The sequence below is a fragment of the Motacilla alba genome, chromosome 9 (assembly GCF_015832195.1).
Source record: "Motacilla alba alba isolate MOTALB_02 chromosome 9, Motacilla_alba_V1.0_pri, whole genome shotgun sequence".
NCBI lineage: Eukaryota > Metazoa > Chordata > Aves > Passeriformes > Motacillidae > Motacilla > Motacilla alba.
Genome location: NC_052024.1, coordinates 15,754,519 through 15,876,414, shown reverse-complemented (window position 1 = coordinate 15,876,414; position 121,896 = coordinate 15,754,519). Strand labels below are relative to the sequence as shown.

Below are 121,896 nucleotides of genomic sequence, written 5' to 3'. Positions count from 1 at the left end.
CCGCTGCATGTCTCCCGTCTGCAGCATCCTGACCAAGTCCTGAAAGCAGGGTTCAGCTCCCCACTTTTGCTCCGCTGCGGTTTTTGCTGCCTTGTGTCTTGCTTCTGCTTTTTTTCCCCAGCAGAGCAGCTGCTCTTCTGCTCACTCTGTCTCTGCAAGCCCTGGGGCTGCCAGATGCTGGTGTGCCTTGGTCTTGCCTGTCCCCAAGCCCAATCAAAGCCCTCCTGCTGCTGCTCGGATCTGGGACTCCCTTCCCTGGACTTGCCTCAGCAGCACACCTCCATCCACCCTATTTTGTTTGAAGCACTTTAATGTCATGGGACAGCAGCTGAGAGGCTGCCCAGATCCCTTTCTAGAAGCACTGAGTACTTTTTGAGAAGAGGGAAGGAATTCTGGCTTAGTTACGGTTTCCACCCTCCGCCTTGGACTGTGTGTGAAGCAGCAGGACTCCCAAACCTGGCACAGGTCTCCAGGGCAAGACCGTGCCCAGCACTGACGCTGCTGCCCAGCACTGACCACTACAACTAACACTGGAACTGGCCATGACAGGGAGCTCTGGGAGAGAGAGCTGGGGGCTGCCCTGGCCCCTGGTCAGCTGGAGCCCTCACAGCGGGATTGTTATTTCACAGCACAGCAATTAAAATGCCGTCCTTAATAAATGACATTAATAAGGAGTGTGGTTGTGTTGTGACCTTGTTTCAGGTGGGATAATGGTGTGTATCCCACCTGGAGGTGATGGGGCAGGCAGGGAGTGCTGCTGAGGGCAAGGAGCAATGGAAGGGACAGCTCATGTAGCTGGTGATGCAGTCACTGGGAGGGGGTTATTGTCACTACCCCTTGACTAATTCATCTGGTTTGTGGCCTGCCCCTGCAAACTGCCCCCTGGACTCAGGGCATGAGGTACAAGCCACTGAATGAGGGGGTCTCTGTAATGTCTGTCCCCTTCCAGAGCCTGCCTTTGCTGCTGGCAGAGGGGCCCAGGGGCCCGGCCTTGGCTGCCCTGTCCATGCTTGCATCCCCATTCCATGCCACCCAGCTCTCCCTTCACAGCAGTGTTGTGCATCTCCCCATAAACACCATCAACACAGGTGATAGAAACTGTAAACTTTAAAAAAAAACCTGGAAAGATGACAGCCCAGCACTGGCTCCACAAAGAGCCTCTGCCTGGGGGCTTTTCCCTAGAAACACCCTGCTTAGCCCGGATCTCAGCTGTGGTTTCCAGCAGCAATGGTGACCTGGGCTACTCCTGAGGCCTTGGCTGTAGAAAGGTTTCTGGCAGGCACAGGCGTACTGAGGATGGGCTCTCACAGCTGCCAGCAAACTAGTGGCAGCAGAAGGGCTCCAGCAGCTCCAGTGTGGCAACTCGGGCAGTGGGTGATGGCAAAGACCTGCAAAACCCTGGAGCTCCTGCTGCTACAGGGAGTCCTTTGACATGCCAGGGCGATCCCTGCGAGCTGGCAGCTCGGCAAAGGCCCATCTGCCCAGCCCAGAGGGTCTCACAGCTGGGAGGGTGTGGGGGCATAGCGACGCTCGAACTGGCCCACATCGAACTTGCGCTTGCAGCCGGCGTAGTTCATGTAGCGAATCTTCCCAAAGATGGGCCGCTCCGCCCAGCCCTGGTCGTGAATGCCGCAGATGGACCACAGGCAGCCTGCGGGGCACGGGACACCAGCGTCAGCTCTGCCCCGCGCTCGGAGGCACCCAGAGAGCAAGGGGCATCGGAGTGCTGGAGTTGCCTGCAGAGAGCCCCCACTGCAGCCCTGGCCATCAGAGCTAAGGCCTCCCACCCTGTGCCCCCAGCCTGCAGCTTGCCTACGTATCCATTGGGGTCCCTCCCGTCCAGCTCGTAGCGGTCGTTGAGGTAGATGGCAAACTGCAGGGCCTCCTCAGGGGAGCGCGTCCACTCCAGGATCTTCTTGGCCCAGTACATCCGCAGGAAGCCATGCATCTTGCCCTCCTGGACCATCTGCAGCTGCAGGGATGGAGACAGCCAGAAGGGTCAGGTCACCTCTGCACCTCAGAAAAAAAGCTCAGCATTTTGTGGGGAAGATGAAGGGCAGTACCTGGGCAGCATTCCAGAGTGGGTCATGTGTGGTCCCCTGCTCCAGCTCCTGCAGACTGTACAGATAAGGCCTCTTGTCTTTGGCGTGGAGCCTCAGGGTGGTTTGTGCCCAGTCATAGGCACCTGTGAGCAAGAGATGAGGAGCAACACTGAGCAACCTGTTCTGCAGGGTCCTGAGAACCAGGCTACCGAGGGCACTGTGCCCTGGAGGCACCAGTCTTGAAGAGGGCACTCATCAGCTTCTGTCCTAGCTCCAGAAGAGACCAAATGATGGGACATTAGTGCCCCCACAGCCCTTCTCCTTGCCAAGCTGGAGTGACCAGCTGGGTACCCAGCATGGCCCACGTGACCCAGGATGTTACCCTGCACGCTGTCGTAGTTCTCATTGTAGTAGCAGAAGTTTTCAGCCAGCTCCCTGCGCACCACAGCCTCCTCCACAAATGCAGCCACTGAGTCCTTGTAATTGCGCCGGTGCTTCTGCACCTCCAGGATGGCTCTTTGGGTGGAAACCTGGCCTGGGGACATGGGGAAGCACCAAGTCAGGCTGCAGGTCCAAGCCACAATGCTCAGTCCTGCTGCAGAGTGGGAAGCCTGGGATACTCACCAAAGTGAAGCCACGGGGACAGGTTGCTGAGAGCTGCCTTGTTGGGATCATTCCTGTGGGTGCTGAAGGATTTCAGCCGCTCTGCAATGAAGGACTTCAGCACAGCCATCCCTGCAGCTGTGCCAGGGGTTGCCCACTCCACCTCCTTCACGCTGTGGTCCACCTGCAAGCTGGAATAACAGGCCTCCCAAGCAATGGGCTGGGCGGCGACCAAGCAATGAGTGCATCTGCAGAATCTCCTCAGTGAGAGATTCAGTACCCTGAATGTTATGTCCCCAACCAGCAAAGTCCCCAGTCCATGCCAGCCTCCTCCTTTTAACTAGCCCTCTGCATGGCACAGATGTGGGAACTGAATGAATGAGGTGGGAACCTCCCTTTCCCCAGGGCATCCTCATCTCCACGCCATCTGTGTGTGACCTCAGGCAGGTCACTGTCCTCATTTCCTGCCAACCCCTCCCAGGACCACAAAGGACTTATGAAACACTCTGAGACCTGCCCGTGAATGGGTTTGAGTGTCTCCTGCTGGTACCTCTGCTGGGCAGGAGGGCGAATGTGGGTGACGAACAACAGGGGGAAACTCGGTGAGGAACTCGGGGAGCTGAGCGTGGATCTTGCCCCGGATGGTCTTGGCGCTGTACTCCTGCTTGAGGGAGGCAACCCAGCAGGGCACGATGTTGTGGGCATCAACCTGGGAGCAAAGCCACGGAGAAGGGTGTGAGAATCAATCCTGACATCTGCTCAAGTCACTCCGGTGCACAAGACACAGGAGACAAGTTTGTCCCACATCTCACCAGCCAGTTTTCCATTCCCAGAGTGCTGGCACCCACCTGTGCAAATGGCACATCCTCTGGCAAGCGTTCCCTGACGTCCTCTACCCACTGCCGGGGGAGGCGGAGGGGACTGAAGTCTGTCACCAGCCCGCCCACGCCATGCTCCGTCACAAACGCGGGCAGCACGTCCTTGGCATAGCCCAGCAGCAAGTGGAAGGAGATGTTCAGCTCTGCACACTCCTGCAGTGACAGGGAAATGGCTGTGGGTCAGTTCATGGCTTTGCAACCCCACCCAACCACCATCTGCTGAAGGGACGGATCTGCCTCCCCCCTTCCCCAGGAGCCCTGTCCCAGCCAGCACAGATATCCCCTGGCTGTACCTCCGCTACCTCCTGTAGGCCCCTCAGCATGAACCTGTAGTGGCGGATGGTGGCCTCCAGAAATTTGGGCACCAAGCAGAAGCAGACGTGCAGAGGCAGCTCCTGTTTGAGGGCCAGGCGCTGGGCGTAGAGGAAAGCCCAGTTATCTGGGGGAGAGTACACGGGGCAGCGTCAGGAGGGTGCTTCACCGGCAGGATGGGGATGGGGTTTCACAGGAAGTTTCCCCCCAGACCCCCCTGTGGAGAGTAGGGCCAGCACCAAAGTTATCGAAGGAGGGGACCAGCGCTTTTACCACCCACGGGAACCCCTTCCACCAGCTGGTTCGCACCTTGCACTCGCTGATCCCGGCACATCCAGTAAAGGATGCACCGAGCATCATCCTTCAGGTCCGAGCCCTGCGAGACAAGGCGAACCCGCTTTTTGTTGTACTTGAACTCTCGAACGGACGGGGCCGCCCTCCGACGGGCCTCCTGTATGGCCTCCTCTCCCTCCGTCCTCCTCCGGGACACGCGCGGCAGCTCCGTGGCCTCGGCCTTTCGCTTCCCGTGTCCCCGCCGCATCCTCAGCAGCGCCCGGAGCAGCGTGGCCGCGCTGCGGGGCAGAACGGGCCGGACTGAGCTCCCGCGCTTCCCCGCCAGTCCCGGGCCCCGGCCCGCCCCCAGAGCCCGGGGGATGCTGGGCCCCTGCCCATCCTGCTGCTCCCAGGGGAACCGAGGAATAACCGTGTTACGGGCCCCGGCCCGCTCCGCTCCTGGCGTTCATACCTGGGTTCCGGTCCGGGTCCGGGTGCCGATCCCGCTGCCGATCCCTCCCGGGCAGCCACGCGGACCCGAGCGTTACACAAGCCGTGGGCGGTGCGCGGGCCGTGCTGACGGGCGCGGCCGTGTCCCGAGGGGCGCGGTTCCGCCACCGGCACCGCCTCCGCACACGGGCGCAGGTGCCGCTCCAATGTCCCCGGCGCGCCCAAGGCGCTGCACCTGCCCGGGAGGGGTGTCAGTGCCCGCTGGTGCCTCCCCTCCGTCCGCCCGGGAACAAGGAAGCAGCTCCAGCTACCTTCAGCCATCACTCGGCAGCGTAGTTCCCTGCTGGCGCCTTCCCCACGTCCTGTGTCCTCAGGTCCCTCAGCTTGCAAGGCCTTGGGGTGCTGGCTTTGGCCATGACTCGGGGCACGGGAGGGCTGCCCCTGCTGCTGCTGAGCCTTGCTGTGCTGGATCTCCCACGGGGTAAGGGCTGAGGGTATGCGGAGCTATCCATGGGGTGGGGGGGTGAGTGAGGAGCGTCATTCTCCAGGGTGGTGGGTGGCCCTGGGGTGACTTTGCCCACAGAGGTGAAACACTTCAGGTGCTGTTTGCTCTCCAACATCCCTGTCCTAGTGAGCAAACACGGCAGTGCTTTATAGAACACAAGTAACAAGCTCTATTTCTTTTGCCTCTGATGGGGGTCTCCCTATGGGGAGAGAAAACCTTAGGCTCAGCTGGACCCCCTTGCTGAGCCCTGGTCCTTGCTGGGCTCATTGCCTTTGCTACAACCTGCCCAGTAGTACCAAATGGCCCTGCCCAGATGGCAACCTCACTGGGAGGTACTAGGTCTGGAGGCCTTCAAATGCCATCCCAACGTTTGCACTTGACGCAAAGTAAGAGCAGCCTTGAGTGCTGGGAATAAACCTGCAGCTTGTACCTCCTGAGAGCCTTGAACTACAGCTGTAGATCCCCTCATGCTGTACCCCTCAACCCCCTCCCAGAGCTTCTGTGGGTTACAACAGATCTCTCATGGACATGCCCTGAGCTGCAGGCTGGGATTTGTTCCTTTGTGGGGCTTGTTCCACAAAGCATTCCCCTGCTGCCATTATTTACACCCAATGCTATCAGTTCCTGACTATCTGCAGCACAGAGGGTTTGTTTAAACTGCTGCTGCTGCACTTCCAGACTGGCTCACGGTCACCAGTTCCTGCTTGGCTCTTCCTGTCAGACGGGTTTGACGGTCTGACTTCCTCCAGGGATGGGTGAAGATGGTGGAATGGGCCTTAGGACTGGTGCCCAAAGGAGTTTCTGCCCTGAAACCAGCATTGGCCATGGCTTGTTCCTGCTTTGTCAGGCTGGGGATTTACGTGGTCAGCCTGGCTGATTGTCACGTTGCTATTCAGGGAATCCACGTGCTTGATCGATGCAGGACAGGGAATCCCCACTCCTGATGCTCCATGGCTGATGCAAGACTTGGGCAGCTCATGCTGGTAGTAACATTGCACCATTTCCAGCACAGCCGTGGCCCCAGCCTTTCACTGCCAGCCCTTGTGTGCTGTCTCCCACCTCTTTGCAGGGACCACTGTGAAAGATATGACAAACCCTGCACCCCTGACTCTCCCAACCTCCTTGACACCCACAGAGACCACGGCACCACTGGCTAACACCAGCTCAAGCACTGCAGCCACCTTCCCTTCCTCTCATCCTGCAACCTCCACCCCATGGATGCGAATGGATGCCTTCACATCCAGTGCTTCTACAGCTCAGCGGAGCAGCCCAGCAGCTTCCAACATCACCACACCACAGGCAAGGGGCAGCACAGCTCACAGCACTCCTGTGTCACCTGGGCTGGGACCCAGCACCAGCACCACCCCAGCAGGGCTGGGACCCAGCACCACCCCAGCAGGGCTGAGGCTCACGACCACCAGCGCATCAACTCCAACCTCCATGGCCATGACATCCAACTGTGACAAGGCTACCACTTTCACGTCTGTGAGGACCAGCACGGCCCTGGCTGCCAGCTCATTTGGAGTTGAAATGAGCAGGCTGCCTCCCCCCACCTCTACTCTTCCCTCCTCCACCGGAGTGGACACCATACTTGGCACCAGCACCCACCAAGAGCCAGCCATGACCACACTGCTTGGCAGCACATCCCCAGGGACCAGCACCACCACTTCTTCCACCACCCCCGAAGTGAAAGACACTTCAGATGGGCCCTTGACAACCCCATCAGACACCATGACCTCCCTTCTTGTTACTACCTCAGAGGTCCCTGGGACCAACCCTGCTACTTCCACCCCGACAGAACCAGAGCCCCCCAGTGACACTGCAGGTGAGTGCAGCTACAGGGCACCCGGAGGGCAGGATCAGGGTGGCAGATCTCCATGGGATCTCCCATCTTGCTCAGCCAAGCACTTGCCTTCTTCCCCCAGGGGCTACCTGGTCTCCAAGCTCTGCAGGCCCGTGTCTGGGTCCCAGGCTGGGGACCTGTGCTGTGGTGTGACAGTACTGCCATGTGGCTGTGCCCCCAGCACCGAGCCTGTATGTACACACCCCTTATGTGGACAATCTATGTACCCTGTACCACAAGGAGTGTGACTGCACCCCAGCAGTGCCCCCAGGCAGCTGTCCCCTGGCAGTGCTGCTTAGTGGACACCTGTGTCAATGCGGCTGTATCCCAGTGGTTGTTGGAGGAGCCTTTATCCTGGGACTGCAGATGTACCCTGGTGACAGCCCACCCCGTGCACCTCAACCAGGACAGGGACTCTGTACCCTGCCCCAGTACCCCTGGCCATGCACATATTCCTGTCCCTGTACCCCAGCAGAGCTACTGTATCCTCACAGAGTACCTGCACCCTGGCCCCGTGCCCATGCTGTGGGAGCACCTCATCAGAGTGCCAGCAGCCTGGTGATGGCCTCTGTGTGCCTGTGCTCTGGCAGTGCCCCCATGCAGCTGCTCAGCATTGGGGTGGCTATGCCCTGACAATCCTCCAGCATGCCTGCCTGTCTGTGGAATGCCAGTACCTGGCCCAGGGCCTGCAGGCGCCTCTGAGTGCTCTTGTCCCTGACCCTGAGAAGGAGGAAGCAGCCCCAGCTGTCAGCAGCGCACTTGGGCCGTGCTTCGCTGTGACACGGGGAAGTGATGCCTGCACAGACAGCCCAGGGGACAAACCCTCAGCCTGGGGCACGCCCTTCCTGAGCGCTGCCTGTGCTCTGGCCAGTTCCTCGCGCTCAGACAGAGCTGGCTGGTGTCTCCTGAGGCGTTGGTGCTGGGAGCCACCACCAAACATCACCCCTGTGGCGAAGTGCGGGGTTCCGGGCAGCCTGGTGCATTCCTGGGCTTTTTTCTGTTGTCACCCTCCCCACAGCAGGCAGAGGACGGCCACAGGAGCCAGGTCTGTAGTAGTGGTGGCCTTGGTGGCCTGTCCTGCCCACTTTTGGTGGCTGTTCTGGGTCCAGCTGTGCAGTTGATGTTTGCTGGGCATTGCACCAGTCCCTGGGAGTGTCCGTGTCAGGTGGAACCCACTGCCTCGCTGCCAGCACCTGGAGGGTAAAAGGACCCACCTGGATGCTCCTCCTCTGCTGGGTGAAGGAGACCTGGAAACCCCAGTGCTGGGGCTGTGGGGAGCACTCAGAGCAGTGCCTGCGGGGGTTTGTCAGCTCCTGCTCACCTGGACATGGCTGGGCAGAGAGGAGGGCTGGCCCTGCCCCTGCTCTGGTCCCTGCTGCTGCTGCTGCTGAGCCTCTCCTGCCTCGCCGTGCTGCACCTGGCTCTGGGTAAGGGCTGAGTGGGCTGCAATGCTCTCTGCAGGGTGGGTGGTGAGTGGGGACCATCATTCCCCAGGGCGGAGGGGTGGCACCTGTGGGGTGCAGGGGGGGTGGGATGCTGTGGGGGCTGTTTCCTGCTTTTTGAATGGGAAGCAGAGGTGGACTTGCTGCTTCTCCTTTTGTGAGGATGAGACCCTTCTGTGCAGATGCTCACCTGGCAAGGGCTAGGGTCAGACCTTTTTCTCTTCTCTGTATTTTTTTTAATCAGCTGCTGTGTGCAGAGAGGGCCTGGCTGCCAGGGGTTTTGGAAGTTTCTGGCTGGCTTGGCTGAATGCAGATAGCAGCTTGTGGTTCTGTTTCCCATCCTCATGCAAGCAGAGTCCCAGACTCACTGGGTTTGTGCTGGGATCACTGGGGAATCCAGTCTGGTATCCCAAAGCCACCACCTCACAGACACCCTTTGACCAAGGTCCAGGTAGCCAGACTGTCCTACCTTTGGAGAGGGTTACAGATCCCTGGGCCTTTCTGGGGACAGCACACTGCTCTGGTACAGTCCATAGTGGAATAGGGGACAGCCCTCCTGTGCCCCTCCCTCCCAGAGCTGTTGTGGGTCACAGCACGTCTGCTCATCCTGAGCTGCAGGCTGGGATTTGTTCCTTTGTGGGGCTGCTTCCCCCGCTGCCATTATTTACACCCAGTGCTATCAGTTCCTGACTATCTGCAGCACAGAGGGTTTGTTTAAACTGCTGCTGCTGCACTTCCAGACTGGCTCACGGTCACCAGTTCCTGCTTGGCTCTTCCTGACAGACGGGTTTGACGGTCTGACTTCCTCCAGGGATGGGTGAAGATGGTGGAATGGGCCTTAGGACTGGTGCCCAGAGGAGTTTCTGCCCTGAAACCAGCACTGGCCATGGCTTGTTCCTGCTTTGTCAGGCTGGGGATTTATGTGGTCAGCCTGGCTGATACCCATTGAAGAGATCTGTGTGTTTGATCCATGCAGGACAGTGAACTCCCCCTCCCAATGCTCCATGGCTCATGTGCAGCTCTGAGTTCCTTGGGGAGCTCCCTGTGGTGGTGATGCTGCACCATGCCCAGCATAGCCATGGACTCAGCCCTTCACCACCAACCCTTGTGCATCTCATTGTCCCAACTCTTTGCAGAGACCACTGCCATGGGTGTGACAGCAACTGTGTCCCCAGCTCTCCCTACCTCCTCAACACCCATGGAGAGCTCAACACCGCTGCCTACCACTGACTCCACCACCACAGCCACCCTCCTTTCCTCCAGCCCTGAAACAGAAGCCTCCACCCCAGAGGAGTCCAGCACATCCACAGAGACTGGCAACACCTCACCTCCCACTGCGCTTCCTCCCACCACAACTGCAGAAGATTCATCTGAATCTACAGAAGAGACTTTGGCAACCCTGGCAGACACCACGGCCGGCCCTGTTATCAGCACATCAGACCCCATGAGCACTCCTTCTTCAAGCTACCCAGACAGGAGCACTCCTGACATCTTCCCCTCAACTATGGAGTCGACTCCAGGTACCCTGACAGTATCTGGGACCCCCAGTGCAGCTGGGTGGGTTCAGCTGGGGGGTACCTGAAGGCAGGGACATGGTCAGGGTGACAAATCCCCATAGGAATTTCATGTACTTGGGTGGCTTCACACAAGCAGCTTCACCTGGGCCTGTCCCCAGCTCTGCAGGAGCATCCTGTACCCCTGCAGACAGCACTAACCTAACATTGCTTTGCCCAGGCACTGAGCCCTCCTCCCCTGCCACCAGCTCAGCCCAGACCTCAGAGGCTACTACCCTCAGCACGCCTACAGACCTGCCAACGCTGCCACCAGTCTGCCCCTCTGGCTCATCCAACACCAGTAAGTGCAGTGCCCGTGGCATCACCACCCGTGGGCATCATTGGTGCTTGGGGCCAGTGCCGGGGGCCCTGGAGCCCCCCTCCTCTTGCTGTGCTCTCGGTGTGGAGGTGCTGATGCTTTGGGGTACATGGGGTTTGCTGTGCAGTGAGAGGCTTGTTCTGACAGTGTAGTGTGTCCATGACACAATTAACCTGGGTGGACATTCCATGTCTGTGCCAGCAACCCTGGGGAGACACCCCAGATCCTCTGGCACAGCCCAGGGCTCAAGGGCAATAACCAGAGTCCTGTTTTTAATCCCCAGGTGCTTCTCACCTCTTTCTGTCGCTGCGGCTAAGCACCCCTCTGGACCTGGGGAACACCACGGTGCAGGAGCTGGTGTTGTCCAAGGTGAGGTGTGCAGGAGGAGATTCTGCATCTGCCATCTGTGGTTCGCTCAGTCAGGGAGGGAAATGGCTGCATCTTGCATTGAATGTCATCCAGAGCCCTTTCAGATGAGGGGAGACCCTCCTTTGGCCGCCATAGTCCAGGATCAGGCCCTTTCTATGTGGGGACGGAGGGTAGGAAGATCTCTGGCACAGTTTGATTGATGGCTGTTCTTTCCCCCCAGCTCCGTGAGGACCTGCAGACAGCATTCCCGTGTGCTGGCCTGTCACTGGCATGGCGAGGGAAGAGGAGGACTTGACTGCTGCTCCTCACCTGGCCTGCTCCCACCTGGACTGCCAAGCCACCTGCTGCCAGCTCCTCACTCCATGGTGGTGCCGGCGCCTGGGGAATGCCGTACAGCTCCTCTTGAACCTGGGGCTTCCTGTCCTTCACTCTGTACCCCCAGTCCCCTCCTGACCCTTCCCACAGCCTGTCTGAAGAGCCTGAGCCCTCCCACCACCCTGCTCCAGACCTGGTTCCCCCTCCAGCTCTGTTGGGGGGCTGGGAGAAGGGCACCCCACGGGACTGGGCTGGCACATCTGGGACTGAGCTGGCTCAGCCATCAAAGCCACCCTGGGGGCAGAGGAATGAGAGGAAGGAGACCTGAAGCCCCCAGTACTGCTGTGCCCAAGGCTCACCTGCGGTATTGCTGACAGAGGACAACACCCATGCCGGGCAGTACATAGAAATTTTGTGTTTTCTGTGTTGAAGTGATGACTTCTTTATTTTCCAAGTTGTCTTTCCCAATTTTCAGCTCTGCCATTTATTGGAGGTTCCGGTGAGGAAAACTGAGTCCCCAGAGTTTTGTGTGAGAGACGGGCTCAGTGCTGTCCCCTCCCACCAGGGGCTGCTGCAGACATTCCCAAGGATAGCTCGGCACCCTGGCAGACTGGTGGGCTCTGCTTTGGAGCTCTCTGCCCCATAAAACCCCACAGCTGCAGGGGCAGCACTGTGGGGCTGTGGAAATCCCGTGGGCTGTGCTCCTTCCCTGTTTTTTCCAGTCCCTAACTTAGGAGACGGCTGCAACATCTGTCCCCCTGCAGCAAAGTCATTTATTACCTGATTAATTAGCTAGATAAAATCCAACTGAAGCAATTATTAGCCTTAGCAAGCCACCTCTCCTGGAGATTGAAAACTGAAATAATTAGCAAAATAGCCTTGTTGCGTGTCAGGGGTTGTTTTTGGCTGATCCCTGCTTCTCACTGGCAGCCCTCACTGCCCCGGCACAGGGAGGGCTGGGAGGGGGCGTGTGGGGCTGTGGGATTCCTAACCTGGGGACTTCTCTCAGGCTGCCTGGATTATCAGCTGGCTGGGAAGGAGCCAGCAGCTGGACGGGATGGGAAGAGACACCGTGGGATCACCCAGCTGCCTGCCAGTTCACAGGGCCTGGGAGAGGCTGGGCTAGGGCTGGAGGGTGTGCCTGGGCAGCTTGTCAGGATGATCCCATTTGGGGTGCCCCTTGCATCCCAGGATGGCCCCTTTGCTCTTTAGGATGCTGCCTGGCTTTTGTGGGCTTGTTGGACCCGTGGAGACTGAGAGAGGTCTCTTGGCAGCCGGGCAGGGAGCTGGGGAGTGGGGCAAAGCCTGTTGGAAGGAGTCCCTGTGCTGGCTGCCTGGTGGGGTGCTGGGAAAGAAATCCTTGTGGTCTGCCTACGCCTTGGAGCTGGGCCAAGAGTCCTCCCACGTCGCGTCCCACTGGGCTGTTTTCTCCGGCTGTTGAATCCATAACTTCAGACCCCAGGACATGGCCGGGTGCCAAGGCCGGGGTAATGGAGCCAAACTGCGTCACAAAGGGAGGAAAAGGTCCTGAAGTGCTGGGATGAAAAGGTGACCAGGGTACTCACTGTTCCCTGCTGGCACAGCCGCTATCGTGGTTGGGGGGCCGTGGGGGGAGGAGATGCTCTGGTCCCCTCTGTCACCAGCCTGGGAGGGAGAAGAGGGGCACAGTGGGAGGATGTGGCTCCCTTGGAGTGGTGTCCCTGCCCAGGCAGTGCTGGCGCAGAGCTCTGACAATCCCCTGACACTGCCCATACTCTCTGTTCCTGCTGTCCTTGAGGTGCCACCTTCACCCCATGGCTGCTGGCCAGCCACAGACTGCTGACCAGAGGGACTTGGGAGGCTGGATCCAAGTCCTGCTGCTTTCCCAGTCCACAACAGAGTTCTCACCTCTTTGCTGTAATACACTCCAATCTCTCAGCATTGTCCAAAGGAACAAATCTCGTGCCCAACATGACTGTCACCTTTGGAGGACCTGGCAGCATCATGGGGCGTGTCTCAAGACCCTTGCGACTCAGGTGACCCTTCCAGTGTCCCCCTTCCCTTCACCCCTGCTGATGGCTGTAGCCCAGCTCCCACTCTTTGGCAGTAGGGTGTTGCAACACACCCAGCACGCCAAGTCATCCAGAACCTGTGGGGTTGATGGATAACCTGCTTTCCCCCATTGCCACCCCTGAGCCCTCTCCCAATGCCCTTGCCAGGAGGCTGGAGGGGAGCCAAGAGGAGATGCTGTGTTCTCCACAGGACTGGAACAACCAGCCCATTAATTCCAGGAAAGCTGATAAGGCACTGTGCTGGGCCATGCTCTGCCATGCTGGATGGTGCAGAGCCCCTGGCTACAGGTTCCTGAAGGGCTCCAGTGCCCACGTGATGCTTTGGTCTTTGGTAACAGCAGATTAATGACTTTTACAGGAACCAGTGCTTTTCCAGGACCTCAGTTTCAGACACAGCAAAAAGATCAATAAAAAGCCCCTTCCCAGAGTGGTAACAGGGTGCTGTCCTCAAGACGAGGCACCCCTTGGTGGCTCTGGGCTTTCTTGGGAGAGTGTGCCAATGCCTGAGTAGAGGGATGAGTTTTGTTTGTCAGCCATGTGACTCTGATGGGAGATGGGCATTTCTGGGGGACAGCATGGGCAGCAGTTGCAGGCACAAGGGTCTCCAGACAGTGCTGGCCTCCGTGGAGCACAGGCAGGAGCTTGCAGGCAGGCTGGGGCCAGCCCCTTGCTTCAGCTGAGTTGTTTTCCTCTATGATGAGCAGCATGTTTGCAACAATCCCTGTGGTTCCCACCACACTCCCCAGCGTCAGCATGTATTCCCTGTTGGGGTTGCTTTCCAAAGTGATACAGCATCGTCAGCACGGGCAGGAACCACTCTCCCATGGCAGGTTTACATTTCTCAAATCCTCCATCAGCCCTGGTGTGGTCATTGCTCAGTTGGTCACTGATGGATCAGTCGCCCCAAGATCTGCAGTGCTGCTTGCAAGACCCCCAGTGCACTGTGCCCCCCAGCCTCCCACCCACGGTGGCATGTTAGTGGGCGGGTGTTTAGTTCCAGGTGAGCGGCGCTCCCGGTTTATGGTCTGTGCCCGGTTCCCCCTGCCGGGGCTCTGCGTGGGTTTCACAGGACGGGGTTTGCTCAGCCGTGACTCGGCCTCCCCTGGCGTTTCCCCATCCGCAGTGCCCGCTGCTGGGTCCGGGTGTCACTTGACGTGCTGCCTGCCCGACTCCAGCGGGACACTGTGTACCGCCTAACACCCCTCATAACACTTTGCAGGAGTTGCCTGAGGGCATTTCTGGTTAAGAAGTGTTTAATTGACTACAAAACCATGTAGTGGTGGGAGTTTGCATAATGCTGTTCACAGGGGAGCTGGCAGCAATTTTCAAGGGGGTGTGCAGGAATTGCTGCTCCGGGAGGAGAAGGGGGGTGAGACATGGGGGTGAAGTGACTCAGGGGATCCCCACAGCAGGGAAAAGGGTCTTGGCCTGTTTCTTTTCCTGCTCCATCCTTTGGGGATGCTGGTCCAACCTCGCAGAGAAGCTTCCCTGGACCATTTACCCCCTCCCAGCACCCCAGCACTGCTGTGCCCAGACTGAGGTGCAGGTTTCAAGCGCCACTGGGGTGTCTGGGGCTCTGAAGAGGGATCCCCAGTGCTCCTAGTTCAGCCGTGTGCTGTGGAGCTCAACTGACACCCCAGGGCCTGACCCCAGCTATGCTTTTCCCTGCTTTATAACCTGCCTCTGCTGTGGGGGAGTCAAGTTGAGACCTGTGTCCTGCTTTGCTCTGGACTGAGACACGGCTCAGCTGGTGTTTTTAGTGTCCATGGTGTCCTCACAGGCATGGTGGCACCAGCTGGCATTGCCCTGGCACCACCACACGCTGCTCTGTGGCCTCATACTCTGCATGTGGAGCAGGTTGTGTGGGGTCTGTGGGGTGATTGCCATGGGGAACAGGTTGTGTGGGATCTGTGGGGTGACTGCCATGCCGCTGTTGGCAGTGCCACACGTGGCTCTGGGATCAGCTTCACCTTCTGGTGCTGGCAGCCCAGGGAGCTGCACCAGGCTGAGCCCAGGTCCCTAGGGAGACGTGGGTCCCTGCAGGGTGGGCTTTGGGTACACCCAGCCCATGCCCCAGCTGAACATGGCATCCAGCCCTTGGGAAGGGGAGGGCTCCACCGGAAGGGAAGGGTGACAGGGACATTGGAGGGAAGGGACCGGGGGCGGGAGAGGACGTCGGCAACCTGCCTCCTTCTGCCATCCCTATAAATAGGAGGGAGCAGGAGCACCTGTGGGAGTCCAGCTCTGCAGGAGAGGCAGGCAGGGAGGGACGGAGGGAGCTGCTCCTTGCTGCTCTCTCCTCCCTTTGAGCTTCCCAGTGCTCTGCCTGTGTGGAGGCCTGAGGCATGGGGACCGGGGCATGGACGCTCTCCACCTTGCTGGGATGCTGCGCATGGATTCTGCACGGTATGTCCTTTATTTTTCTGCTAGCCCATGTGCTGCCCGAGCCCTGTCAGGGTGCAGCAGGTACACTGTGAGATGCTTTTCACTCTTGGCTGCACTGGAAACTCCTCTTATGACCAATCCTTGCAAGGCATTGCAGCCAAAGAGCTGGAAAAGCATTTTACAGGGCAGGCATCACCCCGAGGGGCTGCTTGCAGGCGTGGAGCTGTGGGAGAGATGAGAACCCAGCCTGGAAGCCTGCAGACTGTGTGCCCCTCCAGCAAAGGAGCCAAGGGAAGCCAGCTGGCAGAGCAGGACCCAGGGATGCTCCCATCCCTCCCACATCCCAGGGAAGAGCAAATGCTGGTGTTCCATGCTGGGGCCCCTCTTGCACAAACTTCCCATTAAAGGGTGTGTGGGGTAGATGGTGTTTCCTGCTCCACGTTGAAGAATTACGATAAAACAATAATTTACCAGCGTGAGTGGGGCAAACTAAACTGGGGTGACTTGACTGATGTACTTTGTTTTCCTTGAGATGGGGACGGAAGCTGCTGAGCTCCTTTGGCTGAGGGGACTGGTCCAAAGAGCCTTTTCCAGCCAGGGAAGATGACACTGAAGCAGCCTGCCAGGAGAGGGAATGTGGGTCTAGCAGAGGATGGACCCCTCGAGGACTGGTCTGGCACAGGAGCTAATATTCATTAATGATCCTGCACAAGCTATCTGGGAGCTAACGAGCTGAGCTAATGAGCTGAGTGGTGAGGTTGGAGGCACCTCTGCTGCAGGGAGATCTGGTTGCCTGTCAGGGGGAACCTGATGAACTGGAGCACCAGGATTGGGAACAGGCTGGGGCTGTCAGGCTGTGGCAAAGCCCTGCTGGATCTTGCCATCGGGGTGCCCTTCGTCTCCCCTAATTGAAGCTCCTTAAAGCCAAGAGTCAGCAGATCCACCCGGCTCCTCACGGAGCCAACGGCGGCAGCTTGGTGGCCCCAGAGCCTGCGTCCCTGTCCTAAAAATAAGACCGTGTGAAACATCACCCATGGGTGCCAGTAGCTTCTGGTAGACGCGTCTGGGATGTGGGCAGGTGTCTCCTTTCAGCAGAGCTCCTGGATGTGGGCTAGGATTTTGGCAGCAGGAGGAGAGAACTGTAAGAAGGGCTTAGTCCTGGGAGCTTGCAAATACTTCCTGCATGGGTGGGGAACCCCCCGTGCCTTCACTCAGCTGGAGGCAAGAGGGATGGGGGCAGGAGCAGACAGGCGCCCAGCCCAGGAGAGTTTTATTGAACCTGCTTCAAGTGCAGCAGATCAGAATCCATCCGCAGTCACGGAAGGCTTCCCTGAGCCTTGGCTTTCCTGTCTAACAAAGGGCTTTGTGTAAAGTTATTTAAATGTCCCTCAGACACCCAAAAGGTGAAAAAACACAGAATCCTCCCAGGCTCTGCAGAAGTGACTGTGCTCTGAGCTGTCCCTGCAGCGATGGAAAGAGGGCTGAGGGTTGCCCTGAGGTGGCAGAGCTCCACAGACACCCCCAGGGCTGTCAACTAGACTTACTGGGCTCCAGCTCTACCCAGTGGCCAGTCATCCCAGTACCATCTCCAGCACGACTGGACTGGGTTTCAGCAGGTGCTTTTCCTCCATGCTTGCATCAGTGTCTCTCTCTGACCTGCCATGAGCTGTGTCTGGCCTCAGCCGCCAGCTGCTGATGCTGAGGATGCAGGAGGTGCTGTGCAGTGCTGTACCCAAGGCAGCCCAGACTGCACTCCTTGGCTGTTAAATCAGGGCCTTGTAAGGCTGTGGGATGAGACACAAGGGGTTTAAGAAATGGCAGGAGCTTCGTGATTCTCACGGAGAGGTGTCTGAGCCTGGCACGCTGCCAGCTCCAGCTCCCACCGTAACTCTCCATTTTGTGCTTCTCTGCAGGGCTTGGGGCTGTTACTGCTGTCCCCGTCACCACCGATGGGTCCTTCACTGTGGGGACAGCTTTCCCCATGACAACAGAGGACGAGTGGCCCCATGCTACAGAGAGGAGCGCCACAGCAGCTGATGCTGAGACCATCCCTCCCTGGACTGACATGGACCCAGTGATGGCGACGAGCGAATACGGCCCTTCAGTGCCAGCTTTGCTGAACGGGACCAAGGCTCCTAACGTGACTCAGAGTACCGAGGGAAATTCAGCTGCTCCCAATACGGCCACAACTGCTGCTGCCATCACCACACAGCACCCCGCTGTCACCCCAGAAACAGCGCGTGATGAACCAGAGGTCCCTCCTGATGTCCCTCTAGGGACCACACCTGTCCTTGAGGATGTGAAGGAGGATACCAGTACAGACCTCAGTACTGGCACTACATCCCTCCACACCACCCCTCCACTGGCAGTCACCTGGGTGCCACAGCCAACTGCTGGTGTCACTGTGCTGCTGAGCCAAGAGCCGACCACAGCCAAGGGAGCAGTCGAGGAAGGTGTAACCCTGCCTGAAGATATTCAAAGTGAAGCCAGTGCCAACTCCTCGGGCTCCAGTCCTGATGCTGGGGAGCTGCTTCCAACCCAGCAGGATGGAGCACTGGGCATTAACCCACAGCCAACAGGAGAAATGTCCCCAGCTGGTGAAGAAAGTCCCTTGGCTTCAGAATCTGGAGATCCAGGAGATGCAATAAATGGTGAAATCAGCACAGCCAACTCATCCCACCTACCTCCAGAGAGCCCAGTGATGTCAGGAACAGTGGAAAACCCTGGGGAGTCCTCCCTCCTCCCTGGCCAAGCGCTGAGCCCAGACACTTCCCTGACACCATCCAATGGTGGGGATGGGGATGGGGATTCGCAGGGAGTTCCCGGGATGTCATCAGACACTTCTGGTTCAGCCTTGCCGCCTGCAGCCAGCAGGACACCAGCGGCACCTGAGGAAACAGAGGACACTGCCACCTCACTGCCGGCACCAGGGGCTCCCACTGAGGCACAGAGTGACACGAATCTCCCAGTCTCAGCCACTGAGCTGCCTGCAGGGGATGTGGGAGCTGTGGATCTGGCCAGTCCATCCCTCCAGCCTGCCCCATGGCAGACCTCCACTGGAGAACAGCCACTGCTGCTTCCTGATGCTCTGACATCCCCCACAGACACCCCCAGTGCTCCTGGGGCTGCTTACCCAGCCCCAGAGGCTGGAGGCAGCACCCTGCCTGAAGCTGATGGTGCAGCACAGACACCAGCAAGTCCTGATCTCGCTGCTGGCCCAGAAGCAGCGGTGTCTCCATCTCTTGGGGACTCACAGCCAGCAGGGAGGCCAGCTGGAGCTCCCCAGGAAGCCGATGGACTTGGCACTGGCTCGAGTTCAGATTCAGGTGCCCCCAGCCCAGCGCCTTTCGTACCTGATGGGCTGGCATCACCCACTGCTGGGATCCAGGGACAGGGAGCTGAGGGGGTAGGGGACATGGCACAGGCAGAAGGTTCAGGGGATGCCAGTCCCTATGAAGATACCCTGAGTGACAGGAGTCCTCCAGCCCTTCAGGCCTCAGTATCTCCTGCCGGCAATGGAGAGCTGCTGACTGGAGGAACAGAAGACTTGGCAAATGCTGAACTTTCCCCTCCATCTGCACTTGGGGATGGAACAGGAACAGGAGGAGCCCCAGCACCGGGAGAAGTGTCCTCACCTGGTCCTGCGCCTCCCAGCAATGCTGGAATGGATTCTGATCTCTCGAGGCCTGAAGGACCAGGGGACCTGCCCAGTGAATCAGCCAGTGGTCCTGGAGCTGTTTCTCCACCCCTGGGGTCAGTTGCTGGCCCTGTGTCTGAGGCAGAGACACCAGCAAGGCCTGACCTCAGTGCTGCCCAGGGAGCACCTGGGTCTGCATCCTTTGGTGGGTCACAGCCATGGGGAACAGCAGCTGGTGCTCCTGTGGGAGCAGGGCTCCCTGGGGCCGAAGGGCCGGACACCGACTCGACTTTGGCATGGGATACCCCCAGCTCAGCAGTTCATGAACCAGTAGGACCCCCATCACCTGGCCTTGGGGACCAGCTTGGCGCAAATGAGGAGCTGCCAGCAGCAGAAGGGCAAGGAGCCAGCACAGCAGAGCCAGCACTGGAAGGAGCAGGCAGCGGGATTGAGTCTGAGCCATCCCTGAGCTCCACTGCAGGGAGTGGAACAGCAGCTGGGATGGATCAACTGCCCGGTGCTGGTTCCCCATCTGGTATCACCTCTCCCAGTGATGTGACAGCAGGACCTTCTGCGTCAAAGGGTGATGAAGCAGGACCCATCTCATCTGCAGTCCCTGGCCCTGACAGTCTGTCCCCGGCCTCTCCAGATGATGAAACTGGCCGAGGGCTTGGTCTGGTGCAGGGGGCTGAGAATGCAGGGGACGTGGCACAGGCAGAAATCCCAGAGAGTGGAAATCCCAACATGGAGACAAGTTCTTCAGCTGTCAGCCCTCAGCAGGACCTCACTAACACTGGAGAGCTGCCAGAGGAAGAAACAGGAGATATTGTGCATGCTGAACTTTCCCCTCCATCAGCACTTGGGGATGGAACAGGAACAGGAGGAGCCCCAGCAGTGGGACAAGTGTCTTCACCTGGTCCTGTGCCTCCCAGCAATGCTGGAATGGATTCTGATCTCTCGGGGCCTGAAGGACCAGGGGACCTGCCCAGTGAATCGGCCAGTGGTCCTGGAGCTGTTTCCCCACCCCTGGGATCAGTTGCTGGCCCTGTGTCTGAGGCAGAGACACCAGCAAGGCCTGACCTCAGTGCTGCCCAGGGAGCACCTGGGTCTGCATCCTTTGGTGGGTCACAGCCATGGGGAACAGCAGCTGGTGCTCCTGTGGGAGCAGGGCTCCCTGGGGCCGAAGGGCCGGACACCGACTCGACTTTGGCATGGGATACCCCCAGCTCAGCAGTTCATGAACCAGTAGGACCCCCATCACCTGGCCTTGGGGACCAGCTTGGCGCAAATGAGGGGCTGCCAGCAGCAGAAGGGCAAGGAGCCAGCACAGCAGAGCCAGCACTGGAAGGAGCAGGCAGCGGGATTGAGTCTGAGCCATCCCTGAGCTCCACTGCAGGGAGTGGAACAGCAGCTGGGATGGATCAACTGCCCGGTGCTGGTTCCCCATCTGGTATCACCTCTCCCAGTGATGTGGCAGCAGGACCTTCTGCATCAAAGAGTGATGGAGCAGGACCCATCTCATCTGCAGTCCCTGGCCCTGACAGTCTGTCCCCGGCCTCTCCAGATGATGAAACTGGCCGAGGGCTTGGTCTGGTGCAGGGGGCTGAGAATGCAGGGGATGTGGCACAGGCAGGAAACGCAGAGAGTGGAAATCCCAACATGGGGACAAGTCCTTCAGGTGTCAGCCCTCAGCAGGGTGAACTGCCTGGTGCAGGTTCCTTGTCTGGTTCAGCCTCTCCCAGTGGTGATGTCGCAGCATCCTCGGTTTCAGATCCATCCAGCCTGGGTGCACCTGGAGACACAGACGGTGCTGCTGAAGGTCTTCAGCCTGCCCTGGGTGCTGGCACTGGGGTCCTTCCTGCTGCAGGAGAAGGGTCAAGTGAAGGGGCTGGTGATGTAGGGTCCATAGGGCAGTCCCAGGCTCCTACTGGAATGGGATCAGCTGGTTCAGAAAGCCTTGATGGAGAAACGGGAGGTGTGTTGCAGTCTGCATCTTCTTCCTCATCTACAGAAGGTTCTTCATCACCTGGGAGGACAGGTGAGGCTGCTGATGGAAAAGGCCTTCCTGGAGCTACTGCAGCTGGTGGCGGCTTGAACACAGGCTTGGAGGCTGTTGGCCCTCAAGAAACCTCTGTGTCTGCCCCTGGCACCCAAAGTGGTGCCAATACTGAACTTTCCAATGGAAAACTGAGCAAAGTCAATGTGGTGGAGGTGCCTGGAGGAGCCTCAGTGAATGGGGGACCTTCCCCTGGTGCCAGCCTGGTCCCAGTGGCTCCAGACAACAGCGATGTTTCCAATGGCATGACCACCTCGGTGGCTGGCTCTCTGCTTCTCCCTGGAGAGGGGTTGAGCTCGGAGGTGGCACCCAGTGGGGAAGCCAACTCTGCACCAAGCAGCCAGAGTGGGAGCAGCCCCCTGCTGCCAGGCTCACCAGGTGGGCTGTCAGAAGAAGCTGGAGGTGCTCAGTCGTGGTCTCTTGAAGATGAGGTGGCCTCAGGCATGCCAGCACCTTTGGGAGAAGTGTACCCTCACGCTCCCATGTCCCCCAGTGCTGCCCCGCTGCCGCCTTCGGCTCCACAGGGAGGAAATTCTGCAGAGGGGGCGTCTGCCAGCCCTGGGCTTTCGGCACGTGAGTCGATTGTGGGGTCCTCTGCAGGGGGAAAGGGAGAGCTGGGGGCTGCTGTGCCAGGGGGCCCTGCCTTGCTCCTGCCTCCCCACCAGCCAGGAAGCCCTGGAGCCCCCTCTGGGGATGCCGACAGCCCGGCTCCTGGAGAAGGGAGTGCTGTGCTCCACAGAACCGTGACAGGGCAAGGGGACGTAACCCATCTCCTTCCCGGGGCACATATGGAGACTCACTCCCCACCTGGGGGGAGCCCAGGGCTCCCTGGCCTTCCTCCCTCTGGGATCACTGCTGGCAGTCCTGGAGCAAAAACCCTGGGGCCAGGACCCGCCGGTGGCTCATTACCCACTGCCCTGCAGCCATCCCTGGGCAGGGAGCTGACCACCAGCCTGGCAAACAGATCCCCTGCCACCTCTGGGTCAAGCTTTTCTGGAGCCTTCCCAGGCCGGGGGGGCTCCCAGGGCACGTCCCCAGCCACTGCACGCCCAGCCACATCCTGCAGCCCGGCCCTCGCCGGCCCAGCTCCACCAGCCCCCTTGCCCAGAGGCAGGGAGGTGCTTCCCAGGCCAGGAGCAGCCACTGTCACCTCCCGTGCATCGTCCCCCGTGGTTCCAGCTCCACCAGGAGTGCCAGCAGCTGCCCCAACCCTGCTGCCCGGTCCCGCAGGTACGTGATGCTCACGGAGCAGCCTGGGTGGGACTAATACATCCAGGTTCCTGATGGACCATCCTCAAGGACATTCAGTGCCCAGAAAAGAAGGGATCTATTTGAAGGCATGATTCTGGGGAAGACATGGCACGAGGAGCCCCTGCACATGAGCTTGCACTATTAGCAGGCTGGGCCTGCTTCCAATACAGTCCCATCAGCTGGAGAACCCATCCCCTCCAAATGTTTTTTTTTTGACAGTTATAAATAGGGAGCTGGAGGCTGTAGAAATCTCTAGAAAGAGCGGTGGGTGTTAAATTCTGAGCTGTCCCCTGCCACAGTCCTTGTACAATGTTCTTCCCCTCCTAATGGCAGTCATTCAGCACAGTGTCCCAACAGGGCTGGTTGAAGCAGGGGACAGTGACCACAAAGGCCATCACAGGAGGTTTAGGGCAGCTGTATTTGTGTAAGGCAGTGAAAGGAGGGGGAACAAGCTCCTGCAAGGGAGGGTGACATGCAGAGTGTCCCTGAAGTCTTTAAGCAGTGTCCTCCAATCCTGCACAGTTATGTCCCAGTAGAAGCAAGATAATTTCAGCCCTTTTAAATTTTTGATAGAGACCAAAAGCCTTGCTGTAAATGTGGTTTGGTTCAATTGTTTGTTTGTTTGTTTTCTTTTCCAGTCCCAGCTGTGCCCCTCTATGGGTATGGAGCAAGGGAAAATGATCAAGAATATGTGGAAAGGAGAGTGGATTTTAATTCTCCACTTTTCAAGCCCGAGACTGGATTCCCATTTGGGAAAGCCCTGCGCAGCTCTCTCTACGTGAGTCCCCTTGGGCTTGACTCCTTGGCCAATTGGCCATCACCTAAAACACTGGGAGAGGCACCAGGGACAGGTGCCTGGGATGGGACTCTTGTGGGGCCGAAGCTGTTGGGATGCTGCTGTGGTCTGTTTGCAGCAGGAGGGGACTTTGTGGCCATTTCAGCAGTGGCAGGTGGTGGCTTTCCTTGGGCATCGCTCAAAATGGACGTGTAAATGGGAGGGCTGCCAGGGAGTGCTGCTGGTCCTGACCTCACCTGATGGAGGGATCCCTCTGCTCAGTTCACAGACAACGGACAGATCATTTTCCCAGCCTCAGACAACAACATCCTCACGTACCCCAACCCTCCTCCCAGTGGCTTCAATGGCCACGAAGAGGTCCCCATGATCGCTGTATTTTGGGACAACGCTGACTTCTCCAGAGGTGTTGGCACTACCTTTTACCAGGTGAGTGAGGCCGCCTGGGAGCATGATTGCACAAAACACCTTTTGATTATAAACTCATCATCTATTCTGTGGATGCCTCTTGAGTTGTGTAATTTATGGAGCCCATGAACGGCTTTTTCCCTTTTCTGAGCCAAATCTAAGAGCTGTTGGTGCTATGTCACCTCTTGAGCCATCCAAATCCCATCCAGCACTTTGGTTACAGGGTCTGTGTGTGACCCCAGTCTAGGCCTGTTTTGTCCCACTGGGAGCTGACGCAGACGTGTGTGTTCCCAACCCACAGGAGTTCTCCACCCTCAACACGGCCAAGCCGCCGTTCGTCCGTGACGTGGAAGCGAAGGTCCGGCGGTACCTGAGGTCCTCCTACTCTGCAGCCTGGACCCTGAAAATCACCTGGGAGAAGGCACCTGTCCATGCAGCACGGATGGACACCCGGAAGGTAAGGGGCTGCTGATGGAACACAGGCGCTGTTGAATTGTCAAAAAACACCAAGACCTGCAGGCAATGACCTTCTCTGTGCCTGAAAATAAGAACCAGTTTTGTGACAAAGGCCAGTCTTGAAGAATTTTGCCCAAAAGGACTGGGCTGTGCCCATGCTTTGGTGGTTTTCAGGTTTTTTGAGGGACACCTTTAGCTGAACTTCCCCCATTCCATAAAACCTTTCTCTTTAAGGTGGTGGGAGTTTATTGCACAGCAGAAATGCTGTTTTTCAGAGGCATAAAATTGGGTGAATTTGAAGCTTGTCATGGAACAGTTTCAAAGTGAAGCCATCATATTTTCCATGTGAAATGTGAACCAGGCCTAGCTGTGTTTGCCTTGTTTCCCTCCAGACTTCAGTCTGGCCATTCCCCAGCAAGCACTGCCCCATGCCTAAATTTTAAACCCCACATCTTCACTCACTTTCTTACCTGTCTGCAATGCTTCTCCCCAGACAATCACGTACCAGGCTGTCCTGACCACTGATGGCTTCAGGTCCTACATCCTGATGCTGTACCAGGACAGAGGCATGCAGTGGGATTACACCAGGCTCACTTCCACCAATGTGCTCATCGGCTACACCAGGTACAGCAGCTCAGCACCCCATGCCTGCCTCCCCTGAGCTCTGGGATGCATCCCACCACAGCTCCCACTGGTTGAATACTTCCCCCCATATCCCAGGGAGTGCCCTACAAGGATGAGGATATCCTAGATGTGGTCTGCATGCCCGTACATTCTAACATATAGGGGCCTTACAAACAAATTTGCCCCATTAGGGACTGGATCATGCTGCAGCATGCTGTCTTGCTGGCCTGTGCTTGTTGTAAGATCCACAAATCCCTCTGGAGTCCTGGGCCCCTAGCATCCTGGCGGTTTGGGTGGAAGGAGTGGGAAATAGGGGATGTTTGCTGAACTTTGCACCAGCTGAGGGAAGGGATTTCCGTGCTTGGCCGGAGCAGTTGCTTCCTGCCTCCTCGCATTACGTCTCTCCCTGCACACGCTGTCTCCAGGGTTTTCTCATTAGCTGCTTGCTGCAGCTGGGTAAGGAAAAGGTGGCCCGGATGGGAAGCGCGGGCGGCACAGGCGTGTGTGTGCGTGCCTCTGTGTGACCACTCGTGGGTTTCTCCTCCAAATCACTTGGCAAAATGCTGGAAACCATGGAAGCTGCTTGTGGGGGTCTCCAGATGCCTGTGGGCTCAGCCCCTGATGCAGCAGGAGTGTTTGCAGCACCCAAAAAGAACTGTAGCCCATATAGAAGAGGAAGCAGGCTGGGGCAGCTCATGCCTTTGCCCTCCTGTCCCAAGAGCTGTCATGGGGGTGCTGCAATTCCACTGGCACGGGGTCAAGATGGCTGAAGGGCAGGCTGGGGCTGGGGCTGGGATAAGCCCACCCAGGAAGAGCAGCCCCTGATTTTTCCTCTTTTCTCTTCACTCAGTGGGGACGGCTTTTACCACAATGATGACCTGACTAAGAGACCTCCAGCTGCTAAATACCGCCCTGACCAGTTCAGGGGCTACAACACAGGTAGTGCCACACAGCTGGGGTGGATTCACAAGGAGGGGAATATTCCCAGGGGATGAAATCCTGCTGCTGTGGAGAGGGTCTCACTGTGTTCTCAAGGCCAGGCTTTCCCCCTCAAGCACATATCCCCTGGGTACCAGCTGTGCCCTAAGGCTGAAACATCCCTGCTGTGCCCATGGTCACTTTTTGTGCCAATGGCTCTGTCCCAAGGCTTTCTTCTTTGACAAGAGCCTCTCCCCCGTTTCCCTTCTGTTGAGTGGCTGTTGAACATAGGGTCCCATGCCTGGAGGTCAACGTGGGCTTGGCTTCCAGCATCAGCACCACATGACTCTCACCTTGAGACAAAACAGCCTCTGTGGTCCCCTTGGCCAAAGGTGACAGCTCATGGTTTTTCTCCCTGCTCAGACCTCCGTGGGTTGTGGATTTACAAGCTGGAGAGCCGCGTGGGCATCAACTACCGGCTGAAGTGCCTGGCGTGGACGGGGCAGCAGCAGGAGCCCCAGGCATGGAGCCAGGGCCTGCCCACCTGCCCCTGCTCCCTACAGCAAGGGCAGCAGGACCCACGCTTCAAGAGCAGCCGTGGAGGCAAGTGGACATGCTGCTACCTCACCTTCCCCATCCCCAAGCTGTCCTTCCCCAAGGATGGCTGGGGTCCCACCTGGCAGGGTGGGCAGGTGACCCTAAGGAAAAGGAGAGGGGGACTGGCTTACCCTTCAGAGACAGGAAAAGTGAGGACTGAGAGCTGACCTCATCTTATTAGACTGGCCAGAGTTGGTCTGACCTGCATGGGGATGCTGGGGACCAGGGTCTCCCCCCGGAGGACCACTTGGATGGTCTCCATCAGTTCCTCCAAACCCCTGTAGCACCGTGGGCGATGAGGTGGGAGTGCTGGATAACAAGGAGCCAGCTCTGGCCCAGTCCTTGCCCTGAGGCAGGTGTGCTGGCCGGGCAGAGCTGTCTGAGGCTCACTGGTGCCCATTTCAGGCAGGTGGGGTGCCCGTGTCTCCATGCTGCACTCGGCCTCCCCCAACCAGCACGGCGCCGGTGTCCGCTGCCTGTACGACAGCCAGAACCAGCTCATCGAGGGCCGGCAGGAGAGGTACTGGAGGAACTCCAGGCAGGCGTCACCCTACCGTGGTAAGCACAGCCAGCCTTGGCATCCCCTGCCTGAGGCTGGCATTGTTCAGCCTGTAAATAATTTTAATCTCTGTGCCAGCCTGTTTTCTGACATGCTGTTTCCCTTGGAGGGAGTGTGGAGCTGCCAAAAGCCGAGGAAAGCCTCGCCTGGAACTGGCCCGTTTCCCTCCCCTTCCCCTCAGCCCCTCACTCTCCTTTTTGCCCCAGACCAGGAGCTGAAGCTGTACGACTGGTGCTGTAATCGGGCGGGCAGTGCCCACCTCTGCGCCCGCTACACTGAGAAGAGGCCGAAGATTGGCTGTGATGGATACCAGTCACCGGGCACGGGTGGGTCTGCGGCTTATGTGCACTGGGGTGGTGCTGTCTTGGTGCCCAGGGCTGGGAGGGGAGTGGGAATGTCCCAGCCTCCCTGTGGTTTAGGCAGCAAGAGCCCTGAGCAGCTGGGGAAGGGTTTTGGGGTGCTCATGTGCAGGTTGTGCCATGCCCTGGGCTGTGGGGGGTTGTGGGGTTGTCTCTCTCAGCACATAACCACCAGCATAGTCTGGAGGTAATGGCATTGGGTGGTGAGGAGGACCACAGCAAATGTGGTCATGGTGTAGGCTGATGTGGGGCTTTCTTGCAACCCTCAACAGATTCCTCGGAGGAGGCAGAGAATGACTCAGATGAGCAGATAGGTGAGCAGGATTGTGGAGTCTCCTTTCCCTCTCGCCCTGTGCCCCTGCAAGAAAATGCCCTGGGGCTCCCAGCTTGCCCCTCAGGGAGAAGGTGGCTGAGCAAATCTCATTTCTTTGCAGACGGAGAGGACAAGTAACTGGGAGGTTGCACTCCTGCAGCACGTTCTGGGCCATGGCTGATCCTCCAAGCCCTTTGATCTGCTCTTCCCCTGTGTACCCCACAGAATCCATCACCCCTCCCACCACTCAGGGCAGTTCACTCGGCCAGGCCTGCAGTTGCCAGCCCTGGACAAGTTCACATTTCTAACCCAGCCTTGTCCCAAGGATTCAGTTGCTTTAGTTATCCTTTCCCAGATGCAGCTGGGGGGCAGAACTGGTGGGGAGGTGGGCAGTTTGCCCCCCACTGCACACACCACACTTGTCCTTCCCACATCCCACTGTGCTCCCTTGCTGCAGGGTGAGGCTGGACCGCTGGGAGAGGGTTAAACACCACACATGAGTTGATTGTGGCCAAGCCCTTAAACACTAGGGTGCACCAGGCTAGTCCTGTGAGCCTGTCCTGTCTTGTCCCCCACTTCTGTTTCCCAGCCATCCCTCCCTGAGTGGTCCCTGGGCCCTGTGCTCAGGAGAAGGGACAATTCTCCAGATCAAGCCAGAATCCGATCAATATGTCTGCTGGGTGTGTGAGGGCAAAATGCAACCCCATGATCAGAAATGTTGGCAGAAAAATAATTTTTTGTGTGTAAGAGAGCATCTTCCTTTCTTAAAAAAAAAATTAAATCATTGTCAAATCTTGTGTGTTCAATAAGACCTTGGAAGGGTTTGAGCATCACTGATCCTGCAGCAGCCGTGGCCTCTGCCAAACTGGGGTGTGAAGCATGACAGAGCAGGCTTGGAGCAGCAGGATTACAGACTGGAGATACAGCTACGCCAGGGTCTAGGGCAGTGGATGGGAGTTGGGGATCTGATGGGGTCTGAAATACCCTCCTCGGGTCAGCATCTCCCAGTCACCAGGGTTGAAGGGCTGTGGGATGTTTGTGTGGCCAAAGCCCGACCTGTGTGATCTGAGCCACTGTAAACAGTGTCCATGAAAGCAGTGTCAGGAGACTTGCAGGAGTGTAGGGAAAATGAGGGGATGAAGCCACCAAAAATTTACATCCATTTTCACTTTGGCTCTGTGGATGGGACCAGCAGAAAGCAGGGACTTGAGGGCTCAATGATAGTGAAGCAGAGACCCTTGAGGCGCAGACAATTTAACAGCAAGCCAACATTTTTAGTTTATTCTATTTGGTTCCTAAGGGATTACAATCACTGCATTGCCCCACCTGACCCTGCTGTCAGGGGAAGTGCAGGCTCTGGTTATCCTGCACTAGCACATACCCCTGGTGCAGACACATTCAGGATGATCCCAGGTGTCTCTGCAGGTCCTCAGAGAAGGTGAAATCCTCCTGCTTTGGTCACCCCACATAAACACACATTCAAAAAAGCACCTCCTCCAGAATCCTCCCAGGACCCAAAAGGCAGCTGCCTGTCCCCTTCTTGCTTGTGTTGCTGCTGCTGGAAACCTTGAGAGCAAACGGCGGAGCCGGCAGCAGCGTCTGGCTCCTCTGTGAGCCTGGAGGTGCCAGAAAAGGACTGGTGGCAGGTTAGGGCTGTTGGGGGGACTGGCTTGGAGGCATAACGTGGGGTCTCTGGAATCTTATCTGTAAAGGAGGAACAGGCCATGCTGTCAGTGTGGCATTGGCTCTGTGTTTGTGACACTGGCGTGGATCCCAGTGCTGGCCAAAGCATCCGTGATGCTTCAGGATGAGGCACAGCTCCTGAGCTCCTTTGAGGCACAGGGCCAGGATTCAGAGCCCAGCCCAAAGTTCTCAACCCCAACATCCCATGGAAACAGTAACCTGAGGACAGACCTGGACTGAGGGGTCAATGGCCTGGAGCTGCAGTTTCCAATGCCTTTCCAGGGAGTGGGAGACAGTGGCTTCTGCTTGTTCTTCTGCCATTGTTAGAGCTGGAGCAGGGAAGATGAGCAGAGCTTGAGGACTGGGGTGAAGCAGAGCCTTAGTGGGGGGAGTTTTACAGGCATGTACTCACAAGAGAAGGGCCGTGTCCTCCAAAAGGTCTCCTTGGCCCTGAGAGGGGGGGAACAGATTAGGAAGAACACGTCAGCAGAGGCTGGAGAACCCCTGCCTGATGCTGGTGTCTGGCTCAGGTGGCAAAGGGGAGCAGTGACTGACTGTAGGGGTGAGATGGGGCTGCAAGAGGAGGAAAAGCCCCAGTTGTGCACACACAATTATTTGCCTTGCCACAAATGCAACTGAGCAGAGGAACTTCCCAGAGATCCCTGGCTCCAGGGCTGGCAGGGAGCTGGGAGCAGGGGCAGGACACAGCTCCAACTAGAGCCAGGGGCTTGGGAGATCCCCTGGATGTGGATGCCTCCACAGGACCAAGGGCTGGGGAGGGGGTAAGGAGATGCTGGTTCTTCCACCCCAGTCTTGCACTTTGCCATGGTTCTGTTAAGTCCCTGCTCTGCAGAAGAGCAAGGTCCAATTCTTAAACCACTTTTCCTTGCTCCAGGCCAGCTCTTTCCAGACCCATGTGAATTGCAGTGGAAATAATTTGGGTGGTATGCAAATTAAAACTAAATAGAAAGCCCATCTGTAACCAAGTATTGGGTGGGATGAGGAAGAAATGCAAACATTCCCTAACGTGGGGGAAAAGGAAAGCTAACATTTAGCCCACTGATGCTATTGCACCCCTGACGTCTGGAAAAGGGGCTGGAAGGTATTAAAAGGTCACCCAACCCCTCTCCCAGGGCAGGGTACCCCTGCCCAAACCAGACGAGTTCTCCCAGTGGTGGATCTTTCAAATAAGGATTTTTGATCAGTTTTCTCTCTGACACCCAGCCTGCCACACGCCCAGCACCCAGCCCTGTGCAGGGAGCCCGTGGCTCACCCCTGGTGCCGGCGGCGCTGGTGGCAGAGGCGCAGGGCCAGGCAGGCCATGGCAAACAGGAGGCACAGCAGAGCCAGGGCTCCCAGCAGGATGCCGAGGAAGGCAGGCAGGCTGATGGCCAGCCACTCACACTGCAGGCCAGCCGGAGAGTAGATGGAGAAGGGCAGGCAGCTGTGGGTGGGGAGGGAGGAGCTGTGATGCTGTGGGAGAAGCAGCTGAGCGGGGTGGCCTTGTCCGCCCCGGGGCTGCTGCTACCTGCACGTGGGACCCTCGGGCAGGTGCTGGCATTGGCCACCGTGCTGGCAGTAGCCCATCTTGCAGGGGGAGATGCAGATGAAGCCGATGGTCCCCATGTAGTGGAGCTGGTAGCCTTTGTAGCCGTACAGAGAGCAGGGGAAATAGTCCCTCAGCTCATCCACTGTCACTGGAGAGGTAAAGCACACGGGTTCGGCCTTGCAGCAACCCCTTGATGCTTCCCCAAGCCTCCCCAAGGTGGGTCTATGCCTGGGCTTAGGAGGCTGCTCACCCTCCTCCCACATTGGTGTGACCCAGTCCCTGAGGCACACAGGGTTACGGGGACAATGGGAACAGGGGGATACTCTTCCTGCATCCCCAGCTCAGTGCCAGGAGCAACTCACGCTTCACCAGGTCAGTGATGTTGTCGCGGTGCAGGCGCTGGAAGAGCAGAGCCGTGCCCGCCTCCCGCCGCCCCCGCCGCCCGTTGAAGGCGCCGGTGATGGCAGAGGGCAGCTCCTCGTTCAGGAAGCGGATGACGGTCCCGCGGCTGTCATAGGCAAACTCGGACACCACCACGAAGGTGAAGCCATCGCTGTCTGTCCTGCTGGGAAAAGAGAGGGATGCTGGTGGAGCTCTGCTGCCTCTCAGAGTGACTGAGCCTCACCGTGCCTCAGTATTCCCATTTGGGCGGCGGTAAGGAAGGGATGAGGCAGGAGGGGAAGGTGCCAACAGACTTGTGTCTCCAAGGGTTTACCAGCACCAGGGCTGGAAAAACAGACTCTGAGCTGGGGGAAAATGCCATTTGTGCACCAAACTCTGGCCCTACGCTCAGCCCTGCCCCACCCAACCCTTGGAGTGGTCACAGGCTGCTTAACATCCGACTCACATCTGGGTGACGTTGGTGTTGCTCTGGAAAGCCTTTACCACCAGGGAGTCCAGGATGGCTGAGACCTGCAGCAGGGGGAGCAGGAAGGGATTAGGGGAAGGCAGAATGACACCAGGATGGGGAAAGGTTGAAGAGTGATACAGGCGTTGTGGCCAAGCCCCAAGGGTTGCTCTGGCCTTTGGTTCATTTGCCGGGTACTTGGCACAGGGCCACGGCTGCAGCCATCATCATGCAATTTGTGCTTCCTCCCTCTGGGCTTGTGGATCTGCTGGAGCCCCAGAGATCTCATGGGAGGGCATACAGAGGCATGCCCACCCCCAGCTGCCAAGCTGCCCACTAGGCCGGTGTGTCCCCTGCTCTGAGCCCACCCCTTCCAGTGACATACAGTGCTGTTGACTTCCTCAGCAGTGGCCTTTTGCAGTGTCTTCATCCTCATCTGGATGCTTCTCCGAGGGAGACCTGCTAGGAGAAAGCCACAGTGGTGGCTCTGGCATGCCAGGAGCAGGGTGAGTGGGGTTGGGTTTCACCCCACGCCAGGCACAGGTACCCACCTGAGCTGGGCAGTGGCTGAAAATCCCCCCCTGCCACCAGGCAGTGCTGGTCAGTGAAAGCCGGGGGGCAGGTGCAGGTGGGGACACAAGTGATGGGGTGAAGGTGGCAGTGTCCCCCGTTGCTGCAGTAGCCCTCAGGACAGGAGTGGTAGCCACAGGCTAAGCCACAGCCTGGCTTCTCACCTGTGGGATGGAGAGCATGGCAGAGGCATGAACCTGGCTGCAGAGCAGAGCCCCAGCTCTCTGAGCCATCCTCAGCTGCTCCCTAAGGCCTTTCTTCCAAGTTTTGTTTTGTTTTTCTTTTATGTGTTAGGAATTTTAGTATGAATTCAAGGAAAAGCCCCACTCCCCCTCCTTCCAGCTGGAGCAATTTGCCCTTCTTAAATCCCAGCATTAGAACAAGAGCAAAAGCCATCAACTCAACCCCTCCAAAGCAATCTGAAAATAGGGCCTGATTTAGCCCCCAACCTCCGCATGTGCATTTGAACTTTGCTGGGATGAGAATTTTTTTCTCAAGGAGAAAAATTGCATGGGAAAAATTTCTCTTCCCAGCGGATTAGTGAGATCGACAGCCTGGGAACATGAGTGGTGGCTGGACTCTGGTCCCTTCTACCAATGACAGCAAGGGCTGGGGCACGGAGCTCAAGCAGCTCCCCCTTCCCTCCTCTCTGGCCAGCCTGGGTCCCTCAGGAATTCTCTTCCACAGAGCCTGGGGTGATGGGGACGGGGACCATGCCTGCCAGGGACCCCATACTCACCCTGCTCACTGGCCAGGCAGGAGCAGACGTAGCTGCCCACAGTGTTGGTGCAGGTGCTGTTCCCCGGGCACTCTGTCCCCTGTGCGCACTCATCGATATCTGCCGAGACAACGCACCATGGCACCGGGACAAACACCTTGGCTGAGCTCCCAGCGGCCATGCTGTGAGCCCTTGTCACCTGAGCAGTGCTCTCCGTCCCCCGTCAGGCCAACCGGGCAGGGGCCACAGCCACTGAAAGGGTCACATCCCACACCAGGGAAGCACCCCTGGGAGCAGGGGTCCGGAGGGTCCTGGCAGAGTGCACCTGAGTAGCCGCTCTCGCATCTGCAGGCTGCCAGCTGGGAAGGGGATAGTGACACTGGCTTAGGGAACGTGAGGAGGATGGCTGGACAGAGAAGACAGCCAGCACAGCTGGCATGGGGACAGGCACAGTGTGTCGCCAGAGGAGCTTTCTGGTACACTACCTGCAGGGAAGACTCCCTGAGAGTGACAGTGTTGCTGTAGTCACAGTCCTGGCTCCTGCTGCATCTGCAAAGGGTGAAGCGGAGCTGGAGGAGTGCAGAGATGTTGTTGGAGCCAACAGCCTCCAGGTTGATGGTGAATGGGGCTATCCCACGGGGCTCCCATACGAGGGTCCCGTTCTCTGCCGGGAGGAGAGGTAGGAGTTAGAGGTGGCAGAGGAATTCCATCCCATTCCTTCCCATCCCAGCTGCTCCATCTCTCCTTCCTTACCTGATATGTTGAGCTCTGGTGAGAGATGGGGAATGAAGTGTGCACCCTCGCCCAAGGCATGGAACTGCCTTCTGACCCTCTCTGTCCTGAAGGCTGTGATTGATGCGTCACCGGTGATGACGGGAGGGAAGGCATCTGAGGAAAGAGCAGCCCAGAACACATGTGGCCTCGTCAGCCCTTGGCTCCAACTCCCTCCTGGCGAGGATGGGACCCCAGGCAGATGCTGTCATGGCTGCCCACCAACAAGGCCCTTATGTTGCACAGCATGGTGGCATCTCCCAGGTTGGGAGAGAAGCCAGAAATGCAGATCCAGGAAATGCAATTCCAAAACCTTGATGGCAACTGTCCTGCTGGTGGCATCTCCCAGGACTGGAGACCAGCCAGCTGGGCAGTGCAAATCCAAGACCTTGGTGACTTCTCTTCTGTCTCATATGAAGCAAGAGAGCCCAGGAAAGGAGCAGGGCACTGCCCAGTTACATCCAAGCCATGCCCTCTCAGAGGTGTGCTCCACTTACTGAGTGCTGTCTTCTTCTGCTGGAAGTCGGCTGCAAGGCTCTGGGTGGCCAGACCCAGGGCCAGGTTCCCTGTGCTCAGTGAATCGTAGATGCACTCCTTGCTGCTGTGACACTGAGAGGCCACCAGCTGGTACTGGCTTTCATTCTCCTGCCGCAGCCGAGACAAGAAGAAGGGTGTGAAGTTCAGTGCTGGTGAGTCCAGAGGCTGAGTGAACAGGCTGTGCTCCCCAACAGCCCCTGCAAGAGAGCACGCCATGGGTACAGGCCATTTTCAGGTATGTTGTATTTAGAGTTCCTTGTCACGGAGTAGTGAGGACACCAAACACCTTCCCTTGACATTGCTTTTGCTCAAGCAAATGTTTAAATATCTCAAGACAAAGAATGGCCAGAAGGTGCAGGAAGGAGAGGGTCATCAAGAGGGATCCTAAGCCTGGACTTACAGGTCATCCCATAGCTGTAGATCTCCTCCTCACTGCTGTTCACAGGGATGCTGGTACCATTTGGCATCTGGAAGTCATCTGCGGGGTCATGGTCCCACACACCTGGTGGAGCATCACCAGAGTGCTGGAATCCCCCATGCCATGGTTGACCTTCTCTCTGATGCTGGCCAGTGTTTAGTTCATACCCAGGCATCCCTGCCCTCACAAGCACAATGCCCCAGTTTTCCAGCCTACTTTAGAGGGGGAAGAGAATTTGCACCCCGGCTGTGCGGCAGTGCCAGAGCCCTCACCCAGGAGGCCCCTGGTGCTGTTGCGGTAGCAGTCGGGCAGGCTGCAGACCACGCTAAGGATCCCAGAGGTGGCCGAGACAGAGACAGCGATGGTCCCATCGAAGATGGCCGTGACAGAGGAGGCGTTGACTAACAGGACACCAGGGCTGTAGTAGACCTCATCACCCAGGTCTGCAAGAGAAGGAGAGCACAGAGGGAGAGCCCATGCAAGGCTGGGACCTGAAATGACAACCATGGATTCCTGGAGAGGAATGCTCCCCATCCACCCCACCCAAATCAGAGACAGGTGCAGGTGAGAGACATTGAATGGATCTCAGTATGGCTGCCCTAGCACTGGGCAGGGCTGGTCCCTGGGGATGGGGACATTTCTGGTCTCCCCCACATTTAGCATTTAACAGCAGATCCTGCTCACCTTGGGAATAGGAAAACTGGATGGTTTTGTTGTTCAGGAGGACTTGGATGTCATCCTGGTTCCCCAAGGTCCACTCAACCTGAAAATTGTGATGGATGTCCAAATCAGCCCCTCTGCTTGTCCCTTCCTGCTGTCCCTCCATGCTGGCAACAATTCTTAACTCCATCCTCCTCCAGCCCAGGAAGAGAGGCTCAGCCCTGGGGCTGTGTTGGTGTGCTCTTCCCCCCAGCAGACACACAGTGCAGCAGCTTTGACGTTTGCACAGAAGAGGACAGAGAGCTGCCTGTCACCGCTGGCAAGAGACACGCCCAGGCCACCACCACTGCTCAGCTAACTTTGACAGCATGGAGAGCTGTGCTGGGGGGCTCCTGGCTCTGAGCCCCCTCCTCATGCTGTTCCTGGTGACACCAGGACATTCTGCTCAATGAAGCTAAATGGGTGTGGGGAGCAATTCTGCAAAGTCAGGAAGAGCAGTTGCTTGTGCTAAAGTGTCAGGACAAAGAGTGTGCAATGAAAAAGGTGAAGCAGACCATGTTCCTCCAGAGCCTCCAGCCTTTGCTGGCCTGTTTGCAGGAGGCATTAGACCTGTACCTGGTGAATATTAGTCCATTTCCCCACTAATAGTGCTTTGTTGGAGTGGGGGGAGGTGGCAGGAAAAGGAGAGGAGTTGGCCCTCAGCTCCCATCCATTTGTAGGTGATGCAGAGGTTGATGCCCAACTTGCCAGAGAGGTCTTTCCCATTAGAGGACCAAACTCATACCCAGAGCACTCCTACTCACTGTTGTGGTGGTGTTGGAGGTGTACTGGGCAGCAAAGGCCACAAAGTTGGTGGCCTGGGCCGTGCCAGTCTGTGCTGTGCGCCCGTGCAAAACAAAGCTGGTCTGGGCATCACTGGCCAGCAGCAGGACAAAGTCCCCGAGCCCATTGAAGGTGTAGGTGAGTCCATCCAGGGTGGTGATGTGAGGGTCCCCGAAGGCACCAGCTGGGGTCCAAAGGAGATGCAGATGTTTTGGGCAGAGAAAGAAGAGCAAACGCTGGTGTCATTTCAGGGAGGAGGGCAGCCCCAGAGCTGCTCAGTGGTGGCTCAGCAGTCCCCACTGGTGTGTTGCAAAGTGGCTAAAGCTTGGGGTCCATGCACAGCTCAGTGCCCTGGCACAGCAGAGGCAGAGCCTGGGGACTCACCGGGGGTGGGTGGCACATATCCTTCACAGCCAACCCTCGGTCTCTTCTCAGCAAACCTGGCACAGAACAGGGGCTTCCCCACACGCCGGCAGCACCAGTCGAACACTTCCAGCTCCGTGTCTGTGGAGGAATGGGATGGCATGTGCCAGGGCCCTTGCTCTGCCTGTGCTTGATTCTTGGGATGTTTTAGGGTGAGGGAACGCCAGTTCCCACTTACCAGTGGCAGCGTGGAAGGGGAGGCTCCATGTTCTCTCCTGCCAGCCTTCGAGCAAGCTCCCACCTTGGTACAGACATCGTACCCCAGCTCCAGCTGGGCTGGGGGACGCAGTGCGCAGCATCCTCACGGAGGTGTCTGCTGGGCCTGAAAGAGTGGGGGGATCACAGCTGCCCCCAGAGCAGGAGGGGACCATCCCCTCACCCTGCAGCTGGTCCTGGGGGGCTGTCCTTGTCACCTCTGCTCCAGTGGTAGCGGGGATCCAGCTCTGCCTGGGGCCGGGAGCAGGGGCATGGTGGCAGCTGGCTGTTCCAGGTGGCCGGCGCTGGCTCTGTGTCCAGCCACGCCAGGCACTGCAGCCTGTAATTCACCCGGGAGCGAGTGTCCAGTCTGTAAATCCACAGCCCACGCACATCTGGGGGAGCAACCAGAGAACAACACTGCTCAGCTAGGGTCTCGCCTTGTGCTGAGGGATCCCGTGGGACAGCTGTCCCTGGCCGCTGACCTCACACGAGGTCTCCAGGCTCCCTCTAGAGCCAGCAGGGCTGTGGCAAGCCACAGGAGGACATGGGACACCCACAGTCTGCTCTTGGTGGCCAGCTCTTGCCCAGTGGCTTTGCAGGCCCATCGCCTCTCAGGGATGGGTGCTGGGGACGTGCTCCTGGCACAGAGCACACAGCTCCTTCCATCCCCACCCGCCCAAAGGACCCCCGGGTGCCATACCGAAGCCGGTGCTGCTGTGCTGGTCTGGTCTGTACTTGACAGCTGGTGGCTTCTGAGTCAGATTGTTGTTTTGGGCATGGCCATTGCCACTGTGTGGAGAGAGGAGGTTTGAGGTCATCCTTCAAAACAACCCTCCTCCTCCCCCCATAGAGCAGCTGGGGTGGGAACTGCTGCAGTTTGCAAGAGAAAGGGTTTAAATGGGGCAGGATTGCTCCAGGAGTGGGAGCTGGGCTCTCCTGGGGGTAATGCCTCTGACAGTCTCATCAATGCCGGAACAAATCTCTGCTGTCCCAAAAGCCAGTGGCACGGTGCAGCACCTGGAGAAGCCGATCAGCACGTTGGCTGCAGCCAGCCTGCTGTAGTCCCAGCGCATCCCACCGTCCTGGTAGAGCAGCAGGGCGAAGGAGCGGCTCCCGTCGGTGCTGAGCACTGCCTGGTAGGTGCTCGTCTGGAGAAACCCAAGGCATCGCCTTAGTGCTCCCAGAGCCTCCCCTGCTCTCCCTGCAGAGCAGACTGAGACTTGAAACAGCCAGCAGCAGTCCTCTCTGTCACCTGTGTCCCCCACTGCTCACCTGAGTGTCATCCCTCCGGGACGGGTACGCTGGAGCTTTCTCCCACGTCACCTTCAAGGTCCATTTTGCTACATAGGGGATTTTTAGGTATTTCTCAATCTTTGCTTCCACATCTTTGACAACGGGGTCTTGGGTAGAGCTGAGTGTAGAGTACTCCTGCCAGATGGCAAGAGAGAGAATTAAATGAGTGAGCTGGGAACTGGATTCTCCCAGAACACCTCTGGTGGCCCTCACCTGGTACCAAGTGGTGCCAACACCCTTGGAAAAGTCTGCATCATCCCAAAAGGCAGCCACCATTGGCAAGCTCTCCCGGCCAGTGAAGCCCCGGGGAGGGGGGTTGGGGTTGGATGGGACATAGTTGTCCGTGGGTGGAAAAATGATCTGTCCGTTATCTGTAAACTAACCAAAAGAACTTGTTATTTGCTGACAGGGATAGCTTTTAGCCTCCATGGGTGAGCAAAAACCAACCATTTTAAATGTTAAAAAAAAAAAGATATTCAGATAAAATTTGGTTTCTGCTCTATTTCAATGTTTGGGTTTTTTTACCAAAAAGGCAGCACATCCGTTATGTGCTCACCAAAAGGAGCACTCACATAGAGAGCATCTCGCAGTGACTTCCCAAAAGGAAATCCAATTTCTGGCTTGAACAGGGGAGAGTTAAAATCCACCATCCTCCGGACGTACTCTTGATCCCCTCCTTCTACGCCAAAGGGGTAGAGTGAAGTCGCTGGCTCTGCTGTGGGCAGGAGATCAATGAAAAAGGTGTGAAATCATTAGTGTCTGCTTTACCCATCCTGCAGCCAGAACAAACCCACCTGCTGGCTGCCAGGATGTTGTGCCCGTACTCTGATGGATTGTAATCTAATTTTCAACCCACTTTTGGGATGCTCTCAGATGTCCTGTTTTGCCTTTTCCCATTAATCTGGCAGCCCAATGTGCAATGCAGATGAGCTACCCCAGAATCCATCCCAATGCTCGACTGGCTGAAAACCCCTTTCCTAATCTTGTCCTTGGGAAAAAGAAAATCTACTTACTGATAAGCTCATGGGTGGGTTGGGGCTCAGGTGCAGGAGTTCTGTGCCCAGTGGTGGTGTGGGCAGATGTGCTCAGTTCGGTGGATGGTCCTCTCTGTGTCCCAAAGGCGTGAGACAGGGTGGTGGCAGGGCTGGTGGTGGCTGGTGGTGTCACTGGTGCTGTGGTGCCTGGGAGACTTCCTGCCTCCTTGGCTGGGCTCGCTGGGGCTGTGGATGCAATAGCCGTGGTGCCTCCTGCAGTGGTGGCAGTGGTGACAGCGATGTTCCCTGCAGTGGTGGCGGTGGTGGCAGTGCTGTACCCTCCAGTGATTGCTGTGGTGCTGTCTGGAGTGATGGCAGTAGTGTTCCCTGCAGCGGTGGCAGTGGTGGCAGCGGTGGCAGTGATATTCCCTGCAGTGGTGGCAGTGCTCTTCCCTGCAGTGGTGGCAGTCGTGCTGCCTGCAGTGGTGGCAGTGCTGTACCCTCCAGTGGTGGCAGTAGTGCTGTCTGCAGTGAAGGCAGTGGTATTCCCTGCAGAGGTGGCAGTGGTGCTGCCTGCAGTGATGGCAGCGGTGGCAGTGGTGCTGCCTGCAGTGGTGGCAGTGCTGTACCCTCCAGTGATGGCCGTGGTGCTGCCTGCAGTGATGGCAGTGGTGGCAGTGGTGCTGCCTGCAGTGGTGGCAGTGGTGGCAGTGCTGTTCCCTGCAGCAGTGGCTGTGGCGCTGCCTGTGCTGATGGCTGTTTTCTCCTTCCAGGCAGGTGCCCCTGGAGATGTCTGGAGGGCAGGAGGTGACGTGCTCGCTGCTTGTCCCATGTCGTGGTAGCCGATGGATGTAGAAGTGGTGCCTGTTGCTGACTCGGTGGGAGTCTGTCCAGCTGCTGCCACCCCAGTTGCACCAACACCAAGCAGGGACAAGGGGGCTGTTGTGGCCTCCTGTGCTGGGCTGTGCAGGCTGGGGAGGGGAGAACCGGACACTGATCCAAGAGTTGTGTCCACCACGGGGGTACGTGCTGCTGGGGATGGGACAGGCTGCCCACCTCTGCTTGTCTCGCTGCGTGTTACAGCAAGGGATGGGGCACTGCTGGTCAGTGCTGTGGCAGGTGGCATGGCTGTGGTCACAAAGGTCTCACAGCCTGTGGAGGGGGTTGGCAGGTTAGCATTGCTGGGGAACGTGCTGGTGGATGGTGTGGTGGCCGGCGTGGTGGCCAGGCTTGTGCCACTGGCGTTGGAGTCAGGGACACGGGTGCTGCTGGTGTTGGCTGAGGGTGCTGCACCCTCGGTGCTACCCTCAGAGCTGGTGGTGTCCTCATGGGCAGCGGTGCCTGTGGCACCTGTCTGGGATGCAGCTGTAGCCTCCCACACATTTGTGTGGCCAACAGCCAGCGAGGTGATCCCAGCGGTGAGCTTGTTCTCAGTGGCAGGTGGCTCTGGTGATGGCCTGGCAGTGACAATTGTGTGGCTGGGAGCTGGTCCTGCTGCACTGGCACCTGGGTTCTCCTCCGTGCTCACCTCCAGGAACCCCATCCCCATTGCTTGCCCTGTGGTGCTGCCATTGGGCTGGGGGTCACCCGAAGGCCCCATTGCTTGCAGTGGGGCAGCCAGGGACAGTGGGGACGTGACTGGTGCCACCTCTTGGGGGATGCTGGATGGGGACACCTCCAGAGCCATCCCTACATTGGTTCCGCCTTCCAGGACAGGGGGGACATCTGCTTGTGATGCCATGGGGACAGTGACTGCTCTGGGTCCCCCAAGGGTATCTGATACAGCCCTGCCAGTGCCTGGTGCAGTGTTGGATGGTGGCATCTCTGTCCCTGGAGCTTCCACAATTTGGGGCCCAGCCCAGAGCACTGGGGTTAGTGCAGATCTGGGTGTAACACCAGTTCCAGGGGTTGTTGAGCCTGCTGTGGGAGCTGGCTGGCTGTGGCTGGAGTGTGCATCAGGCACAGGCAGGGTAGCTTCGGTGTCTCCTGGCATTGTGGTGGCACTGCCACTGGCCAGTGATGCCGATCCCATCCTGGCTTCACTAATTGGAGAGTTGCTAACAAAGGAGGATGGATGGGTAGCTGGCACAGTCCCGATGCCAAATGCAGCAATGGAAGGTGGTGGTGCAGCAGCAGCAGCTCGAGGGGCCCTGTCTGGCTTTGCTCCAGTGGTGCCCAGGAGGGACAAAGGCACGGCCATGCTGGGAGTGGCTGGAGGGGAACTGCCTGCAGCTGCCTCTGCTGTGGTGGTCCCGAGGCCTGTTGAGAGGGACTGAGGGAGCAGAGAGCCCATGGAGCGTGGAAAGGGCCTTAGAGAAGGACCATCAGGGTCTTTGAGAGCTGCATAGGGGGACAGACTCATGCTGAGCCCCCCTGGTGTGTCCTTGGTCTCTGGGATGGCAGTGCCTGCCGTGGCTTTGGTACTGGCCTCATTCCGGATGGACACCTGCTCAGCACTGGTGCTTCCCAGAGGTGGGATGTGCTCTCCAGCTACGACATCCGTCACTGTAGCCCGCGTGCCTGCAGCTTGTGTGGTAGCCTGGGGCTGGCTGACAGCGTGTTCTGCGGGCAGCCCATGTCCAGCAGTGCCCGGGGCTGCGCTGTGGCTGGGGGGAAGTGTCTCTCCTGTGCTCAGCACAGCCTCATCAGGAAGCTGGGGCAAAAGGGCTGGAGGCAGCTGAGTGGGAGGCCCAGGAGGGTCCTGTGAGGCATTGTGGTCAGTGTTGGGTAAGGTACATGTCCCTGGCTCTGCAGCCTTGCTGGTGCCAGTGGTGGTAGAAGAAAAGGCTCCCTCTGCGGCTGTGTCGGGGGGACTGGCTGCGGCTGCTGCCATCTTCATGGGGCTGGCCCTGTCCTGAGAGATGCTGGCAGCTGTGGCCAAAGGCAAGGTGGCCTCATCCAGCCCCAGTATGACCTCCTGGGACAGGAGCATGGCAGTACTGTGTGGCTCAGCAGAGCTCCCGCTTATACTGGGGGATGATGTTGCTGTGCTGTGCTCATTCTGGGGGAGCAATGGCTCTGTGGTCCGTGCTGTCACTGGCAGCTGCTCTGCAGTGACAGCATCCAGGGCAAGACCCACTGTGGGCCCCGTTGGCTTGGAGGACAGAGGCTGCATGTGCCAAGTGGTGGTGGGAGCTGGAGGGATGCTGGATGGGTGGCTGGCAGTACCTGCAGAAGAGAGCCCGGCCCCTGACCCTGCCTGGGGGCTGCCTGGCATTGCTGGACCCCCAGAGAGAGCTGCCGGGCTGGGAGGTCCCTCCTGCTCACCACTACTTCCAGCTGGGACCAGCCCTCTCTCTTTTGCCTGTGGCACCGGGATGCCTGCGGAGCGAGACAAAGCAGCTCTAGCTGGATCAACCCCACCGCGGCCCCAGCAGGCAGGAACCTGCCCGCGGCCAGCAGCCTGCCGGCCTTACCTGAGCCCTGGCTGCCCGCGGGGGCGGTGGTCGGGCCGGCGGCAGAGGGGAGCTCTGCCCGTGCGGCTGCGGCTCTGGGGAGCTCCTGGCACATGGCCAGGTCTGAAGGCAGCTCAGCGCTGGTGCTGTCGGCCACGTGGGAGACGCTGCCCGACTCGGATGGGTCCGACGTGGGGACGAAGGGTTGCCCCTTCATCTCCCCGGCTTGTGCAGGAGGCAGGTGAGGGCAGGATTAGGAAAAAGCCAGCCCGGAGTCGCCACCACCCCCACCCCTCCTCCCTTCTGCGGGAGGACCAACACCAAGAACAGGACAGGGACCTTCCCCGAGGGTGAGTCTCTCCATTTGATCCACAATTCCCGCCACCTTCCCCTGCTGCAGCTGGGGACCGTGACAAAGCTTTGGCACCCGCGGACAGAGACGGGGCAAGCCCCGGCCGGGCGCTCGGGCTCGACCTTGCAGCGTTGCAGCCGCCGGGGCTGTTCGCAGCCCATCCGATCCCCACATGGTACCAGCCCCCGGTCAGCCCGGCGGCAGCGCCAGGGACCCGGGCACTTACCTGGCAGCACCCAGAGCCCCCAGAGCAGCCAGCTCCAGAGCGGCCACGGGCGCCCCATCGTGCTTCTTCGGTGACAGGGAGGAAGGCGACAGGGCTGCAGCTCTCACTCTCTCAAGGGAGCGTGCGACGGGTGACTCCACCGGTGAGCACTCCTCCAGGTGGGGGGGACAGGGACACCACGTGCCCTGCCCGGGGCACTGACGTCTCTGTCTCCTCGCAGCCTGCGCTGAGGTGGCAGCGTCCCAGTTCTGGCGACCCACTGGTCCTGGGGGCCACACTCATTTTGCCGTAGGAAGCTTTAAGATCCTTCCCAGGCTGACCCTACTGTTGACAGCCTGTGGCTGGGGTCCCCAACCCCTGGGGAGCCACCCCAGGGGGTTCAAAGTCGCTTGGCCTAAAGACACTGGGACAGCAGGTGGGGACAGGGGTCCCAAACATCTCTGGGAGGGGTGGGGCAGTCCTGGGCTCTGCACCCCGATCCACCCTCCTGGTTGCTGTCAGGTCCCTCCACACTTGGCTGCATGGCCGATAACCCCTGGCAGGGGTTGGCTCGTCACCAAGGAGGAAGAAGGAAGGAGCAGGCTACCGCTGATGCCTGGGGGTCCCACGTATTGACCCTGCCCTGTCCCCCCCTTCGGCACTGCCGGTCCCAGGCGTTATCTGCACATCGCGGCAAACGCCCACACAAACCCGGATGGAGTGGGGGGGGGGGGTTGTTCCTGCATAGGTGGCGGGGCCAGGCATTGCCCTGGGTTGCAGGTCACCTTCCATCAACGACAAAGGTGGATGGACCCTGCTGCGTAAACGGATCCAGTGAGGCCACTACAGCAAATGCGTTTGCTCCTTCACAAGGTCTCACCCACCTCCAGGATCACTTAAGGAGAGGGAAGTAAGTCAGTGATGGTGTTGTGCCTTCCTCGCTTCACTGACAGCCCTGCCATGGCGGCTGCACCTCACACCGGCACACAGAAGCACAGAGTCCCAGGCAGCGACGCGTGACTGTGCCCACAGCAGCACCAGCTCCCTGTCCCCACGCTCAGGGAGGGCCAGGGGACCAGAGCAGAGGATGTGGCCAGGTACCATCAGCCACAGGGATGGATCCATGGGCATGCCAAGGCAGCCCTTCCTCAGCATGAATGGCAGGGTCTCTCCTCTGGAGCCACCAGCTCTGGAGCAGAGTATCCTGGGGAGCAGGTACCACCACTATCAATGGACCTGGTGGGTTTGGGCACCAAGATCCTCCTACGCCTGATCCCAAGATCTCTTCCTGGTGCTGCTAGAAGGCAGCACTGCAGAAACCCAGCTAAGGGGCTCTGATACCCACTTGGAGGGGGGAGTGAGCACTGACACCGGCTCTGGGACCCCACAGGAGCCACCCCTCCACTCCCGGCTCTGCCTGTAGCAGAGGCACCCGGTTACACAATACCTGCACGTGGGTGGGGGCGACGCCGGTCCGCCACTCCCTGCCCGGGCATGAGTCAGGTGGCAGCCGGGAGCCGCGGGGCACCGGGCAAGGGGGGCTCGGCTGCAGGGGGCTGCCCTGCAGGCAAACACTGCCCCCTCAGAGCAGGCAAAGCCATGCCCAGCCTTCAAGTGTTGGGCCTGGGGGTGGGATATACTGTGACTAACTCCAACAGCCGTGGATGGGGAGAACTTCGCACCCTAAAGCAGCCTGTGAGGACTCAGCAGGAGGTTTTATAGGTGCACATGTCACACAGCTTCCTGGGGATTCCCAGAGTCTGTGCATCCCTTCCTGAGCTTCATCCCACGGTGGATCCCAAGGGTCAGTCCCAGCTGCCTGCAGGGAGGAACCAGCACCCACGGATGTGTGGCCTGTCCCTGTGTGTGGGTAGGGATAAACCTGGGAGATGGCCATAGGTACCCTCAGCCTCTCCATAGAATATTTTTATATATATATACATAACATATATATTAAAATTACATTTCTCTTTACAAAAACAATTCAACAAAGAGCTAGGGGATGGAGCCCATTGCCAAGGCCAGGGCACAAGAACCCTGGAAAGTCTGTGGCACAAGGTAGGGTCCCTTTTGGGGTGACTCCACCCTCAAGTGGGGGCTCAGTCCAGAGTCCTGCAGCAGGTTGTATGGGTGGAGGCGGTGGGACTGGCCCCATGGCGAGATGCCTGCTCTGGATCCAACACAGCTCGCCCTGTCCCCGCTGTCACCACCTGTAAGGAGAAGACAGGACATGAACTCAGGAGGGGTGATAGGGCCAGTCTGCCCAGAGCAGTGTGGCATAGAGAACTGCCCCCCCAAAAACATCCATGTCCCTACTTCTGGCGGGTGGCGCTGTAGGGACCGAGGAGGTGGGAGCTGGCCTGTGCCAGGTTCCAGTTGAACTTCTCCAGCACCTGCTGGCACTCATCACGGGACTTCAGCCCCAGGCAGAAGAGCTGCTCCACCTGCAAGGGGACAGGGCATGGCCAGAGGGATGACAGGGGTGCCACCACTCTTGATGGAGCCGGGACAAGGGAACAGGGGTGTGCTGTACCTTCAGGTACTGGACAGCCCGTTGGATGCTCCAGCCATGGCTCTGAAGGGCTGCCTGGCATTCCTCGGTGGTCACGCCATGCACCATGTCCTGCACCTGGGGGGGAGCTTGTGGTCACTCTCTGCTGCCACCCTGGGCAGCAAGAAGCCTGTGACTGAAACAGGAGACCACTGGGGCTGCCCACATCCCTGGTTTTGTCTTCAGGGAGTACTATCAGCCTGGAGCTGGGATCATGCTCATCCCTGGGATCTTAAATCTCCCCTGGGTCTGGGTGGGCCACAATATCCCCAGCCTAGAGAGACCAAGGGGACCACAGCAGCAGCCACCTTCCTCCTCCCCACGGCCTTCAATTCCCATTTTGGCATTGCAGTGACATTTATGTCCCCCTGAACATCTGGGGCTTTCTTGTAGCCAATCCCCTGGGGTTGAACTTATGGAAACTGAGGCACAGGGTGGGGAAAGCTCTTGCCCATGTAAGCCCACGTCTCATGGATGCTGGGGGATGACACTTACCAGCCGGATCTTGTCAGCAGGACGGCAAACATCTGGCCCATCATAAACGATCTTCTGGAGGCTGCAGGAGGCTTTCACCAGGCACTTGGGCCCAGGGTTGCTGTTGTTGGAGGAAAAGTTGGCCTTGCAGTCTGACAATGGCTGCTGCACCATGGGACGGACGGTGGCTGTGGTGACCTGGCGGGACGCTGCCACCTCCTCAGGGCTTTTAGCCTCCTTGAAAAACTTCTCATACTTGTCCAGGTAGGCAGGGCGCTCGGGCAGCAGGTAGTAGTGGGTGCTGCTGACCTTCTGCCCATCCTTCACGATGGGCAGGATGCAAGGTCCCTTGGAGCAGTCCTTGCCCTGCGCCTGGATGACCTTGGGGGTGGCATACTTAGGGTCGAGGGCGAAGCTCTGCGTGGTGGGCATGGGCTTCCCTGGTGAGGTGGAGAGGCAGGAGCAGAGGGCAGCACGTTGCTGAGGGGAGCCCACCTGCAGAGCCATGGGGCTGGGTGTCCGGGAAGTGGGCCGGGACAGCGGGTCCCGTGGGGGGATCTGGGGCGGCCGGTCTTCCTCGCCCCCCGAAGCTGGGGAGAGGTCCCCTGACCAGCGCCCAGGCTCATTGCGGCGAAGGGGCCGGGGCGGGATTGGGACGCGGGGAGGGATCTGGGGCTTGTCGTCAGCTGGAGCAGCCGGTCCCAGAGGGACGTTGAGCCTCTTCATGCACTCCTGCTGCAGCTCCTCGAAGAGCTCGGTGGTCTGTGTCATGCTGGGCTGTTTGGTCTCCTTGGGGGGCAGGAAGAGGTTGTCCTCCAGTGCCGGTCCCCGCTCGCCCTCATCTACAAAGCCATAGTTGGTCTTTCCCCGCCGGCTCGGGGGGCTGGTGATAGAGCAGACCTCAATATCGTCCTCATCCTGTGCCACGTCATCGTAGGCAGGCGGTGGGGGCAAGGGCCGGGCATCCCAGTCCACCACCGGCGTGGGGTGGAGAGGCCGAGGTAGAGCCCGCGTGGGGCTCTGTGGTGGGGTCTTGTCCAGCAAAGAGAAGGCCTCCATGGCCAGCTCGGCTAATGATAGGGCTGTCAGCTCTCCCACCGGAGAGGGGCTACCCTGGGGAATTTCCTCCCCGAAGTCAATGAGAGTCACCTCGCTGCTCGCTGGCCCCTCGCTTGCTAGCCGTCTGGGTTGCCGCTCGCCCACCTTGGTGCCCGGTACTCGTGCTGATGGCTTGACCGGTCGCAGGCCCTTCCCTGTGCCTGGCTTCTTCAGGCAGAGCTTCCGGAGACCCCCTGGCAGACCCTCCTCCTCCTCACTAACTGGGTCGTAGCAAGGCTCTAGAAGGGGGCAAAGAGAGATGGTGAGGGTCCCAGCATCCATCCCTAGGGTGCAAGAAGGGGCATCTGCATTTCCAAGCCCCCAAACCACCCCCTAATTTCAGCCCTCTTTGCTCCCAGGGCATACTAGGGCACCTGCCCCAGGCCACCCAGGTAAGAGAGAAAAGAAAGAGGCTATCAAGAAGGGAGAGCAGCACTCAAAGAAGCCCAACTTACTGGTGAGCAGGACGGTAGGCTGAGGTGGGCGTGGAGGAGGCTGCCCTGCAGAAGACAGAACCCAAGAGAAGAGGAAGCATAGGGTGAACACAGAAGCGGCAGCAAGGGTGCTTGTTAATGGGGTGCATGCTTTGTTGTGTCCCCCTTCACAGGGGGGAACTGGGGCATACGCACAGCACCTGAGTTCCCTCTCCGTGGCAGCTCTGCTGAGATCCCCCGCACTGGGGAGCCCAGCTGTGGGAGGCCAGGAGGGGACAAGGGACGTGGACAAAGGGGAGCAGGGCAGAGTCCAGCCAGGCAGAGCCACCAGCTGCCCATGCTGCTGGCAGTGGTGTATGGCCAGGTGACAACATGCCCCATCACCCCAGCTCCCCCTGCTCTGCAAAAAGCAAGCGCCAGCAGAGACAGAAAGGAGAGGATCCAGCCCATCACCCTGGCAGCTGGGTACAGGGATGGAGGCTTCTCGCAGCTGATGGGCAGGAGGAAGGAGAAAAGCTACTCACTTTTAGCCCTCCCTGGAAGCTGTGTAGGTCTGGCAGCACTTGAGTCCACACCTAAAATATCAGGAGGGTCCAAGGGATTTCCCAGGTACAGCCTGTGGGGAGAGAGGAGAGTGCCTGGGAGTCAGCAGGGGCCACGTGGGACCCCTCGCTCACCAGGCTTGTGCCTTGGGACACCCCACAGCTCCTCCACCACACAACCACACCTGGCAAATACCTGTGAGTGCTGGGGCAACACACCCCAGAGGCTTCCAGCGCTACGGCACAGAGCCTGGTGCCATCCCAGTACCATCCCACCCTTCTCCGGCTCCACGTGCATCTGTGGCTGCTGCCTGCGCTGTGCCCAGGGGACTGCAAGCAGGGCACTGTGCGCAGGGCACTTGTGCAGCGTGTGGTGCCCAGGACGCCCCTCCAGCACCAGGGTGATGCTGTGCCCGAGGCAGGATGCCCCGGTACCGTGTGCCGGTGGGTGCTGGGAGGCCCGGGCGAGCCGTCGCAAGCCAGGGAGCCGGCGGGAGCCGGCGCAGCCCGAAGGCTTGGGCGTGTGCCGAGCTCGGTGCGTTCTCGGCAGCCCGGGCAGCACGTACCCAGCGCCCGTGCCCACGCAGTGGGGCGCGGGGAGGCCTGCCGGGGCACGAGCCAGATCCGCGTGCACGGCGCCTCGGTTCAGCCCTCCGAGGGCCGCCGGAACAGCCCATGACACAGGGTGCTGTGCAGGGGTCAGGCTGGGACTGAGGGAACCGGCAGAGCTGTCCCAGGCCTGGGATAACAAACAGCAGTCAGGATCGTGATCCCAGGGGATGGACTGAGCCTAGCGTAGGAGCTGGCCCGACCCACCAGGAGCTTTCCAGTTTTTGAAATCCTGTCCTGTCCCCCACACAATGACCTCCCACATCCCTCCAGCCCAGTGCTGGGAGAGACCCCCACATGCTCCCTGCCAAGGTGCTCCTGCTCACTGTCCCACAACCAACACCCCCTGGTAGAGAGCATGTGGGACACTGGAGCACAAGCACCCAGCCCCCCTTCCCCACATCACAGTCCAGCCAGGTGTCTTCTGATAGAGCAGGGTGGAGAAAAAAATCATTTCAGTGGATTTTTTTCATGCTTTGCTTTTCAAAAAGAATCATGCTGTTAGAAGCGTGGGGACAGGCTGCAAGCCACGCACATTTAGCAGCCCTGGGACACCCCAAAAATGTTTTGGGGTAATGTGGCCACCTCTGGGATGGTGCTTACTGATGTCTCCCTGCTCCAGGACAGCCACAAGGGTCTTCCCCGTGGGACAGCCACAAGCACAGCAGCCTCCCACGTCCCCTAAGCCCATTAGTAGGAAGAGGCAAGGAAGTTAGTCCAGCTGCAAGGACCCTAGCCAGAGCCACCATTCCCAACACAGCGGGGGCAGAAAGAGATGCTTCATGGGGAAAAGGGGGGCAGTAGCCAAGCCGCGTCTTGCTCCCGAGCCCAGTGGGCAGCAGAGAAGGGAGGGAGCAGGCAGAGGATGCAGAGAAGACAAAAAGTTTCTTACTCATCAATTTTATCGGGAAACCCCCAGCAGTGCTGCGGGTTGGTGTCTCCATGGCCTGTGTGGATGAAGCTGTTTTTAAGTGGCTGGCTGATGTCGTGGGCTGACAGCCCTGCCACCGAGGTCACCGTGTTTCGGGGAAATTGGCCCACTTTTAGGGTCCGTTTATTCTGACCCCGCCACCAGTAATTCTCGGCCCTAAGGAATAAAAAGGACCTCGTTACTGATGAGGGGATGGGAGGTTGACACGCGCCTGCCCCAGTGATGGGGAGGAGGGAAGATGACTTGTCCAAGTGCACGAAGGCATGAGGTGACACAACCAGAAACGGACCCTGGGTACCCAGGATCCCAACCCTACACTGGCAGTACACTTTGGCTCCCACCCCACATGGTCCCTGCACCACCAGGGGCAGGGAATGCAAGTAGTGGGGAACAAAGCTCCATGCTTGTGTCCCAAAAGATATGCCCCTTCCTCCTCCTTGCTGCCTCAAGATACACAGGCGCCTTGGGGTGATGCCTGCACCAAGATCTTTGTCACCAAACCCTCTGTGCCCCATGTACTAAAGGATGGCACAGGGAACACGCTTGGCGTCTGATGGGGGGGCCCATATGGGGGACTGTAGGGTCCCATATGGGGGACTGTGGGGTCTTCCTCCCCCCCCATAAGGCAAGGGGAGCCCACAGCTCTCCTTTCCTACATTATCAACGAGCCTTGTGCAGGCTCGTGCAGGCAGGGCAAGATGGGCAAAAGGCAGGCTTAGGCTGGCACTATTCCTGGAGCCACCTGAGTGGCCCAGGCCACCCTGGGGTACTGGTCCCCAGTATGTCCCCAAGAAGTTGCCCAGGACACAGCCACTTCTGGGGGGAATGAGGTGGTCACCTAACCCAGAAGGACTGGTGGGGGGAACAGGGATGGGGCAGGGAAAGGCATCCCAAGTGGTGTACCCCACCCAGCACTGTGCCAAATAAATGGTGGGGGGGCTCCGACCCTAAGCTACCCCCCTGCCTGTCAAGGCCCTCCACACCCCATGGGCAGGGCGTGCTGTGGGCAGGGGGCAGTGGCAGTGTGGGTGCCAGCCTGGTGAGGCTGGCACGGGCCCCGCAGTTTCCTGGAGTCACCTGTGAGTCACCCTCGGCCACCAGCTCAGCCCTTTTCCTGTTTACCTTCCCGCTGCCGCCAGCCAGCCGCCTTACTCAGCCTGGGGACCCCGCAGCAGAGCTCGGGCAGAGCCCAGCCGGTACCGGGCATCCTCCCCCACCGCGGCAGGCTGAGGGAGGAGGGGGAACAGCTCCCCTCCCCGGGAGGTCCCCTCCATTCGCCCTCCCCACGCCCCTCGCTGCCACATCCCGACGAAAGGATGCTGCAGCCGGGCCATCCCTCCACTCTCCCTGTTCCCAGCCTCGGTCCCACCGAACCCGAGCTCGGACCCCCGGCACAAATCCGCTCCGGTGCTGCCCTGGCTCCTCTCCCCGCGACAGCCCCCTCCCACGAGCGGCTGGGTCCCCGGGGGGCTTTCAGGGAGGTCCCTGCCCCTGCCCACACACACGTACGCACAGCCGGCGCCCGCCGAACGACAGGCAGGGGCTTGAAAAGGGGTGGGGGGTGTTTACGGTGCCCCGGGCGGCTTCGGCAGGGCCGGATGCAGCCCCCGGCAGGAGGCCACCCCCCTTCCCCCCGCCACTTCTGCCCGGGCATCCCCACAAGCAGCGCGGTAGGGGTGCCTGCTGCCGGGGAAACTGAGGCACGGGGAGGGGACTCCCCTCCGGGAGTACCGGCAATCGGTGGGGCTTCCGCCAGCCCTCGGCTGCTGAACCCACCGCGTGCGCCCTCAGCCCGCACCCCCAAAACCTACCCACCGAGGGTCACCAAGGACCGGCGTTCCTCGGGGAAACTGAGGCAGGGCAAGCTACGCCCCGGCTGTACTCCACTCCCGGCAATTCCCGACCGACGGGCACCCTCCGGCCTCTCTTCCCGCTCTATCCTTCCCTCCGCGGCTCACCTGGGGCCGGCGGTGGGGCGGGGGGCGCGGACCCGCCGCCCGGCCGCGATGCGGCGGCAGGGACGATGCAGGCGCTCTGGCACTGCCGCACCGCCCTCCGCCGCTCCTTCCCTCCCTCCGCCGACGCTGCTTCCCCTCCCCTTCCCTCCCTGCAATTAAACCGCCAGACCCTGGGCGAGAGTCATCCCCGCGGCGGCGGACCGGGAGCAGCCGGTCCCTGCAGACACACAAACCCGGCCTGATTCACCCCGGGCTGTGACTAACCGCGGGAGCCAGCCCGGGGCGGGGGACAGGGAGGGACGGGGACAGAACCCTCCTCCTCCCCTCGGGGTTGGGAGGCCGGCTCTAGTGCGGGCACACCGAACTCCTTTGGGAGGTCCCCACTCTCCCCCAGCTGGAAGGTGACCATCCTGGGATAGGGATGCAGGGACAAAAGGGCCCCCTATTCCAGTCCCAGGTCCCTGGGGCAGTGGAGGGGTGGCTGTGCCCTGGCATGGTCAGCAGGGACCAAGGAGCCCACAGCACAGCGGGTTGGGTTCTGCCAGCATCGTACCAAGCCCCACGGTGCCTCTCCCAGCCCGATGACAGTAGCAGTCTCCGGGTGCTGGCAGCATGTCCCCACCACTATCAGCAGGGAGTGGTCCTGGGGTGTGCAGTTTCCCTGGACAAACCCACGGGCACAGTGGGGTGAGTCAGCAGGGATGGCTTGGGCAGGACTGTGGGCAGTGTGGGCAGGGCTGTGCCCCCCACACCGGGGTGGGCCCACGATGCTGTGCTGCCCGGGAAACCACAAACACCAGCTCTGCCCACCCGCGGGGTACACGGCCAGGTGTGCTGCGGACAGAGCCACCCCTTCCCCTCCCTGCTTCCCACAGCTCTGCCAGGGCTCAGTCTCCCCATTCCCTACCCCACTGCAGGCTGGCAGACAGTGCATCCCCCTCTACAACACCTGCCACCCTCCCATGCAGTACCTGCCCTCAATGACCGTGATGATGTCGTTCATCTGGATGTGCAGCTTGTCGGGTTCCTCAAAGTCCTGCAGCGCTCTCATGTCAGTGGGCTGAGCCTGGGGGAGAAGTGGGTGAGAACAGGGGATGCAGCCCCTCGTGTCCATCCTCTTCTGAGGCCAGGCCCAGCCCCAAGGAGAGCAGGGAGGCCCCAAAAATAGGTAAGAGACAGCATCACCACTAGCCCCTCCTCAGCTGTCACATCCCTGGGGTGTGTGACGGCAAGGTAGAAACCAGGTGCTTCCTGCTGTGACCATGTCACCACCCTCCACCTCCCAGCCTGCAGGGCTGCCTGGCCTGAGCTCCCCATGTCACCTCCTGCCTTGGCAATATTCTTAGCTCTATCTGCTTGAGCAGAGCTGGCAGCATAGGGTGTTGGGGCTCCCGTCCCCCTCCCTGCTCACCCACCTCCACCAAGAAGTCTCGCAAGGCCACGAAGGTGGGTCGGTCCTCGGGCTTGTGTGCCCAGCACTGCAACATGACGTTGTAGATGTCCTGGGGACAGTCCTCAGGCCGTGGCAGCCGCTCACCCTCCTTGTCTATCTTGTGCAGGATCTGTTGGACAGGGTGTGCTGTCAGGGAGTCCCAGATCCCACTCAGCACCAGCAGGGTGAGGTGAGGGGGCAGGTCCCTGCTGTACACCTACCTGGCTGCCATTGAGGCCAATCCAAGGCTCCTGACCATAAGTGAACATCTCCCAGAGGGTCACTCCGAACATCCAGGTGTCACTGGCGTGGGAGAAGGTGCGTGTCTTCAGGCTCTCAGGAGCACACCTACAGGGGGAAAGACATGAGCATCAGAAGGCCACGGGTGCTGCACCTCCAGGTCTCCCCCTCCCCAAGGCTCACCAGGCAAAGGGGACCTTGCGATGCTCCTGCATCACGTAGTGATCATCATTTTTGGGCAGTGCCCGCATCAGACCGAAGTCCCCAATCTTGACGAGCTCATTGGAGGCCAGCAGGATGTTGCGGGCAGCCAGGTCGCGGTGGATGAAGCGCTTGGACTCCAGGTAGGCCATGCCCTTGGCCACTTGGATGGCATACTGGCACAGTGTGGAGATGAGGAAATGGCCCTGGTTCTTCCGCAGGCGGTCCAGGAGGGAGCCCAGTGGGGCCAGCTCTGTCACCTGGGCCATGGGATGAGGACAGCAAGCAGGTCAGCCCAAGGCCACCCTGGCTGGGCTGGTTTCCAGCCTTCTTATGCCCCACTGGGGATGCCAGCAGAGGGCTTGGGGTACAGACCCAGCCTGGCTTGGCTCATGCCATCATGTGGGACCTCCTCCCCAGAGGGGTGTCATTGGGGTGGGGCCCATCCCCCCCACTCACCATCTTCATGGGGTGGGAGAGCACCACACCATACAGGCGGATGAGGTTCCTGTGGTCCAGGGAGTGCATGGCATTCACCTCCCGGATGAAGTCATCCAGCGCCTCCGGCTGGCTCAGCACATCTGTCTTGAGGCACTTCACTGCCACATTCAGCTATGGCCAAAGCAGGGATGAGTTCCGAAGCGTCTTCCCCGTGCGTGGTCCCACTGCCTGGCTCCCCACCCCCCCAGAGCAGCCCCTCACCGTCTTGCCAGCAGGTGTGCACCACTCGCCGCGACGCACAACACCAAAGGAGCCGTCACCCAGCTTCTCAAAGATTGAGAGGTCCCGCTCCCGCACGAGGCAGGTGAGGGAGTGCTGGCCCCCAGCTTCAGGGGGTGGTGGTGTGGGAGGCTTGCGGAAGGTACTCTGGGGCTGGGGTGGCAGCTCCGACTCTGGGCGCTTCCCACTGAACACCTGTGGGACATGGAGGAAGGTGAAACATGGGCATGGAAATACCCCAGGCCCTTGGGTCTGTAAGTGAGAAGTTCTGGCACAACTCCTTGCCTCAGCTGTACACGCTGGAACCTAGTGATGACCCATAACTGGGCCCATAACCCAGAGAAGGCTGGCTGTGGGAGAGGGCTCCATTCCTCCTGCTGCCAGCACACTGAGCTGTGATTCCCATGGAGGGAAGAGCTTGCTTGTCTTGCAGCAGCTCTGCAGCAGTTCCCCAGCAGTCACAGCAAACCAGGCTGGTAGCCAGAGAGCCCTGGGCACTCCTTGGCCAGGCTGAGGCCACACAATGTGCCTGGGCACAAAGCCAAGGGAAACCTCCAGCTTGGGCTGAGCCTGGTGACACATCCCTGCAGCGACGTGGGCTTTGCAATGCGTGCTGGCTACCAGCACTCAGAAGGGATGGGCCCTCTTTCCATCTCCCTCAGCTGGAATGGATGATGTGCCCCATGGAACAGGGTCCATCCCAGTCTTGAGGCAGGGTGCGCGGGGGCTGGGCCCAGCATGTGTCTGGGGTGGGAGGTGGCATTTCTGCTATTTGTTCTTTAATAGAAGTAGCCTTCTATTAAAAGCCCATCCTCATCATGTCCCAGCACAGACAAGTCATGCAGGGGAGAGGCCATGGCCCAGTGCCCAGCTGGCAAACTGGGCTCTGCCAAACTCTGAGCTTCTGGGGTGCCAGGTGCCATAGGGTGCCAGCAGTACCAGCTTTGGATGGGATGGTATCAGGACATATGTGAGCATCCCAAGGTGCCCTGTCACAGTGTGTCCCAGCCTGCAGGTACAAGGCTTTGCCTCCTCGCTGTGAGGCAGCAGGGTGGGCAGTGTCCTGGGCACCACTGCTGCCCACAGAGCTGTCTGGAGCAAGGCTCTCTGGTTCACTCGCTGCAAACAAGTTTCCTGACAAAGAGGCAAATAACATGAGGAGAATGAACTGCCCAAGTGCTGGGGTAGCAGGGCTATCCTTTGATGGGAAGTGACCCAGGAGCCTGAGGGGGACTGAGGTGCACAGTGGCAGGGTCACACCACAGACGGGGCATGGGTGGCAGGGGCTTCTGCCCATTTCCCTGGCACCCTCCAGGAACGTGGGGGAGCCAGGCACCCTGAAAGGGTATAGGGAGGGATCCAGATCTTCCTGTCTGCCTCAGTTTCTCTGCCACACCTGTCCCTCTCCCATCCCTACCTTGCTCATCCAGGATTTCCGCTTGCACATGGCTTTCCTCCGCTTCACTGCCTCCCACAGCCGCCGCTGGCCTGCAGGACACAGGGACACAGTGACTCTCACAAACCAGCCCCATATGCTCTGTGGGCTTCCCAAAAGATGCTGCACATCCAGCCAGGGGCAAGGGGAGAGGTTTGGGGGGGATGTACACACCGGGGCGTCCCATGCCAATCTTCTCCAGATCCTCATTTTTGACGTACTCAAAGTGGGAGAGGCGTGTGACGTTGAGCTCGTCTCGGATGCGCAGGAAGTACTGCTGCAGCTGCAGCTCGGTGAGCAGCTCCAGCAGCCAGTCCGTGCCCTCCTCCGCCTGCATGCTACAGCTCAGCCTCTGCTGGGACACAGTATCGGGTTAGGGGCAAACCTGCTCTGCTCCCCTCTGCCCTATCCCCGCTGGGGAGTCACCCAGAGGAGCTCAGAACCAAGGCTGGGGTGCTGCTGTGAGGGATACTAGTGGAGTCATCTTCTGAGCCTGTCACCATCTCTCTGGAGGAGGCCAGGAAAGGCACCCCAACCAGCAGGACCCCCAGAGACAGGAAGGGCACCCCAGTCTGCCCTGTCCTACCCACAGAAATACTAGCCCACTCCTCCATTCCAGCACAGACTATCCCCTGGTCAGGAGTGCCAAAGACACAGGAGGAGGCAGAAGCTCAGAACAGATGTGCCTGCCCAATTCTCTCTGCTCAGCTGGAAGGGTTGAGCAGGGAGGTGACAGCTGTCCCCAGCAGGGACAGCCACCCTGTCCCTCTGGCATGCCCGCACACTTGGCTGAGCTGTAGTGCAGACTCACGATGGGTCTCCTCTGCTATGGGTGGTGGCACCTCACTGGGCAGACACAGGAAGGGGGCAGACAGGAACATCTGGGCCTCTGGAGGGTCCTGTTGCTCCGGCACTGAGGTACAGGACACCCCAGTGCTGCTGGCGTCAGCCCCCAGCCACGCCAGGACACAGAGCAGAAGGGCTGGAGCCCCATCCTCCCCCCTGACTCCCCATCCCTGCCTGTTGTCCCGGCCCTTCCCCACTTTAACCACCACCGTTCTGCAAAGAGATTCGGCTCTGCCTCCTCCTGTTGAGAGCGGGTGGGAGGCTGTGACCCGCCATCCCAGCTCCACAGCGCAGCAGCCCCCTCCATCCTCTCCTCTACCCTGGGAGACGACATGGCCCCTGGCGTCTTCACCCGCCGTGCTCGGCTCCCTCGGCCGCGTCACCGCAATTACAACCCTCGGCACCGGGCTAAAAATACGGCGGGCGCGGCGAGCAGCTGGGCACGGGGGCGCATGGGGGCATGCAGGGCCACGCGGGGCGAAGGGAGCTGCGGCTCCCCTACCCGCAGGCGACGGGGACAGAGCCGGGGGACGGCCAGCGTAGGGTCTGCACGGGGCGAGGGTCGGCACTTACTCGGTAGAGGCGGAAGCGGGTGAGGAAGGGGAAGGATCGGTGCAAAGCCTGGAAGCGTCGCATCCTGCCTGGCTGCCAGCCCCTGGCACCGCTGATGTCCCTTCCCCGGTGCCGGCGTCCCACGGCGGAGCCCGCTCACTGCAGCCGGGGCACCCGCAGCCCCTTCATTTGCGCTACAGAGATGTCCCCTGGGCTCGAGCGCCCCGCAGACCCCCCCTGCAGCGGGCAGGGGGCTCGGGCTGTCCGTCGGCCGGACGCGGGCTGTGGCTCTGCCCCTCCTTCCATCCGGCTCCCGATCCTCTGGCCGGCCGGCCCTCCCCTTCCCCAACGCAACGGGGCCGGGGCGGGGGGTGGCGGCAGGCAGGGCTGGGGGTCACTCCCCTGGCTGGAGCCGCTTCCTGGGGACCCCTCGCTGGCAGCGGGGTTCGGTCCCGGCCGCCTGCCCGCAGCGCTGCCCAGGAGGGTTATTTTCAGCCGGGCTGGGACGCGCGCCCAAGGGGCCGGGCTCCCATCAATGTCCCGCTTTCTCCCTTGTTCGGCGGTTGCCGGCAGCTGGGAGCCCGGACCCCCGCTCCCATTGCCATGGAAACTCGCCCCGGCCTTGGGAAACGCTCCCAGGCCTCAGTTTCCCCCGTAGGAAGCAGGGAGGGAGACAGAAGAGACATCCGGCTCTCTGCTCCCCAACCGAGGCCACAGGCATGATGCCAGGGCGATGGGCATTGCGGGGGGAGTTTCTGGCTCGGCAAACATATCCGCTGCCCAGCTGCCAGCCCCCACGGGACTCTGCCGTGGGGCGCCACCAGCACCCTGGGGTTCACTCCCCTTCTCCCCTTCCCTGGTGGGGCTGGCACCCAACCCCAGCAGTGCTGTCCGCCCCGGGCTCCCGAGGGAGAACAGCTGGCCACGCCGGCAGCCACAGCGTGAGAGAGGAAGGACCCACAGCAACCTCTTGCCACAGCCCCCGCCTGCCTGGCCCCCAAAACCGTGGCCATTGCTGTTCCACGGGGGCAGCTGAGAGGGAATTAAGTGCATCCCCAGGAGGAGTCTCCCCCGGGGCTTCCACTGCTACTAGGATCCCAGCTGGCACCCAGCAGCAGAAGCACCGGGCACAACAAGCCCATTGACTGGGGACAACTGGGCACAGTGCCCTCGGCACCAACCTCTGCCACGCGCCAGCTTCCCCCGTCCCAGCTCAGGGGACACCGGGGGTGGGGGGTGTCCTGCCTTGACAGAGCATCACCCTCATCACGCAGAAATGGCACTCACCGGGACTGGCACCGAGCGCACTGCCTCCTGCACCCCCAGATCCCAGGTGACTCTGCCCAGCTCAGTGCTCTCACCGGGAGTACAGGTTTCCAAAAGGGAACCCAGCTTCGCCCACCATGCCAGGGGAAGTTCCGTGCCTCAGTTTCCCTCTCTGCGATGGACCCACACGCACGGGGAGCGATCCTCCAACCTCGACTCTGAGTTGGGCGAGGCATCCTGCCAGCAAACTCCCATCCTGAGGTGGGGAAGTCACAAATCCCCTAGACCCGCCGCACAGGTGCTGCTCGGCCCGTGGTGCCCTGCCCGCCCCTGCCATGCACGCCCATCCCTGCAGCGCCAGGGATGCACCCTACGTGCACCCGGGCTCATGCACGGTGCGCGGTGAGGACGCTCACGTGCACCCCGGGACCACACAGGAGCAATCCCCCCGCGCGCCTCCCGCCACCTGCACGACCGCAGCCGCCCCCCACGCGCGTCCCCTCCGCGCAGCCCCGGCCGCCGCCCTGCCCGGCCGCACGTGCGCAAACACCGCGGCGCCGCCGCCGGCACCGGCCCGCTCCCGCCTCCGCCAGGCGCGCACCTGGAGCCGCCTGCCCCCTGCGCGCCCACGGTGGGTGCCCACCCCCGCTGTGGCGCGTTCGTCGCCTCCGCGCTCGCCTGGCAGCGCACACACCCGTCCGAGCTGGCACGTGGGGGGTTAGTCCTCCCACCTTCCCTCTCCCCCATTACATCTGTCCCTAATGAAACCACAATACCTGTCCTATACCTCAAGCCCCCTGCACCGACATTCCCCGCATCCATGCAAAGCCTGACATCCCCCAGAGACACTCCATTGTGGGGATGGCAGCCTGCAGGGCCACCGTCTGGTTGCAGCGCTGCAGCTGGGGGACGGCATCCTGTGCTGGGCACCGTGCCCCCCCCTCCACGAGCTGTGCTAGGCTTAGCTGAGCCTCACTGCCTCACAACATTCCCCCATGCCTCAGTTTCCCCAGCAAGAAGCAGCAGGTAGCCCCCCTCCCGTGGGTCAGGATGCGAGCACAGCCGTGCAAGGGTGTGGGGGGGTTTCATGCTGCCCCGGATGCTGGCGGGGTACAGCACATTGCGGACGGGAGATGCCATGCAGGGACCCCCTGTGCTCCATGTCAGCTGCCAACCCATGCCCATCGTGGGGCCATCAAGCTCAGCCAGGTGCCCCCGCTGCTCCCCTCTACCGATTCCCCCCACTGACCCGCCGGCACGGCATGCCCGGGGCGATGTCCTGCCGGGGGGGCGGCGTGGGGCGCCTGCTGCCCAGCCGCAGGGCCCGCTGCCCGGTGCTGTCCGAGAAGCTGTGGGGCAGGGGGCCGTGCATTTCCTCCTCCTCCTCGGCGCTGCTCAAGCGCTGGTAGTCGCATCTTTCGCCCATGGCTGAGGCGGCGGCTGCGGCGCAGCGGCGAGTGGGGGGCTCTGCGGAGACGCCCGCGTCTGCTTGGGGGCGGCGAGGGCTGGAGCCGGGTTTGGGATCACATGGCAGAAAGTTGCTGCAGTTCCGGAAAACAGCGAGAGGGTGAAGGTGACCGCGACGGCAATGGTGGGGGTTGGGGGGGTGGAGGATGGATGGAGGGATGCAGACGAAAAGGGAAAAGAGAAGGGGGGCAGCCCTTTGAGCGCTCGCCCTCACCCCAATCCCAGCCTGACACCACTGTCTTCCTCCCGGCGCGGCAGCCCAACCGCCCACCTTCTGTCCCTGCTCCGGCTCCTGAGTGGAGAGGTGGTGGCATCGCCGCCAGCGCCGCGCTCGCAGCCCCCTTCTGCCCGCACCCCGGCACGGTGCACCAGGCAGCCAGGCGGAGGAGGAGGATGAGGGGGGACCATCGTCAAGCAGCCGGGGCTCTACAGCAGGCAGGATGGGGAGGGAAGCACCTGCAGAGGGATGGGGGGGCTCTGGCGCTGGCAGTATCCCCAGCATCCCGCCCGCTTCCCTGCGCAGGCAGAGGGGGATGGGATGCACCGGGAAGATGGCTGCTCCGCAGCGACCGGCAGCGTTGGCGCAGGCACGGCAGGGCTGGCACAGCAGCCAGGGCCCGGGGGGTGCCGCTGGGATGGGGGTCCGAAGGCCACGCCAGGATCGATCCTCTCCCCCCACCCCCTCGGAGGGGGCTGGGAGTCTCCTAGACCTCTGCCAGGCGCTGCCGCAGCTGGCACAGCCCCCAGCAGGAAGCCACCTCCCTGGATGGGGAACCCCCACACCTGCACATCGGGACCGGCCCGTAGCCCAGCGCTGCCCAGCCACAGCCCCTCTCGCAGCCTCCGGACCGCAGCCGCAAGCAGGCTGAAATCGGGGGGTGAGAGGGGTGGGGCTGCAGCCCCCTCAAAGACCCCTGTGACCTGCTCGTCCTTTGGGGCACAGCAGAGTGCCCAGGGACCAGTCTGCTCCTCATGCCAACGCCACAGGGTGATGATGCCCCATTCTGACCCCCAGAAGCACCCCCACGACCCATCACTGCTCCCCCCCCCCCCAAGCCCTGAGAACCCGGCGGAGCCAAAGGAGCGACACCAGGCTGTCAACGTGCCAAGGCAGGGGGCAAGAGCGTGTTCTGCCCCCCCTTCCCCTCTCTCTGCTCCAGAGAAACAAACACCCCCAATCCCGGGGGGCATCTGCCCCGGCTGAGGGGCCGGGCGGGAACAGCCCCTTGGCGACTCCTCCTGCCATTCCACGGAGGTGAGCTCAGCCGCGCAGCCGAGGCGGGCCGGGCCTGCGGCGTGGGAGCAGCAGCCGCCCCCGCGCACGGCCCGCCGGCGTCACCGCGCTGGCACGCCACGGACGGTGACTGATGCACGTGCTATGCCACCTTCCCTCCGGAGCCAGCCGCCCGTGCTACCCCAAAACCCTCACCAACCTGCCCAGCGAAGGCGATGCTGTGGGGATGAGTAGGGACGGCCTCTGTCCCCACAGCCTTGGGCATGGATTTGGGTCACACCCCCCCCCCCCCCCACATGTTGGGTCCTGGCCTGCCCAGGCTTAACTGCCACCAAAATTATTAGGTACTGTACAAGGGGACAAATGGCTTTGTGCCCTGCTAGACTTGACTCACCTCCCTGCAATTCCCACCCTGAGGGGGGTCCCATCACAATGATAACCACTGGATGGGGTGCACTGTCTTCTACCCTCCAGGGTGTGACAGTAACACCAAACACAAGGTGTCCCTCCCCTCTGTGGGGACACTGGCGTTCCTCAGCCCTCTGGGACACCACACTTGGCCTGACATTCCTGGGACCAGTGCCACAGCATCCCCCATGCCCACCACCCTGCATTGAGGGCCCCAGAAAGTGGGGGGTCCCCAAAACAAGCTCCCAGAGGGGGACAGGGTCCCCCACTCACCTCCATCACATCACCCTGCTCACTGTCACAGCCCGCCTGCCACCTTCCTGCCGCCTTCCTGGCAGCTGTGTCGCCTGGAAGTGATCTCACTGACTGCGGCGGCAGCAGGGCAGCCGCACCGTCACCCCGGGCTGGCTTGTTCAGCCCTGGCAGGGCCCCGAGGGCGGCCCCAAATTGTGGTGACACACTCCCCAGCCCGGCTGCCACGGCGCAGGTGTGCAGACACACACATATCCACGCGTACAAACGCACCCCGCTCCCACCAGAGGCAGGGCTGCCGCCTGCATCCTGCCCACCTGTGGGATGCTGCTGCCACCCAGCTCCCCAGGGACCGTCCCCAACCCCTTGCTGGACCGTGCCACCCCACGTATCCCCACATCAATGGGTGCTTTACCTCCCTTGGTGCTGGCACCTGATGCTGCTTAGTTGGCTGGATGGAGCAAGCAGGAGGTCTTGGGGGGCCAGCACGGAGGGCTGGTGACCCCTGTGGCAGGGGTGGCCGGGGAGGCCGAGGTGCCAGGTTCCTCCTCGCTGCCATCTCTGGGCTCCCAGAGCCTGGCCCCATGGCCTGACCCTGTCCCCCAGCACAGAGCGTCCCCTGCTCTGAGCCCCTGCCTGCAGCAGTGGATGTGTGGGAAGGAAAGACAGAGGCACGAGGGGGAGCCCCCCCATCCCAGCACAGCCCCAATCCCCTCCCTAAGCCTCTTTCCTCTGCTAAATCCCCTCCGCAGGTCGAGCTGGGGCGGGCCTAGCTTGTCTTGCACCTCCCAGCTCGCTGGCATGGGCAGCAATTGCTGACCCAGTAACTGATCCTCACCTCAACCCCAAGCTCTCCCCCCCAAGGCAGGGTCACAGTGCAGTGTTTTGGGGGACAAATACACAAAGCAACAGTCCCTGGCACCCTCATTGCTGGGGAGCTGGAGAGGGCAGCAGGCTTGGCATCACTGAGCCCTGGTGTCACTGCCACTGTAGGGACCCTGTCACCCTGCCCCGAATGCAAGGCTGGTTTGTGCCTGCCGGAACCCCGCACTGTGCCTGCCAGCCCCCCACACTGATCTCACCTGGGTCACAGGACAGCACTGTGGGGATCCCTTAGCAGTGCCAGCCCGTGTCGCAGAGAACCAGGCAGTGTGTGAGGCAAAACATCAGGGCTCAAGTGACACTGGTCACGGGGTCCCCCTGGGGCAGAGTGGAAGAACTCAAAATGAGCATCCCTGCCTGGCACCCCCATCTGTCCACCCCAGACACTCCAGACTTCCTGGGGGTTAAGGTATGGGAAATGTCTCTGCATCCAGAGTCATGACCCGCTCTGCCAAGGCAGTTGGAAGAGCCTTTGTAGACCCACCCCCAGGAGAGCTTTGCCCCCAGACCTGCCAGGGAAGGGGGGCACCAGGATGCACCCTGAGCTCTGGTCCAGCCTGTCCCTCCACCCCTGGGGTGCTGCCAGCAGTACCCCCATGTCCACCCCAGTACAGGATGTGTCCTTGGGCCAGGCTGCAGCTCGCACAAAATGAGTTTGTCAGGTCTCAGGCCAGATTGGCACAAAGCCACATCCACACAACAGCATGTCCCCTTTGGGCTGGGAGCAGGCGAGCTGGGACCCCTAGAGCTGGAAGGAGGAAATGAAGGCTCAATCACCGCAGCTTCCCAGCACCAGAGCAGCACAGCATCCTAGCCAGACCATTCAGTATTTGCCAGTCATTAGCACTAACTGACAGCACCCTAATTAGCCAGGCTGCAGTGGGAGCAGTGGCCCTCCCCCAGGGCTGCTCAGCAAAGGGATGGAACAAGACTTTCTCCTAAGTCTTCCAATCCTGTCACGGTCTGTGTATGAAGCAGAGCCTCTTCCTGTCCCTCAAAACCCATACAAGTGGGCAATGCCCCCCAGAATGCTTTTTACCCTTGACAGCTATCATCCCTCACGGACACAACTAGAGTCAAAACACAGGTGGCTCCACGGGCAGGATGGGACTTCTCGGGGGAAACTGAGGCACCATGTCAAGTCTAGCCTGCCGACGGTTAGGACAGGGCTCACCTACAAACTCACAGTAGTTCATGGTCCTGCGGGGGCTGCTCCTCTGCTTATGAGGTGCCCCCCCTTGCCCCAGGGAGGCTGAGTCACAGTGGGACAGCAGGCTGGCAGCTGCCCGAGGAGGAGGAAGGCACTGCTAGCCCCCCCAGCCATACCTGCTACACCCCACCCTGCTCTAACAAATACCTGGCTAAGGAGGCTCCGGTAGCTCCAGGGGCTGGTAACAGGTTGCACAGCTCCCACCCCGCACCCCCAGGCCTCGGCGCGGCCCAACGGGGGATGCGGAAGCTGCTTCTACCCCCCCCACTCCATGCGGGCACCTGTGGGCTCAGGGCTGGCAGTGGGAGCAGGGCTGCAGCTGGTCTGTCCTGGACCCTCTCCCTAAAGAGGTGCCTGGTAGCACAGACCCGCTTAAAGACACTTCACGAGGCAGGTTCTGTTTTTAGGAGACTTTTGCAAAGCCCACAGTCCAAAAATGCTGTTGAAAGCTTTTCCCTGAGCCAGCTCAATGAACGGCTGAGTAAGAGGGGGAATGCACAACCTCCAGAGCCCACAGCATCTGGCAAGAGGGACACCCTTTGCAAGGTGTTGGGCCGGTGCCGGTGCCCAGCAGCACCGGGACACCCCGGTGTACCCGCTGCACCAAGTGGCCCCAGGGAGCTGAGGGTGTGGGGAAGTGCCAGCGCCAGGCTCTGCCCCAGCCTGTCCTGCCCAGACAGCCCAGCCCCAGCACTGCTGCCAGAGACACTGTCCCTGCCTGGGCTCCTCTGGCCACGTCCAAACCTCCTTCCCAACTGCTGCTTCAGCGTGGGCAAGGGGTCTAATCATGCTGTGAGAAGCTGAGCAGGATTTGCCTGGCATGGTGAGATCCTTGTCTGGACTGTCAGCACCACCTTTCCAAGTTTAAATTAAAACTTTTATTTAAAAAAGCAAAACCAACAAAGACCAAAAGTTCAACTGGTCCTGGACTGTTCAGAGAAAATTTGCCACAACACGGCTGGACACAGCCATGATGCTGCATGCTGGGCCAGAGGTCAGAGGCTCCCGGCACCTCACTGCTGCTCGGGGTTTCGGCCGCAGTACAACACCCCGAGGCACGGGGCTGGCCCCGGAGGACAAGGATCCTCTGTTCAGTGCCACAGCTCCCACGAGCCCAGGGAAGAGGAAGCGCAAAGCTGCCTTTTCTCCAGGAAAAAAAAAAATCTTCCCCCAGCTTCCGCTGTGGTTTAGGAGAGTTCAAGGGCACCAGGCACCCACTCACACCAGACCCTGCTGCCTGCTCTGCCCTGGCAGCTGGAGCAGGAGGTCGGGCCTGCTGCCGGCTGGGATCGAGCAGTCCCGCAGCGCTTGGGCACGAGGGAAGCACCGCAGCTCACAGCAGTGCGGGGCACGGTGCCAACACACCGGCACACTCAGCTGTCAACCGGGCAGCAGCACAGTGCCAAGCCCTGAACACCCCTGCCCCTCGCAGCACCCCCAACCATGGGGTCGCGCCTCGTTCCTTACCTCTGCGCTCACCGCCGCTGCCACCGCATCCTGCGCCGAGTCTGCAGCGTCACCGGAGGGCGAGGACGGGCACGGCGGCACTCCAGACAGCCGGCATGCCAGGCGAGACGGGCCCGCACACCTGCCGGGGCGGGGTGCGACGATCGACGCCGGGGACGTCCGGGACGCGGCTGGGATCACCCCCGGGCAGCGGGCACCGGGTGCGGCCTCACACCCGGGCGGACCTCCTGCGGCTCTGCCGGTGTGCCGGGGTCCGCGTGCCGGGGTTGCCGCCGGGGTGCTCCTGCTCCCCCGGGTAGAGCTCGCCCTCCTCCTGCACTCCGCCCCGGGCCTCTCCCTCCTCCTGCCGGCCCCGCCGCACCCACCAGCGGGCGCGGGCCGGGGGGCTCGCCGCGTCCCGCCGCCCTCCGCCGCGCTCCTGCTGCGCCCGCCGGGCCAGGCCCTGCTCCTGCCGGACCTTGGGGCCGTGCTCCTGCACGCCCCGCACCGCGCCCCGCGCCCGCCGCGCCCCGGGGCTGCCGCCCGCCGCCGCCTCCTCCGCGCCCCGCGCCCGCCGCCGCGCCCGCGCCGCCCCCCGCTCCCGGGGCCGCCGCGGCTCCGCGCCCGGCTTGGGGCTGCCGAGGGCGGTGACGGGCCCGGGCCGCTCGCCCCACTCCTGCAGGCTCGTCCGCTCGCCCAGCGGCACCCAGTGCCACCGGCCCGGCCCCCCGCCGCCCCTCGGTTCCCCGCCGCCGGCCACAAGCTCCTGGCCGCGGGGCAGCGCCCCCAGCCCCGCCTCCTGCACGCCGCGAGTGAAGCCGCCCTGCTCCTGCACCCCCGGGGCCACCCCGCCGCCCTCCGGCACCGCCGGGCTCAACCCCCCGCCCTCCGGCACCCCCGGCGCCCCGCTCGCCCCCTGCCCCCGGATGGTGCACGCGGTGCGGGCCCCACCCCGGCCCCGCACGCTGGGGAAGCCCCCCCGCGCCGCGCCCCCGGAGCTCCGGCTCCGCCACCCCTTCCTCCCCTCCTGCCCCCCCGCCTCCTCCTGCCGCCGCCGCCGGGAGCCCGGACGGCCCCCGACCCGCCCCCGGCCCCGCTCTTAAAGGCGCCGCCCCGCCGCTTTACGTAACGGCGGGGGTGAGGACGGACAGACGGACAAGCGGATGGATGGATGGACGAGCACGGGGAGGGACGCACGGACAGACTCACCGCGGAGCAGCGCCAGGCCCCGGGACCGATCCGCTGCACCGGGGACGCGGGCTGCCCTGCGCTGCCAAAATCCCTGCTCCCAGGTGAGTTGGAAGGGGCTGTTCCCCGTTCCCTCTGCCCCGGCGGGGCTGGCGCTGCCCGACCGCAGCAGGGCTCCCGCAGCCCCGGCCCGGCCTCTCGGGACACTTCGCAGAGTTACCGCAGGGAGAGAGCCCTGCCAGGCGCGGGCAGGAGCTGCGGAAAACGACGTCCTTCCAACAAGTAAATCATCCCCGGGGGAAGAGGAGGGACCAGGGCTATGCCGGGACAGCCCATAAAGCGCGAGCTGGGATCCTGGAGAAGCTGCCGCTCATCTAAATAGCGCGACTTCTAGGGATGTGGCGTTTGAAAAGCAGAAGGTGAGACCCGCATGAGGGATGGGGGAGGACAGCAGAGAGAAACTGAACTTATTTAAATGCAGAGCCCCAAATCCATGCAGTCTCCCCTGAGGAGGCTGCTCCTCCAGGATGATGAGGGGTAGGAACAAGGCAGGAGCAAGTGCTGGCTTCCTGGGACAAAGCCACCCACAGGCTCCTCCAGCCACCTTCTCAACAGCAGAGACCTGCAAGGCCATGGCCAGGGGAAACTTGACATTTCATCCTTCTTCCATACAGCACAGGCTTTTCAGAGTCAACGCCATGATGGAGAGGCAGGAAGTAGGACGTGAAAGGAGGGGGAGGGCTGGGGGTTTGCATACAGTTGTGCTCCTCCACCTCATTACCAGAGTCCTTACTTCAGTTGTCTGTGATAAGGCAGGACTCAGCGGAGCAGCACTGTGAAGTTCAGATTTGCTGCTGCACATCAACCAAGTGATACTGGAGCTGCTACACAGCAGCCCTGATGGAACAGGACAACAGCCTCCCTCCAGCTGTCCAAGCTCACCCCTGACCCCAATGCCCCAACAGCATCATGGCTTTGCAAGAAGTCACAAGCCACGGTGAGTGTTCAAGCTTCAACATCTTTATTAAAGCAGACAGCAGGTAATCCAGAACCCCACAAGAGAAACTGAGTGTTCAAGCTTCAAAAATACTTTATTCAAGCAAACAGCAGGTAAATCCAGAAACAGTTTAGCACCCCACAGCAGTCAGATGCCAGCACTGAGCAAGGCATCCCAACATCCCAGTAGTCACGGCTGTGCTGCCTAGCCAGGAGACAAGCTTTGTCTTTTGTCTCTCTCTGCTGGCTATAAAGCACAAGATTAAGTTTGACATCAAGATGCATGCAAACACCACAGTGAGGACTCCCAGACAGCAGCTCTTAGATGCCATCCAGAGAAATGTCACTAGAAACTAGAACGTCAGAGAAAACACTAACACAGACAGGGCTGTAGGAAGTTAGAGAGTTAAGAGAAACTAAGGAAGAGCAACAAGTTGCAAAAGCCTGGGCATCAGGTTTCTAGATGAAAATCCAGCCCTCCAAGCTGGGGAGCACTGAGCTCAGTAACAAGGCTGGGGGCCAGTCCCTGCCCTTTCCTTGCAGAGCTCCAGCTGAGCAGTGTTCTTTCCTACTACTGCTGGGGCTCAGGTCACTCGCTCAGGTTAGGTTTAAATGCCAGATCAAACTGCAGAGTTTAGGTTAAAACTAAGCTGCGGGTTAGGTTTAAATGCCAAATCAAACTGCAAAGTACAGGCAACGGCCCCTGGGAACGGGCAGTGCAGTTTAGCAGGTGTCACACATCAGTGGTGCTCAGCTTCAGGTCACACAGCAGAGTGGCACCATTAGAAAGCTGACACTGATTTTCCTCCCTCCATTCAACACCCAAGGGGGCAAGACTGGAATTTCCAGCCAGAACTGGAGAGTGAGCAGCCCACGCACACACACCAGCACCCTCCCAGTGCCACAGCAGGCCAGCCTCCCAAAGTGCTACATGTACCCATCCAGAGCAGTGACCAGAGCCCTCCAGACAGCTGTCAGCCCCAAGCCCTACACTCACCTTTAATTCCTCAGGTCTTTGTAACTAATTGGAAGGAAGTTTACAACACCACAAAGCACACAGTCTAACTTGCCTAGTTTCCACTAAACACTCAAGCACCACTCTCGTGACTGAAGGCAGGAAGCCAATTCAAGACAGCACAGCTATTTGAAACAGTTCAGCCTATGGAGAAGGAAGTGTCTAAGGATGTACATAACAGACTGAAGATTGTATCTGCATCACCACAGGAGAGTGAAAAAATAGGACTGCAGGAAATTAATCCATGTTAGATACTAACCATCAAGCTTCGCAGATGACATTGCGTGATAAGCATAGAACAATTATGGGAAACACTGTCCCCGATAATTACATACACCCATAGTGCAACATATGGAGGTCACTGCCTCCGATATAACACTGTGGTAGGCAAAAACTACCTTGTTCTTTACACATTATGGGAGACACTGCCCCCGATAATGTCAGTTAGGTTTCATGATACATAAGGTACTGGAAGTTTGCAGGAAGCTGCCATTTAAAAATTGTGCCAATGCCTAATCTGATGTACGGGGAGTTTCTGTGTGTTGCCACCGGTGGAACTAGGGCTACACATCATGGCCCTCTGCTGGGACCAGGGCCAGGAAGGAAGCTGTGCTCCCTGTGAGAGCACACGGCATCCAGAAAGGGGAGCAGGAACAAGTCTGAAGCCCACAGAGGGGCACAAACCCTGCAAGGGAGACAAATTTCTAGTACTGGAATTTCCACCCAGGTTTTCAGCATTTTAAGAATTACTTTGGAGCAAAACCTGGACACTCACTACCAGGGTTTGCACCTTCAAGTTTCTTCCAGAGGGGTGTTTTCGCCACAGAAAGCTTAATTGCTAGTTTTCCAAAACTTTTTGAGGGTCTTGTTTTGATTATTTTAAATGCAAAGTTCCAGTATCATGTTTGATTGTAATAGCAGATGCTGCTTTATTCAAAAACGACAGTATAACTGTCATAATTATGGAAGGCACTGCTTCCGATAATTATCTTCTATAAAAAAACACACCATTTATAGTGAACACTGTCACTGATAAATAAATAAAGAAATAAATATCTCAGTGCCAAACAAGAGCCAACCTGCAAAATGACATCAGTCAAACAGAGTTTGGCCAGCAAGAGACTTGATTTCAAACAAGGCCCCTGAGGCAGCAAGGTCTGAAGTGCCAGTCTAAAGACTTTGCTGCTGCAGGACTTGCTGAGGTGCCAGCCGAGGATATCAAGGGGACATTGGATAATCTTTGGGTCATTTTCCCTGGGTATTGATACCTGCCTTGGCAGAAGCAAGCCTGCAAGATGTCACTGGGACCCTGCTGTTGAGTAAAGGCAGGCAGGCACTTCAGAGCTTGCTGATAATCCAGCACTTGCGGGCTATTACTACATTGTTTAATTTTTGAACTGCAGCTCCCTGCCAGAGAAGGGATCCTTGTTAAAAATGTTCAGATGAATCCATTCCCTGTTTTGTCACTAGGTTTAGGTGGCCAACAATTAAAAGCCTGAATAGATGAGGTACCTCCCCACTCAAGGTACCAGTTCAGGAAACACCTGAGCTCTTAGTTTTTAAGTACACTGGAGCAGCTGTACATTACCGGTTTGGACTGAGGTTAGGTGGGAGCCTGGTCAGAGACTTCATGGTAATCTTAGTACTGCTTCAAAACTGCCTCCTGTGAATTTGTCTAGGTGAGATTTAAATTTTACGTTCAACTTTGGTCAAAAACGTTTTGTTGCCAGAATATCTACAGGAAAGTAATGCCATGTTAGGAAGTGGGTTTCAGTTAGGTTTCAGGGGGTTTGGTTAGGTTTTACGATATATAAGGTACTGGAAATCTGCAAGAAGCTGCCATTTAAAAATCATGCCAATGCCTAATCTGAGGTACAGGGAGTTTGTGTGTGTTGCTATAGGTGGAACTAGATCTACACAGCAAGGCCCTCTGCTGGGACCAGGGCCAGGAAGGAAGCTGTGCTCCCTGTGAGAGCACACAGCTCTCCTGTACCTTAGACGGGTAATCCAGGTGTTTGCCGTGTCTAGATTTCGTTGTCTGTATTCCAGATATCGCCCACTAAAGCATTGGCAGCTCCTTTAATGGTCCAGGTCGCCAGGGCCAGCTGCTCTTTCACCTCATTCACATCCACGCTGGTCTTGTTGTCTGCCAGCTGCTCCAGGTTCTCCAGCAGACTTTTCAGGGTGTGGCTGCCTCTGCCGAAGAAGATGTGGCGGAAGGGAGCATCTTTTGGTGAGAGGTATGGAGAGAGGAAGTCGTATTCCACCTGAGCAGAGGTGCAAATAGAGGGTTATACTCTCACTTCCCAAGTTTTTCTTTCCTGATCTGCCCACCTCTGATCCCCACTCAGCCCTTTCCACAGCAGCTCTTCAAGGGCCAGACCCTCTCTCATGAGCAAGCCATCATGTTGCCACTAAGCAAGTGGAGGAGACACCAGTCTGCACAGTGCCCATGGCCCCTTAGGGAAAGGCCCATCCCAGCCAGCACTCTCTTCCTTTGTGAAGGAAGAAAAACCAGTTGAAGATACCCACCTTCATCATCCTGTCATTCAGGGCTCTGCGGACTATCCTGTTCTCCCTGTCACTGTTTTCGATGTCTCTTCTCAGTGCAACTGCAGCTCGCTGGAAGTCTCCACGGGCAAAATACAGCCAGTTCAAGGTCAGCCCCAGTTCCTGCAAGGGAGGAGCTGTTAGCAAACCTGATTTTCTTCTTTTGCTGCTCTCTTACCAAAAGAAAGTGTTAGGTTTTTTTTTTTTTTTTTGGCAGTTTAGCCAAGTAGCAGAACAAGTTCCTGGCAGGCTCTTCTAAGGTCACTCCCTACCCACAGTTTCTTGTAGATTTTCAGCAAAGGTGCAAATGAGATGAAAAGCTGCATTGTGCTGTGAATGATAACCAGAGAAGAAACTGTTCACATCCATTTCCTCAAGAGCTCCTGACATCCAGATCAGCTAAATCTGTCTGCCACAGCTACTCTGCCTGCACTGCTCTATAAGGAACATCAATTCTGGTCACACTTTGCTACCCTTTCATGTCTAAAGGGTAAAGGTGTCCATCCTGCTGTATCCACTGGCATGGGGCCTTATTAGCACATGGCCCCATAATCATCAGGGATTTGGTGAACCCAGAGTCCTTCTAACCTTCACTTTGGGATTCAAGTGCGAAAGCTTCTCCTGGAATGATAGCAATTCGTCACTGTATCTATTAAAGTCCAGGAAGAGCTCGTGGTCATGGGTCAGCCTGAGAGCTATTTGTCCAGCAACTTCTGCAGCAGTACGCATGAGAGGATACAAGTTGTCAGTCTTCCTTTTCAGGTTAGCCAAAGTGTCCTCAGTGGTGCTCAAAAAGGCATACTCGTCACCTTCCTGCAAGAAAGAAGGTATTGAAGTTAGCCAAGAATGCTTTTCCAGTTAGACTTTTTCATCCCCACCAAAGGTTATTTGTTACCTCCACCACATCCCATCTCTCTGTGCTGTTAAGGAGCAAAGATTCAAGTGACAAAACTCCAAAGCACTGAAATGGAAGCTCTTCTATCTCATCCCTGACAGCTTCCAGTGACCAGCAGGATGTTCTGCTCAGTACTTGCTCAGGGCAATGATGTTGCTTCCACAATGCCCTCTGCTCGATGACCAGCAGGCTGTAGAACAGTCTTTCACTGATGCAGCAACAGACTGACATCTTTCTATTGCTTTTAGCTACTGATTCATTGACATCTGAGCCTCCAGAAAAGCAGTGACCCCTCTCCCCAAAAACCTGCAAGTATTCAGTACTTTGGAACAGAAGCTGTAGGCCAGCCTTGTCCCAGGAACAGTCTTGACAGCAAGTACTGCCACAGCCACCAGGTCCAGAGGCTGCACGTCCTCCCTCTGAGAGGCTCTTGCAAGGACATTGAGCTTGGACAGCACCTTTTGCCCTGCCATCCTGGAGAGCAGATATCCCCTGCATGGAATGAGCACACCAGCAAGCACACATTACTTACATCGTAGAAACCAAAGGAAACCACTGGGATTCCTGAGTAGGCCAGAAAAGGGAACGCTGCATTATCCAGATCAAGGGGAACGCTGCAGAAAATAAGCACCAAGTAGTTACCAACTAGTTTGGGCACCCAGGAGAAAAGCTACATGCTCTACAATTGAAGCTCTGAGCCAACAGAACTCTGGACAAGACTAAAGGAGTCCCAACCAAATCCGTGGTCCTACTTGTCCATTCCCTGCCCCTGGACTTGGTACAAGGCTGCTCCTGTCCTGCAGGAAGGTGTCTGGGCTGCCTCAGCCAGCTTGGGGCGGGCAGCACAGTTAGTGCTGTACTGTTAACACTTGCCTAACCCCACGTCAGAAGGCAAAGCCCACCCCAGACAGCAGTATGGCACTCCAGCAGAATCCATATTGTTTGCTCCTTCATGGAGATCTGCTTTCTCCAGATGAAAGAGATGAATGACAATACTTACACTTTCTTTACCCAGTCAAGGCCAAGTCTGCTACTCAGGTATCCTGACTCGCTTGCGGGGTCCTTTACCTGCACAGAGATGAGAATCACTGCACTTGTTCTGACATCTGCTTGGGCTTCTAGTTCCATCCTGGAGCTTACACTGATGTGCAGATGCCAGAGTAGATCAGGGGAGCACACCTTTTCTCCACACTGGCACATCTGTCACTGAACTGTGGCATTTGCTGATTTTAGATTCTGCATGTGTGAACTGCAATTCCTAGAGCCCAGATGATTTCAGACAGGGCCCCTTCAGAATCCCAGGTTTTTCTCCTCAATGGGTCTTTCTCCTTCAAGTGGGCAATGTGACCCAGCACACCGCTGTCTGCTTTCAGTTCCCCCTTAAAACCACAGTCACCTTGATCAGATCAATGCCCTTTAACTCACCTTCTTCATAATTGTCTCCAGCAATGAGTACAGCAACGGGCTAGCAGAAATCTTGATGTCTTTGGAGCCTGCAAAAAATGAAAAGGTATTTGACATACTGTCACAATCGACCACTACTGCCAGAGCTGCCCACCCCTGATCTGCAGCTACAGTTGCCTAAGGACCTTCAACAGACACAGGACAGTCTACTGGGCTTTAGCAGAGTTGACTCCTCATGGCTTAGGCTGTACCAGCCTCCCGGCTTCAATGACAGCAGGAGAATAAATGGAGTCATGCCAGTCTTCAGGCAAACACTCACCAGCCACCTCTTGGCACAGCCCCCATTCCTAGAGGTTAAGGGATGTCTGTTCAAGCTATTCTAGTCCCACCCAATTTCAAGAAGTACTTGAAAGAGTAGCAGGTTACCCAGGACTGCAGTATCCAAGTTGATGTAAGTGAAGGCTTTGGCATGCAGCGTGGTGGAGTACCCCTAGAACAAAACAAGTATTTTAGTAATGAGCAGAAGCAGCCCAATACCAGAATGTTTAATCCACAGGAACAACTGCACAGCCATCCTGCAGAACTCTATTAAATAGCCAGTACCTCCAACCACTCAGTAGCACCCACAGCTCCATACTCTCCCGCACTCCAGCTGGCAAAGATAATGCTGCGCCGTGGTTTATAGTCATCTGTAAAGAGAGAGAGACTGAGAGGTCTGCCCTTTCCTCATGGAGATGCAGATTAGCACTGCGGGCCTGGGATGATGAATTGCCTGCTCCTCAGACAGCGCCGCTGCAGAGAAATGTGCACGTTGCACGGACACTGTACCCTGCCCCCACATGCTGCAGAACTGCGCAGGAGAACAATGCTGTCTGCATTTCCACTCTGTTTGGTTTAGCTGCCTGAGCCCAAAATTAACCCTGGAGACAAGTGTGCTCACACTATGCAGTCCCCACTGCTCCAGCTGGTCAGACACTTCAGTTTTCCCACTGTGGGCCTGGCTGTCCAACAGATAGCTCAAGTTTAAGGTTTGCATCCTGTGTTATCCAAGGACACGCTGGTAATTGAGCCATACCAGATACAGGCCGGCCCTTGGAAGTGAATGCTCACTGCAGACAAGTTGCATTGGACAAGTAACAGCTTCTCAGGAAGCTTTGTAGATTCCCTTCTGAAGGGCTGCTTTGCAACTGGGCTCTCCAGTGTTAACACACAGAGAGCAAGACCTGCATCACCTCCCACCCTCGTGCTTTTGTTCACAAATATTTACCATTTTTCACCATGTCTGAGATCACACGGACAAGTTCCAACAAGATGGCAGTGCCAACTCCAGCCTTGGCTGCTCCTGGCCCCCAGGAGTCTCTCTGGGCTCCGAGCACAACGTACCGGTCTGTAAAGGAGACAAGATCAAGACCTGAGCTGCAAGCTTCAGACCGCAAATACCATTTATGAGAAGAGCAGCTCTCAGCCTCTGTACTAGGAAGAGAGTCTGCAGTCTGATCCCTGAATCTGGCACACTGAGTGCTCTCATTAGCCTTTCCCTGGCAGCACGGTTCAGATTTCTCTTTGATCCTCAGGGGAAGGCCTTGGTTCTGCTGAGAAAGAACTGTCATCTGTCTGGGAGCAGCTGTCCCATTCCAATGACCACAGAAAAGGAAGGGTTCCTCTCAAGACTGAGCCACAATGCAGCTGCTGTTACCTGGTTCTTCAAATCCCTTGATAACACCGAAGATGTTCAGAATCTTCCTATCCACTATGACGTTGTTCACAGTCAGTTTCACTGTCATCTTGCTGCTGCTGCTCACTGTCACCTTACATCCCATGATATCAGCATTCCACTCCGGAAGGCATTTGTCTCCATCCATTTTTCTGAGAGAAAAAGAACATCCTTTGAACTCATTATCCAGCTCTGACCTCGTTTAGCTATTGTGTGAAAAATGCACACCTGCAACTGCAGGGGCAACCTTGCTCAGGGCCTGCCTCAGAGAGTTTGCAGTTCTGTACCACTGATTATGCAGAGAGGGGTTCAATGCAGAGGCCCAGAGGAATCCAACACTAGATTAAGTTCAATCTTTAAGGCATGAGACATGGACATGAGTGACTCTTCTCCAGCTAGTTCCAGAACATGCTCCCTGCCACACACAGCAGAGAGCAGCAGAGAGCTCTGTCTCACAGCACCTCACACCATCCTCACTCCTGGCAAGAGGCTACAGCCTGCATGACAGCAGAAACACTTACCCAAACAGTCTGGCTGCTGCTTCTCTAGAGATAGTTTGAACAGGAATTTGAGGTAGTCCAGAAGATTCCACTGGTGGGAACTGGGTGTGATTGAAAGAAGGGAAGCCTGGGGTGAAAGGGTCTCCAGTTCCAAGGTGGGCCTGTGAAAAGCAAGAGGAGTCCTCAAGTCTCACCAGAGTCCAACAATTTTCATCTACACAAGGGCACTGCTTGACTGTCCAGGCTGCAGCCCCCAGGCAGAGAGGTTCTCAAGAACAAACAGGGGAACCAGTTACATACTCACATGTCCAAAGGGGGCATATGAATCTGCCTTCCTGTCCTTTGAGGGGCCCGGGTACATCAGGGCACCAACTGCTCCTTCCTTCATGGCATTTGCAACCTGCAGCAAAGAGAAACATTAAGTGTACATCTGCACTGCAAGCAAGGGGAGTCCAGGCAAGAACATGGAGTAATGGTGTGAAAGGTTGTGCTTCTCAGTGCCCAACTCCACAACAGATTTAAACAGCTACCTGACAGATACACAAGGCAGCTGAATCCTAGCAGCTCAGCCCTACTCCAGGCAAACTGTGTCTAACATCCTTTTGAACAGTTAGGACACACCACAGTATCTCAGTCTATGATTCTTTCAGCTCATACTTGCTCCTCGGAGCAGCTTAAAATGTAATATTATTTAATTTTGATTATGCTCCATCCATTTTCCCAAGATTAGGTTAGTCTCAAGACAAACAGCCACTGGAGGCTCACCTTCACACAGAAAATGGTGGCAGAATGGATTAGCCAGGTCCCTGTTTAACACACCTACAACCTGGCTCTGGTATGCCACCGGTACAAACACTCTTTTACAGCTAGACACCAGTCTGGAAAGTGGGAATGGGTTTGGAGAACCAGTGACCACATTTTTTAGAAGCACTTTCTGGCTCCACCTGTCTCAGATGCCTGCAGACAGGGCTGAGTCCAACTGCAAAAGGTCCTGTGCCCCAGCCCCCCTAGGAGCACCCATCTGAGGGGCAGCTCTGGGTCAGATATGGAACAGGCTTGCATATAGAAACACTTGGATCCTTTAGCCTGCTTGGCTCTTTGGTTCTGTTCTCTACAGAGGGAACGCTACAGCAGCATGCATGGCCACCAGCTGGACACAGTGCCAGCCCTTCCATGTGATCCAAGGAACACTCAGCAAGGGCCCAAGTGACACATTGCAGCCAAACTTTGAAAGTATCTGGCTGCAGCAGCAAGAGGTGTCCTGGAGGCAAGGCTGTCCTGCTTCTGGCAGCCTTATGGCTGTATCTAGTGGCATTAGCCAGCTCTGCTCCCAGGCTGGCTCCCAGCCCCACCACTCCAGAGGTCTGGTTGCTCCAGCAAACTGCCTGAGGCCAAGAAGAATTGCACCATGAACAGTAACAAACTCTGCTCAGCCTCAGTGTCCAGACCTGCACGTGGAGCTTTAGTGCAAACAAGCAAGACCAGGCCTGCAGAACAATCCTACATACAGGAGTTCTACAGACCTAAAAAAGACATACCTCTGCACCTCAAAGAGTAGGAAGCATAGCTTCCTGCTGCCAAGTCTAGCCAGGCTTTGGGGCAGACACTGCTTACCTTCTCAGCAAGGGTTATTTTTCCAGCTCTGAAGATGATTATAGTTCCATTCATTGAAACATGCAAATTTTGTATCTTCTGAAAGTCTTCTTTCCGTCCATAGTTCACATAGATGGGTTTGCCCTGCAAGAGAAACACTGGTTATGAATGCAGCAGTCCTCAGTCAGCAAGACAGAGGCTGCAGGCTGTTTCAGGTAACAGTGACTCCTGTTAAGAGTAGGGAGCTGAAGCTCAGCAGTGTAAACTGATGCAGTGCAAGACACCTGTTGGAGCAGTGCTTCTGCCAAGGTTCCTGTCTGGATTCCAGCAGGGAAGTTTAAAGTTACTCCTGCATCTTGCTGCAGTAAGAATACTGCGTGGGCCCATTCCTCTCTCCCCATTCTGACCACCCTACCCAGCTCTCTTAACTGGGGAGGGCTTTATACACTCCTGTCTTAAAGGGACTTATTTTCTACGGGTACAGACACATTTCCAGGATTCTTCTGGAGTCACTTACAGAAACTGTGCCGCTCTTGCTGTATGCCACGTATGCATCAGGACTGTCCAACTCTTCTTGAACATCTTCTATAATGAACACTTGGTTCTTGCTACTGTTAAATGTAGAGAGACAGCATTAAACCCTTTCACACAAGAATTTAATTAGCTCAGTATTGTGAGTTAGTATTCTGACTGTATTCAGTCTGTGCTCTAACAATTCTGATTAAGTCAATGGAGCCCAAAACAGGCAGACTCATCCCAGCACTTCCATGCAAAAATCTCTGGAGTTGGTCAGAGACATTAATGAAGGCTGATTTCTAAGATTAGTAGCAGAAAAAAATATCTGCTTCCAAGTCTCTCAGTCACCTCCTAAGAGAAGCTGAGCAAAGTAATTTCCCCTGATAAAAAGGGGAAGCAAGACACGAGGGTGTGAGCTGTCAGACAACACAATGCCTGTTGACACCCTCCTGGGCTACTGGAGGAGCCACTGCCAGGTGTGCAGCCCTGTCTGGGTGACAAGACAGAGGCACCTGTGCCAGCAGTTTCAGACACAGGGAATCTGCCTTTCAGCTGAGTTTTCACTCAAGTTTGTTTTCTCTCCACTTCCTAAGCACACCTGGAGGAAACAGCTGCTCCAGGAAACATCCAGAGTGCTGCTTCCAGACCCTCTGGATTTAGAAATCTTGAGAATAGGCAGGAGCAGTTATTGCTTGGCTAGACCGAGGTTGACTTTGCAGAGTGGTAATTTGCTCACAATTTTCACATAATTTTGAGCAGAAATCACACGTTTGCTCAAGACTACAGGTATCCATGCTACGTGGATGAGATGTGCATGTCTGCTTTAACATACCTGCCTTTATCCTGCAGCCTAACATAGTGCTCATCGTTCCACACGTCATCCAAGTGGAAGCTCGTGAACTGGTCATGAATGTAGCTGGCAGTGCTCTCATCTTCAAACTTGCCAGCTTCAAAAGAATTCTTACCTTCTCTTTGCCTGTAGATAATAGATATACATATAGCTTAGGCTACAGCACCAGGCTGCACTGCAGCCTGCAAAGCCATTTAAGCCTGAGTTTAAAACACACCACCTTACATAAGGCCCTTTTTCTCCAAACGAGCCCAAGTTCTGCTCACAGGCTGGGCCTCTCTCAAAGCTCTAGATAAACTTTCTGGAACCGTTACCTCAGGTTGGCCTCAAGACGTGCAACTGACAGTTTAGATGACAACATGTTTCTTAATTCAGGCCAGTAGAAGATGCGCGGTCCGGGAACCTCTTCTTCCTCTGCTCCATCATCTGAGAAGTAAGATGCAGTAGGAGTCATCTCGCAGTTGCCACTTCCATCCAGGCACCTGTTAACCCTCTGCATTCGTCCACGATAACTCAAGTAGCCGATCAGAAACCCTGTGGACAGAACAGGTATTTGTGCTGCAGAAAGATGACTGAACCCCACCACACAGCTTCAGAGCTGAGATACATCTCTGCTCTCACCATTTTTGATGAGCTGGCTTACCCAAGCACAGACAAATATGCAGCCTGACATTTTGCCTGAGCTGGCATGCTTTAAGGGGCACTGTAAATCTGATCTTGCACTTGGCAGAGTCCCTCCAGCACCACTTGGAAAGGGAAATGCTCACTTTAGGCCAATGGCATTGTTAAAACCTTAAGAGACAAGTACCAAAGGCTTTACTCATCTGTTGACCCATATCTCTACAGAAGTGTTAGGAGTTAATGGAAGGAAAACCAAAACTTTGACATGGACCAGTTCTCCCTTCAGCTAAGTCACAGTTCTCCACAATCAAACTCCACAATTCTTTGTGCCAGTGCTGTACCATAAGCCTGATCTAGACATACTTAGTGACAAGAGGCTGTGGCCTGGATCCCAGTTTTTGAATTATCTCCGAAAACAATACAGATTGAAATTTAACAACCTCAGATTACACTCAATGCTGGAGTCCACTTCATGCAGTCGCCACCCACCCTTCCTTACCAATCAAAAGGAGGAGGACAGCTGCCATGATTACGAAGCAGAGGTTCTTGCCATTCCTCCGTGGAGGAGGCATGCTGGCATGCAGGTGCTCTGGTCTCCCAATTTCCCCTCCTTCCTCCTCATCAGCAGCCAGGTTCATCTCCACGTGGCTGTTGTCTCCATCCGTTTGCCGGGCAATGCTGAAGCGTGTGTATGATGTTGGCTCGCCACTAAACTGTGTGGAAAGGCAGTCAGGAGATGGAAGAGTTGGCTACACCAGCCTGCAGTCCTTGCAGTCAGCTGCACCTGTGCTCCAACCCAAACACTGCTGGTCCATCTGCAGCTGCTCCAGAGCAGCGAGCGTTTGGGCTGTCAGTAAGTCAAGATGGATGCTTGAAACACAGTTAAGATTCAGACCCACTCAGGGTCTCCAGAGTCTATTCCATTTACCCTGCACAAGTTTGGAGCCACACTGATCAGAGTCTAGCCTGGAGTCTTACAGATATGAAGCGGCCAATGGCATCAGCATTGCCCACGTGACCCCATGGCTGAGGCTGATTCAAGCAGAAACTCCTGGTTTTAATCAGCAGAGCACAGATGAGAAGACTTGACTGTGTACAATATACACTTTGATGAACACAGACGAAACAGAAAGCAACTGTTCGTGGGCCTTTGAGCCACATCCACTTTGATGTAAATACTCTCATCCAGCACCTGGATAATTTCGTATTAAACTGCCCTATGGCTACCCTTAAATTACACTATTACACATAAGATAGTATTACAAGGCAGCTAGGCTGAAGAGAGATGACCCTTGGGCATTATGCTACCTCAGCCAACATGAAAGCTGAGGCTACACCTCTTGCACCCACCAACAACTGGCACTGTTTGACAGGTTTTTACCGCCGCCCAAGCAGAGCTTCCAGTCTTGAGCCCACTTTTCTAAACAGGTGCAAGGCACAGCCCAGCCCCCCACTGAACAGCAGCCCATGCACAAGGCAGCTGCTCAGATTAACTCAATTCCAGGCATAGCCAGGCACTGGGAGAACCACTCTGCTTCCATTAGAGATGCTGAAATTGCCTGCAGCCATGGTTCTGCTGGGGAGTAGTGTGAGACTGGCAAAAAGGCCAAAGGAATAGCTTTGGGAGCAGCACACTCCTTTGTACTGGAGAAGCAGCTGGTAACGAGCACCCAAGCCCTGTTAGAACCTCAGCAGCTCATCCACAGTTCTCAGCTCACTCTCACACTATAGGTCAGAGCTGGAAGCGATGAGATATCTGCTTGCTTGGGCAAAAGAAACCAATGTCATTTCAGACCTGCAGTTCCCCTCTGACCCACGCTACCCTCGATGAAGTGGCTGCCTGCTCATATTTTGCAAAGGGCAACACTGCAGTCTGTCCTAACACTCTCCCTGCTCAGCTGCTCCACAGCTTGGCTTCCCTCACACCTGAGGCATGTCCTCACACAGAGGACATGCCCCAACCCTACATATCAACCATTCTTGTTCAGAGACCAAACCACCACACTCTCAGTTCTAGCCTTGGGTCATTTCACAATCCAAGCTCTCTAGGACCAGCAGGCTTGGCTGAACAAGTTCCTGCACATTTGTTTCAAGCACAGGTTGCTTTCAAAAGCTGGACTCGTGGTTGAATTCCCACCCCCCCAAGTAACAATAGAACACATGTTGATTGTCCCAGTAGGCATCTGAACGGCTTCCTCAGCAGCACTTCCTTCTGCAACTTTATTCAAGGCCCACCCCCGCTTTCTTAACAGCCCCCAGAGACCCAAAACACGATAGCAACTAACGACAAACACACCAGCACTGAACTGCTTGAGCCACTTCCTTATCATGGCCAGCTACTTGCAGTGACATTTGGCTCACCACCCACACTGCAGCACCTAACGCTGCTTTGGATTCATCATCTTCTCCAAGACTGATAAGTAGTGATATTTTTTTTAGTAAACATAGCTCACTACTCATCAGATATCTTTCAAACATTTCCATCAACATAGCCACCTGTTGTACAGGATAGCTATACTCAATTCTACAACTCATGTATGTTCAAATAGATAATGAACTACCTGGAAAAATATAAAAATAATATGATACCATCTCATACACAGATGTCGAACCTTTCTTCTGCAGTATCGTCAGCCCACCAAGAGACAAACAGCATTGGGGTACCATGTCTTACCAAGTTAGAGATTGCTGCTCTGGCATGATCCATTGCCTTCTGGACAAATGCGAAACAACTTCACCAAAGCCCTAGAAGTTCAGAATACAACAAGGTTAGGCTGTTCCCCTGCCACTACGCTACACACATGAGGTCAGTTACTGCCACGAGTGCACTGCTTGCCCATGGATTTTCTGTGCATACTTCCTCCTAAGTCACTACATTAGTGAACCTGCACGAACCTTGAATGCAACCTAGAAGTTCCCATGGCAATGATAAGCTCCAGTCAACTCTTTTGGTTGAACTTTAGGCATACTGACAGGCATACAAACGAGGAATACACTCTCCAATGGCTAAGTTCAGCCAAGGGTCTTTTTAATGGTGGGGACATCTCCATTTAGGGAATGCTAGCAAGAGGCATTTACTCAACTGCCACCACGGACTCTAGACATCTGAGGTTCCTGGGCTCCGTCTCAATGACAGGAAGAGAGAAGTCACACAAGGCCATAAGGCAAAGCAGCACGAATATCCCTCCTAGACAGCTATGTTCTCTACAACTTTGTGAAGGCAATTTCTGTCTTGAAAAGTCTCTGAAAATCGCTAAGAGCATCCTTCCAAAATAATTTCAGCAACTTTTAAAATTCTAAGTTCTCTGCAAACAGCAAAGGTAAACTGAAAAGGTAAAGGTATATCTGAAAGGTAAACTGAAGCTGATTTACTTCTCCATTTCTTCCTGAAAAAGGCTTGCAATTTAGCAAATGACCAGACAGGTGCTGAGGTTGGGAGCAAGCAACCTGAGTATGCCCTCAAGCGCCGCTGCTAATAGGCGCTCTGGTCTTCAGGTGCACATGGATTAGCTCTACACGCGGGAGCGCTGCACGGTTTTATTTGGAGATCAAAGGTTAACAGTGGTCATTGCTTATTTCACCTTTTATTTAGGGCAAGAACACGTGGAGGTGAAACCCCGACAGATCTGAGAAGCCTTCCCCAAGCGACAGCCTGAGGCCGCAGGTTCCTACCAGGGCACGAGTGGACTGAGCATGTGGAGGGTCTGCTAAAAGGAAACCCGGGAAGACGCAGGGAAGCACAAAGGACCTGCGGGCATCGCACCCGGTGAGGATGCTGGCCGGGTGCGCGACGCCTCCCCGAGCCCCTCCAGCCAGGCCCCGCTCTTTCAGAAACACGGCAAAGAGAAGGAAAAGAGAGAAAAGCGAGCACGATTGAGCAGCCACCTCGCGGGGCTGGGCGGCTCCGGTATCGCCACGGGGGCCCAGCTGCGGGCCGCCAGATAAGCGGGCGGGCGCCGGGCGGCCGGCGCGTCAGCCCCGTGCCCGCCGAGCGGGGCCCTTCAAGGTCGCGGCACTGCCGCATGCGGCGCGGCCCCGTGCGCCGCCAGCGCCCCCGCGGCCCCCGCGCCGCCTCCCTGCCTGCCTCCCTCCGTCCCTCTGCCCTCGCCTCCCGCCCCGCTCCCCGGCCTGCCTCTGCCTCCGCCTCTGCCGCGCCGCGGCCCCGCGCCCGCTCACCCGCAGCAGCTCCAGCGCCGCGCCGGGCTCCTCTGCGGCGCCCGTAGTAGCGTTCGCGCGGCTCGGGATTGGCCCAGGCGCGGCCCAGGCTCGGAACGCCCCGATCGGGAGGAGAACGCCCCTGTCGGGCAGGGCGAAGCGCCGCCTCCCTGCTGCCGAGCACGTTCCCGCTGCGGCTGCTCATGCTGCTCCTGCTGCTGCTGCGGGTCCCGTCCCGCCGCCCGCGCAGCCCACCCAAGGGCTCGGGCGTGTGGCTGCTGTGTGCCCTACCTGGCCTCGCGGCGCAGAGGGAACGTAAGGAAGCACAGACTCATAGAGGAGAGCTCCAAGATCATCCAGTCCAACCATCAACCCAGCATCACCCCTGTAACCACTAAACCATGTGACCCAGCACCTTTTAAGCACTCCAGGGGTCACGACTCCATCACCTCTCTAGAAACCTATTGCAGTGCCTAAAACGGTGAAAAACAATTTTCTAATACCTAATCTGAATCTCTCATCTCAGCTAAAGGCCATTTCCTCTAATCCTCTCACTGTAGGCATGGTAGAAGAGACTGGTCCCCTCCTCACTACAACCTACTTCCTTTATAAAAGAAGAAGCTGCTTGCTTTATAAATTGCCTTTAGGTGCCCTTGGTACGGTGGAGGAGCCACTTGCCAAGTGCCATGTGTTTCACTGGCTGCACACCAAGTCAGTCGCAGCTTCCCCACAGGAAGGGCTGGAAGTGGGGCAGGGAGATAGGGTTAACAACTCTTCGTGGGAAGGCTTACTTGTACCGCAGTAGAAGAAGGAGTGGGTCACAGATTTAGCATTCCCACCCTCTCAGCATTTTGAGGGATGAGGGCAGGAAAAATATTTTCCTCCCTGGGTGGTGCAAACAAGACACAGGACTTGCTCTGGCTTGGGAGGCTCGCAGCATCCTCAGGTCCCAGCAAGTCTCATGTGCTCAGGGCTGCCTTTTTAGATCTGAATGGGCAGAGACACCCGAGGTGCCTTTCCTTTGTGTTGGGCTGCACAGATTGCTATTTTATTTGTACAATGGGAAGCATGGCAGGTATTATGACTTCCAGCCCTTAAACACAGTACAGCCTGCATCAGGACACAGACTGTGGCCCACTGTGAGAGAAGGTCACTGCTTCCAGCCTCAGTCCTTCAGCTCAGGGCATCCCTCAAAAGCATGTCACAGCTACAGAATGCTTCAAGGTTCATGTGTGCGCATGTTCTGCAGTACTGCGCTCATTTGTCCCTTGCTCATTAGAAAAATAAATCAGTAGGCCCGGATTATTGCCTCAAATCCTCTCCCAAGAAAGAAGGATGGGAGCAGAAAGTTTGTAGTTTGGCAGAACACATGACTACAAAGAGGATTAAGTTTGGTGAAAAGTAATACATTCCTGCGCTGATAAAAGGGGGATTAACTAGACCTGAAATTCGACGTGGACGTCTGGAGACCGGTCTGTAAAGCGTCTCTCAGGCAAAATGTGCTGGCAGACCTGCCAGTTCTGTTTACCAGAGGAGGTTTCAGCTGCAGTGCCCAGGCTCTCTCCTCTCTAGCTTCATCCCTCACCAGCTGAGATGATGCCAGTCATGGGAGGGAAGTGGGACGAGGCACTGGCTGCTGCCTTGGTGGAAGCCCAAGGTGTAAGGGGGTTCAGAAAGAGTTTAGATCAGTCCTGCAGGCTGGATGCTCAGATAGTTTCTCACCACAACAGCCTGGATGCAGCCTGCTGCTCAGCAAAGCGTAACCCAGGGCAAGCAGTCGCAGCTCTGCCCTGTTTTTTATGTTCCTCCTGGGCTCCCCCCACCAAGCCCTCAGCTTCCTTTACCTGTGCACACCGTGCCAGGCGCAGGGCAGCGATTCCACACCGAGTCCCGCCAAAGCAGGGACACCTGCAGGAGCGCTCGGGCTCCGGACGTTCCCCGGAGCAATGCCGCAGTGCAAGCAAGGAAGGCGGCGAACGGATTTATTCCGGCCCGCGGCCCCGGTTCGCTGTGCCTCCCTTCCGGCTGAGCAGGGGAGGTGCCAGCCCGACCCGCCCTGGCAGACACTTGCTGCAGGTGTTTTCCGTTCCCAGTCGCAACGTGCGTGTGCTCAGCAGTCGGTTCCCCATTTCTACACGTGCCAGGAAAAAGAGAAGAAAGCTGACATTCTAGAAACTCAGACATTTTTGCACCTCAGCTGGTTTTGGTGGTAAAATACCTTAAAATGTGGGTTCTTCAAAAGCAGTGTTGTGTAGCCCTGAGCAATGGAGCACCCTTCACCTTGCAAGTGACTGGGAGTTGGCTGGCATCTGGTGCCACCTCTCTCAGGGACACCTGCTGTTCACGCAGTGATGCCTGCACTGCTGCCAATACCAAGCCCAGATGCTCAGGCTGCCCAGAACAACCAAAAATCTTTGCGAGGAACAGAGAGCAAAAACTGGGAAATAAATGAAGAGGAAAGAGGATGTAGGATTGGTTACTGCTGACTTTTGATCTGTTCTCACAGCATCAGGGTGTTCCTCCTCGTTGTGGTTTGGCAAGCCAAACTATTTGACTATTTTAGATGTCCATGTGTCCTCTGAACTCACAAACTGGGGTGTTTGTGAGTCCTCTGACTGGACTCAAATGACTCCACATGCTTTTGTACAATATCTCATGATGCCCCAGTGTCCTTCCTCTGGGATGCTGAGAACATGTGATCAAAATACGGTTTCACTTCAGTTTTGCAGCAGGATCCTTCTTGGTCCCTTCCAACTCAGAATATTCTGTGAAAAGCTGGTTTTCTAGCAGCTTATCACCAACAATGTTGTGAGGTGACTTGAACACTTCTATGGCAAGAAATACTGCGACTAACATGGCTCTTCAGTCTGGAAGGGATGGAAAAGCTGAGAACCAAGTGCTGGAGTGTGGTGCTGAATTGGATCTCCTATTGGGCTGAGGCCAAGAGTTATGGGACATGCAGCCTTGGGACATGCAGTGGTCTGTGGGGTGGGAGGTGGTTATAGGGCTCCCATTGGCTGTGCACTCCATGGAGCAGGGGCTGTGTGGCACTGCAGGCACCCCAGGGTGCAGGGCCAGAGGGGCAACAGGCATCTGGAGACAAAAGAAAGACTTTGATCTTCTGCCCTGATTGGCAACTGCTTCCTCTGGATCCCTGCCACTCAGAGGAGTGGCAGTGCCAGCTCCAGCCTTCCTCGGTTTGAGGGGTATACTGTCTGTGCTCCCATGTCACCTCATGGGTTGCACCTCGTGGGTGCAGTCAGCTATTATAGGTCCCAGGAAGCTGAGAAATCTAGTTTTTTTCAGTGTTAGAATCATACTGCAACCCCTCTACTACCCTAACCTTCCAGGTTAGGTTTGGCAGGCAGGGCTCCCAGGAGAGCCTGCCCTCTCTGCTCCCGTCTCAGCAAGCCAAGAGTGCAATAGCCAAGAATTTCACACCACCACGAGTATCCCCATCCTGCAGAAGACCACGTATTTTGACTTTTGCTGCTGCATTTCTCAATTGTGCTGGCAAAAAGTGGGTAAAGTAGTTGGATCTGATCCTCTCAGGAAAAGCCATCCTACTGCCTTGGAGAATGTCATTCCATCCTGCTCTCTCCCAGGAATCCAGGCACCCAAACTCACGCTTGGGAGCTGTTGTTCCTTGGCCACAGCCCTGACATGTGCTGCCATGCAGGCTGAGGAAGGAGAGGGACTGTGACAGGCACTGGCATGTGGGAGAGGATCTGCTGCCTCTTGTCCTGTAGCAAAGAGGCTGTGGAGGAGGTGAGGGAAAAGGCACTTGGGAGAATGAAAGCACAGTGGGTAAAGCTGACAGCTGGCCACAGCATTGTTGTCTCTTCAAAAGAACACTCGTCTTTGCATCCTTCCTGGGGAAGCACCTGGGGCTGGCCTGGCTCTCCACATTTTCCACAGCTGGCCTGGAGAGGAGACAGAACACCAAGCACCTGGAGGAGAGATGTGGGGCTGAGGGCAGTGTGGGCTCTTGCTCCTATAAAGATGCTGACCTGAGGTATCCCATGTACCGCCCCCTCAAAATCCTCTGGGATTTTTTTCTTTTGGCTTCCTGGAATGTGGAGGCACATTTCCCCATCTCTCCTGTCACACAAGGAGGGATGTGGATGCAGTGATGCTCGTTACTGCTGCTCAGCTTGCCAGGGGCTAGCATGGAGGCCCAGCAGAGCAGCTCATGCTTGCACACTGCCCCAGTGGTACTAAAACAGTCTGGGTCTTTTAACGGGGCTTCCTTGCTTGCAAAGACTGGGTTTCACTGGGATTTTAACCACCAAGTTGTGGGGAACCCTCTGTGCTCCTTCACCACCCCACTTTACCTACAGGGAGGAGGGTGGACTGTTATCCCGCTCTATGCCTGCCCAGAGGGCACAAAGAAATGAACGATGATCAAAGAGCTTTAGGAGCTTTAGCGTTGCTCGCTGCCTGGCAGTTACCTCTGCTGGCAAGCTGCTGGCCCTCCCCAAGGGCAACTGAGGGGGAGAGCAGCAGTGCCAGGACATCCCTTGGCTGCAGGGCGCTGATACCGCTGCTGCCAAGAGCCGAGTGCCCAGCAGCCAAGGCTGCTGCAGCTCTGTGGGGCTGTTGTTGACCTGGAGCCCTCACCGCTGTGGGGTCGGCCCGGCAGAGCTCTGGCTATCTTGGCAGCTGCACCTCGGCCGGTGCCGTGTGTCCCTGCTCTGATAGCAGCTCTGCCCCGTCTGCTTTTATCTGCGGGTCAGGGCGGCTGTGGCTGGGGCAGGGGGGCTGTGGGGCTGGGCCCTCCAGCAAGTGTACAAACAAGCTCAGGATGTGAACACAATAGCCAAGGACCGGCCTTTGAAAAGCAGGGGGATGCAGTGTGGCCGCCCTGGGGCACATCAAAGATCCATCTCACTCTGTGCTGCCGAAAAAGCCCTGTGTTTGATGGCTACCCATGGACTGGCCCCGGCACAAGGGGCCAAGAGTTTGAGTGAGGGGAAGTGGAAAGGGAAAAGAAATCAGCAGGGAGAGAACACAGGAGCTGGGACACAGTCATGTGGGTCTCTTCCTCAAAAACGTGGGCCTCTCATGAATTCCCTCGGTCCGCTTTGTTCTGGCTCTTGCTGATCTGGAGTGCTGTATCTGGAGTGTAGCCGCACAGCCCCTCTTTCTCCTTTTTCAGTGCACCTCCAGGCAGGTCAGCTTCGTAAAGTGCTTCATGTGCAATTTTGTAAGCCCTTCTCTTGAATCAGCATTTGCTACAGCTGAGGGCTATTGGAAATTTCCCTTCCAGACTTGGTGGTTAGAATCCTAGAAAACCAGACATACAATGTGGTATTTTGCTCAAGAAGGCCAGCAGGAAAATTACTGTTACTTAACAGCCTTGGGAACAGCTCTGTGCAATGCCTTGGACAGAGCCATGAATGGACGTGAAGATATGGTGGGAGTGATTTGCATGGTATGCTGGACATGTGCCTGCCTGGCGGGGTCCTGCAGTACCTTCTGTACCTCTCTACCAGGACCTGGTCCTGCAAGAATCCCTGGCTGCTCACTCCTGTGCTCCCAAAGGGCCTGGAAAGCCCGGGAAAGTTTTGCCTCCGATTTGCTCTGCAGCGTGTGCACACGTTGCTGCTTTTGGATAAAAGACAGCCTGAGCCTGCTCAGTGGGAACCACCCTCTGTGATAAGGGCACATGTTGACTTAGAGATTAGAACTGTCCACTGTTTTGTTTTTTTATAATGTGCATTTATTGGCATAAGAGCAGTGCAAAGGACAAAGGAAAAGCACGACATAAAAAAAGCCAGTACCGTGTGCAGCACTGCAGGCTCTGAAGGGGGAAAGGTGTCCCTAAGAGGGCTGGATGATGGTTCTGCTCTTGGGAAGAGGCTGCAGCCTGCAGGTGCTGGCCCCAGGCATGTGGGAGCAGCAGGGAAAGCCGGTGCCTCCTCTGTGGATTTGTGACTGAAGGGGTCTCATGGCCCTTCTTCTCTTGATGCCATTGTCAGGGTAATTAGAAGCTCCCAGGCAGGTGCCAGAGCCTTCTGCAAACTTCATTGGCTTTGTCTTGTTGACCTGCTGGAAATACCTTGTTTTAGGGTGGATTAATCTTTCACAGCAATATCTGAAAGCAAAGAGGGGGCATTAATTAGGGTGTGATTAGCACAATGGGGTTGGGCAGGGAGAGCAGGAGCTTTCTCACTACCTGCTAATTGCCTCCTCTCTGCATGGATGGCAGCTGCTGTTGCAGCTTTGCTCCATGGGGACCCAGGGGATGCCATGTGCCTTGTAGGTTTATTTATGGAGCAGAGAATGAGATGTGTTGTTCTAACCAGGGTACCTTAATTTGTCTCTGGCAGCCAGGGATGGGATGCTTTCATCACTCAAGTGCTTGACACGCCTCTGGGGGGCTCATGCCTTTCTCTTGCGGTGTTGTGGGGTCCCGGGGGCTGAGCTGAAACCCATGGGCCGTAGCTTGCAGCCAGCCCCCACTGCCGGGCATGGGCAGGCAATAGACATGGTCTATATAAATGTGAGTCTGGAATTGTTTTCCCTGGGACAGGAGAACCAGGTCAGTGCCTCAAGGGCAAATCCCCCCGGGAGGTGTGTGCTTGGAGAAGGACTGTGACCCTCACAGTTCTTGGAATAAGCAGCCTGTGCCTCAGCCAAATTGCTGACCTTCCCACGCCTGCTGGTCTGCCCTGCAACAGCCTCCTGTCCCTGGCAGGCACTGTCCCCCCAGGTCCCCTTCAAGGGCAAATGTCCATGGTAGGCTATGAGGAGGAAAAGCTTTGTCTGTCCCCCTCTGTCTTGGCAGGCATCCTTTGGGATGCACACATGGCAGGGCTGGGCTCTTGCTTGGTGGGAAAAGCTGGTTTTACCCTAGGGAAAAAAAAAAAAAATCAGTGTCTTGATGTGGCCTGAGAGTCAAAGTCTTTCCTGCAGCTAGAAAACTCTCAGGTCAAACCAATGGAAACAACTTCCCCTGCTCTCTTCCCCACTCCTCCAGTGAATAGTGGGCTGTGTTTGGTTTGAGCTCCTGACTTTTAGTCATCTGTGGTCTGTAAAGGCACGGTCAGCAGGGACTGTTTGTAACACCAGCCTCTCCTTTAGCTCTGCTTGGCTCAGTATTTCCACGAGAACTGCCCAGGAGGCTGCGGAGCCCCCTGTGCTAGTGCAGGCTCCCTCCTCAGCCCTTGCCATTGTGGAGTTTGCTTGCTGTCATTATCCCTCTCTGGAGAAAGCACTTTTCTTTGCCTGTGCACATCCCAGTGGCTTTCATGGCAGATGTGAATTTGGAGGTTTTATTTATTACTCAGTGATGTAGAAATGGTAAAGGGGCCCAGGGTGATGTGCACCTCTCCTACTGCTGCTCCAGCCCTTCCTTCTCTTCCTCATCATTGGAGACTGGGGCTGAAAGGCCTTGTCCCTGTGCTTTATCCCACAGCAGGGACTTGGGGAAGAAGTGACACCAGGGAGAGAGGCTTGTCGAGGGCTGAGTATTGCTTGGCTGTCAGCAAGACCTGGTGATGCTGGGTCCCCACCACCCTCTGCCTCTGCTCCCTGCACCCCACAGGGTGCTGTGCTCACAGGTGTGGATGTCAGCCAGGTGTCCCACACGTGTACATCACAAGTCTGGGCACACACACATGTACACGCGCATGTACACCCCTGCCCACACATGCACCAACATGAGTGTGCCCACTCCTCTCCAGGCATGTCCATCCCCTCCCATCCCACTGCTCCCTTGCCTGCCAAAGCAGGAGGGAGCAGGAGCAGGTGGGAGTGCTTGCCCAGCACCTTGGTGTGCACCTGGCACTGGTAGAGGTGACGGGAAGGGAAGGGAAGGGAAGGGAAGGGAAGGGAAGGGAAGGGAAGGGAAGGGAAGGGAAGGGAAGGGAAGGGAAGGGAAGGGAAGGGAAGGGAAGGGAAGGGAAGGGAAGGTGTTTTTCTTTGTTCCCATTGAGCTGCACTTGGGATGCTTTCCCACCTGCGATGGGAGGCAGAATCACTCAGGGACAGCTGAAGAAGTCCCACCAAGGGCTGAAGGCTCACCCCAAGGTGGGACTACTCCCTATGTCTGACTCAGGTGCTTGTGGGTGACCCCATGGGGTGGCCGAGGCTGGTGGGTGAGTGTCACGGAGCTGGGAAGGCTCAGGGTCATCAGGGCAGCAGCACCTCCCTTCCACAAACACAATGTCTCTACTGTCCGTCTGACTTTTTAAAACCTCAGCATTTTTCCCTGTGAGCTTCTTGCAGGACAGACGAGTATGAAAATAAAGCTCCTGACCAAAGAAAATGCTCACATCCCACTCAGAGGGTGTGTTAACCTCATCATTCATCAAAAGCAAACATCAGGAGTGACGTGGTTACTTTAGGTAGCTGCAGCAGAAAAAGGCCCCTCTGTTTGTCAAACAAGGTGCCTTTTCATTCAGAGGTTGGGGGCGGCTCTAAGAAACCAGTGGCATGTCACTAGGACACCCACTGGAAATGCAGATGTTACCTTACGGCAGGAAAAGACTTCTTTGCGTCCAAAGCCTTGGAGCAGGCAGGAAGCAGCTCCCAAGAGTGTTGACCATGGTATTTCCGCAGGATCCCCCCAGCCAGGCTGGGACCGCTGGCAGTTTGTTCGTCCCCTTTGAAGGACACAAAGCCCTCATCACGCTGAGCCCCACAGCTTGGTCACTTCCCTCCTGGCCCAGGCAGCACCATCGGACATGGAACTGCTGGGAGGAAAAGCAAACAGAAAGGGGGCCAGAAGGGCTGGACAGAAGACGGGGGTGTTATCAGGTACCCCATCTGTGAGGCTCTGTTGAAAGAGGAGAAGGCTGGGGCCATCAAAGCTGCTCTGATGGCCTCGATCCAGATCATAGAAAGGTTTAATCCAGCTTCTGTTGGGCTTCTTTCTTCTCATGGTGGGCTCCCCTTCCTCCCAAACCAGGGACAAGCCCCATCATGCTCTTCCTCTTCTTTGTCTGGGGGATGACCTATGGAATGCTGGGCATTGCAAAGGGCAGCCCCCTGCCCTGGGGAGTCCCTTTGGTCATCTGTAGGGCCAGGGGACCCTTGGGTGGGCCAGTACCCTAGGAATGGTTTGGAAGCATGATTAAGGCTATGGTATGGGCGATAAGCCAGCCTGTGGGGAAGAGTTCCACTCTTGGGGACACACCCATCCCAGCTGATCACAGTTTATATGCACTGTACAAGATCCTAGATAGTGTAGAAAGTCACATACACGTTTATGGGGGTGTGTGTAGACATTATGTGTGCCTTTTCTGTGAACATATGCACATGGTCAAATGATTTCAGCAGTTTTGGGAAGAGGTGTCTTGCTGACCTGAACCGCAGCTGGGCTGCTGAGGGCTCACAAGCCAGTTCCCTGTGGGGTGACCCCTTTAGGTGCTCTGGGGCAGACACAGTGACATCCTGGTTGTGCCAATGTCTCACTTCTCTTCCCAGCCTGGCAGCATGGGAGACTAGTCAGGCTGGCAGCATCTGTGGTGGCATCCAGACCTGTATGGGAAGGGACAGGAGGGTCCCTGGGGGTGTCACCAGGGCTGTGCACAGGAGCTGGTTCCCCAGCTGTGGCAGAGCAGTGTTTCTGATAGCTAGAGCATGGGGAGATTTTGTCCACACACCCTCTGCAGCACTTCTGCTTCCCAAGAAGGTTAGACATCCGGGGCTGGCTTTTCAGTGAAACAGTGAGCTGTTCTAGTTAGCAAAAACCCCCAGCTCTGCCCTGTACTCCCCTGTGTGCTGCCCTCCGCTGCTCTCACCCCACCATTGCTGCCCCACAGCCACCTCCTGCGAGTGTCCCATCACCCATGGCTCAGCAGGAGGTATGGGGTCTCTAACAGGAATGATTCTGATTGCCTCGTGCTGGGAAAAGGGGATTTTCCCTGCCCAGAAGGGGAAGCTGCAGCCAGAAGGACTCCTACCCCAAACCTCTCCACGGCCAGCGTTTTTCCCGGTGACCTTGAGGCAGAGACTGAAGGCAGCCAGCTGGCTTCCAGGACAGTATCCCCCGCTTCTAAAATGCCAGCTTGGTCTCTGATTAACACCTGGCATGGATCTTTCCCCAAGCACCAGAGCAATGAGAGACTGAGTCCTGCTGCAGGACTCATGCCCCATTTTACAGCGGGGGAAACTGAGGTTCAGTGGGGTCCTGGACTCTGCCTTGCAGCAAGTTCATGATGCAGCCCTGTGGGTTTGCAGGGAAGTGTTTTCCAGTGGCAAAGGACTGGTCCTCACTGGAAAGGGAAGGATTTGTAGAGGGCTGTTGCTCTGCCAGGGGGTCCACACTTTCTCCCAGCTGTGCTGTCAAGGCAGCCCAGGAACCTTCACCTGCCCAGAACAGTAATCCAGAGGGGCCCAGTGTCTCACACCCCTGCAGCAGCCCCCTGCCCTCATCACCCAGAGTCCCTCCTGGCCATATCTCCCAGGAATGGTGCCTCCTGCCCCTCCAGCTGCCTCCTGGGGCAATCAGTGGAGAACACCTGGGCCTTATCTACGGGCCAGCTGCGGGAAGGGCTCCCTGCTATCCCTATCAGTGGGGCGGCTCCAGCCCCGGGGCAGAAGGGAGCCAGCACCATTCCTGCTGTGCTGGGGCCAGGGCTGGGGGCATTGTCACTGCCCCACACTGACCATTGCAGGGGCATGCTCAGAGTTCTGGGACCCCTCTCCAGCCTGGTGGCCAGTGTTGCTGTGACACTGACAGATTTGCAGGATTGTGTTGGAACGTTGAAGGCAGATGGTGGCAGCAGTCTTATTACTGCCAGCAGGATCCACATCCCTCATCCACTTCCACCAAACTCTCAGCAGCAATTTCCTCACCAGAGAGATGCTTGCAGGGCTGAGGGGGCTCAAAAGGGCCAGCACCCTGGTAAAGGCTTTCCTGCCCTTTCACAAGTCTGATAGACCTTTGTGTTTTATTTATTTCTGTGGTTGTGCCCACCCTCCTGTTCCCAGTGGCTTGGCAGAGTGCTGCTGGAAAACTGGCAGGGTGGGGATGCTGACTGTCTCCTAAACCCCAGGAGTGTGGGGAACAGGGTCATTGCAAAGCATGGGCATCCCTTTGAAGAGGTGCCTGTGGAGTGTGGTTTTTCCCAGAGGCGGGTGCCAGACATCCCCTCAGGCTATGGGGTGCCAATGCTCTCAGGGGGCTGGTCCTGCCTGGCACAGGGACTGGGCAGAGCGTGGGAGGTCCCTTGGGAGAGGGAGCATCCTGGCTGCTCTGTGCCACTGAGCAGGGTCTGTCCCTCTGTGTCCTGTGACAGCAGTGACCATGGATCACCAAAAGCTCAGGGTGCAGATCTTTATTGTCCGCTTGTCTGGTTGTGCCACAGCTTGAGCTGGGCATGGGTTTCTCACTCCCCAGCATCCCAATCATCCACCGCGGCCTCAGGCTCTGGGTGGGAGAGGAGAGTATGAGAAGGAATGTGTTTTGGTCTCCTATGAGCTCCTACCAAGGATATAAATGAGGAGTATATATATGAGGAGTTTTCTTCCCTGCCGTGTCCATGGGGAAGGTGGTGATGGTCAGCTGGGAGCCTGCTGTGCTCACCAAGGTCAGCCCCTCTGGCCATAACCACAGGGAATTAGAGATGGGTGGAAAACTGTCTAAACCCCATACAAATATTTGCATTTTAAGGGCTTTTCCAAGTATTGGGGAATGCTGACACAGCAGCAGTGTGGGCGAGCTGGCATACTGAGAGGGTCTGCTTGGCTTTTTTTTTTTTGGGAGGGGGGAAGCAGGATTTCCATGGTCAAAGACTTTTGTTTAAAATAAGGAAAAAAAAAGCTAAATGAGCAAACGGGGAGAATTTCCAGCACTGCTACAGGTTTCTCTGCCAGCTCCTTAGGGCTAAACAGCCACCCTGATGCTGAGTGGACCACAAACCTTCAAACCACCCCTTGCCCTGGATTGGTGGGTGTATGGTTCCCATCTCTGTGTTCTTTTTTCCTTCTCTGCTGAAAGGGGTTTTGGCAGGAAAGGGAATCCCTGTGGCTGCTTTGCCCTGGAGCATCCTGAAGGTCTGGGGCTGAGGTAGAACTGGTGGGAGCCTGACCCATCTGTTGCCCCCCATGCCCATGCCAGGGGATGCTTTTGGCCATGGTAGCAGCCTGTGTGGAGAGCACTGACTGGGAAAAAGGGTGGCCATGGGCCCTGATGGCTTCTGGACCATACATCCCAGGCATGGATAGGGGCTGGAATAAGGGAGAAGTTGGAGGGACTCTGGGCTCTCCCATCCCACTGCATTCCCCCTCTCCACACCCATTTCCGCCAGCTCCTGGGGCAGGTTGAAGCAAGCAAGGAACAGGCACGTCCTGTCCTGCTGGCACAGGGAGGGCTCAGCACCTTGGGCTGCAGGGGCGAGAGCCCTCCATGTCCCCAGGGGACAGTTCTGGAGTGGTGACAGCCAGACCCCCAATACACTGTCCACAGCAGAACAGTGTGTGGGTGTGTCCTGGCCCCGTGCAGGGTGGTCTTGGGCACGGTGATGGGGCTGGGGGCTCAGTGCAGGTAGGTCAGTGCTATGGGTGTCACTGGTGCATCCAGCCCCCATGGGGATGCAAAGAGGAGTGTGTGCAGCAGTGGAGCCCTCCTTGCACACCTGTGCATGTGTGCTGGGGCTCACTCATGCAGAGCATCAATGTGTGGGGCTCCCTCTGCTCTGGGCTTGGGGCCCAGCCGTGTTCTGCATCCCCCTCACGGGTTGGCAGGTTGCTCCATGCCCCACAGCAGTACCTTGCATCTCGGGGTGTGCTGTGCTTGGGGAACGCAGGGGACCAGGGCTCACTCAGGTACTACCTGAGGGGCAAGAAGGATCATCATGGTGCTACAGCAGTGAGTCAGGGACAGCCAGACACAGGTGTGGTGGGCAAGGGACTGGCACGTGCCCCCGTGCAGCGGGCACCCGTGGGTGGTGCTGGCCCTGGGGCTACGCCAGGCAGGGGAAGAGGCTCCTGCACGTGTCCGGGCAGTGCTGCACGTGTGGCTGCGTGCTGGGGCTGGGCCCTGCTTCCCTGGGGCCAGGGATACGTGCAGATCATCCCAGTGCTGATGGACCACAGGGGGATGAGCGCCAGGTGGATGAGCAGGACAGCAGGACTGCCACGACATAGTCTGCAGTGACGGTCACATAAAGGCCAGCGCAGCAGATGTCAGGAGCTGATGTGTTTCTTCAGCCACAGGCAGTGCTGGTGATACAGAGCTGCTGGGTGGGGGGCCCCCATTGGTCCCATGCATGCCGTGGGGCCAGGAGTGGCCATGGTGAGGGGTCTGCTGGTGCACGGTGTGGGTAACTGTGTGTGTGAATGGGAGTGCAGAGGGCTGGCGTGCAGCACGCAGTGTGCCAGGTTAGGTTACAGCATACAGGGCAGGAAAGAGTGTGTACAGTGCGTAGGGACAGGTATACGGGGCTTGGTTAATGGGGCTGAGAGGAGGGGAGGGCCAGGTGTGCACAGCACCTCGGATATGCACAGAGTCCCTACAGGACTCCCTCCTCCCTCATCCCATTTCCTCCCACTGAAGCATCTACACCCATTCCCTCCTCCCGGCCCCTCCCCACCATCCCATTCCCATGACAACAGCAGCATCCTGCTCCTACAGCAAGGTGTAGAGCATCCATCTGGAGCCCTGGTGCCACTCTGGCTGCAGCAAAAACCCCCTGCCAGAGGGGCAAAGGGTAGCGGTTCCAAGGGGACCCAGTATAAACCAGAACTCATTTTCCTTGAAGGGTTGGGAGAATGCCTGGAGCCGTGGACACCCCTGGAACCCATGTGGATTCTTGGATCCATCTCAGACAAGGGTACGCTGCTGCCCTGCCTAAGCCCCCAGCTCCCCACTCAGATTGTTCCCTCCAGCCCCCTGGTCCCCTCCCCAGGCCGGGGTGCTGCTGCTGTCCCCAGGCCAGGGCTCTGAGCGCTGGGCCAGCCCTGCCCTCTAGTGCCCCGGGAGCTGCTCCGTGCAGGGCTCAGCCCGGGCTCCCTGGAGCTGGGCCACCCAAAGTCCTCCCGGGGCCCGCGGAGCCGAGCAGGGGCTGACAGGCTGCCCACCGCCCGCGGCACCACCTCCCGCTCCACACCGCTGCTGAGGGGAACGAGGACACGTCCCAGGCCCTCCCGAGCACCACCAGCCCGTGTCCGCGCTGTCACCCCAGCACAGGTGCCCTGCGCCCCAGGCCTTGGGACACGCAGGCGTGCCCGTCCGGGTGACAATTGCCTTCCCGGCACCCCGGGTCGATAACCTGGTGGCCAAAGCGCTCGGTGGGCCGGGACGGCGTGGGGCCGCGCCAATGGGTGCCCGCAGCCGCGGGAGAGGGAGGGAGGCTCCGCGGGCTCTGGTTAAACTGGAACGAGGCGCGGCATCGTCCCGCGGTCCCTGCCCTGGGGACTCTGACCCCGTGGGCCGGCGAGGGGAGCTGAGGCAGGCAGCGACGAGCAGCCCCACAGCCACTGGGACGGAGCCAGCGAGGAGCCGAACAGGATGGATCCCACTTTGGAGCTGGCAGACGACCCCAGGTGAGTGCTGGAGACTCCCGTGCCGCTTTGCAGCCGGGCAAATCCAACTTTTGGGATCGGAACTTTGGATGATTCATTCCCTCTGTAAAGGAAGGGAGGCGCTCGGTGGTGAGGCAAACCAGCCAGGGGACTGCTCGGACCATGCGGGGCCGCGTGTCCCCTTGTCCCTGTGGCCCCGTGCAGCACTCCCGGTTCTGCTCCGCAGGTTCTCCCGCCCTTTGGTGGAGATGCTGATCAGGAACTTCAGCGTGCCGGCAGCCTGCTTCTCCCTGCCGCCCACCTCCCGGCAGCTGCTGCACCGTAGGTGGGGGGACGGGGTGGGGAGGACCCTCCTGTTGTCGCTGGCGGGAGCAGGACAGGGATGAAGATGGTAGGGTGGCCGAGGCAAGCGGAGGCACGGAGCAGCCCCAGAAATCAGAAACTGGGCTGCTGCCAGGGTCTTAGCCTCCCATCCCATAGTCTTACCTGTAGGGATGGGGACAGCCCAGGAAGGGCCAGCACTGGGGCAGGTGTCATGGGACAGGGAACAGTGGTGCAGAAGGGCCAGCTGTGGCATAGACAGTCATGTCCAGGGCGTGGCACAGAGCTTCCTAAACCTCGGCAGTGGTGGGTTGAGGGGCAGCTCCCTGCAGTAGTGGCCCCAGGGGGGACCAGACAGGATGAAGACAGCTTCTCACCCCTCCCTGGCAGAGCTGGACATGGCCCAGCTCATCATCCTGGGCCTCTGCACCATCATGACACTGCTGTCAGTTGTGATCTATGTGGAAGAGGTTTCGTACCTCTTCCGCAAGATCCGCTGCCCTATCAAGATGAAGACCCTCTGCTGGAGCAGCTCAGCCCCTACGGTGAGCTGGGCTGTGGGGGTGCTGGGGGGCATCACCCTGGGGGGCCAGGGCCACCCAAGGGGTGCCAGGCCACAGGAGGAGGGAGCGCCAGTGTGCCAAGCTCACGTGTCCCCCAGGTCGTGTCAGTGGTCAGCTGCTTTGGCCTGTGGTTTCCGCGCTCCATGATGGTGGTGGAGATGGCTACCACGGCGTGAGTATCACCCACCCTGGGACAGGGCACCATGGAGCCCACAGGGCTTGACCTGTCTTCCTCCTCCTCCCCAGGTACTTCGCTGTCTGCTTCTACCTGCTGATGCTGGTCATGGTGGAGGGCTTTGGTGGGAAGGAAGCACTGCTCAGCACTCTGAAGGATGTGCCCATGGTGGTCAGCACTGGGCCCTGCTGCTGCTGCTGCCCTTGCCTGCCCCGAATCACCATGAGCAGGTGAGGGGGAGCTAGGATAAACCCCTGCCCCTGCAGGGCTTTCACCCCGTGCTTCTGCTGGGCTGGAAGAGAATTCCCTGGGCAGGGACTTGGGGACTTCAGAGTGCTACTGGTTTCTCTCACCATGCCAGGAAAAAGCTTAAATGGATGATCCTGGGGACTTTCCAGTACGCCCTCTTCAAGGCAGTTGCTGTCTTCCTGGGGCTGATCCTGGCCACCGATGGGAATTACAACCCTGCTGACGTGAGTGCCAGAGCACAGGGATGGGCAGGTTGATGACCTAGACAGGAAGCTTCCACCTGAACTTTGTCAGCCCAGTAATGTTTTCTGTGTGTCCCCCTCAGATTTCAGGGGAGAGCGTGGCCCTCTGGATCAACACCTTGGTTGGTGTCTCCGCCCTCTTTGGGCTGTGGGGTCTGGGCATTCTCTTCCGGCAAGCCCGGCTGCACCTGGCTGAGCAGAACATGCAGGCCAAGTTCACCTGTTTCCAGGTGAGCCCCTGTCCTGCCCAGCTCCTTCCTAGGTGAGGGGCTTCTGCAGCACTGATGGGGTGAGGCAGCATGAGAGAAGATGGTGGGGCAGGACCCACTGCTGGGTGAGAGCCCCGCTGGCTGCAGGAAAAGGGGAAGGTGAAGGCTGAGAGCCAGGCAGCAGCACGGTCCTCACAGCGGGGTGTTGGTGGTCACAGATCCTGCTCCTCCTGACGGCGCTCCAGCCTGCCATCTTCAGCATCCTGGCCAACAGCGGCAGCATTGCCTGCTCGCCGCCCTTCTCCTCCAAGGCCAGGTCGCAGCGTAAGTAGGGAGATGAGAGAGCAGCATCACATGCTCCCAGCCAGGCCCCTCCATCACGTGGCATGGCATGGGGGTGGGCATGGTGGCTGAGGGCAGCTTCAAAAGACCCTTCTTCTGTTCCAGAGATGAATGTGCAGCTGCTGATCCCGCAGACCTTCATCCTGGCGGTGCTGACGCGGATGTACTACCGCAAGCAGGATGACAAGCCGGGCTACCAGCCCATCAGCTTCGCACCCACAGGCGCCGACGTCAAGGCCTGAGCAGGAGGGACAAACTGAGGTGCCAAGGGGCAGAGTGAGGTGAGGGACTGGTCCACCCTGCACAACCTTCTCCTCCTCCCCTGACCCTGGGGAGCTGCTGGCAGCAGAAGAGGCAGAAGGGGAAAGAGCATCTTGGGATAGAATGAAACGGTCTGAAATCTATAAGCCATAAGCCAAAGGGGTCCATGGAGCCACCTCCAGCCCAGGGGCTCTTGTCTAGCACTGAGTAAAGATAAATTTTTACAAGAGTCTTGCATTGGTGACTGGCTTCATATTATCTCTGCCTAAGGCTGGGTGGGAGATGACTCCATACAGGGGGAGGAGGATTGGAGCTCAGATTAACACACCCATGGCATGGGACTGTCACGGGACGCCCAACATCCAGCTGTGACACTGAGCTCTGGGTGCTGCTGGCTGGGCTCCCACAGCCAAGGCGAGCCCAGGCCAATGGTGATTTCTACCGAGATATCAGGATGATCTGCAGTCTGACCTGCCCCTGGGGCCTGTTCTCCGTGGGACTGGCTGCTCCTGAAAGCACACAGGGAGCATCCACACCTGCCAGGCAAAGGAGGGAGCCTTGAAACACCTTCATAACACTGGCTGTCATAAGTCAATGCTGCCTTAACCAGCCTCGGTCCAGTATCACTATCTGCTCTAGACACGGGGATGGCCATCAGGAGCAATGACAAATTGCAGAAACCACTGGGTAATCTTTTGGCCCCAAGTGTTCATTACAGATGCCAGAAGCACAATTCAGACCACAGTTTCAAATGAGCAGATCGCATGTTAAAAAAAGTCACAGCATTCTCCAATGCTCTTGCTTCTACCACCATCCCTGGTCCTTTTCAATTCTGTCCTGTTGCTGCTGTTCTTTACCATCAGAAAATCCTTTTCCAGGGGCTCACACCCCAGATGTACAGAGGAAGTGCAATAGGGCTGTTTCACATAAGTAGATGCCACTAGGTTTGGCAGCACCAAACTCCAGAGTTCTTCACTGCATGCTAGTAAACTTCTGTTTTTCCACTGCACATTTTACTTCATGCTTCTTCTGGATGCTTCTTTTGAAAAGCAAGGGATGGCTTAGAGTTGTGCAGAACAGCCCTGAAGCAGCAGCACTGGGTGTATCTGTGGGAATGAGATGACCCTGGGGAACTTGGCTCATGTATTGCTGAAAGATAAACCTCTTACCTATTCCTGATAAAATATGACAGTGCTGGAGAAGACTGGTCCAGCAATCCAGAAGAAAACAAAACAAAGGGAAAATAAAGGACTAGACTGGGATTTCAGTGTCCAATTTAATTTCAGTGCAAGGAGGAAGCAGAGATTATTGGTTACAAGAAACAGCTCTGTTATTCCAAGCTACATGTAAAACCATGGCTGGCTTCTTACCAAGCACCCCAGATTTTGCAGAGACACCAAGCATGTTAAGCTCTCTGCAGAACAAGCCACAATCCAGAACATCACAGATACCCAAACTTACAGAACACTGTTGCATAACTTGTGTTTAAAACAGTAGTAAGGCTCTAAAGCAGCCTGGCCTTGTGATCTGGCTCAGGGAAGCAACCGCAACATCCATACTGAGGGAAGGGTGAGGAAGTGAAGATGAGGGAAGAGACAAGGTGGATGATACAAAGGAAGTGTTCTACCACTCATAAACCAGAGGATTAACAACAGGCTTCTACCATGTGACTGTTATTTGCTCCTTACAGTTTAAAATCCACTGCAGCCAGCCATGCTTGCACAGCTGTGCACAACTCTGCTGAAAGAGGTCCAAGTGGCAGATTAGTGATCCCCAAAATACCCTCTCCCATGCTGGTTCTGGCTTCAAGAGAAGCACAACCTCTGTCAAGCCCTTTGGGCAGCGTGACAAAAGACCATCAAGACAAAAGCTGGAAAGAAGCTGCAGCCTGTTCCTACCACATGGCCACCACGTGCTCTGGAAGCATCACAGTGTGCAGAGCTTGTGGTAGCATTTGACAAGTTTCTTCCTTGCATGTGCTGCTCCCCAAGCCTCACATCCTGCTCTGGAGACCTCCTGGCAGCACTGCTGACAGGGCTCTGAGCTATCCTCTATTCCCAGCACCACAGGACACAGGCAACTCAGCCCAGCAGCTCCACCCAGAGACAGTGGGTATCAGAGGCAAACCCTGGCAGAAAAACTCCACAGCTACATGACAGCAAGGCCAGTTTCTCCAGTGCTGGCTGCAGGACAGGGTGCACTGACCTGCTTTGCTCAGCCATGAGGAGGGCAAGTCCCCTTGGGGAGCCACAGGCCACAAAGCTCAGTGTGTATCACAGACACAACAGCAGGCACAACTTGGACCATGGACTCACATGAGCATTATGTATTTAAATAACCTTAAAAAGCTGCAGCACTCTCTGATGCTCCTTCCACACTGCCTCATGGAGCAGAGTGAGCAGGCATGGATTTGTGCATGTACTGCACAAGCCACGTAACTGTCACACAGAACTGGGGCCCTTCATCTGTCCAGCTGCACACACTGACATCAGCAGCAAACTGGCTGCTTTGCCCTTAGAGCAGCGACTTCATGGCACCAGTGTGAAGGACTCCTCCAGCCCCTACAGCACAGCAACTGAAACACAAACACACGCAGAGCACAGTGCTGAGGGACCATTAGGACAGACACTAAAATGTGTAACACACCACAGACTGGAACAAGGAACTTCTCAAAAGACTAGACACATTCATTTCCTACCTGGGCTCTCACACACCCAAGGAAATGCACGACAGCAAATGCCCTGAAGCAAAGATTCATTCTCTTCTCTCCAACAGCAACTGAGGGCTCAATTTTAGCTCAGGATTTAGCAGTCTTGTTAAGATTAGCTGGAAGGCCTTTCCCCTGCAGCCCCTCTACTCTTTGGAGCTGTGAATGCTGCGCACTTTATGGGGTGTGCCACTCTACAGTGCTGCAAGTCCTTCCCGGGTGTAGCTCCTGCGTGCCAAGCTGGTACCCCCTGCCCAGCACGTCCTCACTGCAACACGCTGGGAAGCTCAGTTAAGAGGCATGCGAGCACTACAGGGTCTGCTGGATAGATTCCTATCAGCTCCAGCCCAGCAGGGATGTCTCTATTTCCTAGAAGCCTCATTACACCACTGCTTTGTGCATGCTCTCGAGGTCATGCTGGTTGAGGAACTGAGGGGGTCTTTCGTTTGGCAGTGGCACAGATACTACCTGGGGGTGGGGAGGATAAGACAGAGGAGCTGAAGGAAAGAAGAGACAGTTGGGTCTTCCCACTCTCCCTCTTGCCTGGAGGTTTAACAAGGGAAAAGAAACCAAAACAAAAGCCACGCTTGAGTGCTATTCCTTGCCCTTTTAACAAATATTTTCTTAAAATATAAAAACCATCTTCACCCTGGAAACCGCTAGAACGTAAACAATAAAAAGGGGATTTGGGGAGAAGGGAGAGGAGGTTTGAATGTGCTTCCAGGCAGCAGCCCTTGCTATGAGCAATGGGTGCCTCCAAGGCCCTGTGCTCACCCATCAGCCCTGTTCCTATGGCTCTCTTGCTCATTTAGAGTTCCCCAGTGGGTCTGGACTTAGGATTCAGTGATTAGCGGTCCGCAGCAAATCCTGGCAGGTAGGTTAATCCTCTTCATCCTCACTGATGTCATAGGTGACTGCAGACTCGTTCCTGGAGCGGTTGGCAGGGGAGGAAGGAGGAGTCTTGGTGGAAAAGGGCCAGCGGAAGGAGGGAGATGGGGAGCGGTCGTGTGTGGGGCTGCTGCTGGGACTCTGCTTTGGGCTGATGGCCTGCAGCATCCGGCCCTTGCCCTCCTTCAGCATGTGTTTCTGGTGAGGGAAGCAGGAGGACAGTCAGCATGGGTTACACAGTCATGGAAATGGACACTTACTACAGCCTGTGCAGCATTTTGAGTTGTGTCTCTTCAGAACTTCATGTTATTTAAGAGCAGAAAAAGCCCCAGCATCACTCCAGGCTTTGGAAACTGCACACGGTGTAATCACCACTCGTTTTCAAGCACTTCTAACATGAAATACCTGTGATTTTCACCCAACAGTGCAGGAAAGCCTGGCATAAACAGCTAGCTTCAGGCTGATCTTAGGCAATGACCACCATCCTCTTGGCAGCTCAGTGGTCAGCAGGGCACAAACTGGAGTTTACAGGCCAGCCCGTGGGACAGGGGAGTTTTTTCATTCTACAATGTAACTGGCATTATCTCCTTGGCAGTGGTGAGTACTCTGTGAAAACAGGCTGCCCAAGCCTGGGACAACTTGTCTGGAGACTGGCAGCACACTGAGCACTGCAACAAACGCCAAACATTTCCTCTGCAGACTCTGTAGAAGCCCTACAATGTCTGTTAATGTCTCCAAAATTCCCTTTCCCCTTTTCCCATAGCAGCTCCTTACCAATGCACCTTCTGGGCCAAACATCTCCAGGAAATTGCCGATGAACTCCCGGGACTTCTCTTCCCACTTCTGAATGAGATCAATACTCTTCTCTTCCACTTTCTGGACAAATTCCTTTGACTTCTCCTCCACATCCTTAACCCTCTTTTTCACCTTATCCACACGTTCCTGGAGGTGATATTTTTTCTCCTGCACAGAGAGTGATGGATCAGAATACAGCTCACCAGATTCGAGTGGAGACCATCTCTGCTCTGTGTTACTACACTGAACTGCTGCTTGAGACTCAGCATCTCCCTTAGTCTGGTAACACTCCTCCTTCACTTCCTTGACACTTCTTTCCATGGCAGACACAGTGGGGCTGTGAGACACTCTGTGGCAGGCACTGGCACAGTACACAAAGCAAGACTAAAGCCAGAGATAAGCACTATCTAATAGGAGTGCATAGAAGAGGGAAATATTTATACAGCACATAGATTAGATTCCAGTGACTTGCTGTAGGTCTCTGCATATCACAACAGCACCAGTCTTTCTGCTGGGTGTTTTTAAACAGAGGCAGAGTTATGTGCCAAAGAGAGGCCAAGCAGCCGTTACCTCTCCTGTTTCATTGTTGTTCACAGGCACAGTATCTGAGTGATAAAAAAAAATGTTTATGACTTTACTTCCACCATCAAAAATGTCTTCTGCCATGTATTCTTTCTGAGGGCTAGAGTTGCACAGCACAGGATCAGGGCATATCCTTCTGTCCTACCCAAGCACTGCTGCTCCTGCAGCTCCAGGAAGGCAATAGTACAGTGGAAACAGAATCAGATTTTATCCTAACAAATGACTCTACCCTAAGGAGGTGGCTGGGGGAAGAGGAGAGAGATGAGACAGCAGCAGCTGTCAAGAGCAACTCTTCATTCAAGAAAACATACATTTTACCACCCTCTCTCCAGCTCTTTCAATAGGTAAGACATCATCAGGACATCTCTGACAAGACAACAGCATGAGCAATCCCCCAGTTCCTCTGAGTGGGTCCCTGAGGTGATTTCAGGGGTGGAATTTTTACTCTAATTTACCCCTAATTTTTACTCTAAGGACACCGGTTTGGTGCCAACGCTTAGCTCTGCAGACAGGCCTTTCACTGGCACATGGCAGGACAGTGCTATCACTAGACAAGACTCTCTTCACACTTGGCAAGATTCTGGCTCCTGCAGCGTGGGGTGATACCAACTCACGTTTATGAAGCTGACATTGAGCTCCTTGGCCGTGTAGCCCCGCTGCAGGTTGCGCCTGGCATAGACGTCGTAGTCCCGCACGATGCGCGTGATGATGTCCGATGTGGAGATGCCCTCAGTCCTCTGGGTTGGTGCAAACATGCCTGAAGTTGGGGAAAAGGACCCAGAACAGCTTGAGCAAGATACATGGCAAAAAGCTGCTGCCACCTCTATCAGGAAACAACTTCTCCTGTCAAGAGCTCACTTGCTAACTGTTCTCCCATCTTTGTCCTTAAATGTACAATACCAGAGCCATCCTTTCTGGCATGCCTAAGTAAGAACAAAACATGTCAAAACCCTGTCAAAATACCAGGTATTCTAATGAAAAGGTCGTCACTTTAGCTGGTTTAAATCCTGACTGCATACAGAATAGTGTGGGGACAAGGACAGGACAAGGGGTCCTACATTTTAATGGATGGAAATACAACACTCTGATGACTGAGTTTGGATAGATATAAAAAAGCTGCATCCCCAGTGAATTTAACAGCAAACAGCTAGAGGTGTCCCTCTGCTAAGTTGATGAGACTCCCCATTTGTGAGAATCTCTAAGCCAAACTGTAGTATGTTTTCAAGAGGTTGGTGTTCATTCAATCAAAATAACTGGAGTGAAATTAGGAATTAATGCTGGGCCATGCTTGGGCTGGGACATGGAACAGTCCTAGTGTTATAAAGCAGGGCCTGGAGCTGCTTCTTCCTGCCACCAGAGGCTCCTGGGCAGACCTTTTTCCCAGAGGGGCGTAATTTTGCATTACAGAGGTACAAGAGAAACTACAGAAGACTTTTGATAGGAAGGCCTGGAGAATTTGAGGGGGACCCACCTGCTTCTTTTATATGCTTATAGACATCATCACTGCCAGCAGAAGAGTATGGGATGTCATCATGTGCAACAAAGTCGATCTGAAAATTATAAAAAGCTAGTCAACATTTTATTAGGAACTTGCAGATCTCCTGCTGCTGTTGAAAGATGGTAACTTGTGGCTCAACACCTCCACTCAGGGGTGTGAGAGAGAACAGGAAAATGTTCCCTCCGTTACAACACAACACAGAGCAGTCCCAAGTGCTCAGTGGCAATTGCCTGTGAATTTTAAGCACATGACAGAGGGGAGAGAAAAGGCTGGGAATAGGACACAGCTGCTTTAAGCTCCGCAGAGAAATGGCTTGTTAACGACAACAACTGTAAACTAAGCAAGCTCCCCTGGAGACTCCTTCACCTCCCAAAGCTGTTCAACAGATGTTAAGAGACTCCTTTCACTTTATCTCACCAATTGATAAAAGGCTTTCAAGACAGCTTGTCTGGTCTCCTGCGGCAGGGAAGCTGATCTACTTTTAAGCAGCTCCAGCTGAAAGCAGAGAGTTGGACCAGACACCGCCCAGAAATCACTTCCTAACCCATGTAATGCTCTCTTTACTGCATTTCACACCTATCTGTAACCAGCACCAACCTCTCCTGAAACAGTGAGAACCTTTTTCATTAGGTCACAATCTCTACATTATTTAATATTACATGCCAGCTCAGCAAATGCTTCTACACTCCCAAGAAACCCACTCAATTTCCATCACCTAGTTCATTCTATACTAAAGGAGCTTCAGCAGAAACAGTTTGCTCAGGCAGAGGTCACCCCCAAAGATGAATTCTTGCTATGAACAGAGAGAGGCTAATTGAAATTCCAAACAGATCAGATGTCACAAATTACCCTGTGCTCTGCCAGGAACTCGGGTGTGAGGGTCCAGGGTGCATTTCTCACCACCTCGTCCACATAGCGACAGTGCTGCACAGCATCGTAGCGCTCGTTTTCGTTCATTACCGTGAAACCCTTGAAGTTGTGGGTCAGCTCATCACTGCACACTGGAGAAACAGGCAGAGAACACTGAGTCTGAGGCACTTACCCCAATGATTTACAATAAAAGGACCTTGCCCACACTCTGTTGAACCTGACAATGGTAGCAGCTGACAGAGGCTGGTGTTTCGAACCCAGCTTTTCCAGCCACAAAACACCAGGAACATGGAGCACTGCAGAGCACTGAACTCCTGAGCAATTCTGGGAAGGCTGCTTGGAGAATTTCTGCCCAAGTTGGGGACCCACACCCCAAGCCTTTAAAGTCTCCAGAGCTTTCAACACTTACAAAGAAAACCAGCTAACACAGCAGACCACTCTTCTATGAGAAATGGCACCTGGGGGGCCTGCTGCTCAGAAATCCACGTTTAAAGCAACGGATGTCTCAGGCTTGGAATCTGAAAAAACTTACTGCCTGAACTTCTGATTTCATAAAATGCCACACCACAGTCTAGTTCTTGGGAAGTTTACGTTAAAACAGAGGGGGAGTTCACAGGAAATCAAGCTTAATTATTATGTTTTAATGAGAAAGTAAATTAACAACTCTTCATAATCTGCAATGTAAGGTACTGAGGAAGGAGTTCTATTTGATTATCAGACTCAAAAGTAAACAAGGCATTACCAGTCTCACTGGTCTTTGATTTATTTATATGTTCTAGACAAACAGATGATAAAGAGTGGGGGAGACTCTTCCCTGCTTGGAGCTAATGCTCTCCTGGGATGTGGCCTCTTGTCTCAGTTCTGGTGCAAGTTCATTGCCCTTCTCCTCACCAGTATCCCAGAGGCACAGAACGTAGTTACACTCCTTGCTATTTTAACATGTCAATAGTTTGACCTGAAGTTGTTTTCCTGTTTGTTGTAGTGTTTATGTAAATGGGGATGTCTTTCAGCCTTTAAGATTTCTAAGCTCAGGGCAGTTTGTAGGTTGGAACAACTGTTTCAGTTCTCCTCCCTCCCTTCCCCTTCCAGACACTACTTCTTGTGTAGCACACAAGAAGTGCAGGCACACCACTATTAGAATGCTCTCAGCAATGACTGAAACTGTGATAAGAAAACAAACCACCCAAGGATGCTTTAATCGTTCCATGGCAGGGTCAGAATTTCAATTTGTTTCATGAAGACAATGGGGGTTGAGAAAACTAGTTAAAGGTATTTTCAGTTCTCATACTTCAGCACCATTATGCAGCCTGACCAGGGGTCAGCTCCTGACAGACAACACGCACAGCCTGATGTGTCCTCAGGGTGGGTGGGGGAACAAGTAGAGGCACTGCCTGGGCAGAGGCCCATGTACTTTGGCAGCCAGAAAAGGGGTATCATTTTTCCTGTTACATTCTTGAAGGAGCCTGGCTGAAACACCTCTGCTAGATCCCTTCAGGCACTCAGCAGGACATTCCTGGCATCATCTAAAGACTTATGACCTAACAGGCAAAATGGGGAACTTCTATTTTGAGAAGGAAGGCCTAACTGACTTCCAGGTGTCCAGGCACATGCCCAAGAAACAACTGTGATCTCACACAACTGTGATCTCTCTGCTCCCAGTGAGATCTGTTTGGAACTAAGCAATCTCCAGCAGGAAACTGGAGCTGGGGAGTGACTTGCAGGGCAATACAGGTGAACAAAGCAGCCATGGGAGGGACTCATACTTTAGCTGTCTCATTTATGAGTCAAAAGTAGATGCTCAACTATCCCTAATATATTTTGATACTCAGATGTGCAACTCACCTGTACCTGTCACAAAATAGAGGGGTCAAATTGAAACAGCACAATCAATAATCTTTTCCTTAAGCACTCATTTGGTACAGGATATCTTTCTGCAGACATATCCAGCCCTCAACGTTTTGCAATAAGACTCCAGCAACATTTGGGACAAGTGTCTGAAGTGAGAGTCACTGAAGCCACAAAGACAAAACCCCAGTATGCACAACCACAAACAGAGCTAAACTGTACTCCCGCAACAGCCAAAGTCAACAAGGTCACTCCTTACCTCCAACAATGAGGTATGTGTTTGGGAAGAGGTTCTTTGCTTGCATCAAGGCCCGGGCATGTCCAGAGTGGAACAAGTCAAATATTCCATCGGCATAAACTCTGACAGGGCGATCCACTGTGCCAAAGGAACAGAGACATAGCTGTGAATATGCCTTCCTGGACAAGCAGCTGCTGCTCATGCTCACATCTGAGGACCTCTGAAAATTATGGAGGAGTTACAGAATGCAGCACCATAATGAGGACAGAACTGTGAAGATAAATGCCTGGCTCTCTGTCTCCCCATGTGGAAACACATGCACCTGAGCACAGAGCTGAAATACAGCCACATGTAAAGGCAGACTGAAAGCCTACCACGTATCACCCAAACAAGGTGAAGGGGAGACTAAGGGAAAAGCAAACCCTGAACATTTCCCTTCTATGGAAATCCAAATGCAGAATTAACTTTTTGCACAACAGTGAGATACCAGAAGGGAACTGTCCCAAATGTTTCACAGGTGCCTGATTTCCTCCTGCCTGCCAGGATGGCATCTCAAGACTTTTACAGCATGCTCCTCTGCAGCCTGCTACCTGGTTGAGGGAAGCAGCAGCATCAGCTCCCCCAGGAACAGGCAGTATATGGCTTTATTCAAAAACACAGCTGAACTACTCAAAGAAAAGCAGACAAAATTCTGCTGAATCACTGGCATTATTAGCAATAACAATAACAATAATAATAAAAAAATTAAAAAAAAAAACCCTTCCCTCAGGCCACCTCTGCCAGGGGAAATTGTAGCTCAGTTCTTTGAGGGCAGCACAGAGGTAAAGTGAAATAGTCTAACACTGTCATGTAATAGTGGGAGACTTCTGATCTTGGGACCACACAGGACCACAGTCCTCTTGCTGCTGATAATCAAAAGCCACAGTCTTTGTCTGCGACACACCTGGGAACAGCCTGCTGCTCAGTTCAGACAGACAGAGGAGTGGTGAGCAGAAGCACACCAAAGCTGCAGTGAAGAGTGAGCAGAGAGAAGACCTAACAGGAAGTTGAGACCCCATAGGTCTGGGCAGAGCCCTGGAGGTACCCAGAGACAGAGGTTGGGAGGCAGCAAGGAGTTGATTCAAAGGTCAGGGGTGTTAAGTTTAATCTAAGCAGAGGAGTCAGTTTGAGAACAGCCTCTTACAATAATTTTTTAGTGGTTCTAAGACCTCAATCTGAAGATGCCAGGAGGCTCTGAAGAGCCAAGGAGATCTGTGACTGCAAAAGCTTTCTGTATGCCAGAAGAGGACTGGTCCTAGCAGATCTTTATGAATATTCATTCACATTCTGGAAAGTGGCTGGGACATCCTTATCTTTCCTCTGTACCTGCAGCAGCTACAGTTCCTGAGCACAGACACAAAGAGCAACAAGGAAGTGTGCACTGTATTTTAGTCTCAACAGGCAGGAGAGCCACCACAGTTGAATCAGAGACCTTTGTGCAGACTCTGGAGATTTTCAGCTGGGAAATTAATGCAGACTGCGAAATACACTGGATTTTCAGAACCTCTGGCAGGAAACCACAGACAGGTCTCAATCTGAGCTGGTTCATCTCTCAGCAGTCAGGTAGATAGAAGTGCAGCATTTTTATTGCCTCTGTAGCCACAACAGAGAGGCCAGGTAAGACAGCACTGTCTGCACACTCGGTTTGGCAGGAGAAGGCCATCATCCTTCAGGAGTCAGTTGTGCCTCTGCCTCCCCTGTGGACTTGCAAAGAGAACAGTGTTTCTCCCAGCCTGGTTTAGAGAATAAAAGGACACATTCTTGTTGTGGGGCTGGCCTGTGCTGATTAATGACACTGACTTTAATTAAAATCCAGATAAGAATGGGACATTCTGGACAAGGATATAAATTGGTTTTACTTGCCCATTTCAAGTTTCAGAAAATATGACTTTTAAAAAATATGACTTTTAAAGTGCTTAACTTTAAGCTACCTCAGACAAAGCAGTACAGAAAATGTGGAGTTCTGTGGCTGTCAGTGGCTCAGCTAGAGTTTAAAACAAATATCTGTAATCTCCTCACACATACAAACTCGAATTTCAGGTGTACTGACATGCCAAATTTCCCATGGAAACAGTTATCTAATCACCAAAGCACTCACTTCGTCATTGGCTGTAAGCCTGGTCAAACACACAAGGTTGGTTTGGTCTCAGAGATATCCCAATCATACCCACATCCCCCAAACCCAGCATTTATACAATCCCCTCCCAGTCTGTGTTCTTACTTACAAGGGGTCCCTCTCACGGCTTCTTCATAGGTCACTCTGATGTATGGCTTGCTGTAGTCGATCTCCACCTCATCTGAGAACGGAGCTGGCTCCCGCAGTCCCTAAACAGCCAGGAGAGTTTCACTGTCAGTGCAAAAGTGAGGGCAGTTCATAGTGGCAGCACTGCCATCACAGTGTCATAGTCACTGGGTGACTCACTGCCTCTGCATAATTCAGACACGTGTACTAAAAGAATAATTAGTGTAAAAACTCAAAACAGCCTTGCAGGCTGATTAGCCTGAGCTTAGAGAAGAAGAGAGAGAGAAAAGTAGAGTTTAGTAGACAGCATTTCTACTGGAACAAGAAAATCGGAGGGTCAGAGCTGCAGCTGCTAAACTCAGATTTCTGACAAACAGCAGTTCACAGCAGCACAAGCCAAGCTTCAAACCTCACTGTCACAGCTCCAGCTGTGCCCACTCTGGCAAGACCATCACTCTGCTGTGCCTGAGTGTTTGTGCTGTGATGTACAAACTGTAACAGCTCTTGATTTGAGTATATGAACAAGCAGAAGAGCAATAACAACTGCAGCACTAACTCTTGAGAGCATGTATGTGTTGTCACCATTTCTGAGCCATACAAGTGAAAGACTGACCTTGATCTGTGTCAGAATAACTCTAACTGCTGCAAGAAAACCCCTCCAGCCTGCGAGCTTGAAAACAGCAGTACATTTAATCAACAACTAAAGTGCAGCCATAATTTCTGGTCTGCTCTGAATGGAAATGAAACATCTGCCCTTTCCATTACAAAACAAACAGCTGAATTTCCTTCTAGCTGGAAGGTGTAGGGCTGCAATGGACATCTTGTTCCTGAGTCAGAACACTAGGAAACAAGCTTGCAAATCATTACAATAATACCTTCAAGCTGAAAAGGCTAATCTGCAGTTTCCTCTCTGGCTTCCTGTCCCATTGAGAATCCTGGCAGCGTCCAGCACCGCTGCAACCAGAAAAACCGCTGCTATTCTGGCCAGTGCCAATCCTTATTAGAGTGCTTATAGTGAAATGCACAAGAAAACAACCACTGAGCACGACACTCAAACAAGCTGCTACTGCTGGACATCTCCTTTAAGTTACTGACGGCTCTGCATTTCACACAGCACCTCCTCTACCAGGATCCTTACTGTCAGATAAGGCCTGCAGGTCTCTCCTCTCATCACTGCCATTAAGTTTAGGACTTCTCTATAAAACCAGATTCTTGGCAGTTTAGTTGAAGTTAGGAATAAAAGCACAAAAAAGCCCTACCAAAATTATCAGAGGAACAAAGAAACATGTCCTCAAAAGGTCCAGCCAGAATCTTGCCCTTCCCCTGCAGGGTTGGTGAGGGTCAAAACTCAACCTGATGTGCACAATACAACAGGCTCATGTGTCAGCAGGTTTGTTACCACCATCTGCTGCTGGGCCCTGCTGCTTCAGGGGAACATTCTGCCAACAGCTGCTTACTTGGGAGTGGAAAAGGCTTCAAGGTAATCTCACAGTTAGGCAACACTATTACTGTTGCTATAATAAATAAAACTTTTGCAAAAAGAAGAAAAAAATAAATCTATCACCAGGAGAACTGTGTTTGCCCTGAGGCTAAAAAACAGGCAGGAAGCTTAGAAAGTGGATGGATTTTACTTGTCTTGTGCTGTTTGCCAATGCTTTATTTCTAACAGAGGACAGACAGCAACTTGAAGAGCAAGTGACTCCCACAGAATAATAAATAACCTGCACAGTTCTCTTTCCTTAATGAAATACATGAGATCTTTAAGAGGGACAGGGTGGATTTTGGCAACAGAGAAGGACATAAATGTTCTGTGGGATAAGTCACACAACAGCTCAAACCTCAATTCACAGTGCCTGCCTCCCCAGTTCTCACTGCTGGTGCTGCTCTTACTTCATCACCACTGTCAATGCTCTGTGACAGGGCTGAAGCCCTCCTGAAGAGCAAAACGTTGTCATCGAGGAGGAAGATTGCAACACATCACCACATTTTGCCAAGGACCATGACCCTGGTATGACGTGGCAGGGATGGGTAGCTGGCTTTTGACAGAGATAAGAAAAGAACAACTAGAGCACACGTGATGCACAGGACAGCTCCAGGAAGAGGGCAGAGAAGAACTATAAAAAGCCAACTGTCGCAATCTTGTGGCAAGGACAAGTTAAAGACAGCCCTTTTCAGTAGCATTAACTGGATCAGACCCCCTTCAGAAAGATCCCACTGGCTTTAGCTAGTTAAAGCCATACCAAGGTTGATCTAGAAAGGAAATCCTTTCAGTTGTTTGTTGTGGTTTTTTTCCTGGGCACTCCCAAAGTACCAGCAACATAAATGTGGTCCCTCTCCAGACCAAGAAAATCAAATGAACAGTGATCTTCCCCATGTGTCAGAGCATGGATTGAACAGATCACTTCTGCAGGTGCTTACAGGCTTCAGACCCTCCTGCAGCTGTTATGTGCTTCTCCTGAGTATCTCTCCCTCCCAGTGGGTCACTTAAAACCCACCTGTGAGAAATGCCTGCTTCCCTATGGCTATATAAACACATGCCTCTTTGGCTCAGCTTAAGTGACAAGCTGGACACACTACAAAAGCGGCTTAGCAATGCTTGCCTCAGACCTAATTTAAGCCCACGTTGTAAGTATGTTATTAGTATGAACAAAGGAAGATTCCAAACTGGATTTGCAAGAAGGAGAGCTACTGTCGTTTGCTTCTTATCTCCTGTCCCCTGCCTTGTTTTCTCTGTCCACAAATAAACCACCACCTGTATCTTTCTGCTGTTACAGTTCAGTGTCCACATCTCACAGGGTCCCAAAATTCTTATTTCTGCTTACTTACGAGTGAGCGTCGGGACATTTTTGGAGGGATTCCATCCAGCTCTGTTGCCCCATTAGGGCCTGATCCATCTTTCCGTCTCTTTCGGGAATTCAGCCTGGACGAGGTCGGCGGCTCCATCTTGCCAAGCACGTTCAGAAAGAACTGGAACAAAATGAAAGATAGGGAAAAAATTAAAAAAAAAAAAGAAAAGAGATATTTCTCAGTTCTTCCAAAACAGAATCAGTCAACAGCAGGCACAGTGTACAGAAGGTCAGTGCAAAGACACAGCCACCTCACAAGGGGCTTAGCCAGTTGTATTTGGCATCAGCTGCCAAGGCTTGACAAACAGTGCCTGGTGGGAATACTGAATCATTTAATGCAACTCAGAGCTGTTCTGCAGAGAGAAGCGTGCAGCAGTCAGCTGGCTGGAGAGACACTGAAACAAGAGTTGCAATGCAAATTATAAATCATTACTATGAGGTAAATAAATGCTATTTTTGCATCTAAAAGGCAACCTAAGGATTATGGCATGCCCAGTTCACATTTAGCCCTCGTCCAGCTCTCCTTTGGATTCTTTACCCTTTACATCCCCAAGGGCAGCTGCTGGGTGTGTAGTGTACAGTCCTTCTTCCTTCTCTTCCCTGTACAGTCCTGAAGAGAGGAAGGAAGGTCTATGCAGACGGATAAAGGCGAGGGAAGGGCTCGTAACTTAAAGGAGTTTAAACAGGCTCGCTGTTTGCTTTGCTGTTTGTGTAAGACCAAGCTGCAGCTCCCCAGTGGGGACAGCCCACCTTGGGACAGCTGCCACCGTGTTGCCCTCTTGTCCCTTGTCCCCACCGCAGTGGTGACTCAGCAGATGGTGAAGCAGCTGCTGACACCACATTAGGCCACACTTCTGGCACTTTATGTTCCAGCTTGCAATTAGTGGTGGTTCAGCTGGACTGCTTCTCTGACGAACAGACAGACATACCACCAATTTGGGACAGAAATGGTGACAGTTATAAAGAAGGAAGTTATCTGTGCTTTGGGCTGGAGTCGTATCTTTCCAGAAAAGCCTGGAGTATTAGTAAGTCCTGCTTCACACAGCTGAAGCAAAAATAGGGATTTATAGGAAGGCATGGCAACGAATATTCCCTTTCCAGCTGCTGAAGGAGTTAGAAATGGGCGCTAGATTTGAAAAAACTAAAAAACAGCATTATCTCTCTTGTTGACTTGGAGTGTGCACCTCTCCAGTGCAGCACGTGGCACTTCTGGCCTGGAGAGCAGCATGACCCCTCCGCCCAGCGACGATCCTTAACGATCCTAAGGTGGTGCTTCAACTCCCTAATAATAAGAGTGGTGTGGAATTTAAAACGTCTCCCCACCCACATGCAGTGGGTGTGCTGGAATGTTAGGTGGGGCAAGTGCAAGGTGTGACAAAGAGCAGATGCCCCTCTGAACACCACCTTTTTCCACAGCAGAGGAGCACTGCCGAGTGCTCTACTTGGGACGAGCTACGTGATGAGCTGCGACTGCCCTCAAAGGGCCACTGGCAAAGCTCTGCTGTTTGGCAGCCAAGAAGGGTGTGTTTTGTGAAAGAGCTGTTAAATAGCAGATTTAGTGATCGGACTTACTCAAGCACACATGACTCAAGGTTAAGGAATGCTCCAAAGTAACAAGTCAAATGCAGTTTAACGCGATGCAAATATCTCTCCATCCCCACTGAGCATCAGCATGATGATACCTTGTGGACAGTTTTAGGGTCAGACACAGCTGAACTGGTTTGGGGCTACATAAATATGAGTATCCTCGGCTGCTCTGCTAGACCTACCACAATGCACTAAGAACAGGGAAAGAGAATCTTGGGTCAGTAGGGAGCCAAAAAGATATTGAGGAGAAGATAAAAGTGACAGTGAAGAGCAGCCACAAGGACATTCCAGAACTGCGTGAGCCATCCAGCACTCACTGTGAGTCAAGCTCACCGTTTCCCCCATTCCAGTAATTAAATTACTATTTCCTGAGAAGAAACATATGGGAGAGTGCAAACATAACCTCAGGCAAAAAAGTTTGGAACCCTCAGGTCCAAGTCTTCAAACATTTAAGCAAGCATTTGACTTTCAGGTGAGATCTGTGCTACAAATGCAGCAGCTTCCAGAGTGCCTCTGTGAAAACACACGGTATGACCCAAGTCATTCGTACATTTTGCAAGGTGTCATCTTGCAAGCACACTCTGCGTCAGTCGTTTACCACCCTGGTCCTAGCAGAAACCATGAAGTTCAAAAAAAGCAGCAAATATATGTCTCTGGTTCAAGTAACCCCAGAATTCATGGAAACACTGGGGAGAAACAGCAGCCGATTTTCTTGTTATTTGGTTAAAATAATTTCACTCTGCTTCAAGTCACCTGTTGGTCTCTGACTACTTTCTTTCCTTCCCTTGGGAGAGAATTAAAAGGTCTGTTAATGTGCTGAATGCAGACATTCTGAACCACTGCCCAGCTAAACATCAAAAGCAGAGGCTTTGGTGCTGAAGCACAGACCCAGCAGCCCCACACACAACCAGGTGAAGCTCTTCCCCCATCAGTGTGATGCATCAGAGCAACCAGACTTCACAACACACAGGTACAGTCTCTGCTGAATTATCACCAGCCCCTCGCTGCTGGGTGCAGATCTCAGGGCCAGGCAAAGAACTGCAGGCTACAGTACAGGGCAGCACCGTCCCAGCTCAGGGGAAAACTCCAACAGCTTCTTCCAGCTCTTCCCACTACCAACCATCCACCCTAACTTTTCCATTTCTCAGGGTATACATAGTTAGTTAAACGATGGCAAACAACAACTTTAGAGAATGGATTCCAACTTGAGAGATTCTACTATCTGCTGTGTATTAAATCAGCAGCAGTGGTGAGACAGCATCAGCCACACAGCAGCAGCTCTACCCAATGTAGCAAGTGAGAAACCAGCTTCAAGGGTGGGATAAATATGCTCTGTCTGCTCTGACCTGTCTGCTCTGCTCATCTGAGGTGAGATGCTGCTGAAGCAGCCTCTGCAGTGTCCGGACACCTCATGAGTGACACAGCTCTGTTAATTATTCAAATTAATGCAGAAATGAAACAATAATTTAACCACTATTCAAAACTTTAAAACCCCTGTCCTGTGGATGGTGCATTTCTGGGAAGTCCTCCCATCACCAGGCTTGGCTTGATAAAAAACAGGGGATACATCACACCTTACTGCAATAAACCTACTAATCTTAGAATGCTTCATTTTGACCCAAGTGACTAAAATAGCATCCCAAACAATTATTTACCAACAGTGGGATCCAGCATCTGTAGCTGAGTTTAACACATGAGGACAGAGCTTTGCTTCTCCAAATGCCTAAAACATGCCTGTTCTAAAATTAATTACATTTGCAGCAGATGGGGAAGAGGAAAGCAAAGATAACTCTCAAACCTCATTCTGAACACTCCAAGATAGAAACCAAGCATATCCAGAAGAAAGAGCCTTGCTTTAAAATATTAACATTGTTCTACTTCAAGGTGTCACCCTCCTGCATGATTGAGTTCATGGCTGAATATGAGATATTGCTCCAAAGGAGCAAAGCTGGAAGTGTTTGGAAAAGCCATGGGCATATCACAATCCCTGCACCACATTATAAAACACTCAGGGCTTTTCTTCTTAAACTTATTTCTTTGGTGTATCCTGTATCAAAGAAGGGCCTTGCATCACCTGCCAGCTAACTCACTGAGACAGAGACTTGCACAGGCTCTGCAAGGAGCAGTTGACTGCCAGATGGGAAAAGAGTTGCTTTTCCTGTCAGGGAATCACTGAATCGCACTGAAACACAGCCTCTTCTGGGAGAGGAAAGAGGACAAGCATTGATTACTAGAAAGGAAAACAAAATATAGGCAGGGAAGGAATTTAAAACTTCTCCCTTAGTGTCAGTTAACTACACCATCATCAGAGCTGGAATTTAACCACAACACCAAAGCTGACACCTCTGGCATGTGGAAGAGGTCAGAATAGGCCCAGCAAATCTTCCTGCTTAGCCTAAGCTTTACCTCACTGTCTGCATCTTTATGGACAGGGCTGCCATTTTTCAATCTTGGTAGTGTCAGAGAACTCCAGCATCACACTACACTGGAGAAGCAGGTCAGATCTTTCTGCACCCTAAGCACACTGATGGCATGAGGACCTGGCCCATCTGCCTTGGAGAATATTAACTGCAAACCTACATCAGTAGCAGGATTTCTTCTGCCACTTCTGCTGCTTTTCACTTGCAGATTTACCTGTGAAGCAAAATAAGTATCTGTGAAGCTGCTACTTAAACAGAAAACTAGCTTGCTGCATTAACCCAGTAAAGGCTCCAGCCAAAGGCTGCTGCAATTCCCACCAGGGAACCAAAGCACAAGACTGGCAGCTGGACCGGTGAGGCCCTGGGACACCCACAGCTCCCTGGGTGGCACCGCCTGCTCCAAGGCTGTCCTATCGTCCCTGTGAACCTGGGAGGCGTTGGCACAGTCAGATGTGACTGTCATGTGCTGCTTTGCCTACAAGATCATTGCACTTTACAGGAACAAGATATTTCTCTTCTGCTGACTCATCTGCAGGCAACACTACTAAACTTTGCACTCTGCCAGCTGTCTGCAGAGAATTGCCTTGACACATGGACAGCATGTAAGCAAGAGCCCCGGGGAAAAGGCAGAAGTCCTGTCACTTCAGATAGGGCCTTTGCCAGGCTATAAAGTACCAAAGCAACTCTACATTCCTCTGCATTCCTTGACCATAGATCGAAGAGAATCCTTTTCCCCCTGCTCTCACTCATCTGCAACACCCAGTCTCCAATTAACCTTACTGGTGTGTATCCCCGTGGAGATCTGTGGAGACACAGAGACCTGGGAGAGGTTAATGACAGAAGACTCATCATGGATCTCTCTTCTATCAGTGCTTAAAAAACTCGCCCAATCTCCAAGGCAACTTCATGACCAGCCCAGGATTGCCAGGCCCAGCTCTGTCCGGGTCTCCAGGCTCAGAGCACCTGCCTGGGAACAGAGTGCTGCTGGCTGTGACCCAGCCTGCTCGCCTCCTGACAGACTGCGACGCTCCCCACAGTCAGCATCTGCTCTACCTGGATGGTCAAGCCCTTGAGCCCCTTAAAAAGGTTACTGCAGGATCTGGCACAGTCCTGCCCACTTGTAAACACAGGCTGCTTCAGCTACTTTGGATCAAGATCAACAAAAGCAGCTGTCCCACAGTGTGTTAAAAGCCACGCGAACATATAAAAGGGACTCCTGTCCAGCCAGTGCCACACAGCATCCTCACCTTTGCTACATCTGCTAAAACAAACCCCCAGGCCTGGCATCCCCTACTGATCCTGGCAGGCTGGTAACATTCTCTCAAGCAGAAGCTCTGGTACCCATGTCCTGCAATTGATGCAAAGATGCTGCCTCTCACCAACAAAGTCCCAAATGGCTGAAGATAACTCTGCCTAACCACAACTGAAAACAGTTCTGGGCAGTCACCTAGATAGTGTTGCTAAGTAATACACATAAAAAAGAGAAACTGCTGTCAAGACCTCTGTGAATTCACAGCCCTTCTGGGTGTACCATAACCTCCAGGCACTGAGTGTCTCGACATGCGACAGCCTCTGCTGGGCGAGTGAAGCAGCAGAAACAGGGTTTATGCAGAATACCAGAAAAAATACTGTCAAGGACAATAACATGTGAGAATAGGTGGCCGTTCTGACCTGACTTCTGCATGCTTTTGTTTTTAGGTATTAGCAACAGAGCTTCTGGAGACTGGAGGGGTAAACCTCCTTTAGCGGGTTTACACACCAATACCAATTCCTTACTGCAACAGTTACTGTCTGTGGCTCTTGGTACAGTGATTTCAAGAGTGTTACGACCCAGACCTCACAGCGAAAAACTTCAAATTCAGGAATTTTAATAATTGTGTATACATGGCAAACTTCTTTGGGAAATAATGTGTGGGTATTTGTCATCCTAATTTCAAAACCAAACACAGTGGCTGTCCTCAGACCCTGGGGTCCTGCAGATGGAAACCCAGCATTACCTGTTTCTGACCACCCCAACCTTTGCCAGGGTCCCGGTGCGGCAGCATCACAGGGTGGGGACAGAGAGAAGGCCACCTGCAGCATCCTGCCCCTCCCTCCACAGCGAATGAGGACTACAGAGGAGCATCACAGCTCTCAGAATTCCTGAGGACTTTAAGTCCCATTACAAAACCATTAATCAGTGCAGCCAGGACTTCGGTGGACACAAAAAGAGGGTTAGAGAGGATGTGTGCCTACGCAGCAGCTGGGTCACACCTTCCTCCGCCGCGGCCAGGGCCACCTCCTCACTGTCCTCCCTAGGCCCTGACTGTGTCCCCTGGGTGGGGGGATGCTCCCCGGAGCCCCCGCGCTCCAAGCGCTGAGGGTGCACTACAGAAGTTTCCGACTGACCTGCCTCTGTCTTCTCTCAGCTGCCAGTCCTGCCATCTCGGAGGATCACGCCCGAGCCCCGGCCTCTGCCCAAGCCCCCAGAAGGGGACGCAGCGCATCACGACCACCCCAGCAGACGCTGCCCTCTGGCCCAAAGCCAGCGCGCCAGTCCCGAGCACCAGCACGGCCCGAAGCCCCCAGCCTGTGCCCCGGGCAGCACGCTGGCAGAGGGGCCCGGGCCGGACCCCTGACCGGCTCCGCAGGGGGAGCGAGCGGTGCCCTCATGTGCCGCCAGTCTAAGCCCACCCAGCAGCCTCCGCTCCTGTGACAGGCACCGCTCCGCTCCCTGTCCCCCGCACGCCCAGCCCCTCGGGGACAGCCGCCCGCTCCCGCCGGACGCCCCCCTACCAGCGCGCCGCCGCCGCTCCGCTCCCAGCCCCGCGAGTCCGGCCCCGCCGCCGCTCCCGGCCCCGCCCCGCTCCCGCCGACGCCAGCGGGGCGCGGGCGGAGCCGCTGCGTGTCCGCCCGGAACCACGGGAAGGGACCGGCCCGCCGCGGGGAACCGCGTCCCGGGAATCCGCGCCTGGAACCTCCGTTCCGGCTCGCGACGGTCCTGCCCCGCGGCTCGGCACGTCACAGAATATCCCGAGCTATATTCAGGGAGCCACAAGGATCAGCGAGTCCAACTCCTGGCCCCGCACAGCACCATCCCCAAGAGTCACACCGAGAGCCCGAGAGCCTTATCCAAACGCTTTTTGAGCTCTACCAGGCTTGCTGCCATAACCACTTCCCTGGGGAGCCTGGTCAGTGCCCAAACACCCTCTGGGGAAAGAACCTTTTCCTGATAGCCAACCTAAACCCCAGGACACAGCTTCAGGCCATTTCCTTGGGTCCTGTCACTGGTTACTAAAGAGATCAGTGTCTGCCCCTCTGTTTTCCGTGGTGAGGAGGGGAGACTGATGAAGTCTTTTCTCTGTTCAACCAGTGTATAGATAGATGTATCTGGTGTAAATTCCACAGGTTCTGGAAGAAGGGAGCTGCCTTGCTTGTCCACACTGCCGCAGAGTGCATCAGCAGTGGCTCTATCTCCCTCCAGGGAATATACAGCATCCCTTACCTGTCCCATGCCACAGCCAAGGGTGGTGAGGCTGAGTGATTACAGACTCAAATCTGCTCATGTGATTTGTACCGCACCTTTGTGAAGAAGCCATTAAACACCTCAAA

General features: G+C 56.1%; 8 protein-coding genes across 26 annotated transcripts; 3 read left to right on the top strand and 5 right to left on the bottom strand.

The window, feature by feature from the left end:
* Positions 1-1,092: 1,092 nt before the first annotated feature.
* LOC119704410 (deoxyribodipyrimidine photo-lyase-like) lies at positions 1,093-4,909 on the bottom strand. Of its 2 annotated transcripts, none has more exons than XM_038145636.1 (10): positions 4,581-4,909; positions 4,145-4,407; positions 3,817-3,962; positions 3,494-3,676; positions 3,196-3,354; positions 2,667-2,865; positions 2,316-2,577; positions 2,064-2,187; positions 1,813-1,972; positions 1,093-1,651 (listed from the first exon to the last, which is right to left on the bottom strand). In XM_038145636.1, the coding sequence occupies exons 1-10, from the start codon at positions 4,877-4,879 to the stop codon at positions 1,497-1,499; spliced, it is 1,950 nt and encodes a 649-aa protein (XP_038001564.1). In that variant the 5' UTR covers positions 4,880-4,909; the 3' UTR covers positions 1,093-1,496. The 2 variants fall into 2 exon arrangements, with proteins under 2 accessions (XP_038001564.1, XP_038001563.1); XM_038145635.1 differs by having other exon boundaries at positions 2,064-2,185; positions 2,425-2,577.
* On the top strand, positions 4,907-11,812 carry LOC119704411 (mucin-5AC-like). 3 transcript variants are annotated; one of them, XM_038145638.1, is made up of 6 exons: positions 4,907-5,039; positions 6,199-6,888; positions 9,485-9,868; positions 10,083-10,202; positions 10,504-10,589; positions 10,810-11,811. In XM_038145638.1, the coding sequence occupies exons 1-6, from the start codon at positions 4,973-4,975 to the stop codon at positions 10,882-10,884; spliced, it is 1,422 nt and encodes a 473-aa protein (XP_038001566.1). In that variant the 5' UTR covers positions 4,907-4,972; the 3' UTR covers positions 10,885-11,811. The 3 variants fall into 3 exon arrangements, with proteins under 3 accessions (XP_038001566.1, XP_038001565.1, XP_038001567.1); XM_038145637.1 differs by having other exon boundaries at positions 4,908-5,039; positions 6,133-6,888; positions 10,810-11,812; XM_038145639.1 differs by lacking the exons at positions 4,907-5,039; positions 6,199-6,888 and adding an exon at positions 6,944-8,333 and having other exon boundaries at positions 10,810-11,810.
* A 3,356-nt stretch (positions 11,813-15,168) lies between these two features.
* On the top strand, positions 15,169-28,108 carry LOC119704810 (collagen alpha-1(I) chain-like). Of its 2 annotated transcripts, none has more exons than XM_038146566.1 (12): positions 15,169-15,361; positions 17,254-21,606; positions 22,923-23,062; positions 23,342-23,506; positions 23,787-23,942; positions 24,435-24,565; positions 25,416-25,504; positions 25,907-26,086; positions 26,486-26,638; positions 26,846-26,965; positions 27,271-27,312; positions 27,433-28,108. In XM_038146566.1, the coding sequence occupies exons 1-12, from the start codon at positions 15,301-15,303 to the stop codon at positions 27,447-27,449; spliced, it is 5,607 nt and encodes a 1,868-aa protein (XP_038002494.1). In that variant the 5' UTR covers positions 15,169-15,300; the 3' UTR covers positions 27,450-28,108. The 2 variants fall into 2 exon arrangements, with proteins under 2 accessions (XP_038002494.1, XP_038002493.1); XM_038146565.1 differs by having other exon boundaries at positions 17,254-22,263.
* Positions 28,109-28,254: 146 nt separating this feature from the next.
* On the bottom strand, positions 28,255-44,483 carry MUC4 (mucin 4, cell surface associated). 3 transcript variants are annotated; one of them, XM_038146563.1, is made up of 30 exons: positions 42,748-44,483; positions 42,191-42,394; positions 39,381-42,095; positions 38,814-39,347; positions 38,373-38,512; positions 38,014-38,178; positions 37,780-37,935; positions 37,525-37,655; positions 37,208-37,296; positions 36,723-36,899; positions 36,488-36,631; positions 36,271-36,390; positions 35,868-36,070; positions 35,089-35,167; positions 34,677-34,895; positions 34,387-34,488; positions 33,947-34,183; positions 33,432-33,566; positions 33,164-33,342; positions 32,878-33,037; positions 32,700-32,798; positions 31,942-32,124; positions 31,776-31,849; positions 31,391-31,455; positions 30,906-31,105; positions 30,523-30,691; positions 30,268-30,438; positions 29,407-29,444; positions 29,226-29,323; positions 28,255-29,015 (listed from the first exon to the last, which is right to left on the bottom strand). In XM_038146563.1, the coding sequence occupies exons 1-30, from the start codon at positions 42,803-42,805 to the stop codon at positions 28,959-28,961; spliced, it is 7,101 nt and encodes a 2,366-aa protein (XP_038002491.1). In that variant the 5' UTR covers positions 42,806-44,483; the 3' UTR covers positions 28,255-28,958. The 3 variants fall into 3 exon arrangements, with proteins under 3 accessions (XP_038002491.1, XP_038002490.1, XP_038002492.1); XM_038146562.1 differs by having other exon boundaries at positions 38,814-42,095; XM_038146564.1 differs by having other exon boundaries at positions 34,677-34,847; positions 38,814-42,095.
* A 153-nt stretch (positions 44,484-44,636) lies between these two features.
* On the bottom strand, positions 44,637-65,805 carry TNK2 (tyrosine kinase non receptor 2). 12 transcript variants are annotated; one of them, XM_038146567.1, is made up of 18 exons: positions 64,936-65,805; positions 59,697-59,938; positions 59,265-59,556; positions 55,526-55,703; positions 55,334-55,404; positions 53,899-54,111; positions 53,656-53,808; positions 53,179-53,456; positions 52,977-53,103; positions 52,739-52,885; positions 52,295-52,389; positions 49,327-49,521; positions 47,808-47,899; positions 47,305-47,349; positions 45,773-47,088; positions 45,260-45,355; positions 45,043-45,170; positions 44,637-44,936 (listed from the first exon to the last, which is right to left on the bottom strand). In XM_038146567.1, the coding sequence occupies exons 2-18, from the start codon at positions 59,888-59,890 to the stop codon at positions 44,930-44,932; spliced, it is 3,627 nt and encodes a 1,208-aa protein (XP_038002495.1). In that variant the 5' UTR covers positions 59,891-59,938; positions 64,936-65,805; the 3' UTR covers positions 44,637-44,929. The 12 variants fall into 12 exon arrangements, with proteins under 12 accessions (XP_038002495.1, XP_038002507.1, XP_038002502.1 ...); XM_038146579.1 differs by lacking the exons at positions 59,265-59,556; positions 59,697-59,938 and adding an exon at positions 62,459-62,576 and having other exon boundaries at positions 64,936-65,061; XM_038146574.1 differs by lacking the exon at positions 59,697-59,938 and having other exon boundaries at positions 64,936-65,049.
* Positions 65,806-67,100: 1,295 nt separating this feature from the next.
* On the bottom strand, positions 67,101-84,975 carry TFRC (transferrin receptor). Of its 2 annotated transcripts, none has more exons than XM_038146581.1 (19): positions 84,756-84,975; positions 81,431-81,501; positions 79,256-79,469; positions 78,450-78,669; positions 78,118-78,261; positions 77,287-77,380; positions 76,791-76,913; positions 75,481-75,576; positions 75,198-75,337; positions 74,659-74,828; positions 74,230-74,349; positions 73,566-73,651; positions 73,389-73,452; positions 72,984-73,051; positions 72,559-72,626; positions 72,091-72,172; positions 71,252-71,476; positions 70,646-70,786; positions 67,101-70,380 (listed from the first exon to the last, which is right to left on the bottom strand). In XM_038146581.1, exons 2-19 carry the CDS (start codon positions 81,461-81,463, stop codon positions 70,138-70,140), a joined length of 2,331 nt encoding a protein of 776 aa, XP_038002509.1. In that variant the 5' UTR covers positions 81,464-81,501; positions 84,756-84,975; the 3' UTR covers positions 67,101-70,137. The 2 variants fall into 2 exon arrangements, with proteins under 2 accessions (XP_038002509.1, XP_038002508.1); XM_038146580.1 differs by lacking the exon at positions 84,756-84,975 and adding an exon at positions 82,933-84,711.
* Positions 84,976-96,797: 11,822 nt separating this feature from the next.
* SLC51A (solute carrier family 51 subunit alpha) lies at positions 96,798-99,977 on the top strand. The gene is made up of 9 exons (XM_038146584.1): positions 96,798-97,407; positions 97,613-97,707; positions 98,098-98,252; positions 98,369-98,442; positions 98,517-98,675; positions 98,807-98,918; positions 99,020-99,166; positions 99,364-99,469; positions 99,593-99,977. Exons 1-9 carry the CDS (start codon positions 97,373-97,375, stop codon positions 99,727-99,729), a joined length of 1,020 nt encoding a protein of 339 aa, XP_038002512.1. The 5' UTR covers positions 96,798-97,372; the 3' UTR covers positions 99,730-99,977.
* Positions 99,978-101,005: 1,028 nt separating this feature from the next.
* PCYT1A (phosphate cytidylyltransferase 1, choline, alpha) lies at positions 101,006-121,235 on the bottom strand. The gene is made up of 9 exons (XM_038146582.1): positions 121,081-121,235; positions 114,279-114,419; positions 111,436-111,535; positions 109,193-109,309; positions 107,068-107,219; positions 106,192-106,270; positions 105,335-105,477; positions 104,118-104,306; positions 101,006-103,541 (listed from the first exon to the last, which is right to left on the bottom strand). Exons 2-9 carry the CDS (start codon positions 114,393-114,395, stop codon positions 103,335-103,337), a joined length of 1,104 nt encoding a protein of 367 aa, XP_038002510.1. The 5' UTR covers positions 114,396-114,419; positions 121,081-121,235; the 3' UTR covers positions 101,006-103,334.
* Between the last annotated feature and the right edge of the window lie 661 nt (positions 121,236-121,896).

What these genes read in the sequence shown, in the direction of transcription:
- PCYT1A (XM_038146582.1), bottom strand. Translation starts at nt 114,395, where the DNA reads ATGGAGCCGCCGACCTCGTCCAGGCTGAATTCCCGAAAGAGACGGAAA. An exon ending in AGCCGTGAGAGGGACCCCTT is followed by an intron (nt 109,310 to 111,435) that starts GTAAGTAAGAAC and finishes CCTTTGGCACAG; the next exon opens with TGGATCGCCCTGTCAGAGTT. An exon ending in CACATACCTCATTGTTGGAG is followed by an intron (nt 107,220 to 109,192) that starts GTAAGGAGTGAC and finishes CTGTTTCTCCAG; the next exon opens with TGTGCAGTGATGAGCTGACC.
- SLC51A (XM_038146584.1), top strand. Translation starts at nt 97,373, where the DNA reads ATGGATCCCACTTTGGAGCTGGCAGACGACCCCAG. An exon ending in GGAGCAGCTCAGCCCCTACG is followed by an intron (nt 98,253 to 98,368) that starts GTGAGCTGGGCT and finishes CGTGTCCCCCAG; the next exon opens with GTCGTGTCAGTGGTCAGCTG. An exon ending in GGAATTACAACCCTGCTGAC is followed by an intron (nt 98,919 to 99,019) that starts GTGAGTGCCAGA and finishes TGTCCCCCTCAG; the next exon opens with ATTTCAGGGGAGAGCGTGGC.
- LOC119704810 (XM_038146565.1), top strand. Translation starts at nt 15,301, where the DNA reads ATGGGGACCGGGGCATGGACGCTCTCCACCTTGCTGGGATGCTGCGCA. An exon ending in CTGCGCATGGATTCTGCACG is followed by an intron (nt 15,362 to 17,253) that starts GTATGTCCTTTA and finishes GCTTCTCTGCAG; the next exon opens with GGCTTGGGGCTGTTACTGCT. An exon ending in GTGCTCATCGGCTACACCAG is followed by an intron (nt 24,566 to 25,415) that starts GTACAGCAGCTC and finishes CTCTTCACTCAG; the next exon opens with TGGGGACGGCTTTTACCACA.
- MUC4 (XM_038146562.1), bottom strand. Translation starts at nt 42,805, where the DNA reads ATGGGGCGCCCGTGGCCGCTCTGGAGCTGGCTGCTCTGGGGGCTCTGG. An exon ending in CGCGGGCAGCCAGGGCTCAG is followed by an intron (nt 42,096 to 42,190) that starts GTAAGGCCGGCA and finishes CTCGCTCCGCAG; the next exon opens with GCATCCCGGTGCCACAGGCA. An exon ending in CCTCCAACACCACCACAACA is followed by an intron (nt 35,168 to 35,867) that starts GTGAGTAGGAGT and finishes CACAATTTTCAG; the next exon opens with GTTGAGTGGACCTTGGGGAA.
- TFRC (XM_038146581.1), bottom strand. Translation starts at nt 81,463, where the DNA reads ATGGATCATGCCAGAGCAGCAATCTCTAACTTG. An exon ending in AGGCTGCAGGATAAAGGCAG is followed by an intron (nt 77,381 to 78,117) that starts GTATGTTAAAGC and finishes TACATTTAACAG; the next exon opens with TAGCAAGAACCAAGTGTTCA. An exon ending in CATATGCCCCCTTTGGACAT is followed by an intron (nt 75,338 to 75,480) that starts GTGAGTATGTAA and finishes TGCTTTTCACAG; the next exon opens with GCCCACCTTGGAACTGGAGA.
- LOC119704411 (XM_038145637.1), top strand. Translation starts at nt 4,973, where the DNA reads ATGACTCGGGGCACGGGAGGGCTGCCCCTGCTGCTGCTGAGCCTTGCT. An exon ending in TGTGCTGGATCTCCCACGGG is followed by an intron (nt 5,040 to 6,132) that starts GTAAGGGCTGAG and finishes ACCTCTTTGCAG; the next exon opens with GGACCACTGTGAAAGATATG. An exon ending in GCCCCCCAGTGACACTGCAG is followed by an intron (nt 6,889 to 9,484) that starts GTGAGTGCAGCT and finishes AACTCTTTGCAG; the next exon opens with AGACCACTGCCATGGGTGTG.
- TNK2 (XM_038146567.1), bottom strand. Translation starts at nt 59,890, where the DNA reads ATGGTCCCCCCTCATCCTCCTCCTCCGCCTGGCTGCCTGGTGCACCGT. An exon ending in CGCAAGGTCCCCTTTGCCTG is followed by an intron (nt 53,104 to 53,178) that starts GTGAGCCTTGGG and finishes TTCCCCCTGTAG; the next exon opens with GTGTGCTCCTGAGAGCCTGA. An exon ending in TGCGAGACTTCTTGGTGGAG is followed by an intron (nt 52,390 to 52,738) that starts GTGGGTGAGCAG and finishes CTTCTCCCCCAG; the next exon opens with GCTCAGCCCACTGACATGAG.
- LOC119704410 (XM_038145636.1), bottom strand. Translation starts at nt 4,879, where the DNA reads ATGGCTGAAGGTAGCTGGAGCTGCTTCCTTGTTCCCGGGCGGACGGAG. An exon ending in AGGATGTGCCATTTGCACAG is followed by an intron (nt 3,355 to 3,493) that starts GTGGGTGCCAGC and finishes CTTTGCTCCCAG; the next exon opens with GTTGATGCCCACAACATCGT. An exon ending in CGCCCTCCTGCCCAGCAGAG is followed by an intron (nt 2,866 to 3,195) that starts GTACCAGCAGGA and finishes GTCGCCGCCCAG; the next exon opens with CCCATTGCTTGGGAGGCCTG.